Raw genomic sequence first — 115,214 nt, forward strand, 5'->3', positions numbered from 1 at the left:
AAAATCTTAATACTTATTTTAATAATTTTCAAATTCGTATAGTGTAGGCGGTAGGCCCCATGCTTGATAAAATAATTAATTGTTATTTGCCTATAAGTAGCAACTCAAATTTTGATGAATGTACTCAAATAAAAAGTAATATCCACAAACATCTCATCCAATTCATTCAACCAACAAAATGAAAATGTTTTTGGGTGTTCTCACTTTAGCCGTAGTCTTTTTAGTGGTAATTTCTCTACTCTTAAAATTATTCTTTAACAATACAAATTGTAAACTTTACTTTTAATTTGCACTATACAACATACATTACTCCCTATAATTCAAAATGTTATTAAAATATTCATAATATCGATCAACTTTAATAATTCTGTTCCACGCAGGTTGTGAATGCTGGAGAAGTCGACTTCCATAACAAGTCCGAGTTCAAAGAATCCGTATGTGTTCTTCAACTACAACGACCTCAAGGTCGGGGCGAAAATGCCGATTTACTTTGGTGGTGCATTTGATGCTGAAATCCCTCGTTCTCTTCCTAAAGAAAAGGCCGATATGATCCCCTTTTCATCCAGCCACCTCTCACTCATTCTTAACTATTTCGGTTTCCAACCCGAATCACCTCAAGCTAAAGCCATGGAATTCAGTCTCAAAAAATGTGAGGCTGAAATTCCCCACGCTAAAAAAATGTGTTACCTCCTTGGATTCTATGCTCGATTTCGTTCGCCAATCCTTTAAAACTAGTGCTACCAGTAATGGTGATCAGTTATTTGATGACCTTAAGGTGTTGAGTACTAGTCCACTCCCGAAATCGGCCAAAGTATTCCAACCTTACAAAATCATTGAACAACCTAAAAGAGTACCTAGCCCTAAAATGACCGCGTGTCACATGTTGACTTATCCTTACGCGTTGTACTATTGCCATAACCCTGACCCTGAAAATCGGGTTTACGAAATCAGTTTGGTGGGTGAAGATGGTACTCGTGTTAACGCGATTTCTAGTTGCCACATGAATTCAAATGCATTTGACGCTGACCTTGCCGTGTTCCGTATGTTTAACATTACACCCGGCTCTCCGGTTTGCCATTTCCTTTCTTCTGATGGTCTACTTTGGGTGCCTGCTAACCCTTCCTCAATCTAATAGTACGACTGCTGCTGCTGCTGCGACTACTAGCTAGTACGAGTTGATTAATGAAGCAAGAAAGATGGTACTCCACTCTCATCGGAATAATAATAAGTCGATTTGTTAGTGTTGTTTGTTCTAGCTTGTTTTTAACTTTCTAATGGTTTAACTTGGTTTAAGAAGAGGATTTCCATACACTAGCAAGTGTAGCTAGTGTTTAATTGGGTGTTCCAGCTGGATTCTGCTTCCGTTACTGCCTGAGGGTTGGTAATGGTTTACCGTCCAATTGCTCACCTACACAGCCAATAAAGATTAGCTAGCCCGGGGGTTATCCGGGAATAACCACTCCGATGCTAAAGTCAGTACCTTTGTGAGAAGAAAGTGAAAGAAGAGAGAGAAAGTGTTTTAGAGAGAGAGAGAAATTCTACCTTTGAAATGAGAATTTGTTTGAGTATTTATAGGAACGCAACCAAGCAGGTGCCACCTATACAGATAGGTGGCACACCGACCTTGGTACTAGCAGGTGCTTACGCGGCACTAAGCAGCTCTCCACGTGTCAGTGGGGCATGCCACGTTCCAAGAAGCAGCTCTCCACGTGGTAGAGACTAATGCCGGTAAGGACATGAATTATTCAATGATTAACCATTTCTTTAAACTGCAAGGCACTCTTTTACCGGCATATTATGATACTACCGGTATATCCCGTACAACTAGCCCCCCAAGTGAGGACGTGAGTAAAACTGACGTGCTCACTTGTGATGGAACACAGTGGTGGTATGTACAATGCAGCATAAAAGCATTCTTAGAAAACGAAAAGAAAAATCTACGATTTGCCCCTAAGTGAGCAAAGTGACGATAGCACCTTGCTCAATAAGACATGAAAAAATCTACAATTTGCCCCCCAAGTGAGCAAATTGACGATAGCACCTTGCTCAATAAGACATGAAAAAATCTACAATTTGCCCCCCAAGTGAGCAAATTGACGATAGCACCTTGCTCAATAAGACATGAAAAAATCTACAATTTGCCCCCCAAGTGAGCAAATTGACGATAGTACGTTGCTCAATTATCGAGCAAAATGCCGACATGTCTTGGCTCAATAAGATACGAGAACCGAAAATAAGAGTGAAGACAATTTCACATATTTGAAAATTATCCCCCAGGACTTGGCGGGAAAACGTAATAAAGTAATGGGGCACGTGTCAGTCATCGAAGTAAGTTATTTTTGAAAAGGCGTTTTATTACAGCCGTTGGATTGTATGCAGTAAATGTCACATCAACCGCTTCATTTGTACAGTATAAATAGTAAATTTCGTACTTTGACCCTTCAGTTCTTTGCGAAAAAAATTTCAAAAAATTTCGACTTCACTTCGCTCGTAGTGTGCTTATATTCCTGCGATTCAAGGCTCAATTTGTCAAGGGTTTGTTCAGTTGTGCTGCGACCGGTGTTTGTAAACGGAGGACACTTAATTCCAGAGTTACGCTTTCAAGAGTTAAATTCAAAAAGAGGTAAAAAACCCTAACTTTCTTTTTGATTTCTCACTGGTTTGTGGTTAAGTAAATTTTGCGTTTATTTCATTATTTGCGAATGTCTGGTTCTGGAATGCATGCAAACATGGGTAAAGCCAATGAGGCTAAACTCTGTACACCCCTAACTTCCGTAGAAGAAAGAGAAGCTTATTACCGTCATAAGTTTCTAACTGACGCCGAGAAAGCTTTGCGTCCTACCAACCCTGATATTCCAGAGGACATAGAGATTGTTGATGTTGAGCATATTAGCGTTCAATATCATTTGAGGTCAAATTTGGATTTATTTAATCAATACGACACTAATATTGACAGGATGCCGAGAAAAAAACACACCAGTTATCAACGTGAGGTTGGTGGAAGCAGTAAACCTTCCGTTGATGAAGAAATGGCTGACCTTGGGTCTGAAGTTTCGGATATCCGAGAAGAAGATATTCGGCCAGTCGAAGATAGCCTAGAACGGCAAGAAAGCGGGGGTGAAAGCATCGGTAACGAAGACGATGCAGATGGGTCTGAAGAGGTAGGGGGGGAGGAAGATGATGAGGGTGAGAACAGCGAGACCGACGAGGAAATTGCTACAGATTTCAACCTTGCAGCTCAGATTGCAGAAGAGGAATGTCTTGACGAGGAATACGACTCAGATCAAGATGATCCGAAGTATCTGGAACCTCAAGAAATTCCCAACAGCTATGAAATAACTGAGTCAGTTGTGGATCCGGTATGGTTGCAGACAGCCACCGAAAAGGATTATTGCCAACATGGCAAACGCTTCAACTGTCTCCCTGATGGTTACGAACTGAGACTACCAAGTAACGGTCAAACGGCTTTGGATTGTCCTGCCGGCCACATTGTTGTGTATGCAAAACATTTAGAGTTTGGTTTACGGTTTCCACTCCATCATTACATCGAAAAAATATTTAGGGCTTGGAATGTTTCAATTGCACAGTTAACGCCTCCGACCATCCGAAATATTGTCTCTGTTGTCTGGGTTATGATATTTATGGACTTTCCCCTTACCCTGAACTTATTCCGGAGATTACATTGGATAAAAAGAGATAGTCAGTCATCCGGATGGTGGTCCCTTTTTACCGCTCCCGGTAAATGCACAGTGTGGCCAAAATTGACCAGTTGCAAGAACTGGAAGAATGAATTTTATTTTATGAGTGTGCCTGACGATTTTACCGTCCGTAGGACTTTTCATCATCCACACAGCATCTTTGCGACCATACGGTCGAGAGCGTTAGGACGGATGGAGAAAAAATCTTTTAAATGGTTTAATTGTACATATGTTAGAGCTGGTAAGAAGAATAAAGCCGTTCCGGGGGTGTGGTTGCCCCATTGTAATTATATACTGGGCAACGCCCCTCTCTCTCATGTCGGTCTATGCCATACCGATGCATTTGGTATGGAAATGTTATTAAATTATATACATGTATTTAAATATATCTTTACTATGCATGTACTTTGCCTCTGAAAAACATTTCGACAAGTACCTTGCCTATTTTTCCTCTTACTGTACCTAAACACATTATATATATATATATTAATTTTTGCGTTTTCGTTTTTATTTTTATGTTAAATTTACCTTTATAATGTCTATTTTTGACGTTTCTTATCGGGTATGTCTCTCGTCAGGCATTGAGAAACTCGACTTCAGCCGACTAGGCTTGCATCCTGACGGGCGAGTGAAACAACAGTGCCCCGATCGTCCGAAAAAGTCATACGACACTCTCCCCGCCTTCGCCACCAGAGCCAGTAAAAGAAAAAGAACCAGAGTACAGGACATGGCTCCTACCGTCCGTGCTACCAAACCTCGCACCCTAGCTGTGAAAAGGGGTGGAGGAAATGCGTCGAAGAGGACATCTGAGTCCTCCGGCCGAGAACAACAACAAAAAAAAAAACAAAAACACCATGACAATGAGGCGGCATCCCTCGAAAAGAATGCACAAGGGAGCTGGCCGGAAGGGGTCGTTAACTTGGAAGATGAGACCGAAACCCAACCGCTGAAAAAACTGACGGTCACCTTAGGGGCCAAAATAGGCCAGCTGGCCAGCATCGACAAGCCTCCGCCCAAGGAGACTCTGGCGGTCATCCCGACGCGCTCTGGCGGTCTCGTCAAGGGCACTTTCGTCCCTGCTCTTGTCAGTGATTTCATCGAGATTTCGCACGTCAGAATCCTGGAAGGAGTTGCTGAGGAGTTGGTTGTACCGGTCGGTGCTGCCGGTGACCCATGGCATCCCCGAATCAATGTTAATCGTGGGGAGTCGGTTCTCAGTGACGACCCTAGCACTGGCGGGAGCATGGGGTGGAGAGTGCTGAAGGACTTGGAAACTCCAGCCGATAGGCCATCCAATCGCATTGCTGCTCCCTGTGGCCAGCTTATGAACAATATGCTCCGGGTAAGACATTATCATTACCTTTAGATACCTATCATTCCTACGTTATAAAATAACGTTTACTAACGGCAATTTCAATTAGACCGTCAACTCTGCTATCGAGGTGGTACACATGTACCAACATTATCAGCGCGCCGCGGATAATGCTGAGGCCAGGCTGAAGAAGGATGACGACGCTTGCAAGCTCGTCGTGAAGGAGCACGAAAAGGTTATATCTGATGTGAAGACCCTGCAGAAGCGAGTGTCTGGCCTAAACAGGAAGCTGACGGACCAGGAGCTGTTGCAAAAGAAGGTAACCAGCCTGGAGCAGAGCCTGAAGGAAGAAAAGGAGGCTAAGGCACAGCTGGCCAGCCAAGTTGAGAAAATGGAGCGTGACAAGCCGGGAATCAGGCGCCGAGCCGTTAATCGGTTCCTGCAGACCGACCTTTACGCCAACTTGCTAGTTGACCGGTATACTGCCGGCTGGGTCACTGCGCATCGTTGCGTGTGCAAAGCGGAGGGGTGGGATTCGATGAAGTGGCAGGCCGTCGAGAGGGCTTTTAACGAAGAGATGAACCACTCTCCTACCAGCTATGAGAGTGAGTACTTTGACGAGCTCCCCCCGCATGCTGTGATAACAAACCTAGACCCATGCGAGTTGCCGGAAGTGGAGTTTGATGACGCCCTTATCAATAGTCCTGCTACCACTCATGTTGGTGAAGATGGGTCTGTCGGTCCCTCCAATAAAGAAGCTGAGAAAAAGTCTGTTAATGCAGTTGAACCAACCAAGGAGGCCGACAAGATTTAATCAGGAGGGCAGTCATCTCTGGGTTACAATGTTTATGCTTGTCTGTACCTTTTTCCATGTCTTTGACAATTACACCTGTTTGTATTATGCAACAATTTTTCTTTTGATTGTTTAAATATTGTAGTTGCGTGTCTGTACTCGTTACCATTATTTCTAATCAGCTTTATTTACTTCCTTACCATATTACTTTGTTTTATGAATCGTGTTTTAGTTATTCCTTGATTTTTATCACGAATGTACGTTTTTCGGCATTTCAAAATTACATTTCTCGGTATTTCTAATCGGTGTTTTCAAGATACACCTGACCAAAATTAACAAAATTTTGGAAAATCAAAGAATGCATTCAACTTTGTTATCGGTGTTTTCAAGATACACCTGACCAATAATACTTCCCGAGTTTTTCGGCAGGATTTATTTCGTAAACAAATTCTGGGAAAACTCTGTAATGCTTGTGTTGAACATCGGATATGAAACATACCGAGATAAAGTATCCAACCTTTGTCAGGCTGAGCAAAGGCAGTGGATCAGACCGCACTTTCAACTCCCCTTGAGGTCCATTATTATCTTATTTTATTATTCTTCCCTCACTTGAACGACCGAGTCAGCTAGCTAGGCTGTGATCAGATCGTATCGAAAGTAGGTAATGCGATTTTATAAGTGTTGAAATAGGTTACAATACTAATAAATGCCGAGAACATACGTATGACAACATGTCATCAAAATTTATACTACGTAAAATAGAACACACATTTCACATGAAATATTTCTTTAATACACTAGCGTTCCAAACATTTTTCAAAGGAACACCTTCAAGGGACATTAGCCGATAAGACCCTTGTCGAAGTGTTTCGTATATTTGGTAAGGCCCTTCCCAGGTTGCAGTAAGTTTACCCTCTACGTTTCCTTTGCCGGTTGCGGCCGTTCTGCGCAGAACTAAATCACCGTCTTCCATGGGCCGATAATTGACGCGCCGGTTATAAGCGTGGTTCATTCGGTTTTTGTATGCCGCAGATTTTATGGCAGCTGTCAACCTTGCTTCCGGTAGAAAATTCAATTGTTGTCGGAGCAACAAATCATTTTGACTTTCGCAGAAGTGTTGTACCCGAAAAGAAGGTATTCCCACCTCCGCCAGAACCACTGCCTCTGAGCCGAAAGCGAGGTTAAAAGGAGATTCCCCCGTAGTTTCTCTTGTTGTCGTACGATTCGCCCACAAAATCTCGGGTATCAGATCTGCCCACAAGCCTTTAGCGTCTTCTACTTTTTTCTTAACTGCCCCTAGTATCTACTTGTTAGCGGCCTCAGCTTGGCCATTTGACTGCGGGTGACATACTGCCGCATACGCAAACTTTACTTTGTATATGGTTAGAAATTTCTTTACCGGGCTACAGTCAAATTGTGATCCGTGATCAAACACCATTGCTGTCGGCAACCCGAACCGCGTAAAAATGCTTTTCCAGATAAACTTTTTTACCTCATTCGCTGTAATCTTTGCTACCGGTTCTGCTTCTATCCATTTTGTGAAGTAGTCTATCCCTACAATAAAAAACTTACGGCCACCTGTTGCCGATGTAAACGGCCCTATAATGTCCATCCCCCACTGAGTAAACGGGATTGGGTTAAGAATAGGTGACAAATCATTGGGAGGTTGATTAATTACCGGTTCGTACTTCTAGCATTTATCACATTTTTTCGCGTATTCCATGGTATCTGCATTCATCGTTGGCCAGTAGTAGCCTCGTTTCATTGCTTCCAAGGACATTGACCGACCCCCGCATGATTTCCGCAATCACCCTTCTATCAGTCTTGCCGACTCATAAGCCGTTATACACCTTCGCAGCGGTAACGAAAACCCCCGCTTATACAACAAACTCGAAACATGATAAACCAGACACTATCTTTCTGGACCTTTCTTGCCTCCGTCTTGCCGGCAGGAAGGGCATTATGTATTTTTTAAGCCAAGATATCATCATACCATTCTCGTCCCGCAGTTGTAAAACATACGTCCTTAGGAGGTTGTTCATCAATACTTCTTTCTTTCAAAATCTCTACCATAACCGTCCTTTCTAAGTCATTGAAGCTTGAACTTGCAAGTTTAGCCAAGGCGTCTGCCTGTGTGTTCATTGCTCGAGGGACCAACTTTATTTTGAAATAATCCAGACCAGATGCAACACTCTTGAGTTTTGCCAAATATGCCGTCATGCTTGGCTCTCGAGTCTCGTAAGTTCCATTGAACTGATTTGCTACTAATTGCGAGTCAGTTGTCATCTCAATACGCCTTGCTTCCGCAGATATGCATAACTGTATTCCTGCCAACGCTGCTTCATATTCTGCCTCATTATTCGAGGCTTTGAACTTGAACTTAACGGCATACTCGAACACATCTCCCTGGGGAGAGATCATAATTACTCCAGCTCCTAAGCCGGTTGAAGCAGAAGAGCCGTCAACTAATACCTTCCATACGCCGATAGCATCCTCCTCTTCATAATAGGACGTTTCCACAATGAAGTCAGACAAGGCCTGGGCTTTAATTGATACTCTTGGTTTATACGTAATAACATACTCAGACAGTTCAATAGCCCATTTAAGCAGTCGGCCAGACGTTTCCATCTTCTGCAAAGATTTCTCTAACGGCTGATTCGTTAAGATATCAATTGCATGTGCATCAAAATAAGGGCGCAACTTTCGTGCGGCCACAACTACTGCGTACGCGATCTTTTCTACTAACGGGTACCTTCTCTCGACAGCATTTAAGACGTGGCTCACGAAGTAAATCGGCAGTTGTGTTTTTTGCCGCTCTACCAGGAGCACCGCCGCTACCGTCTTTGCCGACGCAGAGATATAAAGATGTAATATTTCTCCTTGTTCTGGCCTTGCAACGGTGGGTAAGGACCTCAAGTGAATCTTCACAGCCTGAAACGCCTTGGATTGGTCCTTCCCCCATTCAAACAGCTTGTTCTGACGCAAGATCACAAAGAACGGTAAGGCCTTATCAGCTGACTTGCTGATGAATCTCGTTAACGCGGCCATCCGACCAGTGAGCCTATGTATGTCTTTTATACACTTTGGTTCTGGTACACTAAGAATCGCCTCAATCTTATCGGGGTTGGCGTCTATCCCCCTTTCGCTTACCATGAAACCGAGAAACTTTCCTGACCGCACGCCGAACACGCACTTCTCTGGGTTTAACTTCATCCGGTAACGCCGAAGTGTCTCGAAAGTTTCTCTCAAATCGGCGACGTGGTCTGTAGCCAAATGGATTTTCACAATTGAATCATCCACATACACCTCTACATTTCTTCCTTTCTGGTTCGTAAATACCTTGTCGACCAGCTTCTGGTACGTAGCCCCTGCATTTCTCAATCCAAACGGCATAGCCTTGTAGCAGAAAACTCCGGAGTCGGTAATGAATGCCGCCTTGGTTCGATTCGGCTCATATAAGCTGACTTGATGATATCCGGAGAAAGCGTCCATGAAGCTCAATAGCGCGTGACCGGAGGTTGAATCTACCAATCTATCTATCCTCGGCAAGGGATAACAATCTTTCGGGCAGGCTCTGTTCAAGTCTGTAAAATCCACGCACATTCTCCATTTCATTGACGGCTTCCTCACCATAACCACATTTGCTAACCATTCGGGGTATGTGCAAGGTTCGATAAACCCTGCCGCTAGCAACTTATTCACCTCTGAACGAATAGCCTCCATTTTCTCTGTTGAGAAGTTCCTCTTCTTCTGCCGAACAGGTCTTGCCCTCCTGTTGACATTTAGCTTATGTACTATGACGTCGGGATGTATCCCTGGCATCTCGTCTGCTGAGAAAGCGAACACGTCAACACTTTCTCGCAACAATTCTACCAAATAGCAGCGTGTGTCGACATCAATATCGGATCCGACACGCACTAACCTACCGGGAACTCCATGCTGCAATTCGATCTTTACAGTTTCGCCTCCTAGGGAAGGACGTGGCGCTGTTACCGGCCGGGTATCAAAATTTTCCATAGCCAAGTCATGTGTAGAGGGAATTCGTTCTCGCTTGGCTGGTGTCTGTTCACAAGTTGGTTGTCGGCCTGGCTGCTTCAGTGCCGATACATAACACTCTCTTGCCATAGTTTGACTACCCCGTACGCGCTCTGTCGTTCCCGCGTTGGATACATACACCATCGTCAAGTGGTACGTTGAGACCACAGCTTGCATGTCATGAATTAGAGGCCTGCCGACAATGGCGTTGTAAGCGGATGGCACATCAATCACCAAAAATTCCGCCATAACGTCTCTTACTGCCGGACCCTCTCCCATTCGAACCTGAAGAACAATACTACCTTCTGGTCTTACCGTCGATCCGTTGAAACCTATCACGGGATAGGACACTGGCGTCAAGTATTTTCGGCCAATCCTCATGGCATCAAAAGCCCTAGCAAACAGGATATTTGCGGAACTTCCGCCGTCAACGAGTGCCCGCTTGATATCTGCTCCATTTTCCGTCAATATTAGCACCAACGGATCATCATGAGGGTAAATTACTCCCTTAGCATCCTCTTCCGAAAAAGATATCGAAAGCATGGAAGAAGACCGAGGTCGTTCCTTACGCTCAAAGCATTAACTAGGTGTCGGTATTCCGACAAACTCTTCTTGGCCCCGCTTACGGAACCTCCATATACTGGCCCTCTCGTAATAACGTCAATTGTTATTTTACGCCCTGTCGGATTACCTCGTTGTCTAGATGTTTCCGCGTGATTCTGTCTGTAAGTATCATCTTGCATTGATGGATCTTCCTGCTTTCGGTATTCGATTTGTTTAGGCTGTGAATTTTGTTGTCGGCCGAGGCCTGCCTGGGTACGATACTGGGATAATCACCCTTTCCTTATGAGATCTTCAATGTTCTCTTTTAACTGAACACATTCTTCGGTGTAATGACGAACGTCTCTATGAAACATGCAATATTTCTTCACGTCTCGGCCCTTCGTTATCATCGGTGCCGGTCGACTCCAATCCTCTCTATTCTGGTTTATTGAATATATTGCCGCTCTCGGGGTGTTTAACTGCGTATAACTACTATAACGACCCAATCCCCGTGTCGGCCTTCCGAATCTCTGTTGGCCTTGCGGCAGCACCCTGTTTATCCCACCCATCTGAGAATTCGAGCTATTATCATTTTGCCTTTTGGAGGGCTCTGCCGACGATATCTGACGGCTCGTTTTCAGCAGCTCCTCACTCTTTATGTATTCATGAGCTTTAGCAAATGCTACCCCTAAGTTTGGGAAAGACTTCCGCGACATATATTTTTTGAATTCGTTGTCCTCCAGCCCATTCATCAGTGCCATCACGGCAATTTCTTGCTGCAATTTTGGTATAGTGTTAGCCTCGTTGTTGAAGCGTCTAATGAAATCCCTGAGCGACTCATCCTTTCGTTTTCGAATAGCCATGAGCTCGCCAGATGTCCTTTGTCTCGCACTATTACTTATGTACTGACCTGTGAACAACTCCACAAGGGTCTCAAAGCAGTCAATTGATCCCGGCTCTAAATTGGAGAACCAATCCGAAGCTGAGCCGATAAGAGTCGTAGGGAAAACTTTACACCACACAGCATTGGTGTCGGTATATAGCAACATGTGACTTTCAAACGCAGCCACATACCGCTTTGGTTCCCCCTTACCGTCATACGTACAGGACGACATCTTTATTTTCTCCATTTGTTGGTCAAGTACCTCTTGTGTGAATGGAGATATTCTGGGCCTGATGATCGCCCTGAATGTCCGCCTTTCCAAGCCACCAGAGACCTCGTGCCGGTAAGAACCTGAATCCCCTACCTGAGCGCTTTGTGTGAGTTGGCGCTCAATCGGTATTGTTTCTCGGCCCCGGTTTCTTGACGGTTGTTGTTGTCCCGCCTGATTGAACTGACTCTCCAAGTTCACTATCAACGGCTTTGTCGGTACCTCATCCCGCATTCCCCCTGCCGCTAACTCGGCTTCCTTTCTTTTCTTAGACATAGCCCGCATGACCTTGGCCGTTATCTCTAGCACTTCCGGGGTAAACCCCTCCAGGGGATCTGGGGTTAATGCTCTACTACGGTCAGGTGTTACGGGTCTGTTCATTGTGTTACCGTGAAGGAGATGAGTTTCATCTTCGACCATGATTTCTGGTAGCACGGTTTTATTGCCGTTGTCATATTGCCGGTTATCAACTTCAGGCACCGGTACTAAAGTTTCCTTACTTCCTTCCATGACTGTGAGAGGTCCTTTTGGACGATAGAAGTTATTACTTTCCCCTCCTTCTAGCGCCAATTGTTCCAGCTGGATTCTGCTTCCGTTACTGCCTGAGGGCTGGTAATGGTTTACCGTCCAATTGCTCACCTACACAGCCAATACAGATTAGCTAGCTCGGGGGTTATCCGGGAATAACCACTCCAATGCTAAAGTCAGTACCTTTGTGAGAAGAAAGTGAAAGAAGAGAGAGAAAGTGTTTTAGAGAGAGAGAGAAATTCTACCTTTGGAATGAGAATTTGTTTGGGTATTTATAGGAACGCAACCAAGCAGGTGCCACCTATACAGATAGGTGGCACACCGACCTTGGTACTAGCAGGTGCTTACGCGGCACTAAGCAGCTCTCCACGTGTCAGTGGGGCATGCCACGTTCCGAGAAGCAACTCTCCATGTGGTAGAGACTAATGCCGGTAAGGACATGAATTATTCAATGATTAACCATTTCTTTAAACTGCAAGGCACTCTTTTACCGGCATATTATGATACTACCGGTATATCCCGTACATTGGGTACTAAGTTTATGTTTTTATTATCGATCAACCGTGTACTTAATCATCGACTAATAAAATCTTGTTTATGAACGTACTATGGGGTCATTTGGGTGTTATCTTTGGTTGGTTTGCATAATAATCGATTAACAAACATTGGGGAGTGGTGACTGGTTATATTTAGTTTTTTCAAAAATCAATGCATAAAAGTTAGGGTTATGCACGCAAATGTCCAATCTCCAATCATACATACACGAGAATATGGCTTACATCCTTAATACATATGAATAAACAACTCTTTGTTTTCAATCAAGAGATAATTTTTCATAATTACTAACTACAAAGACCGCGGAATTCTTTTTTTTTAGTCGGTCCAAATGAGCCACAAAGACAATACAAAATATAAATGATGATGGAGGGATATGACTTGTAACTTATTGTATACAGCTACATAAGTCCTTGATTTTAACTAATTAATGGGCCAAGCCGCCAAGACATTAAGGTGTTAAGGAAGCCAAGAATCTACCATTTTGTTCTACTTATAAACGATATAAATTAAAGCTAGCAAATAGTTTCATCACCATTTGTATTTTATATTGTCACCATATATATTTTGCGGAAAAACATAGGAAAGGGAAAGCATTATAAATGAAATATAATTCAATTGTTATCAAAAAATTGTAACCCCATCAAAAAAAAAAAAAAAAAATTGTAACTAATGTAAAAGTTAGGCCCTGTTCTCTTCACCTTAAAAAAAATAATATTAAGTAAAAATAATTTCAATTCAGTAAAAATAAGTTCAGTTCAGTAAAATTAATTTCAGTTCAGTAAAAATAATTTCAATTCAGTAAAAATTGTTAAATTCGGTTTTCTTAAAGAAGAATTATAATAGAAAATCAGTAAAAATAATTTCAGTTCAGCAATAATAATTTCAGTTCAGTAAAATTAATTTAAGTTCAGTAAAAATAATTTAAGTTCAGCAAATATAATTTTGTTTCACTAAAAATAATTTCAGTTCAGCAAAAATAAGGTGAAGAGAACAGGGCCTTAATAAGTAATTGAAATTTAACATGTTAAAAATTTAAACTATTCCTTTGTAGTCAACAAAAAATGTTGGAAAATTTGCAAACTGCAGCCATTTAAAGTTCATATTTTGCAAATTGCAGCCATTTTTTTTTTTTTGCAAATTGCAGCCCAAAAGTTCGTATAAATTGTAAATTGCAGTCCGATTCAATTTTTTCATCGGTTTACATGTTGAAAAATCTTCAATAAAGGTCTTAGGGGTCATTTTAGCCTTTAGGGACCTAAATTCAGCTCGTAATTAGCAAAAACATAACGTAAGTATCTCATATTTACAATTTCCCAAAAATTGATACATTTTTGTTACGCAAAACGAGATACTTGCGTTATTTTTTTTGCTAATTCCGAGCTCAATTCGGAACCCTAATGACCCCTAAAACTTTAATCGAAGATTTTTCGACTTGTAAACCGATGAAAAAGTTGAATCGGACTGCAATTTACAATTTATATGAACTTTTGGGTTGCAATTTGCAAATTTTTTTTAAATGGCTGCAATTTGCAAAATACGAATTTTAAATGCCTGCAATTTGCAAATTTTCCAAAAGTCTTACTTTGTTTTAATATGGATTTTTTTAACTTAAAAAATCACATCTTAATTTGATTTGGTTACATCCGCACCACATGAGTGGCGTGACCAAATAACCCGACCCAAATCCTCAAATTGATACATTGTTCTTTATCACCTACAAAGAGTACAAGTAGTCGAGTGCATCTTATTTTTGTATGACAATCCCTTGAACCCAAACGCAAATGGTGGAGAATAATGGAACTCATTAATCTCAACTCCCCAATTACAACTACAACTTCCATTACTCGTTTCATTCAACCAACCCCAAAACAAAAACACCCCCCTTCAATTCTCAAACCCATTTTCCCTCTTAAAACCACCCTTCTCCGACAACCCCTGCATAAAACCACCACCATCTCACCGCCACCGCCGCCGCCGTCGCCGCCTCAACATCAAAATAATCAAATTTGCAATATAAATAACAGAATCTTTGATGTTCTACGCTTAATGGATGGTCTTGGAGTTGTTGTTACCCCAGATATTTATGCTTCTCTTGTTGTTGAATGTACCCAAAAGCAAGACGCCATTGAAGCAGCAGGAATTTATACCCACATGAAGAAAAATGCTGGGATTGTTAGGTTTTTAAAGGGTTCTTCTGGGTTGTGTTTGCTTAATCGAATTTTATTGATGCTTGTAAGTTGCGGTTGTTTTGATGTTGCACACCAACTGTTCGATGAAATGCCGCACAGAAATTTTATTTCTTTGGCTATTGTGATGGCTGCCCTTATTGATAATCATCTTTTTGAGGAAGCTTTGGAGTTGTTTGTGAATATGCATCGATATTTTGTTTATCAGGAGTTTGATTCGGGTTTGGAAATTGTTTTGGTTAGTTTTCTTAAGGCTTGTGTACATTTAAAGGAGGTTGATTTAGGGAAGATGGTTCATGGGTGGATGCTTAAAATGGGTTATGATAGAGGATTAGTGGTTGATACTGCTTTGGTTGAATTCTATGGAAAATCTGGGTGTTTAATGGAGGCTAATCATGTGTTCTTTGACCTTATTCGAGTGGTTGATCACCGCGATACTGTGCTTTGGACTGGTGTTATTGTTAACAATGGCCGCAAACAATGTTTTGGAGAGGTGATAAGACTTTTTCGGGTGATGGGCGAGGCCGGAGTTAGGATGAACGAGTATACATTTTCTAATGTTCTTAAGGCTTGTGGAAGAGTTGGTGATGGTGGATTGTTTGGACAACAAGTTCATGCTAATGCTATAAAACTCGGGTTGGACAGTTGTGTTTTTGTGATGTGTGCTCTTATTGACATGTATGGTAGATGTGGATTGTTGAATGATGCTAAGAGAGTTTTTGACAGTATGGATCACAGGAAACGAAACAATGCGTGTTGGAACGCTATGGTTACTGGTTTTATACACCATGGATCGTACATTGACGCCTTAAAGACCTTGTACGAAATGAAGGCTGCAGGTCTGAAACCACAGAAATCAGTAATGGATGAAGTCAGGCTTGCCTGTGGTAGTCTGAAGCTAGAAATAACATGATGAATACTAACAGGAACAGTTTTGTAAGGATGATAATATCAAACCCGGGTTACAGAACTGATCCTATGTGATATTGTAAGCAAGTTCTGCTAGAGATGTGTATTGATGGGTTTCGATTTGCTAATGGATGACTCAAACTTAACGAATGACACGATCTCTTGTTGTATGTTCGACCTGAGATATATACGGAAGCATTCATCTACGAAATTTGCTAGCCATTATTTGGTCTCCTGCATCAATACTGCCCTGTCATGGTACTCATGGAAAACTGATAATCGGTCAACTTAGCAGCAAAGCTTGCATTGGGAGATTTTGCACTAGATCAGGTAATACATGTCGTTTCAACAGACCATTTAGTGTTTATATTACATGTTGTTTGCCTGAATTCGTGTACAAATTTGTACATATGACTATATGAGTATCATTTTGAACAGCTTGTTTATATGAGTATATTTCAGATGGTCTGTTATCTGTATATGTTATCAGTAGCACTGGCTTCTAGTTTATGAAAATCAGTTTGTTTATCTTTGATATGAACTCGATATCTGGTGACTTTTAATCTGAGTTAAAGGTAGAATGAAGACACAGTAGTACGTACACAAAGTTTATTTTATTAATCGATGATAAGTACACATCTGTTGATAAAAACAGACACTTAGAGGACCCAATTAACACTAGCTACACTTGCTAGTTTATGGGAGTCCTTTACATGAGTACATGACCAAGTTAAAACATTAGAAAGTTAAAACAAGAACAAAACAACACTAACAGTTCGACTTTTCCTTACTTGATAGAGGGGATCCGACTATGAAAGTGGAGTACCAATCTTCTTGAATCATAAATCAACGTGCACTAGAAGTAGCAGTAGTTCAATCTAGAGCGAGGTTGGGTTAGCAGGAACCCAAAGTAGACCATCAGAAGAAAGGAAGTGGCAAACAGGGGAGCCTGGCTGAGTGTTAAACATACGGAAGACCATTAGGTTAGGGTCAAAGGCCTTAGAATTCATGTGGCAACTAGCAACAGCGTTAACACGAGTACCATCCTCACCCATCAAAGTAATTTCGTACACTTGGTTTTCAGGGTCAGGGTTATGGCAATAGTAGACGGCGTAGGGATAAGTCAGCATGTGACAAGCGGTCATTTTAGGACTAGGTACTCTTTTAGGTTGTTCAATGATGGTGTAAGGTTGGAATACTTTGGCGGATTTTGGGAGTGGACTTGTACTCAATACCTTAACATCATCAAACAACTGACCACCATTACCGGTGTTACTAATTTTAAAGGTTTCACGAACAAAATCGATCATAGAGTCCAAAGAGGTAACACATTTTTTGGCTCCTTGGGCATCAGGGATTTCACCTTCACACTTTTTGAGACTGTATTCCATTGCTTTCGCTTGAGGAGACTCCCGCTGGAAGCCGAAATAGTTAAGAAGAAAGGGAAGTTTTTGTGAAGAGAAAGGGATCATATCAGCCTTTTCCTTAGGTAGAAAATTTGGGACTTCAGAATCAAATGCACCACCAAAGTAAATTGGCATTTTCGCGCCGACTCTGAGATCGTTGTAGTTGAAGAACACATAGTCTGCCTCGTTGAACTCAGACTTCTTGCTGAACTCAACATCTCTAGCGCTCACAACCTGCATGCATGCATTCATATATTAATATATGGTACGTAAATAATTAAAGTATACAGTATTTCCTTATAATATGTACAAATAACATTATATATTGCTCAACAATATATGACTAAGAGTTTGTAGATAGAGAAATTACCACCAAAAACAGAACGGCTGAACTGAGGAAACCCAAAAACATCTTCATCTTACTTGTTGATTTGATTGGGTGAGATGTTTGTGGATATTAGTTTTAGTTTTGAGTACATTCGTCAAAAACTTGAGTTGCTATTTATAAGCGGATAAGAATTAGTAATTTAATCAAGCATGGGGCCTACACTATAGGAATTGGGTAAAAAAGAAATAATACAAGTAGTACTTTGTAGATTTTTAACAAGTGCATGTTCTTAATAAATGTATACTCCGTACTTGGTAAGGCAATATTAAGGTTTAATTGGTCTATAAAATTTTAGTCTGTTCTCTAATTTGATTTGATCCTTCTAAATTTTGAGTGTGTTATTGAGTGTAACTAGTAGTGTGTAGTCTAAAGAAGTTGATGCATTGAGTGTAATTAGTGTGTCCAACTAAAGTTGATGCATTGAGTGCAATTATGTTGCTCATTACCTCGCTAGATTAGTGCTTTTGGAGTAGAGCAAATTTAGGTTAATCATTGTTCATATAAGATTAATTACCCCTTACATGCTCTAAAATACTTTGACTTTGCATTAATAAAGCCCCAAGCTTTCCAAAAAAAAAGGTGTGTCAAGTAAAGAGTGATTATTATAATTTCGTAGTGTGTTAGAAAACCTTTAAACAATCTTTGTTTAAGATTTGATTTCATGACCTTAATTTTACATATTATTCCATTTTTAAGATGAAACATTTTCATATTCACACTATAATCCCTATTTTTTCGTAAGGAAAAATATAATTATTTAGGCCTTGTTTTATTCATTTTAATTTATATTTTTCACATTGTAATTTTTTTTAATTAACAATATAAACGGTTAAAGATATGCATTATTGAAGATTTGAAGTAGGTTTCAATTACTAAATCATGCAATATTTAATGGTATCCCTGTACAATTGCATATTAATAAATGGAAATATATAGACCTGAAAATTAAGTCCATAGCCTATTGGTTAAATCTTATCATCCTTAATTTTAATTTATTTGACAAACTTAATTGGTTCCTAATTTATTTCTAAAAAACAAAAATAAAACAATAGTATTAAAAAAATAATAAGATAAGAAATGACAATTGTGCGTATTGCATGTCTATATATACAATGCATGCATAGCTATTAGCCTATTTATGCATGTGCATGCATAGCTCCGGAGAATGTTAAGGGCCAGGATCATCTAGCCATTGTTAAAGGCTAGATATATAATTCTTAGTTTATGGGTTAGATTAACACTTGGCATTTTCATTAGTCTGTTTTCAACAAGTAGTGAAAGAATCCTGTCTTTAAATAAAAATGAAAAAAGGATGCATTGCAAGAGAAATGATTGGGGGAATTGAAGTAACGCGTGACATTCTTGAATATCCCGGGGAATTTTTTCTGACATGGATGAGTAACTACTACCTCCATTTTTTAAACATTGTTTGCAATATTTGAGTTTGAAGGTGATTTTTAGAAGTGTTGTGGATAATGTATGAAAATGAATAATTTTATGTGTATCAATATATGTGCTTTTAGGGTCCGATTGACTAAACTGGACTGAATTTATTGAACAATGGAACTGAACTGAATAGAACTGAACTGTATTGAATTTATTGGAACATGTCCTTAATGAGAGTATTTTTAATAGTTTATAGGTGATAGAATAATAAAGGATTAATTGAGTAGTGAAAGGGATAAATAATTAAATATTTGTGAAGTGGCTTATTGGGAGGAAGAAACAATATGTAGTGGTTTAAGTCATCAAATAGAAAGTGTTGCAAATATTCTAAACCGACAAAAAAAAAAAAAAGTGTTGTGAGTATTTAGAAATTGAGGTATACAATATTTTTACTTCATCTGTTCTTTTATCTTTGAACTTAATGCAATAATACATTCCAATTTTTTTTATATTTTTTTTACAATTATTATTTAGCTTGAAAATGTGCAAAATGGTTAAAAAAAAAGGATAATAGAGAAGAATCTTTAAATCAACGAATCTAAGTCGGGTCATTCTCGGATTCAAGTCAGGTTATGTTCAAGTCAATAATTTACAGGTTACAATCAGGTCGAATCATTTCCAAGTCAGGTCATATTCGGGTTCAACTAACTATAAATAGATAATTATCATTTTTATAAAGCTAATTATTTCCTTTGACTATAATATATATGACGATATACTAGGGAACTATTGTCTATAATTTAGGAAGATAATTATCTCCTTTGGCCATACAACAAATATATACTATATTTAACTCTTAAATTTGAGGATGATGCTCCTTTCTTTTGCTGGCCTAGACCGACTTGGTCTTCATATACAAAATGTTTTGATCAACAACAATAAGGTGGTCTAAATTGTATTTAAGGTGATTTGAAATCGGGTCAGGAACAATTTGGGTTGAATTTAGGTCGGGTCAATCACAAGTCGTGTTAATTTCGAGTCAAGTTAGTAACAGATCGATTGAATTTTTGGGTCGAGTAAGTAATAAGTCTGGCAAAATTCGGGTCGGGTTGAATTTGGGTCAGGTCAATAACAAGTCGGGTTGATTTCGGGTCGGGTTTGTAACAGGTTGGGTTAAATTCGGGTCAGGTTAGAAACGGGTCGGGCTGAATATAGGTTAGGTTAGTAACAAGTCGAGTTAAATTCGGGTTTTGATTAAAACGGATTAGGACGGGTTAAAATGGGTTAGGGTAAATTTCAGTCCAAGTCAGGCTCGATGCAATTTAATTAAATTAGCCGTTCTAAACCGGTAAATCGGTGCAAGTTTTAAACTGGTAAATTGGTCATTTAACAGCAAAGTGGATGGTTCCACACACCCAATTGGACTCCCGTAGGGTATTAAGTACCATGGTAAACATTTCGGCAATTTTTATTTACGGGCAAAAAAAAAAAAAAAAAAAAAATCCAAAATTAAAAGCTAATATCCACGCACGCTTTTTGAGAAATTTTGGAGGTTTAGGAGTCTGGTGTCGAAAAGTTTTGAAATTTTTGGTAATACATCCCGGGGTCATATAATGTCGTTTGGAACCATATATAATCATTATTTGTTGTCATAAATGTACGTGGTAGGCTATTAATGAAATCGGTGCAAGTTTTAAACCGATAAATTAGTCATTTAAAAGATGGATGGTTCCAAACACCCAATTGGACTCCCTGAGGGTATTAGAGACCATGGTAAACATTTCGGCAATTTTTATATCCGGGCGAAAAATAGTCAAAAAAATTCGAAAATTGAAGGCTAATATCCACGCTTTTTGAGAAAATTCGAATGTTTCGGGGCCTAGTATCGAAAAGCATTGAGATTTTAGGTGATACATCTCAGGGTCATATAATGCCGTTTGGAACCATATATGATCATAATATGTTGTCATAAATGTTCGTGGTAGGCTTGAGTTAATGAAATCGGTGCAAGTTGTAAACCGGTAAATTGGTCGTTTAAAGGCAAATTGGATGGTTCCGCCTAGCCAATTGGATTCCCGGAGGGTATTAGTGACCATGGTAAAAATTTCGGCAATTTTTATTTCCGAGCGAATAAAAGTAAAAAAATTCCAAAATTGAAACACGATTTTTGAATTTTTTTTTGAAGTTTCGGGGCCGGTTTTGGAAAGACTTGAGATTTTAGGGGATATATCTCGGGGTCATATAATGCCGTTTGAAACCATATATGATCATTATATATTGTCATAAATGTTCGTGGTAGGCTTGAATTAATGAAATTGGTGCAAGTTGTAATTTGGTAAATTAGCCGTTTAAAGGCAAATTGGATGGTTCCAATCACCCAATTGGACTCCCAGAGGATATAAGGGACTATGGTAAACATTTCGGCAATTTTTATTCCTGGGCGAAAATAAGTAAAAAAATTCCAAAATTGAAGGCTAATATCCACGTTTTTAAAGAAATTTTGGAGGTTTCGTGGCCCGGTGTCGAAAAGTCATTAGATTATAGGGTATACATCTTAGGGTCATATAATGGCATTTGGAACCATATATGATCATTATATGTTGTCATAAGTGTTTGTGGTAGACTTGAGTTAATGAAATCGGCGCAAGTTGTAAACCGGTAAATTGGTCATTTAAAGGCAAATTGGATGGTTATACCTACCCAATTGGACTCCCGGAGGGTATTAGACACCTTGGTGAACATTTCGGAAATTTTTATTTCCGGGCAAAAAAAAGTCAAAAAATTCATAAATTATTGAATGCTATATCTATGCTTTTTGAGAATTTTTGGAGTAATCGGTTCAGGTGTCGAAAAGTCTTGAAATTCTAGGGAATACATCTTGGGGTCGAGTTAAATTCGGGTTTTGACGGGTTAAAACAGGTTTGGGTCAATTTCGGTTCAAGTCAGGTTCGGTTCAGGTCAATAAATTACGTGTTACATTCGGGTCGGGTTATCTCCAGGTCAGTTCATATATGTTCGGGTTTGGGTATCACATACTCGGGTCAACTCGGGTCTAGGGTTGGTTTCAGGTCGAGTCTGGTCAGGTTTGGGTCACCATTTTTTTGGGTTCAGATAGGTCGGTTAATAATCGGATTTGAGTCGGTATTTCGGGTCGGATCAACTTTTGACAGATCTAGTAATTACTTAAGATTTTATCAGATTCGACTTGGTTTATGCTTTCATAGTGTAATTTATTTTTATTAATGTTAGTTATTTGATTAAAGATATTTGAAATTTAAAGTTTTACAATGAAAAATTTCAAACTGATCATTCCAGGAAAATGGTGATTGGCGCGTGTAAAACGTTGCAACTAAGAGTGAACAAAGGAAATACAAAAAATATAAAACATAATAGCAAGTACATAAAACAAGATTTTATTAATCGATGATTAAGTACACGGTTGATCGATAATAAAAACATACATCAAAAGAAGAACAAAACAACACTAACAGATCGACTTATTCAATTCCGATTAGAGTGAAGTACCATCTTTCTTGCCTCATTAAATGAACTCGTACTAGTAGCCGCAGTACAATTAGACCGAGGATGGGTTAGCAGGCACCCAAAGTAGTCCATCAGAAGAAAAGGAAATGGCACATTGGTGAACCAGGCTGTGTGTTAAACATACGGAACACGGCGAGATCAGCGTCAAATGCATTTGAATTCATGTGGCAACTAGCAATCGCATTAACACGAGTACCATCTTCACCCACCAAACTGATTTCGTAAACTCAGTTTTCAGGGTCAGGGTTATGGCAATAGTACACCGCGTAAGGATAAGTCAGCATGTGACACGCGGTCATTTTAGGACTAGGTACTATTTTTTGGTTGTTCAATGATTGTGTAAGGTTGGAATACTTTAGCCGATTTCGGGAGTGGACTAGTACTCAACACCTTAAGGTCATCAAATAATTGACCACCGTTGTTTGTAGAACTAGTTTTAAAGGTTTGGCGAACGAAATCGATCATGGAGTCTAAGGAGGTGACACATTTTTTGGCTCCTTTAGCGTCGGGGATTTCTCCCTCGCATTTTTTGAGATTGTATTCCATGGCTTTAGCTTGAGGTGATTCGGGTTGGAAACCGAAATAGTTAAGGAGGAATGGGAGTTTTTGGGATGAGAATGGGATCATTTCGGCTTTATCCTTAGGAAGAAAATGTGGGATTTCGGTGTCGAATGCACCTCCGAAGTAAATTGGCATTTTTGCTCCGACCTTGAGGTCGTTGTAGTTGAAGAATACATAGTCGGATTCTTTGAACTCGGACTTCTTGGTGAAATCAACATCTCTAGCACTCACAACCTGCATGGAACGGAATTATAAAAAGTTGATAATATGAAAATATACCGCGACAAATCCAATAACATTTCAAATATAAATATTAGTATATGTAGGATGTATTAAATTATGTTGTAAATTAATTCAAAATATGGACTTTTCCTAAATTAAAGTAGGTTTTTTTTTTTTTTTTTTTTTTTTTTTTTTTTTTTTGTACATATAAATAAGACTTGCAATTTATATCGCTAAACAATTTAAGCTGGGAGTAGAGAAATTACCACCAAAAGGAGTACGGCTGAACTTAGGAAACCCAAAAACATCTTCATTTTGTTAGTTGATTGGATGAGATGTTTGTGGATGTTGCTTATGATTTGAGTACATTGGTCAAAAACTTGGGTTTCTATTTATAAGCGGATAAGAAGTAAATATTTATTCAATTATGGGCCTACTCTATATGATAACAAAGAAAAGAAAATATGGATAAGTAAATTTTAAAAGAGAGGATTTTAAGACATCTAGTCTACAGTCTCTTCAATTTCTTCGGTTCATTCTTAAATCATCTTAACAAAAGTTGCTGCAAAATTATTACTCTGTATGTCTGAATATGTTAATGTAAAAATTGAATATATATTTTTTTTTTCTAATCAAAATCATAATAAGTTGAAGAGAATAGAGTGTTAATTAATCATATCACACTGATTGATTTTTGTATTATTATTTCTTATTTTATCATGTACTCATACATTATGTAAGAGTGATTGAGAAATAGTTAGATTTTAAGCCTGTAGCATATATATGTGTTCACCCATCAATACTATGTAAGTTACTGTAGCAAAATAAGGTGTTCCTTGGATGTGTGTATCAATTCAAATATTTTCCGATCCGATGATATTAAGATGAATGAGGAGTTTAAGACTCTTAATGTCATCGGATCGGAAAATATTTGAATTGATGTGAATTTTAATTTTAATTTTAAATTAAGACTAATTCAAATCAAGATTCTCACATAAATTAAAATTCACACCATGTTTGAGATACTTTCTCCGTTTTTTTAGTTGATATTATTTGACTTTTACACTATTCATTAATTACACTTTGACTAACTTTTATGATTAATAGCTATGACAAAATATAATCAAGTGGGATCTTGTTTGAATCGTCTCAAGGTATATTTTATTAAAATATACTTTTTATAATTTTACAATGTTGAGATATAAAGATATTAAACGTTAAAATAGTACATTGACAAGCGTGAAAAGAAAAAGGTGTCAACTAAAAAAAACGGAGGTAGTATTTAGTATTGAGACTTGTGAGAAACAAGACAGATTATTATTTAAGGATAGTTAGATATACTTCCTCCGTTACGAATTACTCGCAACAAAGATGTATTATTTGTGAGAAATAAAATATTCATTTGTTGCGAGTAATATGTAATGGAGGGAGTATAATTTAGCGAGAAGGGGTACATGATGGTGAAACTTATGTTAATGTCATCCTAGTTTTAAGGTTAATAGCGAGCATCATTAAGGATTGTTAGACGAAGTTTGCTCCCTTTACTCCCTAAAATATGTTACGTTACACATATCTTGCACATGTATAAATGTATAACGTATATTGAACTACATAAATATGTGTATTCAAATTGCTCCAAATCTCTTCACACATTAAGTAATTTATTTCAGTTGTAAGTCTTTTTTTTTAAACTTTTAAAATTTAGGATTTGATCCAATCTCATTGAATTATTTTGAACATAACTCTGCCCTTTGGTCATAAAAGGCCAGTGGAATTTATCTACAATTTGATGTGTACCAAACTACCAACCAACCCCTCTTTTTTTTTTTACTCGTACCATTTAAGATAGTTGATTCTATTGACTTTATTACAATATATGTTATAGACTTCTGTGTTATATAGTCAATATCAAATTATATGGAATGTTGTTCGCTTTAAAAAAAATTAGGTTTTAATCTATTTAAAAAAAATAAAATAAAAAAAGAATAAAAATAAAAATAAAAATAAAAATAAAAAACCATAAAACTAATGACAATTGTATGAATTGCATTTGTACTTATCTTTATGCATGCATAACTATTAGCCTATCAATATGCATGTGCATGAATAACAGTTAATTTATAGTTTGTTTAACACTTGGCATTGCAATTAGTCTGTTTTCAAAAAGTAATGCAATAACTCTATCCCGAGTTATTGAAAGAAAAAAAACGGCAAATAACAAAGGAAGTATGACGTACACTTCCAATTCAAAGATGGTCTTATTTATCTAGTAAAGTAAAATTTTAAAATATGAAAACTACATTATTTATTAGTCCATTTTTGTTTTTGGATTTTATTAATTAATTTTATTTTATTTTTCTACCTGTTGTAAGGAGACAAGTAAAATGAAATAGTTATAGCTGGAATTTTTAGTTTTAGGTATAAAAGATAAAGTTGTTTATGGTAACATTGCTATTCACCATCTATATTATTATTCACGTAATTTATGAATTTGACTCTCTTTTGTATTTCCTTACACTTAACTTTATTATAGTTTTGAGTTTTTGACAAACCTAATTTAATACTTTACCCTATTATCCCTCTTTCCTCATGATATTTAATTATACTTTTCCATTTTACCCTTTCTTATAATGTTCATTTTTTTATACACTCACTTTTTCACTCATAATCACCGACCACATTAACACATTGTCTCCATGGGTAGTATTTTGTAATATCAAGCTCCAATTAACGAAAATTTTCTTATTGTTAATTTGTTATTATATATGGGGATTTTTCTATATGTCTGGCCACACCGTGTGGTCATGGTTCGTTACTCGAATTACTCAGTCAGATCAGGAGATACTCGACCCCTCAAGTAACCCCTGATCAAGCAACCCCTCAATTAAAGTAACTTTGATCGAACCCCTCGAGTAACTTCTGACCAAACCCTCAAGTAACCCCTGACCGAACCTCTCAAATAATACCTGACTGAATAATTCGAATAACTCATGATCGAATAACTCGAGTAAATCCGGCCACACGGTGTGACTATCAACGTATAAAAATTTGTAATTATGTATTATGATATTTTGATTGAATTAACAAAAGTAATTTAATAAACATAGCACGTAAAATATTAAAAGAATTATTTAGAAAAACAGATAATCAATGACATTGTACGTCTTGCATGTCTATATACTATGCATAACTATAAGCCTATTATTGTGCATGCGCATGTATAGCTATTGCAGATTAAAAGATAAGATTGTTTGGATAAATTATTAACGGTCATGATTGTCTTGATATTGTTAAAAGGCTTGGGAACATATTTTAAAGAAATTGATGAAAAATGACCAATTGTACGTCTTGCATGTTGCATGCATGTCTTTGAGCATTCATGCATTGCAATTTGTGTTCTTAAATTTGGTTGGTTTAGGTTTAACACTTGGCATTTTTATAAGTCTATTTCCAACAAGTTTTGAAAGAATTCTATCCAAAAATAAAAGCATGCAATGCAAGAGAGAGATATAATTGAGGGAAGTAACGCATGTGATGTTCGAAACTTTTCATTGGTCCCATATTATTTTGAACATCTAATTGAGAGATACAACAATTAATTGATTTGTAATTTCCTCTTACAAATTCTCTTTGATATCCATCTATCATTTGTCGAAGTTTAGGGTAGGGTGTATATTACTCACATAATTTATACTTTTCTTAACATATACGTAGTATATATAATTATTACAACTTAATATCTTATTAAAACTAAAGTTTAGCTACAAATTCTTAAATGAACCTGGTTCACACTAATTTATTGTGGACCACCAATATTAGAGACAATATGATTGTTTTGTTAATAAAAAAAAAAAGTCACTATATTAACATAAGCTATAAGAGGTTAATTTTTTAGGGTAATGTTATATGTAGCCCTAAGTGCTAAATATAAACATTAAATATATTCTTGGAAATTGCATAAAATTAGGAATTCATGACAAAAACACACATATCAGTGTTATTAGTGTTTATATTTTGATGATTTCTCAACTTTTTACGATTTTCAAGTGTAAATTTAATGCTTATATATAGCCTTGGGCTATGTGTAACATTTTCCATTTTTTTAATGAAATTTTGAGTATAATGGTAATATTATTATTAAAGACCACTATATTAAAATTAAGTCTATATTCAACATAATGTCGTACTTAAAGTTCATCATAACATTAAAGGTCACACAAGTTTTAAAAAAGGTTACCATGTTTAAAATAAGGTCATTACTATATTAAAATTAAGGGTCACTATGTTGAATATAATAACAGTTACGTGTGTATAAACTTTAGGTCCACAATAATATTATTGTAGACCAGGTCTACGCAACATTTTTTGAAGTTTAGCTATAGAATGAACTTAAAATATATAACACTTATTAAAACTTAAATTTCAATGAATTTATCTTATCAAAATATTTTTGAACTTATTAACTTTATCTAAATTTACTCTAATGATTTAAGTGGAAGTAAGGTGACTAAAACAAATGTCAATTTTATAAATAAATCCAATTCAAAAAAAAGTTAGAGTAAAATTTTAAGTTAGAATTTATTTCAGTTTATGAGTAGACACATGTACTTGGAGATTTAAAAGAAAATTAGGACTCGATAATGTGTAAACAATTATCCAACCTTTGCCTAAACTATATACTACTATGTATGTACGATTGTACGAAAGTAGTATGATTAATTATTGATCGCACTACTCATTTTAATCTTTTTTTGTTTAATCCTATCTAAATGATGTAACTTTCTTAAGATTTCTTGTAGCGTTTATAATTGAAATACATGTACGTAACATTAGTGCGTATGTACATAGTTTATTATAAACAAAACACCAGTATCATTTTAATCTTGATTAAATTCTATAAAAGTTATATACTTACTGGCCTGGACGCGTATGAAGCATAAACCACGGTCTTATTATCAATCATTTAAACTTATTTTTCTAAAATAATCTCACTAGAACCTTTTTTTTTTCTTCAATTAAGTTAAAATAAAGGCCGTATAATATACTACAATAGTTTATATATACGAGTATGTAACAAATTAATAGATGATAGCCTTAAAAAAATCTTTAAAAGGATATATGTAACACTGGTAGCTAAGGGCCTGTTTTCATTGACTGAACTGAGCTGAACTGAACTGAACTGAAATTAATATTTTATAAGAGAAGAAAATTATGAGTTGAACTGAACTGAACTGAGCTGAACTGAATTGAAATGAACTGCATTTCAAAGTAAGAGAACAGACCCTAAGTTTCAATAATATATAATACATGAAAACTATAATACAATAACATATAACGTATGTTCCGAAACATCGCCTGGGGTAAACAATAATTTAAAATCAAATAACGAGTACTTACTTTGCATCAATTACTGGCTCTTAAATATATATTTTCTCAGTTTCAAATTAAAATTTCATGTTTATATATAGATGTTTCACAATCTAGTTTAACAAGTCATTTTATAATTAACTTTTTGGGTGGGAAAGAGAATATTTAAAGTAAATACGTATTAGATAAATAATTAAATGCCCTATATTTAGTATTTACTTTTGAACTTATCATAAAAGGATAGTAACTGTAATTTTTTTAATACTCCATTCATCCTAGAATAACTGAGATGTTGATGAACTTTTTTTCATTATTCATGTATTAACTTTGATTATGAATTTTTACTACTCCCTCCGTGTTTTAATAAGTGTTACACATTGACCAAATACTCATACCAAGACATGACTTGACCATTGATTTATCTAATTATATGCTAGTAAAATCATAGAAAATTTTATAATATGAAAGTATACATTACAACGAAGAATCCAACAATGTGTTATACAATAATCTTTGATTTTAATATATTAGTAAATTAATCCAGTTGAAACCATTATGTGAATAGTAAAAAAAAGTCAAACTGTAATGCTTATTAATAAAACACGGAGGGAATAACATAACAAAAACATATTTTGTCATAAATATGTTGTTAGATTGGTATTAATATAAAGTTTTATATTATAATTTTTTTCATTTTCATTAATATTTAATTACATATAAATAAGGTCAAACTAATAGATCAGCATATGTGTAAAGTTTGACCGTGTCAATTTTCTTTTGGGATAAAGAGAGCAATTTATTATTTGGGTGGTTAAGTAAAGCCATAAAAGCCGGTGACAAGAATTACTGATCCCAGAATCCTCAGAAATTGAAAGAAAAACTCTAACCACATGAGATATTTAAATTTTAAAATGATGAAATATTAGTCTATATATAGCTCTTATGCAAGTGGCTTGGCTGGGGAACATACACAACAGTTGTTGGAGACATTTGACGGAAATGAAGCTATCTATTACTTCTACTCTTCTTCTGGCACTTCTATTGGTAAATCATTTATCTCCTCTTCTTTTAGCACTACAACTCTTTTTTTTTTTGGGTTAAATTTTACAGTACTTTTTTACATTTTATTCTTCCTCAGATATACTCGGTACATATTATTTGAGAACATATTTGGCTTAAATACCTTTCTTTCAACTATGAAGTATATAGGATTATTAGCTTCTTTTTTTTTTTTTTTTTTTTTTTTTTTTTTTACTAATAGGATCATTAGCTTCTTCTTGCAGTTAACTATGAAGTACTTCAATTCCTTCATTCTCCTAAATAAAACATTTTCCTTTTTACCATAATACGATTATCATTTATTTTGTTCATCTATACTTTAAAAAAACAAAAAATAAAATTAAAAATAAAATAAAATAAAATAAAAATGTGGGATTTTTCAACTTTATTATATTTGTGTTGGTGTATACTTTCCAAATATTCAATTTTTAATATTTTTACTTATTGATAAAATGAAATACTAAATGTTATTATTGATGATAGATATTTCATATTCTCCACCAAATGACATGCATGAAATTTTTTAGTGTTTTTATTTTAAAAAATTAGGAATTACAATCCCAATAAAAAATGATTGTTATATTTTAGATTACTTTTGTATAAATTAAATTTGAGAAACACAAATTAGAAAATTAGTTACAACTAAAATGAGACAAAGGAAAACGTAGTATGTATATATGTCTTATAGTTTTACATATTTATACGTACAGGTTGTCAATGTAGCTCATGGATGTAACGACGACGGCGGTGTTGGAGAGTACTGGGGAAAGAAAGCAATTGAAACACTTTCAGGCATAAAATCGAACGAGGAACGCCAAAACTCCGGCGAGTATTGGGGAAAGAAAGCAATTGAAGCCCTAGTAGGCTTAAAGTCTAACGATGTACACAAATTTAATTCAATTGTCAAAGACTTTAAGTTTAAGCCTAATCAATGGCAATATTTGGATACTAATCCTAAATTGGAAAATGGGGAAACAACAACGTATTTTGTTAAAGACTTTGTGCCTAAGCCTAACCATGTTCTACAATGGCACCATGGTGCGGCTAGTCATGATGATGATGAGGTAGCCCCAATATATTTTGTGAAAGATTTTGTGCCTAAGCCTAACCATGTCCTACAATGGCACCATGGTGCGGCTAGTCATGATGATGAGGTATCCACAGCCAAATATTTTGTGAGAGATTTCGAGCCTAAGATTAACCATGTTCTACAATGGCACCATGGGGCGGCTAACCCTACCAAGGATGTTTGGCCAACTATCAAATCTGTTGTGACCGGGTTCAAGTTCAACTAGCCAGACCGGCTAATGGTGTGGTATGCTAGATCAAGCCCCGTAGTTTATCTAGTGTGGCATAAGACTAATCTGACTATGAGTAAGCTAATTAAGTAAGTGTCTATTAATAAATAAAGGTGGTTTGTTTAGAGTCTATTTGATGTACTAAGATAGAATGAACGTTCATCAGTTATGCTTTGTTATGCGTAAGGATTAGTACTAAGTTGCTGTATGTATGTAACGTTTTTATTTTAGTCATGCAATGTTTGGTGTTGTTTCCAACTTATGGATTTCCTTTCAAGTATTTAAACCACAAAATAATCCAACTATATATGTATAATATAAACGCCAATACCAATTGATCGTTGATGTAGTGGTGATTGGGATTACAGTTGGTAGGGAGGATCCATATTCGACCATCCGCAACAATAATTGGAAGGGGATTGGAACCTAAAGACAAATTTTGATTTTTTTTTTTTTTTTTTTTTTTTTTTTTTTTTTTTGTTGAGAAATTAAAAGGCAATATCTAGTTTTTACTTTATATATGCTAAAATGAAGACATGAAGTTAATATCGATCGTGATTATAATTTTCTTCGGCCAAAAAATAATATATAAATATTATTCTTCTTCAACAATCAATTACAATAATAATGCGTTGTTAATCATTATTACAAAAAAGTAAACAAAAAAAAAAACAATTCCTACTATAGTACTATGCATGTCTTAATGTTTCACATGACACAATTTTATTTTTGATTTACATCATTATTGGTAAAACAAAAGGACAAAGTATTCAATTGAATTTTTTTTTGGTGGAGTTCAATTGAAAATTAAAACAACGCAAACAAGTTTATTTAATTTATGTGTACAAAATACAAATCACGCTTAGAAAAGTAAATGAACCATCCAAACAGACGAATAATTCATTGAGTAGAATTATTCATCCTATAATTCTCCCTTAATTCTTAGCATTAGGTACCCAAACTAGATCATTTGAAGGAAGGAAATGACAAACCGGAAAATCACCGGGCTTAAACCCTAAGATGTGAAATGCGACGTGATTAGGGTCAAAACTAGAGGTGTTCATGTGACAAGTCACGATAGCATCCATCGATGTTCCATCGTCGCCCCTTAATGAAACCTCGAACACACGGTTCTCAGGTTCCGGGTAATGACGTACAATGCAAGACTGCATAAGGATAGGTCATCATATGACACGTAACCATTTTAGGACTTGGTACTTGTTGTGGTTGTTTCACTGTGGTATAATTTTGGACAAGTTTTGTAGATTTCAGGAGAGGACTAGTACTGAACACCTTAAGAGATTGATCGTTTTTATCACTATTACTGTTACTGAAACTGTCAAATGTTTCGTGAATAAAATCAAGCATAGACTCTAAGGAGGAAACACATTTTTTAGTTTCATGGTGCATTTTCATCCCACACAACTTTAGCGTATTGTCCATGGCTCTAGCTTGAGGAGATCTTGGAGCAAAGCCGAAAACTCGTAGAAGAAAGGGTAGATCTAGGGATGAGAAAGGCATTAAATCGGCCTTTTCCTTGGGAAGAAAACGGGGGATTTGAGAAGGAAATGCACCTCCAAAGTAAATTGGGATGTTTAATCCAACCTTATTAAGGTTATTGTAGTGTATGAAGACTTGGTTGATGTCCTCCTTCACTTGATCAAGGGACTTCTCCATATTAGCATTCACCAACTACATGCATCATATCATGACCTCATCATTATTAGTATAAGAAGAAATTCATCAAAACAAATATGGTGTATTTCACAACAAAACACATTGATCAACTACTTATTATTGGTTGAAATTAAAAAGTATAGTGTTATATATATATGTGAGAAACACCGAACATAAAAATATTGATCAGCGTTCTCTATATAGAGTTTATATATATATATATATATATATATATATATATATATATATATATATATATATATATATATATATATATATATATATATAGGGGAGGGATCATGTGAGAACCAAGCCTTATATGAGAACCAAGTTAAAATGAGAACCAATCTTATGCCATTAAAAATTATGAAACTAACGGCTGAGATTAGACATATGCACATGTATACCCATTGTGCATTTATTGAGACAATGATCACTTTTCCCTCGAAAATTTAAAACTGCAATTTTAATGTCTAATCAAAACTGACGGTTGGTTTGCTTCCCTTACACACCGATTATTCTTACAAATTTACATCATTTCAAAAACCAATTATCTTACTTCAATTGTGTTCGCGCCCATAACTTCCATTGGGAAAAAAACGGAAGTAACTGCTACATTGTTCTATAAAAACCCCAAAAACTACCCAAAAATACCCATTCTCGATTTTGTTAGCAAAATGAAAGAACAAACGCAGAAAAAGAACTACCGAAGCAAGGAGAGTTTCAAGAAATTTCAGTAAGTTTTTTATAATTCAGTAAATTATGATGAAAATAAGATAATGTAAACAGTTAGGGTTTTAAATTTTCAAAATGTTTGGTTTTTAACAGAGAAAGGTTGCGAAGAGAGTTGGATGGAGTGGAGGGGGAAAACCCTACGGAGGAGGCCGGCGTTCCCGCTGCAGCCGAACAAGCGACGGAAAACGTACAACCACCAACGACGGAAGCTCAATTGACAAAGTAATGTTTCCAATTTTATTGTTAATGTCGCGCGAATTATACTTAGGGTTTCAAAAATTATATAGATTTTGTTTTGGCATTTTTCAAATTACTGCAGCTAGGGATTTAAAATTAGTATCAAATTAATTTTGTTCCATAATTTTGTTATAGTGTTTCTGTATTTGGAATTATTATAACGGAAAAATGAACCATTGTTTCTGAACGTTGTTATGTTTTGAATTATAAGAGTAATTTTGATTTGTTCCATAAGTTGTTGTTATTGTTTCAAAATTAAAAAAACAATTCTGTTTCATTTTATAATATATAAATTAATTCAGTTTTCCATTTTCTGGAATAATAACAATTCTGTTTCATTTTATACTAATTATGTTCCATAAAATACATGTATTGTTTCATATACTAATTACATTGTTTCATGCATTAAATCTATTTTGTTTCATATTTTATATTAGGGTCGTTGATAAGGAAAAAGTGGTACCCGTGCCAAAAAAAAGGAAGGAAACTCCAGCAAATGTACAGTCTGCGAAGGGGAAAAAAATCAGACATGTGCAAGAAGACAGTGATGAGGAGGAACAAGTGGCATTTAGACAACGTATTCCACCAGCCAAATTCATTAAACATGTTATTGTAGGACTTCCGGAAGCTCACAAGCAAGCTGTAAGGGATGTAGGCTTTGGGTCCTTCCTACTATTGGACCTGGATTCTAACAAAAACAGTTTTTGTCACGAGCTTGTGGCAAGGTTCAACCCCGACAGAGCCTCCCTTCAATTGCCAAATAGAGAGGAGATAGAAGTCCTCCCGGAAGACGTCCATGTTGTATTTGGTCTTCCAATTGGAGGGAGAGAAATTAAAGACAATAAGTGGATTGAAGAGGATGAAGAATCGCAGGTTTTCCTGCAAAAATGGAGAGATCAATTTGATGATGGAAGTCCAACCAATACCTCATTAATACAGCTGATTGAGACCCAAAAAGATGAAGATGTAACCAATGAATTCATCTGGAATTTCATTGTGACTGCCATAAATTGTTGTGTACGATCTACATCTCGTTCAACATTAAATTTTAAATTTTTGTATTGCTGTGAGAATGTCTCACAAATTAAGACTTACGATTGGTGTACATACACATTTGAGAATCTGATAAACTCCGTAGCAGAATGGAAGGAAGGAGCTGCATACTTCACAGGACCTCTGCCATTCTTGATGGTAAATATATTGTTTCAGAATCTTAATAAATTGTTTCACTGAATAATTACAATGTTACGAAAATAATCCTTACTGTTACACTGTTAATTTGAGTACTTACTTTAGTATTAGCTGTTTCATATTTTATGTAAGTTGTTTCATGTTAAATACATAATGTTTCAGTATTAGCAACACAATGTAAGTTGCTTATGTAACTTATTCAGATACTGGAATTCAGATATTGTTTCAGAATCCTAATAAACTGTTTCACTGAATAACTACAATGTTTTCTAAAATAATCCTTACTGTTACACTGTTAATTTGAGTACTTTCTTTACTATTAGCTATTTCATATTTTATGTAAGTTGTTTCATGTTAAATATATAATGTTTCAGTATTAGCAACACAATGTAAGTTGCTGATGTAAGTTGTGCAGATGCTGGAATTCAGATCTGGAATTCAGATATTGTTTCAGAATCTAAATAAACTGTTTCACTGAAGAATTACAATGTTACTAAAATAATCCTTACTGTTACACTGTTAATTTGAGTACTTGCTTTACTATTAGCTGTTTCATATTTTATGTAAGTTGTTTCATGTTAAATATATTATGTTTCTTATAATAAATATGCAGTTCATAATAAACGTCTGTTGTTACATATTCATATTTAAAATCAACTGTTTCATATTGTTTATTTGTTGTTACATATGATAAACGAACTGGTAGTATTTGTACTTTGATATCTTCTGTCAAAGTACATAACCTGTTTAAAATATGGAAAAATGTTGGTTTAAAATATAAAACAGTTGGCATATAAAATGGAACAACATATATATACCTGATGTTTCATTGTTACTTATGCTGTTTCACATTATATGCCATTTGTTTCATTACATATTACTGTTGTTTCATATACCTGATGTTTCATTGTTACTTATGCTGTTTCACATTATATGTCATTTGTTTCATTACATATTACTGTTGTTTCATATAACTGTTGTTACATATTTAACAGATGGTGTTTCATTTTATTGTGAAACAGAACATACATTTGAAATCACATTTATTATAAAATGAAACACCATATGTTAAATATGTAACAACATATATTCAAAATATGTGATATCAAATGTATGTTCTGTTTCACAAATATATTTAAGATGTATGTTGTTTCATTTTATATGCCTGTTGTTTCAAAATTTCAACCAACAGTTTTTCATACTTGCTCAAACAGGTTATGTACTTTGATAGACTGAAGCGTGGTACAGCTCAACCACGAAGGACAATACCCCTAATAGCCGTTTGGAACAAGAAGATGATACAAGAACGAATGAAGGTGGAGAAGAAGAGAGGATTTGGACAAGGTAAAGTCCTCGACAGGTTAACTGCTATAAACACAAATTCTGGTGAAGAAAATCAAGGGCCTTCGTCGTCCTCTGCTCCTGAAGATGTTAAGGTAAAAAAAAAAAGAAAAACAAAAAAACATGACAATTAATATACATGATGTTTCATTGTTTCATATTAAATATAATTTGTTTCATTACATATTATTGTTGGTTCAAAATAATGTATATGATTTAGATGTATGTTGGTTCATTTAATATGCCTATCGTTTCATTTTATATACCTATTGCTTCATACATTTTAAGTGTTTAATGTTTTGTCTACGCTGTTTCATATAATAAATCTGATGTTTCATATTGGCCACATGCTATTGTTGGTTTGTTATAGGGATTTATACTTGATGAATTCAACAACATTTCCAAGGAACTTGTTGGCCATGTCCAGTCAATGTATGCACTGATTGACAAGGCATACAAATTGATTGAGGAGGTGGAGATCCCAGATGAGATGAAGGAGCTCATAAGAAATGTATGGGGCAAGTACACATCAGTACAACCCACTATGAGTTCCCAAGGAATCAAGACCCCGGGTTTTCTATCTCAAGATGAGAACTTATTTCATGAGCCAGCGTTTTTATCTGAGCTCAGTGATGTGATGAACAAAGCATGGGCAAATTTTCAAGCCCCACAAGATGAACAACAAGATGAACCCCCCCCTGAGAATGTTGTACCCCCACAAGCTACACCCCACAATGATTCCGTTCATGACATTGTTCCATTATCTGAATTCCAGCCAAACTATAATCTGTTTGTAGGTTCATAGGCGTTGCCTCCAACACCCCCAGCAAAAGGAAAGTCACCAGAGCAGGAAGAATCTCCAACGGAGCAGCACTTGGAGTCACTCACTGAATCCATCGTTCATAAGATAACAATGGAACATTGTGAGGAGCCAGTGACTGGTATGCAAAGAGAAAAAAAAATCACACAAAATCTTCCTATGAACCTTCGATCCCCATTCATGGTGTAGAATGAAAAAATTTCAGCAAAAATTGATGCCCTACAAAGAACAGCCGCCGAATATGCCTTTTGTGCAGGCCCAAAATCGTGAGAATTTCCTGGAATGCTTTGTCTCATATTATATACATATTGTTTCATAGTATATACAATATTATATTGTTTCATATTATATACATATTGTTTCATTAAATTGTTTTCCTGTCCCATCAATTTCAGTGAGCAGCTGTACAATGACGGGCTTAACTTCATCAGTAGGGAAGACATTTTAGGACTACAAGGTGACAACTATGTGCTCAACAATATAATAGACTCCTAGGGCCACATCCTTAACATGACAAACAAAAGAAGGCAACCAGGCGCTATCAACCGTTTTTTCTGCTCCTCTGAATGTTGGGTAATTATGTCTAAAATTATTTTACAGTTTCACTTTTAAGTTCTAATGTTTCATTTATCATATAATTTGTTTCATTAACATATTGTTCCATTTTTCATTACTTTTGTTTCATATTAAATAAAATATATTTCATTGTACATACAATATGTTTCATTGTATACATTGCCAATGTTTCACTATATAGTGCCAATGTTTCATACATCTGATGTTTCATTTTTCATTTACGTTGTTTCATATTATATATCAATTATTTCATTGTATACAGTGCCAATGTTTGACTATATAGTGCCAATGTTTCATACATCTGATGTTTCATTTTTCATTTATGTTGTTTCATATTATATATCAATCGTTTCTTTGTATATAGTGCCAATGTTTCATTTTTAATATATTATGCTCCGTATAAAATACTTCAGTTTTATAGTATTGATACATTATAATATTCTTGATACACTAACAACTACAACAATGATTAATTACCTGGAAAAAAACAGAATATGTTGTGCGGTAACAAGTACTTTACTCCAAATACCAAGTTTGCAGAGAGATACAACGCTTTCAAGAGCAGGATGGTGGACGAGATGAATCATTCTAAAATAACTTCTTTTGACAAAGTAGATTTGGTTAGATACTAAACTAGTACTGATTCTTAGCATATATATTTGCTTAAAAAGACATACTTAATGTTACATATAACTTACTTATTGTTTCATTATAGGTTTTCTTTCTCGTCCCAGCATTTGAACGCTATTATTTGTTCTGTTTCAATTTTTCACGCAAGCAACTGCAAATTATAGACAACAGATTTCTAGAAGAAGGTGTTGAAATGGATGCAAAGTACGGCAATTTCCCAACTACCATGGTAAAAATATGACACTGTTTCACTAAACATCACTGGTGTTCCATTTTTTATTTTTTGATGTTTCAATTAGTATATCTGGTGTTTCATTGTTGATTTCTGCTGTTTCTGATTATATAGAATTTGTTTCAATATATATATATATATATGGTTTCAAATAATACATTTGATGTTCCATTTTTTCATTACTGCTAATTCATATTAAATTAAATAGGTTTCATTGTACATAGAATATGTTATTTCATATTCATACATCTGATGTTTCATTTTTCATTTACGCTGTTTCATATTATATATAAATTGTTTCATTGTATATATTTGTTGTTTCTTATTATATTGAATTTGTTTCAATATATGTATATATGGTTTCAAATAATACATTTGATATGTTTCATTGTACATATAATATGTTATTTCATATTCATACATCTGATATTTCATTTTTCATTTAGCCTGTTTCATATTATATATCAATTGTTTCATTGTATATATTTGTTGTGCCATTGTTCCTTGGTACATCTAATTGTTTCATATTACACAGATCAAGGCATTTGCTAAATTTCTAAATGAAAAGAAAGTTGGGAATGGACGGGGAGTGTCTAGATTCAATACCACTATGAAGGAAATGAGATGGAAGAATAATGAGAATTATAATGACTGCGGTGTATACGCTCTCAAACACATGGAAACTTACATGGGACAGCTAGATGAATGTTGGGATATTGGATTCGACCCAAAAGATGTGAGTTTTTGTGTAATTCTTATATTAATTTATACATAATTTATGGTTCATTGTTCCGGTATTTATTTTGAATTGTTAATATATTTCAGCCTGATATAATGAAGAAACTGAGGATTGAGTATTGTGGGAAAATATTGACAAGCCCTGCAAACGTACTACAAGATGAAGTTATAGCCAAATCAAAGACCTGGGCATTAGAGCAGCTTCATCATGTTAATCAGTAAACAATGTTTATAATGTTTCCACATTAGTTGTAAGATACAAAATTTTTATGCATGTCCTGGATAATTTAGCTAAACATCTTTTTATGTTTCGTATGTAAAGATGTGCGTATATTATTGTCAATTGTGAACTATTAATATGACACATTAGAAGTATTAAATGAAACTTTAAATATATAAAATGAAACAACAACTAGGTAATATGAAACAATGTGATTATAGGTTTAGCTAAACATGTTCTGGATTATTTTCCCATAATTAGAATTATTAAATGAAACTATAAATAGATAAAATGAAACAACGGTAACGTAATATGAAACAATATGAAACAATATGAAACAACATGCATTGTCAACGGTAAGAAATAAATTTAAACCATGCACTGTCACAACTGAACACGTTTCCACATGAAACTGACAAGTGTAAGGTTGCTTTTTAACTTTACAATAAATATGTTCCCAAAGCAACAATACCACACCAGTACTTTTAAAAAAAGATGACTAGTCAAATCAATACACGCTGCCACATAAAATCAATTTGCACACTTTGTGAAAAATATTATATACTCCGTAACTTTTTTATATAAAACATGCTTACAAAACATGCTAAAACGAATCTTAATGTTTCAGGGAATGTTCCTACTGTTCCCATAAATGAAACAATTGTTACATATATTAGAACTAGTGTTTCTTAAAACTGATGCTTCTCAAAACTGATGTAACATATATTAAAACTTATGTTTCTCAAATGTAACTAATTGTTCCATTACAACAAACATAAAAATGAGTAAAACATTCCTATAAGAAGGAACAACAACTGCACAAATCATCATGCTTTGTGAGGACAATTCCGAATATCATGATATGCTAGCTCGCCACAGCCACTGCATTTCCTCTTCGTTTTCTTTTTAGATTGTTCAACCGCTATTTCTTTGGCACCCTTTAATCTTTTAGACCCACTAGTTCCAGAGCCATCGTGAACACCTGTACCTTTATTCTTCGACACTTTAGGAGGCTGAACAAGTATTTCATCAGGAATGCTACATCCTATTAACATCTCAATATCATGTTCACTAGATCTTACATTCTGAGTATCTTCCAAAGTAACATTTTTTGTCGCTTCAATTTTATTCTTGAACTCTCGAATATTCTTAATAAAGTCCTCCTCATGACCTTTAACCCAACTCACACAAGAAAATATCTCCGACCACATTTCATTTATAACCACCCGCCTATCATCTTCGGTGTCTAAACAACTTATATCTAACACTGGTTTCTGAGTAGCATTTATTGTCCAACGATCTAAGATATATTGCTTTGGAATGCTTTTTAAATTCTTTGCCTTCCACATCCATATCATATGTCTGCATGGGATTCCTATCCTATAAAACTGCTTACAAGAGCAGGTAGTGTCATGACTAAAGCACTCAAACAAAACTTTAAATTTCCTTCTCCTATTTGCCTCAGTAACAATTGCTACATCAATACCATCTTCCTTCCTCAATTCATCTACACCACAACAATAAAAAGCACTATGAACTTCATCTTGAAATTCATAAAATACAGAAACGGTGTACACCTCAGAACCATGCCTCTCAATCAACAATTTTGTCTTACATTGAGGGAATTTCTCCTGTGATTCATTGTCATTCTCTGCCTAACAATGTCTCTGTGCATCCAACGCAGTTTCATACCTCATGAAAAACTCCACAAGAGACACGTGAGGATTTACAACGGATGTAAAAAAATTATTCTCACTCTCTGACCTTGAGGTAGTTCTCATAATACCACCCATAAAGACATCTCTAAAATACGCTGGAATCCACATAGCTCTCATCTCAAACATCAAATTCAACCAATCATGATCTTGTAATTTAAACTCAACAAGAATATTGTTCCACTTCTCTTCAAATTCAGGTGCCTCAATTTCTAAATTCCAAACACACTTACTGAGTTCCTTCAAAAATTCAGTATCCTGAATGATATTCCTTCCAACTTTATCAGGCAGCTTTTTCATTATGTGCCACATACAAAATCTGAAGGACATTAATTATGGGACATTAGACCAATATTTTGAAACATTATCTTTTAAAACTGTAACATTATAGTAAAATTCCGGAACATCATCTTGAAGATTTGAAATAATAAAATAAATAATTGAAATAACTAGGCGAATTCTCGTAACAATTGATTAACCTAATGGAACGCAGAACATAAATTTGAAACAATAAAACACTATATAGGAACAATTTTTTTTTTAAAAAAAAATCAGAATAATAATATTTAACATCATCACAACAGGAAACATCAATCAACTAATATGAAACATCAGACACGTATTTTGAAACAATAGTATTCACAAATGAATCAATGACATTAATTATGGGACATTAGACCACTATTTAGGAACATTAGCTTTTAATACTGTAACATTGTAGTAAAATTCCGGAACATTATCTTGAAGATTTGAAATAATAAAAAAATAATTGGAATAATTAGGCAAATTCTCGTAACAATTGATTAACCTAATGGAACATCAGAACATAAATTTGAAACAATAAAACACTATTTAGGAACAAGATTTTTTTTTTATCAATAATATTTAACATCATTAATTTGAAACAATAATATGAAACAATAGTATTCACAAATGAATCATTCTAGTTGCAGTACAATAAAATAAATACTAATCTGAACCAATAAATTTGAAACAATAATATTTAACATCATAACAACAGCTGGAAACATGAATAAACTAATATGAAACATCAGACACATATTTTGAAACAATAGTATTCACAAATGAATCATTCTAGTTGCAGTACAATAAAATAAATACCTGTGCTCACATTGTTGGAAAACAGAATTTACAGCAATTTTCATAGCTGGATCTTGATCCGTAATTAAACAATTGGGCTCCCTACCACCCATTGCCTTAACAAATGTTCTAAATAGCCATTCGAATGAAGCAACATCTTCCTTTGCAATAAAACCAGCAGCAAAAGTGACACATTTCTTGTGGTGATCGACTCCCGTGAATGGACCAAATACCATATTATATCTGGAAAACATGAAACATACGCTGAAATTACGATTCCATATTTATGTCTACTGTTTCGTAATATTATTCCAATGTTCCGAAAATTAAAACAAATGTTACATCAAATTGTAAAACCCAAAAAAAAATTCAAAAAACTTTAAAAATAACACTATGATACCTGTTGCTTTGGTAGGTTGTATCAAACGAGAGCATATCACCAAATACGGCATAATTTCTCCGGCAAATAGGATCTGCCCATAAAGCTCTACATAGTACAGTCGTCTTCATCCATTTCGTAATCAAAAAAATAAGCCGACCACATCAACTTTTTCCTCTTAAAATTATCAACAAACATCTGGGCGTCCGATCCTTCAATATACGCCTTCAAATCTCTATGAAATTTTTTGAAGTCATTCCTACTAGCGCCTATATTCTCATACCCACCAACATATTCCTTCACCATTCTGTATGTCTTGACAGGACCAATATTCACCTGTGGAGACAGAATGTAAAAAGACTAGACTGTTTGAGGACCATGATATATATGGAAACAGATCTAACAGTGCATATTTAATTTTATGAAAAAAAGGCAAAAAAGATTTCAAAGATTCTAAATATAGATGTGAACAAAAAACAAAAAGGCACACATTTAATAACAAATAACGGTACACGTTATTCTTGATGGATAGTGCGAAATTCGATGATGACATATTATATGAAACAAAAATGCACTTTATTGTTCCATATATCTGACCACCTGTTCCAAAAATGCACTTTATTGTTCCATATATCTGACCTACTGTTCCTACGCATTACCCTATTGTTACATTTGTTATAATAACGAAATAATTTTAAACCTTTACAACCAATCGCTCCAACTATGTTTCAATTATACGTAATATTGTTCCATTTATCAAAACCATTGTTCCATACAGTTGTACTTACACCTACTTGAGTATATACATTACAAACAATTGTTCCATCAAAAACAATATATATTTCATATTACAGTACTAATGTTTCATATATGTACACAATTGTTACTTCACATTTAAAATTTAATCATTTTAAACAAAACCATATTCAAATACGATTGTTCCATCCAAAACAATATATATTTCATATTACAGTACCAATGTTTCATATATGTACACAATTGTTACTTCACATTTAAAATTTAATCATTTTAAACAAAACCATATTCAAATACCTTTGAATTATCAATTATCATTTTCTTATGAAACATTGTCAGCTTTCTTTTGGACTTCTGAAAATGAGAGTTCTCGGATGAATACATATGATGAGTATGCCCTTCTCCAAAATTAGAAACAATGTAACCTCCATCTTCGCAATACTTTAAAATCATCTTTGCCTTACAACCAACTCGAGTAGACAATCTTCTTTTAACCATAGGAGTATTCGCTTCTTGACAATCATAGTCTTCTTTATCTTGACCAACAACCACTTCTTCAACATTCATATCATCTACAAAATTATCATCTTCTTCCCCGATACTATCAACTTTCTCTGTCACCACATTATTTTGTTTTTCTTTAAACCCAGCTTTATTACATACAATAATTTGAAAAGAAATAATACCATTTTTTTCTTTTTTTGACCATCGACTTTCTAGTAATAAATCCTACAACAGCTGCGTAGGACTCATAAAAACGCAAACCTTCATCAAGTTTTGAAAATTTCATACCTATAGTTGGTCTAATTTCACTATCACAACATGGAATCCATATCTTCGTTCCACCAGGGGTAAAAGCATGAAGAACATTAGACGTACCAAATTCAACAGACAAATCCATGCTTAATATAACTACAGAAAAAAAAATAAAAAAAAATTGAGCTCTAACCTTTGATAATGTATTCCAATGGCTGAATCTATTCCAATGGCTGAGATAACGTCTTCCAATGACTGACCCATAATGTATTCCAATGGAATACAACGTCTTCTAATGCACAAAAATAAAAATAAAATAAAAAAATTACAAACAATCATTACCTTTTCAAGCTGGCCCACGTGAATTCCCACTATAGTTACTAATAAATCTGAACCATTCATCTAATAAAAATGAATGGTCTTAGATTGGTTCTCATTTTATATTGGTTTTCACCTAAGCCATGGGTTCTCACATGATCCCATTTCTATATATATATATATATATATATGAAACGATCATGCAAATAAATAAATCAACTATAATGTCATGTACACCGTATACTGTAAAAGTAACATATAAAGCTTACCATTGCCATTTGAAGGAACATATATAGGGCCAAACTCGATTTGAGAAGCATCTTGAAGTTTGTTGGTACCACTCAAGCTCTAAACAATGCTATTATGCTACACAAGCTTGGATAAGGAGTGTTATATATATGCTTCGTGTATATATGTATATTTATATACTCTATATCATGAAATCAATTAATGCTCAATCAATCACTACTAAAAAAATGTTAATTAGTGATTGTGTCAACAAAAAAAAAAATCTAATTACTGATTTGGTATTTGATTAGACTTTTTGAATAATTTTCTATCCTCTATTTGTAATTTATAATGTCCTTATGTCACACTCAAACTATACCGAGATAAGCATTACAAGTATTACATTATGAGAAAGAAAATCTATATAGGAGGTTCAACTACCATGTTCCATGGTTGGTTTAGTTAAGCTAGATGACTCAAATCCTCGGATCTTACAAAGGTACCGTGAAATCCATACGGAACTCTTGAAGGCAATTGAACGGACGCTTCAAGCTCTAAACTTTGTGCATTTACTATCAATAATTCCGAAGTGCATTTCTCTTCGTCATAAACAAATCCCATGACGTACCCATCATCTTCCGTATCTTCCAAAATAGTATTGTCGCGTGGTAAAAAGAAGGGTTCACCACCGAACTTTTCACCACCATACATAAACTTTTTTACCTCACCCGTGACCAAATCAACCTTGGCGAACCCGGAGACCTTAGGCCACGGCTCTGCGATCGCCAAGTAAGCGAACCGGGTTTTTCGCCCTAGTAAGTTCCGGTTCACCATACCAGCCTCAAGATTTATATGACTATGCTGTGTTAAGTCAATAATAGGTAGGCGAGTGGACTCACCCGTCCGTAGATTAAGCCGGATTTCGGAGAGCACAATCTTAAGACACTCGTCACAGTCGTTGAAAATCGAGTCGGGCGGATTCATACATGATCCAATCACAACAATCTCCTCCGTTTCCGGCTCTTCCCAAGCATTCCAAAGGTGAAAACAAAATGTATCTTTTGAAGTAACCCATGTAATATCCGACGCATCAGTAGCATCCTTAGCATAACACCAAAACGCGACGTTTTGTTCTTGTCGTACACAACGGGTGATCCTCTTGTGATCATCTCCTTCATCCTGAACACAACTTGTTGGTCAGGAATTACCACAAAGTTTTTCGTAATAGCGAAGTCATGCATCATGGTAGGCTCATTTAATGGGATATCAACGTCGGGTGATTTTTCGCCGTGTTGCGTGAACTTGAAGTACTTGAGATACGGCGCTTTTAAAACGTCGTAGCTAAGATCAAACAACTCTTTTGTCTCAGGGTCGAGTTTAGGGTGAGCTATCATCGACGATGTTAGCTGACCCTGGAAATCAAACCGCCCTACCGTCTTAAGGTCACCCGAAGGGGTGACCCTAACTTGGTAGGGAATATCATCCTCGGACATAGCTAGTAACCGGTCATTAAAATAGACCAAACCAGCGTTAGCAACTCCCGTCCCATGTTCATTATCTAGCAAACCGAAAAGTCCTCGAGAGTAAAACAAGACCAGTCTAGCAATCCCCGAATGTCCGTGAAGCTCACCAATGGCCTTCGGAAACACGGGTCGTCCAAGTTCTCGCTCTTGCGCTAGCCTGCTGGTTTCCGTAAACCGACAGGCGTAGCTAGCGACACCTTCGTGGATTGCTACTGCATGGACCATCCCATCACCATCGAACAAGTGATGTCCCGCGGTTGGTTCAAACAACGGGTTAGCACCGTTTCTTACGTAAACACCGTCAATGCAACCCGGGATTTCACCGCTTACAGGGAGACCTTGTTTAACAGGCATCTCTGGTACAGGGGCGAAGTTCCCAGCTATTTGCACCTGGGGGTCGGACGTCTTTGGTAGTGGTTGAGACCGCTCGAGAGCGGTTTCAACCATGTCTAAGGCGGCCGCAGCCGCCTTCCGGAAGATGTTCCACTTCTGAACAGGTTCAGGCTTAGTATTAATAGAAATAGAAATGGTGTTATTTTTGTTTTTGTTGTTGTTGTCTTGTATTGTGGATTGTAGAGCACACTGAATTTTACTATTACTCCGCTTTCTCGATGGGCCGGAATTGAAGGCTAATTGGGCCTGAGAGGCCCAACTAGAGTTAGAAGTAGAAGGAGTTGTTCCTGCAGGATTCACCATTGTTTGCCTATCTTTACAAGATTATAATAATTCTTTTCATTTTTATAAGCAAGCAAAGAGAAGAAAGAAAAAGGAAGTTTAATTTGTTTTGAGAGAGAGAGAGAAAAAAGCGAGAGTATTGAGGAGAGAGAAAGAGGAAGAAGGGGTATAAATACAAAATGAAGGGGTATTTTTTCTTTTTTTTTTTTTTTTTTTTAACGGGATATAAAAGTTTATTAAATATTTATATGTGTTACAAAAATCATTTACATTTTGGAGCGATTGATGTATACATACATACTTTCACTATGTATTCAAGAACTGATTAAAAGATGCACGTAAAAGTATTAAAAAGAAATATTTAAATTAGAAAAACAGATAAGCAATGACAATTGTACGTCTTGCATGTCTATATTGTGCATGCGCATGCATAGCTATTGGTGATTAAAAGATAGGATTATTTGGATGAATTATCAACGGTCATGATTGTCTTGATATTGTTAAATATTTTCAGGAAATTGATGAAAAATGACCGATTGTACGTCTTGCATGTCTTTGACCATTCATGCATGCATTACAATTCGTGCTTTTAAATTATGGTTAGATTATTTCCAACAAGTTTTGAAAGAATTCTATCCAAAACATAAAAGCATACATGCAATGCAAGAGAGAGATTTAATTGAGGGAAGTAACGCATGTGATGTTCTAACATTTTCATTGCTCCCATATTAATTAGTTTGAACATCATCTATTTGAGAGAGATAATTTTCTTTGAACATCATCTATTCGAGATAGTGTTTTCCTCACATAATTTATACTTTTAGAACATAATTATTAAAATTTAGGGTCTGTTCTAATTGACTGAACTGAGCTGAACTAAACTGAACTGAATTTATTGGAGCTGAACTGAATATTTTATGAGAGAAGAAAATTAAGAACTGAACTGAAAATAATCTGAAGAGAACATACCCTTAATATAATGACTTATTTAAACTATATAGTTCAGCCGTAAAAATTTGAATAACTCTTATTTAACTTTTATCTAATGGAAACTCCTTTTATTTTAATTTTGACGGACTAATCTAAAATTTTGAACTTTTTAAAAGTTATTAATATGTATTATTTGAATTTATATTTATAAAATAAGTGGAAGTTTGGTGAATAAAACAAACACCATTTTTATAAATAAAACCAGGACATATAGATTTTCGAGTTACAATTCATTTCAGCTTACAAGTAGACTCGTGAAGCTAAGTACTTAGATATTTAAGAGAAAATTAGCTTAGGACTCGATGAGGTGTAAACACTACAATAACCAACCTTTGCCTATATACTACGTATGTACGAAGTAGTATGATTAATTATTAATTGATTGCACTCATTTTAATCTTTTGATGTTTAATCTTCTTCAAATGCAAGTTTAGCCTCAAGTCTTAAGACTTGGATGTGACATCATTTTTTGTGGTCCCCATTGAAAATGATGTCATCATTTGTTAAAACTCACTAAGATTTACACAAATTTATCACTTTAACCCTAAGACTTAAATATTTGACATATTATACGTAGAAAAGTGTAAAAAAAAAAAGATAATAAAAATAAAACAGAAGTGGGTGAAGCGGGTCTCAATCTCAAGTCTTAAGTTGAAACTCAACTTGAGACTTGCTTGACATTTTTGAAGAAAATGGAAAAAGTCTTAAGCTAGACTTGTGGCTAAGATTTTAATTTCATACGATTTAATATCTTGTAAGATCTATAATTGAAATACATGTAACATTAGTATGTATGTATGTAGTTTATCATCATAAACAAAATCTTAGGGTTTGTTTTTCTCAGCTTATTTTCAGTTCAGTTCTTAATTACCTTCTCTAATAAAATATTCAGTTCAGTTAAGTTCAGCTATGAGAAATTCAGTTTAGTTCAGTTTAGCTCAATTTAGTCAATCAGAACAGGCCCTTAATCTTGATTAAATTAAATTATATTAATGTTGAAAAATAGTACTAGATGCATATGAAGCACATATTAAAACTCGGCCTTTTTTTATCAATTATTTGAGCTTATTTTTCTAGAATAATTTTTCTAGAATTTTTTTCTTCAATTAAGTGAAAATAAGGGCCATATATATATATTAGTTTATATATGTAACAAATAGAAGATATCTTTTAAAGAAATATTTACAAGGAGACTTTTTGTGTGTGTGTGTGTATTGCTACACGGGTAGCTAAGATTCGATGCTACACATTCGATGTCATTTTCCAAAACTTTGAAAAGCATAAAAATATAAGTTGGTTGACATTCACCCAATTTTTAATGTTGGGTATTTTGTGTTTACAAGGATCAGAAAGAAAATTGCAAACGGGAAAATCTTTGAGGAGTAAACAGGATCACTTTCTCAAAAGTATAATTCCGACCCTATACTTTTCTAAAAGTAGTTACAACCGGGTATCACGGAAAATTACTCAAGATATATAACAAAGGTCAATTGCAATCACAAGTAGGATGATTACAATACCATGTAAATAAGCTTTTGTGATTTGAAATGATAATCAATAAACTTGCATGCAAGGTTTTTCAAGAAGAACATAATCGGTTCCTTGAATATGTTTCATCATGATCAATATGAACTATCATATTTATATCAAGAGTAATAAACTAAGCAAAACTGAACAATAACCGTCAAAATTATATTGCCTACGCTTACACCCACGCCCTGTCGGGAGGCCCTTCGCACTACCGGGCGAGAGAAGCCAAGCAACCCAGAAAAATTTAGGTGCTCTCGTGCCATACCAGGCGACAATTGCCATGCCGGGCGGTGACATCATTTAATTTTCTTCGCTCTCATGCCTTATTACCAGGCGAAGCTGCCGGGCGCGCCATAGGACGGACTACAAGGCGAGGAACAATTCTCTAAACCGATATATAAATTGCCCTTTTACTTGTTTAATTGAATTTCAACACCTTAACCTAAGAAGTTCAATCAAACACATGAATATTTGTCACCAATACTCTAAATAATTCAACATTTAATTCATTTAAGATGAAGATTATAAATAATCTAGCTCGTATGTACGTATTCTGTTTGATTACTTTGAGTGTAATTTAGTAAATATTGTATTGTCGTGTTTAGGTTGTAATGACACCTATATATATTGATTAATGAGAATGCTCCAACTAAGGAGAATTACACTATTCTACGATGTCACGGGTATTGCTTATTGACTTGATAAGTCATTTAATAATATTTTATTTACTTGATTTTCACTTATTCGAACTTAACTTAACTTATCTAAACTAATCTGAACTTATTAGGCCTTTTAAAGCTAATTTTAGTTATAATTTAAACTTGGGTAACCATATTTTTAAAAATATTTTTTTAATATTTTTTTTAGTTTTGCCAAGAATGCCAACTATAACGGCAAGTGATGACAATCAATCCTAGAATCTCTTTAAATCAAGAAGAAAACTCGCTCTAACCACTTGAACTATTTAGAATAATGAAAAATCAGTCTATATACAGCTCTTATGCAAGTGGCTTGGTTTGGGGAACATACACAACAGTTGTTGGAGACATTAGACGAAAATGAAGCTATCGATCATTTCTACTCTTCTTCTGGCACTTCTATTCGTAAGCATTTATCTCCTCTTCTTTTAGATACAACTTTTTTGTTAAAATTTATTTTAATAATTTGCTCTTTTATTTTTAATCTTTAGGTTTGGTTACTCTGATTTACATTTCAAATACTCCGTATAAATAGTTTGATAACATATTCATTCGGCGTTAATACCTTTCTTTCAACAATAAAGTGTTAGATTATTAGCTTCTTCTCGTAGTTAATTATAAAGTACTTCCTACATTCTCTTAAATATTTGATAACATTATCATTTTTTTTTTACTTTTACAAAAGAAAAAAACATAATCATATGTTTCAATTTTACTTATTGCAAAAAAATTATTAAATATTTAGTTTATGCATTATATATGATAGATATTAAGATATGTTCATATTCTCCACCAATTAGCATGCATGAAAAATGTTATTGTTTTATCTTAAAAAAAAAACATCGAGGAATTAAAATTATATTGATTGCACATTGGTCAAACTTTTAAAAAGCCTTATTAAAATAAATAAAATTTAAAAAAAAAACCTTGATTGTTCGAATACAACAATATAATGCATGTTAAATGAGTGTTCGTTCATTCTGTCATTCGTTTAACAGAGATTCTAACTAAAAGTGCTAATGTGTAATTTTTACTTTGTTGAATAATATACATATTTAATACGGAGTATAAAGAGTTGATTTAGTACATTATACTTCTACCGTCTCATATCTTTTAGACGTCTTTAATTGACTTATAAATATTGATTTTGAGATATGCAAATTAGAAAATTTGACAAGTAAAATGAGACAGAGGAAGGCGTCGTGTATTGTACATACGTCTTATAGATTTACATATATATACAGGTTGTCAATGTAGCTCATGGATGTGACGACGGTGTGGGAGAGTACTGGGGAAAGAAAGCAATTGAAACCCTTTCAGGCATAAAGTCGAACGAGGGACGCCAAAACTCCGGCAAGTATTGGGGAAAGAAAGCAATTGAAGCCCTAGTAGGCTTAAAGTCTAAAGATGTACACAAATTTAATTTTATTGTAAAAGACTTTAAATTTAAGCCTAATCAATGGCAATATTTGGATACTAATCCTAAATCGGAAAATGTGGCAACAACAATGTATTTTGTTAAAGACTTTGTGCCCAAGCCTAACCATGTTCTACAATGGCACCATGGTGCGGCTAGTCATGATGATGATGATGTAGCCCCAATATATTTTGTGAAAGACTTTGTGCCTAAGCCTAACCATGTCCTACAATGGCACCATGGTGCGGCTAGTCATGATGATGAGGTATCCATAGCCAAATATTTTGTGAGAGATTTCGAGCCTAAGATTAACCATGTTCTACAATGGCACCATGGGGCGGCTAACCCTACCAAGGATGTTTGGCCAACTATCAAATCTGTTGTGACCAGGTTCGAGTTCAACTAGCCAGACTGGCTAATGGTGTGGTATGCTAGATCAAGCCCCGTAGTTAATCTAGTGTGGCATAAGACTAATCTGACTATGAGTAAGCTAATTAAGTAAGTGTCTATTAATAAATAAAGGGGGTTTGTTTAGAGTCTATTTGATGTACTATTGTAGAATGAACGTTCATCAGTTATGCTTTGTTATGCCTAAGGATTAGTACTAAGTTGTTCTATGTATGTAACGTTTTTATTTTAGTCATGCAATGTTTGGTGTTGTTTCCAACTTATGGATTTCCTTTCAAGTATCTAAACCACAATATAATCCAACTATATATGTAAAAATATAAATAGCAATACCAATTGATCGTTGGTGTAGTGGTGATTGAGACTACATTTAGTAGGGAAAAATCCGTATTCGATCCTCCGCAACAACAATTGGGAGGGGATCGGAACTGACATTTTTTTTTTTTGAGAAATTAAAAGGCAATATTTAGTTTTTACTTTACATATGCTAAAATGAAGGCATGAAGTTAATATCGATCGTGATTATAATTTTCCGCCAAAAAATAATATAAAAATAGTATTCTTCTTCAACAATCAATTACAATAATAATGCGTTGTTACTTGTTAATCATTATTACAAAAAAGTAACCAAAAAAAAAAACACAATTTTATTTTTGATTTACATCATTATTGGTAAAACAAAGGAACAAAGAATTCAATTGAAAATTAAAACAACACAAACAAGTTTATTTAATGTGTACAAAATACAAATCACGCTTAGAAATGTAAATGAACCATGCAAACAGACGAATAATTCATTAAGTAGAATTATTCATCCTATAATTCTCCCTTAATTCTCAGCATTAGGTACCCAAACTAGATCATTTGAAGGAAGAAAATGACAAATCGGAAAATCACGGGGCTTAAACCCTAAGATATGAAATGCAACGTGATTAGGGTCAAAACTAGAGGTGTTCATGTGACAAGTCACGATAGCATCCATCAATGTTCCATCGTCGCCCCTTAATGAAACCTCGAACACACGGTTCTCAGGTTCCGGGTAATGACAATGAAAGACTGCATAAGGATAGGTCATCATATGACACGAAACCATTTTAGGACTTGGTACTTGTTGTGCTTGTTTCACTATGGTATAATTTTGGATAAGTTTTGTAGATTTCGGGAGAGGACTAGTACTTAACACCTTAAGAGATTGATCATTTTTTATCACTGTTACTGTTACTGTTACTGTTACTGCTAATGCTACTGTTACTGTTAAATGTTTCGCGAATAAAATCAAGCATAGACTCTAAGGAGGAAACACATTTTTTAGTTTCATGGTGCATTTTCATTCCACACATCTTTAGCGTATTGTCCATGGCTCTAGCTTGAGGAGATCCTGGAGCAAAGCCGAAAACTCGTAGAAGAAAGGGTAGATCTAGGGATGAGAAAGGCATTAAATCGGCCTTTTCCTTGGGAAGAAAACGGGGGATTTGAGAAGAAAATGCACCTCCAAAGTAAATTGGGATGTTTAATCCAACCTTATTAAGGTTATTGTAGTGTATGAAGACTTGGTTGATGTCCTCCATCATTTGATCAAGGGACTTCTCCGTATTGGCATTCACCAACTACATGCATCAGATCATGACCTCATTGTTAATATAAGAAGAAATTCATCAAAATAAATATGGAGTATTTCACAACAAAACACATTGAACAACTATTTATTATTGGTTGAAATTAAAAAGTATAGTGTTATATATATGTGAGAAACATCGAACATAAAACATTGATCAGCGTTCTCTATATAGAGTTTATATTTTTTGAATATGATATATGATCATGCAAATAAATAAATAAACTACATATAAAGCTTACCATTGCCATTTGAAGGAACATATATAGGGCCAAACTCGATTTGAGAAGCATCTTGAAGTTTGTTTATACCACTCAAGCTCTAAACAACGCTATTATGCTACACAAGCTTAGCTTGGATAAGGAGTGTTATATCTATGTTACTATATATATGTATGTACTCTGTATGATGAAATCAAACAATGCTCAATCAATCAATACTAAAAAATAAAAAAAAAAAATCTAATTACTAATTTGGTATTTGATTAGACTTTTTGAATTTTCTATCCTGTATTTGTAATGCCCTTATGTCACACTCAAACTGTATCGAGATAAGCATTACAAGTATTACATTATGAGAAATAAAATCTATATAGGAGGTTCAACTACCATGGTCCATGGTTGGTTTAAAATTTTTGGAATTATCCAATCAGCGGATTAACATTCGTCATGAATAATTCAGGAACAAAGACATGTTTTGCATGAAAAGCATGTTCTTAGACAATGAAGTAAAATAATCTTGATTTAGTTAGGGTACTATGATTGCTTAATAATAGTACTTCATGACTGTTTAGCACTCCCTAATAATTGGTATGGATTAGCTATGTCGACACAATAAATATTAGGTCTGGTATGAATTTCCCTATTATTTGCAATTAGTAATGTCACCCTACCTCATTCGGACTACATTGGGATAAGCATTATGATTAATGAAAAATAAAATCTATGTAGAACGGTCAATAACTACGTTACGGCTCATAGTGGGTTTACTTAAATTACTCCCTCTGTTGTCCCTTAATTTTTTGCTCCATAAGAATAATGATTATTGGTTGGGAAGAGTTTATGAGATAGAAAAGTAGTGAGATCGACCTAAAGTAATTGGTGTAACTTGTGAAAGTAAATTTGAGGTCTCACATAACCATGTATGGTATGGGGTGGGTCGGTGGCCGCGGGGGGGGGGGGGGGGACTTAAAGGGAACGATCATAAAGTAAGTGGGAAAAATTAAACATTTAGGGACAAAAAGAGTAATCGGCATTATATATCCAATCAGCTGATCAACTTTCGTCATGAATAATTTAGGAACAATGACTTGTACTGTTTAGCATGAAAAGCATGTTCTAAGAACAATGAATTAAAATTATTTTGATTTGGGGTATTATGATTGCTTAATAATAATACTTCATGACTGTTTATCACTCTCTAATAATTGGTATGCATTATTAGGTATTAGGACTTTAGGAGCGAGTACAATGCAATATGCTTATTACGGAGTATCTTCTTACTAAGTAATTGAAGGTTTTCTATAAATAGCAAGTATATTAATAGCTGGAAATCATATACAGAATTAAGAAATCTAAGCATGGAATATTCAAAAATGAAATTCTTTCTCACTTTTCTTCTTCTTGCACTATTCATGGTAAGCATCACTGCAAATTAATGTTTTTTTTTTTTTTTTTTTTTTTTTTTTTTTTTTTTAAGCCTTGTGATATTGTAACAATTATTAAATTGAATTCTTACTAATACATTAATTATAATATAGCTAGCCAAAACAACTGATGGACATTGGAGATTATTGGGGAAAGAGAGGCATTGAACACCTCAAGTACAATCTCTACGATTTCTTAAAGGAAGAAGGAAAATCAGTTCCAAAAGACAGAGAAACAAGATATACTTCTTTCACAAAAGACTTTGAACCAAGGCCCAATCCGGCATCAGGGTGGCATGGTAAGACTATTTTAGAGTAAAGAATAAGGCAACAAATATATTTTTTGCTACAAGTAATTTGAACTAACAAATTACCACTATTTTATTTTTATTTTTATTTTTTTTGCATGGTATGTAATTAATATGTAGGAAAAGATGACATAGAAACAATATACACTTCTTTGGCAAAGGATTTCAAACCAAGGCCCAACCCAGCATTTTGGTGGCATGGTAAGATTTTTTGTTAAAAAAAAAGGAAACAAAAGATAAAAAGATACCACTTCTATCAAACAATTCGAGTCAATTTCTAATTAACATTTTTTTAATGGATATAATTTTTGTTGCAGGAAAAGATGCCATAGAAACAAAGTATACTTCATTTGGAAAATTTTTTGAACCAAAGCCTAACCCGACAATGGAAGGAAATCCCAAAGTTATTTGAGTTCAACTCATTCAATTATGATATGATACAACTTATTCTTGAAATGTTCATGTGGAAATGTTCGATTTGGTTCTTTCGATATGTTATCTATGTATTTACTGAGCTTGTAACTTTACTTTGATGTTGAAGCTTGTGTGATTTAGTCTTTTTAATCTTTCGATTATAATTAATAAATAAGTAACGACCATAGTTGGTTGTTGTATTAAGCGGCTAGTTATTCGATTGGCCATGCCTTGCCTTTGTATTATGATCGATCAAATGTTTATCTGCAATAAGTTTTAAGTTTAATGTATAAATATTATTCAATATAAATTATTATATATATTCAGCTTTCCATCAAACACAACATATGAATAATGTAAAAGTTCATCCAATATAATACTTGTATACTTGACTATTTAATTTTATTACTCCCTCCGTTTTTAAATACTTGCTCCATATCTCCATGCGCGGAGTTTAAGGAGAAATTGAAGGAAGTAATAAAATATGGAGATAGTGGGATTGGTAAAAAAATAAAAAAAATTGTAGAAAACAAAAGTAGTAGAGAGAATTGGAGGAAAGAGAATATATGTTAGGTCCACTAGGTGAGAGAAATTAATTAATTATTGTAAATGCTTTTCAAATAAAGAGAGCAAGTATTTAAAAACGGCCGCAAGTGAAAAGTGGTGTAAGTGTTTAAAAACTGAGGGATTATTATTTTTTTTATCCCCCACAAATTATTAATTTGATAATCTAGAAATGAAATAATGAGTAGGTAGAGAAGTAAAATTAGAGAAGGTGGCAAGAACAAGGAACAACTCAGTCACCATGTATATAGGCTTAAGCAGCTTAAGAATTAGAACCCACTTCGTTATTCCTACTCTCAACCATAAACCCAAATCCTCTATTTTCTCTCTCCTCAATTCTTCTTTTTCTTCAATGTCTTACCAAAAGGAGCTTGTTGCTGCCAAGAAAGCTGCTAGTCTTGCTGCCAAACTTTGCCAGGTTTCTTTATCCTCCTTCATTGCTGTATACAATTCAAAATGATGCATTTCAATATTTATTTGAATACCCAGATTAGAATCTGTCAGAATTTTTCTGGGATTGGGGTAAATTTTAGCGGGTACAATATTTATTGTTATAATTTTGGCTGAGATTGATTTTGGGGGTTTTTCATTTGATTGAATTTGAATGGAGATAGAATTTTTGTTGATAGATCTTGTATATATTCATAATTTGTTCTTTGTGCACTGAAAATTGTATGAAGTAGTGGAATTTCAGGGTGAAAGGATTTAGATTGTTGGATGAAATTCTGGGCTGATTGCAAAATCTGTGTATATGAAATTCAATGGAAATGTATACTTGCCCTGTTATTTGATTGCAAAATGTACTCTGGATCATATTTAGCTAGTAAATTGCCAAAAATTCGACGGTTCGCGGCACGGCCCGTATGATCAACCATTGGATTAGTTTGGTTTGTTATATAGTCTTGGTTTCTTGATATATATGCAGTTTTGGGTACAATGTTTCCTATTGTTATACCTGGCTTTCTATAACAATGGCATCAAACTTCTGTTGAATCTTATGCTCCTATATTTTGGGACTATCTGCAGAAAGTACAAAAATCATTGTTGCAATCTGATGTTCAATCAAAACTGGACAAGAGCCCTGTAACAGTTGCGGATTATGGTTTGTATAACCTTTCTATGTATATCTAATGTCTTAGATAATGCCGATATCTGCTCATATTTTGCTTTATGGTATCACTAATCAAAAATGGGTTTCTTATAGCCTGTGATGTATACTTGCCATTAGTATAAGCTCTATGCCTATATGGTTGAAAAATGTCGATCACGTATTACATTAGCATTTGGTACCACTTTCAAAGGCTGCACACTTTCAATGTGAATGTTGAGATGGGAAAATGCAGTAACTTTTTTGCGTGAAAACTTCCCTCACTCTGACTCAATATGATACCGAACCTCATTTATTCATAAAAGCACCATTACACTTAGGGGGCGTTTGGTATAGTAATTTTAGATATAGGAAACGGATTCGATTAAGTGTTTTCATTTCTAGTTGTTTGGTATAGCATTAAGTAACAAATACCGTTTGTGGAGGGTAACAAAATCCCCCAATTTGTTACCCTTGACAAACTAGTGGAAACAAAATATGTTTTCTTACTCAATCACAATCAACACAAATTGTTTTCATTCCATTTGGATACCAAACATATAGTAAAGGTAATGTTTATCATTACTCTTTCCCCTATTTATTTAAATCCTTTCCATTTACGGTGTTTATACCAAACACCCACTTAGATTATCAACCAGACCAAATCTTACAATACCTTTAGAAACTGTAGGGATTTTTTTTGTTATTTTTTTTTCCACAGCCTGTCAACCTTCTTGGTTTATAAATCTTCCTGTAACATAGCTTGAGGGAAATCTTCCTGGAATTTACTGGGTTCTGTGGATTGCGCAAGCTTGAAATGCTGTCCATGTAATGGTGCTTGAAGTCATTTCCATCTGTCACTAAGGCTGGGTTGTTATTGCAGATTTGGGTTATTCTGGGCGGTTTATCTTAGTAATGAGTGCTTTATGTCAATTAATTGATCTCTGCATGGCAAGCAATGGCTCCAAAGTGGACCAACATGTAAAAGAAAGATAAATGGGACTTTTGTCAGCAAATTAGGGCTCAGTAGACTCATTACACAGGTGCAAATATATGACTAATATTGTACTCCTTGTGTGTATTTACCAGGTTCACAAGCTGTTGTTAGTTTTGTTCTTGAACATGAACTTTCTGCAGAACCATTTTCTTTGGTGGCCGAGGAGGTAAAATGTTGGTGCTCCTTAATGGTTACACTTCTCTGTTTACTTTGGCGAATTTACATTACAACTTTTGAATATTTCAGGACTCTGGAGACCTGAGAGAGGATGGTGCACAAGATACTTTAGAGCGTATCAGAGTGCTTGTAAATGATACTATTGCCAGTGAGAGTACATACAGTGTTTCACCTTTGTCAGCTGATGGTGTACTTGCTGCTATCGATAGTGGTAGATCTGAAGGTGGTGCTGTAGGTCGGCACTGGGTTTTGGACCCTATAGATGGTACTAAAGGGTATGTTATTGAGAAAATTAGTAGAACACTAAGGTTTAGTTTTTATCCTCCTGATATACAGTAAACGAGTCAAACTTCATCTGTCTATGATTAGTTGATCCCTGTTTTTTCTTTTAAAGAATTATTGATTTTGCAAATAAGTCATCTTTGATGAATGCATACATCTCTTAGTTTAAACTCCCTATTTTGTTCTGTTTTTCCTGATTTTGATACATCTAAGCTAAGATTGCATTATACCAGGTTTGTGAGGGGGGATCAGTATGCAATAGCATTAGCATTGCTAGATCAAGGAAGAGTAGTCCTTGGGGTCTTGGCTTGTCCAAATCTTCCTTTAGCACCTCTTGGTGTGCAGAGCTCTGCCGGTCAAACTGGCTGTCTTTTCTCAGCTGTCCTTGGTGAAGGAACCTATATGGAATCACTTGATGGTTCTTCCCCAGTCAAAGTGTGCTCTTAATCTGATTGCAAATGTACTGTACATCTATTCCACTGAAATCAGTACAGAATCTCATGCTTTTTTTTTTTTTTTCTCTATATCCTTTGGTTTCAACTATCACAGGTAAATGTCAGCCCTACAGAAAATTCTGAAGAGGCATCATTCTTTGAATCATATGAAGCAGCTCATTCCTCCTTTGATCTGAGTAGCTCCATAGCAAAAGTAAGATTTGGTATTCACTACTTACATTCTTTAGAAAATTTGTTGTACATTGAAAAGCTGCTTAATCATCAAAATATTTCGACAGAAACTTGGTGTCAAAGCACCTCCAGTTAGGATTGATAGCCAAGCAAAGTATGGGGCTTTGAGCAGAGGTGATGGGGCTATATATTTGCGTTTCCCGAAAGCAGGTTATCGAGAAAAGATATGGGACCATGCCGCTGGGTCTATTGTCGTTACAGGTAAAGTGACATAATTTGCCCCTAGTTGGTTTTTTCCCCCTCTTCTTTCTTCAAATGTTTCCTGAACTCTAGGCTTCTCTTTTTTTTTTTTCTTTTTTTTTTTTGGGGGGGGGGGGATATGGTGGGTATTGCAGAAGCTGGAGGTATCGTTTCAGACGCTGCAGGAAACCCATTAGATTTTTCGAAAGGGAAGTATCTTGACCTGTACAAAGGCATAATAGCTTGCAACCAGAAGCTAATGCCAGCCCTTCTGAAGGCAATTCAACAGTCCATAGAGGAGAAGGCTGCATCCTTGTAGTGCTGCTTTCTCTAATGTAACAATAGTGTTTATCTTCAATTTGATGCCCCTTTCTATTTTACATAACGATTAATGTCAGTTTGACATACTGTAAAACAACGTACTAGAGTTTTTGGGGAAGATCGTAGATGAGAAACTGAAGCATTTATAAAAATTAATAAAATGTTGGTCTATTTTTTTGTTTGCACAATTTTTATGTATTGATTGACTGGTCTAGGCTACGTAGTTTAGTTGGTTTTTTTTTCTTTTTTTTTTTCCTGCTCTTACTAAGACAGCCACCAAAAGCAAATATCGGCTTTAAGTATACATATTAATCTCTATACCAAAATAGCATTAAATACAATACCATTATTCCTGATAAATTTTTATGTACATTTGCACAACTATTAGCACATATCTTGATGTGCTAAAGAATCAAGTTAATCAACTATACAGGAATATTTGTTGGATAATCTTTCCTGTGTTCTGTAATGGTCTTCCTTAACAATCTTTCTTGCTCCTGGAGATTTGGGGGGAGAACATCATAGACATCAGTAAAAAGATCGGCTACTGGTGGTTTATCAAGGTTCTCTGCAACTTGAATAGCTTGCAAGAGCTGTAACATAAAAAAACAGCAGTCAAACAGCTGAATCAAAGTTTAACTTGTAATCATAATTAATAAGTTCAAAACTAGAATACACTTATTTAAATTTTAAAAGCTTAGCTATGGAGTATTTCAGAATAACTAGGAACTCTTTCATAATGTAGCAGTTATTACCTGTTTTCGGACACTGCTTCTCAACTCTAAATCTCTATGATCGTTCCACCACCCATTGCCATCAATCCATTTTCTAAATCTAGGTACTGGGTCTCGAGTTTTTCTCCACCATTCAATTTCCTCAAGTGGACGGTACTTTGTAGAATCATCAGAAGTAGAGTGATGCCCTGCTCTATATGTTAATGCCTACAATAACAGATTTATTTTTTTATTAGCTCAACTTTTCCTAAAACACAGAACAAAGATCAGCAATAACCTTTACTCACCTCAATCAAGATAGGTCTTTTTTCACTAATGGCAATTCTTCGAGCTTCGTGCACTGCATTGTAAATAGCAAGAGCATCATTGCCATCAACTCGGATGCTTTCAATTCCATAAGCCTGCCCTCGGACAACCACTCCGTCACCTGTAAAAGGTAAAAAGAAATTAAGTGCTGAAAATGTAAGTAGTGGAAAACAGTATCATAGTCGATACACACCTCTTAGCTGGTCAGAAATTGGGGTGCTAATTGCCCAACCATTGTTGCGGCAGAAAAATATGACCGGAGCCTCTAGGACTGCTGCAAAGTTCAAAGCAGCATGGAAATCTCCCTGAAATGAGTTAGGCCATTACACAAAGTCAAGGCTTTTTATTCTCAAGAACCATAAGTAGCAAAATCGTAATCACTGACAGACGAACAGAAGCTTTTTTCAGGCCAGCAAAGTGCAGAGGCTAGTATAAACTTATAGTTATACTTACTGTGCTGGTGCCACCATCTCCAAAATAAGTAATTGTACATGCATTTTTGTTGTCCATTTTCAAAGAATAAGCAGCACCGACTGCATGGAGTAGTTGCGTACTGAAAACGAAACAAACACAGAAGGAATTTGCGAGCTGAGATACATTTATATAAAGGCTAATGTACATCAGACAGAATGAAAGAACAACAGGCTGTCAAAAACTAAAAATCTTACGCGACAGTTGAGGATACTGTAACGTAATTCAGCTTGTTTGAACCATAATGTATAGGCATCTGCCTGCCCTTTCCATTATCAGCTTTGTTACCGAAACATTGATTAGCAAATTCTTGCAGGGTGAAACCTCGCCATAACAGAAGACCTGGCTCCCTATACTGCAAAATTTGAATCCAGGTAAATTAAGACTAAACTTTCTTGCACATACACGTTGAACTCGAGTAATTTTCAGAATCATCAGTTATATTCAGTTAGCTACCTGAGGGAATATAACATCGTCTGCACTGAGAGCAGCTGCTGAGGCGATATTGATGGCTTCTTCTCCCATAGTAGTGAGATAGAATGAGATTCTTCCTTGCCTTTGTGCTTCATAGAATATAGTATCCATCACTTGTAAGGCAACCATATTTTCATACATCTTGACAGCAAGTACCTCGCCGACCTGATATACAATCAACTAATCAGTAAGACTGAGTAACAAATTTCCTGCAAGCTCCAAGACCGCGACAAGTTTTCAAACATTTGATCTTACCTGCATAGGTGGGTTTTTCAAAAGCTCGCCATCATCACCAAGGACCCTATAGCATTCGACCCTACGACCATTAGTTTCCGAGATGAACCTCATTTGAGAGGTAATTCCAACCTTGCCACCAGGAAAATCTAAGTCCTGTCATTATAATATGACTCAAGTTAGAGTCATTCCTCAAATGATCAACTTCAAGGATGGAAAAAGACGGTTATACTTGAAAAATCGCGCTATTATTGTCATATTTGATCAAATATGAGTATACGACTCAAAACCACAACATTAATTAGCAGCATTACTTAAGACATTGCTTTAGACAATGCTTTCATGCCTAGTCAATTTTACAATCAAGCATTATATTACATGATTTTTTTCCTAAGGGGGTTAAAAGTTGTAACCTTTGTTTACCACCACGACGTGTAAGATTAATTTAGTCACGTACCTATGTTCATCGGACTTGGGTATGGCCGTATGGGTACATATTCAAGGGTCGGACATACAATTTTAGACACGGGTACGGGAACATGACATAAAATCATTATAATAGTAAGCTTTAGAAGTTAGAACACCAACCCTTGAAGATCACTGGGAATAAAAAAGTGTTCTGAATTCTGATTTATATTTGTTAGCAAAAAACCCCCAAAAAACAGGTAATTTATTTTAAAGTTTTTTCTATGCCCCTCGTTGAATTATAAAGTATATATAAATAAGAAAAATACTATGTCATATAATCAACCATATAATTAAAAAATTAAATTAACAAAGTTACAACAATTAAACTAAAAAACAGAGTAATGCATGCATTAAAATTAAGCAACTAAAAAGATTAACCTGTTCATCATCATCATCTGAAGTAAAATTAATTTGTTTCTGGGCTATTGTGGATTCAAAACGACGAGAAATAAAATTTGGATTAACAAGAAGAATTTTTGATGAGTTGGGGTAATTAAGCATACTAATTGAACCCAAATTTGATCTTAATTTGTTAATTAGAGCTCTTGATCTTGTTAATGATGATGCCATTGATAATATCTAAAAGGGGAAAGAATTGTGGAAGAAAATTGTAAAAGAGGATTATTTTGAAAATTGAGGATTATTATTTAGTACGAAGACAATTTGGAGATGATGAGTAGGAAAGATTGACACTTATGTTTGCGTGTTTGTTCATATCCTTTTAAACCAACTAACATTTGCCACTTTGGTAGTCTATTTAACGTTTATATAGAGGTGATTATGGGTCGGGTTAAAAGGTGAAATATTTCGGGCTAAGATTCCGGCTATGAATCACATCACTAGACACGTAAATTGGATCGAGTTAGATTGGACCTTTTTGAATTGGGTTGAGTTGAGTCAGTCGGGTCAGATTTTAAGTCGTGTAGTAGTTCCTTATCTTAAGGATTGTCCAATCCAAATTCATATTTTAAAATTTCGGGCTGGGACAGGTCCGACCCGATCGAGCCATTAAATCTAATTAAAAGCGTACGGTACAGAGTGTACACATCAAATTAACTTGATAAAAACGTTTATTTGTTGTTGAAGTATATTTTAATATGCCAAATTTATGGGTTGGATTTGGAATTTGGATGATCTTATAAAAAGATTGATTAAATTGAGCACGATTATAGAGATTGGATTATATTTGTATTTAATTTGAATGGTTGACCACGATCAAATGATTTCATGCGTGAAACCACCATATCATGAAGATTGTTTTGAATTATATTATTATGTGACTACGTCCATGATATAATCGATTATATATTCTGTTAAAAATATTTTTGCTATTGTTTTGTCTCGATTAATATAATCCATTCACAAGTCACCAAAATCTTTAATAATTTAAGGGGGGGGAAAAAAACATTTTAAAAAAAAAGTAAGAGAGTATCATTTTTAAGATCTACATTTATAATATGATGGGTGCCCATCTTTTTTTGGATATGGATAATATAGACATAGAATTATAGAAATGATTTATTCCATACGATTACATAACATTTTTGGTATAGTATCCTTACCATCATGAATATAATGAATAATGATCTTCTATTGACCAAATTTGAATTTGCTTACGTATTATTAGTGTAGAAACAATCACCTTATGCGAATTTAATTTACAATTTATGATAGGGAATTTGAGATTGAGTTAGTTGGATTATGTTTGATTAAAGCCTGCATCATAGGCATCTAAATACATGTAATATAGGTGAGAGGGTATATGCATATCTTGATGCCTTTGATGGCCATTTTTAATCGACAAACAAGATAGATGCACCTTTACGCCTGTATTATTGTTGTAGTTTTTTTTCTCTTTCACCGGTCCAATTCCTATAAGGGAATATGGACGTTGTTATAGGCTTACTCAAAAAGTTAGAGGCCCAACAGTGGTAAGCCATTTGAGTACCCAAACATACAACTTAAAATAAAACCTATTCTACTAGTTGATTTGTTTAAATTGAAGCTCATATAAATTTAACATCATCCTTCTTTAAGTAATGAAATTATGGCTGATTTGTTGAAATCAATTTAAACTAACCTAACACTTAGGGCCTGTTCTCATATGTTGAAGTTCAGTTCAGTTCAGCAGCTCAGCTCATTTCAGTTCAGTTCAGCTCCTAATTTCATTCTCTTATAAAAATATTCAGTTCAGTTCAGCTCCTAATTTCATTCTCTTATAAAAATATTCAGTTCAGTTCAGTTCAATTCATTTCAGTTCAGCTCAGTTCAGTTCAATCCAGCTGAGTTCAATCAATGAGAACAGACCCTTAGTTAATCCAACCTCTTCCTCTACATAAGTGATACTATGCTTTGATGGTTCAAAGCTTCATCTTAGGTTGCCATTAATTCCTGCACAGCGAATTGTTCCCTTGAAATAATTAATTCAATCAAGAACTAATATGGAGGATGTACAAGAAACTTCATTAATGAAAATGACACATACAAGATACAACATTATATATAGCTAATTAACTCTATATAATTAGCTTTATAAATAAGAAAAATGAAACTTCACTTGAACTAATATATATTTACCAAGGAAAAAAAAAATGCTTATGTTAAATTAATTATACTTTTGTCTCTCTTTTTTTTTCTTTCCTATATTGCTATGTTTTTTCTTTTTTGTGCAAGCTTAGTGGTGGTATATATAATACTACGTACTTCGTATAATGTTTTTAGTATGGGTAAGTTACTTCATGCTCATCATTCTCCTCCATAGCTAAATACACAGCTTCGTCGGACGAAGAAAGCTCCACCTCGTTGTTAGATTTGTCTTCATTGAAGGTGTTCATCCATTGAGATTCATCACATACTTGTTGCACCCGACATAGAACCCATTTGTTCATCACATCCTAATCATATGAATCAAATTGCTAGAGATTAAATTAAAAAAATAAATTAAGGGCAGCATTATAACATAATTGAAGTCCAAAAAAATTGGGAAATTTTTACTTATTGCATGCTTAATTAACCATCAAATAATTGCATGAGTGTCTACTTCTTAATCAATCTAGCTTAAGTATGCTTTGTATAATTAGGAAAGCTCAATAATTTTGAGTTTTAATTAATATAATATGCATATATATACATGCATGGACTACCCTTATTAATTCAATGTAACATTGTAACAATAATGTATGTATGTAACATGGTTTTAAAATGCAACTACCACCACAAAAGATATATAGATTTATCAATATATTTCATATATATTTTAAGCAATGGCAACATGTTAAAATGTTTATATAATGGGCGCACCACATACATATGCAATTCACAATTAAAACGATAATACCCCTTCTCACCCACCAAAAAAAGAACAGGAATTTAGGAGAATCAGACTGTCGGAGTATCTATATATGTTTAAAGTTAATTTCAACGTTAATTATGTCGCATGGAATATTCAATTCCAAGTAATTATTAAATATTGTAATGTTATAGTAAGTAAGGGTACTTACAGCTGCTGGTTGTTTTGATTTTCTTCTTTTAGAGAGATTATTATTGCTACATGCATGATATTCTTGCATGAACCATCCATTTTTGACTCCTGATGATGCATACATGCCCTTGTTGTTGAATACCAACCATTTCTTCAACCCTACTAACTTGTTACAATTATTTCCAGCATAAATGGGTTGATCCATGCCCACTAATTCCTCCCAGTACCCGTTTTCGGATACCCGGTTCTCTGTCTTTCTGGTGTAGAAGTACCATTGTCCACAGCTCTCAAACGCCTCACCTTCATATCATCATACATACATGCAAATTTAGAAAAAGTCTAAATCATAAGGCTTAACCATTTTATTTCTATGTTCAATTTACAAAATATATACTCATATATTTACTTAGTATATCATTATTTAGTGGGGAAAAAAAAAACTTCTCATCATAATTTTTTTTTTTTTTTATGATTTAATTAGTGAATTATAAAATTTTAAGGTAAATTTTAAGTAGTATTACTAGTAATTTAATTTGGCTATAAGTTTATGTAAGTATGTGATCAAAATCACATTGAGGAGGTTAAACAAAGAAAAATAAAAGCAAAGGATGATATTTGGAACTTTGGCATTGTTCCTCTCTTAATAAATTAAAATAAAAGGTTTACCACTAAAGAAAAATTAACTTTACCAAATCATAGTAAACTAATCAACAAAAAAATGACATTATAATTAATTAAATTATAGAGTAGATGCATCAATCAATCATATAATTACCCTTATACTTACTTGTAGTAGATACATGTAATTATACTATATGTTAGAGATATGATCAAATTATTGAAGTAATGAAGAACATTTTAGATAAACTAATTAAGATAAAGGGCAGCTTAATTTAGAATATATAACTATAACAAATTAAACAAGTGACTAATCAAAGATAAGTAAGTAATTACGTACCATGAAGTTGACAAGGATGATAGTGATGAAAAAAATCCTCTAACTCAGGAATAAGATGAGGATTATTACAATTGTTGGAAGGATAATTACGCGAAGAGGACGAAAGCTTAAGCTTAGAGTGCAAGAAATGAAGTACAAGCTCTTCATCAGTAGGATCAAACCTAAACCCTAGAGGAAGCTGCTTCATATCTAACATATTCTCATTATTTTCCACCATAGTTTTTATGTTTTGTACCATATTGATAATATAGCTTAGTATATATGACAATATCCTAACTAAGAGGGGATTAAATTAATTAGGTTAGGTTAAGTTGTTTGACATATACATATATATAATATAAGAGTTGGATAATATATTATATATAAATGATGATTGTGGTTGAAGCTAAGAAATTAGATGGAAGTGGAGATAGTTTCCTTTTAATTTTAGGACTTTTTTTTTGTTTTGGTTAGATAAGAAAGGACAAAGGTTTATTGATTGTAAGTTTAAAGAGAGAGATGTTTCTACATATAACTAGACAGTTGATTAAGGATGATTGGTATAATTGCTACTTTCTTATATATGCTTTTTTAGGTTATATTTTATTCGGTGCGAAAGTTAAATATGAAAGAAAATTCACATTGGAAACATGGCTGTTGTTGTGGAGGTACAAGCCAAATTATACAAGAAGTGATTGATAGAAAGTTTAATTTGTATGAATTGAAAGACAACTACCTATGTTTGTTATGAAGTATAATTAGTATTGGGATTTGAGCTAGCTAGCTAGGCTGCAGTTTTCAATTTATAATCGAATCTCATCTACATCAATTTTATTTGTTGCTCAAAGATTTGTAATACGGAGTATATATATCTGTGTTATTGTATATCACCACAAGATCTCAACACCTATAATCTCCGATACTAGTGTCCCATTAGTGATACTCTCATTCAAAATTATAAGATACAACTATACAAGTCACTCATATATTTTTAGTCAGTCTTATAATAATACAATACCTTAACTTTTTCTAAATTTGGTTCAATTAAATTTGAATAACAAAACATCTTAATGATATCCCTTATCTAAGATATTTAAGCTGTATAGTCTCTTCATCCTATTTTGATTCGTCTAAATTCATATAGACTTAACTTAACTATTTTGTCTAAATTTGAAATTTATTTTGTCTAAACTTATTAATTCAATATATTTATTTGAACATAAATGTTAGTACATAAGTTGGGACTCGGGAGTAAAAAACATCTGTATTCAACCAAACATCAATATCATTAGCCATATAGGTGTCTTAAGCTATACTTTAAAATTCACTGTTAGTTTTATAGCTTGCTAGTTTAATTAATCTTATCGGGTTAATTTAAGTTTCTCAATTAAATTAATGGGTCTTTTATCATCTGAATCTTAAAGATAATGGGTCTATTTATCATCTGAATCTGACATAAATATTATAAGCTAGCTCTTCGTTTATTCTAATTGGGGACTCAGATTCTGACCTTAGCTTAAAGATAACAAGATGTACCAATCCCAGCTCTACACCATGCAATTCAAGCTTGGCATCTCAATCACTATTGGCTTATATACCTTTTCATTAACCTAAAAAGAAGTGAAATTTTTAGCATCTCCATAATATTCTTAGCTTGCTTGACCTACATTAATAAAATAACTAAACTAGATTATACCTAACATTAAATGGAAAATGGCTAGCAAATTAAATTTATCTAATAAATTATTGTACTATTGAGTTAGAATATACAACAATCAATTTGTTCAATTTGGAGTTTTTTTTTTTTTTTTTTTTGACGGATCAGATAAACATATTAAAAACTTAACGTACTGCAATTTATTATTTAGGAAAATTTGCCGAGAATAACACCACCTTTCAGTGGTCTTCCAAAAATAGTATAACCTTTAAATTATTTCAAAATGGAACAACCTTTGACACACATCTGCCATAAATGGAACAAAAAACCTTTTACAGGTTACATTTGCCACGTGTTGCGTCGTCATTTGTTAATATTGTATTTTTTTAACATTTTTTGATTTAAATATTAATGGTTTAATTAAAAAAAAACCTTAAAACTAAAAAAAAAAAAAAATTCCCTTTACCCAGCCCCCTCCCCCTTTGACCGGAATACACCTGTTCCCTCCACCAAACTCCTCACTGGAAATTGGGGAAGGGAAGGGAAGGGGATGTGGCGCCGGGAATGGGGACGGGAAAGGGAAGGGGTTTGGAACAGGGTTGTGGGCTGGTGGAAACCGATGAAAGGGAAGGGGAGGGGGGGTTAGTTTTGTTTATAATTTAATTTAAAGATTTTTTTTCATTTTTTTAACCAAAATTATAAAAAAATAAATTGGCCAATGATATTGTGACACGTGTCATAGGTGACCTATTAAACAAGTTACTAGCAGGTCATGTTCCATTTACAGCAAATGTACGTTAAAGGTCGTTCTATTTTGAAATAATCAAAAGGTCGTTCTATTTTGGGAAGCCCGCGTAAAGGTGGTATTATTCATGACAAAATTTCTTATTATTTATTATTATCTTCTTAAATTAATAAACACGTATAACAAACTAAGGGTTTGTTCTTATTGACTAAACTGAACTTACTGGAGTTGAACTGAACTAAACTAAATATTTTATGAGATAAGGAAATTAAGAACTGACCTGAACTAAACTTATTGGAGCTGAACTGGACTGAAAATAATATGAAGAGAACAGGCCTTAAGGCTTTATTGTTGCCAATTTGTCGTATGTTATTGTTGTTGTACATTGTTGGTGTATTGAACTAGTATTTCAATGGACATTGGGATGAGATCGACTTTCTTCCTCAAGTTACAGACATACCGTCCATGCAGCATATATTATTTGATAGAGTATAAAGCATGTTCCTGGGCCTCAACCATCAGCTTAAACTTTTGGTTGAGTCGGTCCTCTAACATGGTATCGAAGCCAGCACGACACAAAGGTCGTCACAGGTGCACCAGGTATGGGTGGGCCTGTGTTGCATCCACATTTCAAGCCCAAAAGGTCTTTCATGTGAGAGGGAGTGATAGAGTATAAAACATGTTCTTGGGCCTCAACCATCAGCTTAAGCTTTTGGTTGAATTGGTCATTTAACATTATTGATTTATTGTTAGCTCGTAGCTACTAACACACATGTACTGTTAAAGTGTTTCTTACTATGTAGTATAACCTACATACATACCAAGGTTGTCGTTAGCTAGTTGGAATAACAAGGCATCCATGCATAGAGTACACACTTTGCCATATAAGATTCATATATAATACTATAGTAAAGAAGTAATACTAAACCCTAATTAAAATCACAAAAATTGTTTCTTTTGAACGTAATTAGTGCCCTATATGATTAAAGGCATATATTTACTCAAGATAATCAGGATTTAATTTTGAATTGACTATAGTTACAAGATTATGCGCTCAAGAGTCACTTTGGATTAAGTTTGAAGATATAGTGACCTTTAAAACCCTTTTTGATGTTTCGGCTTGCTATTTGACATGAGGAATAAGTGGATAAGTCAAAATAGTGTGCTTTCATACAAGTGTGCCAACACAATTAAGCAACTACCATTATCCAATTTACTGTGCCACTGCCACCTTCAAACTAAAGTTAACCATTATTATTCTAGCTTGCTAGATGATGAATAAACTTTAGATCAATAAAAAGTTTTAAGGTAGCTAGGTATTACTTTGAGGCTTTGATCTAGCTAGCTGGTTTATGATGATATTCACCAAGACTAGCAATTCTATCATAAAAGGAAAAACAAAGTCATATTTGTTATAAGTTGAATTGAATTGTTCGTAACTAAAGAAGATGGTAGAGATCAGATGATTAACACATAATTGTATTGTGGAGGCCTGGTTAGATGACTAAAATATATAGTAAAATTTCATTGCAAATATATACTAAGTATAAAGTTGATTAGTAGGACTTAACAATTTATTTTAATGGTCCTCATAACGGATTCACATATGAAATGAAGTACATTAAGTCTAGTCTCATATTACATTTTTTAAAAAAAATTCTAACATGATACAATGATTAAATACTACGTATTAATTTAAAATTAATGACAAAATTTAATCTAATCCCATAGATAGTAATTTTGATGGGATTTCATGGTGACAAATTAAACTGTTCTTTTCCCTATTTCTTTTCTTACTAAGTTAGCTAAATTACTTCACATTATCTTGTTAGTGAAAAGGGTAACCAAACAACAATTGTACAAGGTTAAAATTATTAATTTCTCCATGCCAAATGATCACATAAACATGACATCATATGATAAAATTGAAGTTGGTAGATCGAATTGTTTGTAAACTCATGACTTCTAATCTCAACAAGTGTAAAGTTGCATTATCATAGCCTATCTCAATTTTCCACTTCTACTTCAGGCAAGTTAATTATAACAAGCGTTTGAAAAATTAAAATTAAAAACAAGATTCCTTCATTTTAGGCATTTTTTTTCATTACAATATAGTATGAAACAACAAAATTTGAGTCTTACGTTAACGACATGCAACGTCAATAATAGTAAATATTCTTGTCCTAATTTAACGGGTACATTTATCTATAGTCAAAATAAACTTATAAACTTCGATAATATTTTATTTTAACCAAAACTTAATTTAATTAAGAACTATTCAAAAAAAAAAATTAAGAAAATATTACTTAAAAAATTATTTAAATATTTTCTAAATATTAATTTTTGTAGTACATTTTTTTACTATGTAACCAAAACTTATAATGGTCAAAAACTCAAAGTTATGCATCAAAGCAATAAATATATAATAAAATATTATTGTTAATTTGAAATAGAGAGAGCATTGAACTTGTTGTTTTTTAACACTTTTGTCACATTTATTTAGTTATTTAAAATGCATGAAAAAGGAAAAGATAACCAAGTGTAATTAGGATATGAAAAGTTACCACCCAAAAAAATGTGGACAGTTGGAAGAAAATAAGGAAAAAACACATTACACATGTCATATATAAGTAGCAAAATAAAGTTACAAAAGACAAAAATAGTAGTGAATTGATAGTCCACCATTCTACGTGTGCATTGAGGAATATTTTTGTAATCATGGAGCTCCCATGAATCACTAAGCTAAAAAAAACTAAAGATAGATTATTAATCATGAGCTACACATATCTCCTTGAAAAGGATGACCTTACTTTCATGTAAGAATATATCCTAGTGTACTAACTCATCATGAACTACTAAAACCAACCATTCTAAATTAATAGTCACGTATATTGTGTAATTTTCACGCTAATGTTCAAAATTATCAGTCATAAATACTATTTTGGTTAAACGATATGTAAATATACTTTCTTTATTCTGGTACGTGATTTCAATTGACTGGTTATAATCCACGTAAACCCGTCTTAAAATAATTATGTTTTAACTATGTCAAGTAAAAATTAACGCGCGGTACATAATGAAAGGGAGGTAGAGAAAATCGTGCGTTTTGGACACTCATTAGCCTACAATAAAAAAAGTTACCGCATGGAGACTTGGATGTTTAGCGGCCCACGCACAAGCTTTTGCCTCCCTTTGAGACTACTAATCTAGCATTGACTCCGAGGAAGAGGAACACAACATTGTAGAACATTTAGTGTAACAGTCTTGCACTTGAAGTGTTTGCATTAAAGGGATCATGAAAGCAACCTTCTACAATCATACCTCCTCCAAATCCGAAAAGTCGTTTACCATGACCAAAGAAGTTACAAGGTGTTCAAAATGAGCGAGTAACAATTCTCTCCTCATTAAGCCCCCACTTAAAAATTCTCCGTTTTTATTACTATGTATACTTTGGACACTTTTTCAATACAATGTGTAAGATTCTATGTATGTTAGGTATATAATTAGGAAGTCACATTATGAATCAATGAAACCACAAACTACTAGCTAGATTCAATAATGTTTATAAATCTTTGGGCAGTAGAAGCATTCGGGCCTTGTTTTTCTTTACCTGTGGTTTTCAAAAGTTTTCCTATGGAAGTATTGTTAGAGATATGATATATCGGAAAATATATGTGATATATTTTCCGTATAGATATTATTATGATAATAATATATTTAGTATTATCTTATGTTAAGATATTATTTAGAGAATATATCATTAGGTTATATGGTATATCTTTTAGGAAGATTGTTTCTTATCTTATGTTCTTAGGTTTTGTATAAATACTCTATTTATGGATGAATAATGATCAAGCAATACAAAAGCTATTCTATTCTCTCTTCTCATAAATAATTTGTCATGGTATCAAGAGCAGGTTAAATCTTGGGACCGTTCATAAAAAAATTTCCCTCCTACCGGTGGGTTAGAAATTAAACCCACCGGTGGGATGATCCTTTAGCAAAAATTACCAATTTTTTTTTAGTTTATTCCGTTGTGCAAGTTAGTGTTGGTGCAGAGTTTGAGTTGATGACTTGATGTATACATTACATCAAGCGTGGCTTTTCTAAGCATTGAGATCAAAATAAAGTTGTTGGTGTGTCTTTGACTCTCAAAGATGAAAAAAATAAACAACAAAAAAAAAAAAAAAAAAGTTTTCGGCTCTCTTGTGTCGTGAGACAAGAAATTGGTTCTCCTTGTGCCGTGAGACAAGGTTTGTGAGTTGATTCGAGCATAATTTTGCTCCTTTGGATTTGAGTGTGGTTTACTCTGAAAGACCAATAAGAAATTTGAGTGTGGTTTACTCTAAAAGACCAATTTGAGTGTGGTTTACTCTAAAAGACCAATAAGAAATTTGAGTGTGGTTTACTCTGAAAGACCAATAAGAAATTTGAGTGTGGTTTACTCTGAAAGACCAATAAGAAATTTGAGTGTGGTTTACTCTGACAAACCAATATTTGATTGGAGCTCGGTTTTGCTCTGGAAAACCAAAATTGTTATATTTGCAGGTTCGAAAAGAATGACGTTCCTGTTTGATTGATGACTGATGAGTTCGAAAAAGATGAACGTTCTCATCATTGAAGAATGAAAAAAAATTGAAGGCGACGTCACAAGAGTGCATCTCGACTTCAACAAATTGAAGAATTTCCAATCGCAACGTTCGTGTTACTGCCGTTATGATTGCGGGAGGGTGTTAGAGATATGATATATCGGAAAATATATATGATATATTTTCCGTATAGATATTTTTATGATAATAATATATTTAGTATTATCTTATGTTAAGATATTATTTAGAGAATATATCATTAGGTTATATAGTATATCTTTTAGGAAGATTGTTTCCTATCTTATGTTCTTAGGTTTTATATAAATACTCTACTTATGGATGAATAATGATCAAGCAATACAAAAGCTATTCTATTCTCTCTTCTTATAAATAATTTGTCAAGTATATATACACACGACCTTATTTGATAATTATGCGGGTTGTTGGTTGTTAGCTCGTTCACTTAGCATGTACAAGTAGTGGTTGTTATTTTATTATTAGTAGATGTTTACGTAAAAGTTATCTTCAGGAGATAACAACAAAATTCTAGCATGAGAACTTACATGCTGCTCATGTAAACCTTTTCATTTAGGCTAAAATAAAAATTGATTTATGAACCGATTGAAAACGTATCTACTAACTATATTTTTTAGGTGTTGGATCATGTAACACTATCGTGTCAATATTCAAATATTCAGTTGTAAATGTTGGTAAAATACCTGTTGATTTCAAAGACAAAATAGAGAAGATGAAAGGGAAAAAAAAACTTGATCGAAGATCTCAAACTCACAGTTGCGCCGTGGAACATAATCTACTGCCTTAGAAGTGAAATACACCACCGCCGGTACAAGTTTCCTGATGACGCACGCCCCCCCAAGTTTAACGCAACTCTCCTTCGTAATTCGTGTACCCGAACCCGAAGCGTGGAATTACTCAAGAACTGTTCAGATCTCAAAGGGTAGGTTTTTGTTTTTGTGTTTAGGTTATTTCAATAATGAAAATAACGTCACCTTTTAATAATGCCAAGGAGTTGTATTTATAGGAGTAATAAGGAAAAGAGACAAGCAGCTTGAGCCTCACGCAAGGCCCATATACTCAGTTGGGCTTGCGAGTAGAGAGCTATAGCTCACTCACAAGGAGCTCTCGCTCGGACTGCTGCAAGTGAAAACAGGGGCGAGCTAGTAGCTCTCCCGTAGGAGAGCTATAGCTCGGGTCTCCAGCTAGCCAAAGAAGAAGCGAGCTAGTAGCTCACGCGTAGGAGAGCTATAGCTCGGATCTGCTGGACACCACTGATGGCAACGAGCTCTAGCTCGACCATGCCGTAGGCATTCCGAGCATCCAAGCTCTAGCTCTCTTGCTAGCTCGGCTTTGATCAATCCCCTAGACTTACATTCTCCATCATTCCCTCTCTAACTCTTTGCACACTCACTTGATGAAACTCCGATTTGCATTACTAGTGAGGAAAACTCCAACAATCCCCCACTAATGCAAAACGGACATGAGATCATGAAATCTAAATAGTAAAATGAAAGGTTAGGTACTTAAGCACTAGTATCCATAAGGTTTGAACTAACGCCTTAGTGACACAGGTATTCAACACTCTTCTGGTGAGTATCCAAAGGTTTGAACTCCCAGGAGCGAGGAAGGAACATGTATCACATACTTCACCTTTTGAACTTGCGCAACTCCGCCACTCTTGGCCAACACCTTGGGCTCTCATGAGTACTTCAGGAAAATTACACCACAATTTTCCCTTGAAGGAGGCCACCCCTCGTACTCACGTAGGTGTTCCGTCTGTGTATAAAATACACATTCCCAGCACATCTAGGGTCTTTCCTTGCAGGCTTAAAACACATTCAAGCACCTTGCAAACCCAAGATTTTCTGTGCAATAGAATAAGAACATTAAGAACGAAAAGTTTAACCCTATCAACTCGACGGTGCATCGATCAATCCACTGCTCAATGAGCTCTTAGGCTAGATGCATTAAGGGATACTCCCAACCTCAGTCATTCGGTACCACTATCTATCGTTCCCTAATCGAGTAGTAACTGGGCTAGTGATTCTAATTCATTTAAGGATCACTATCGTTCCCTACTCTCAAGCAACTGGGCTAGTAGTATTAAAAGCAAGCAATGCTCAACCTTCCACCTTCGGTGTCATTATCAATCCTACTCTAAGAGTCACTGGGCTAATGGTATTAAATCCACTTAAGAACCATTATCAATCCCTGCTCAAAGAATAACTGGAAAAATGACATTAAGAGCCACGCTCAACCTTACTGAATCCACCTGATCAACAAACCACTGAAAAAAGGTTATAGATTCAATAAACATAAATGGTGTAAATCCAACAATGAGTCAACCAAAACCAGGCTCTAGACCCATTCAGAACAAAAGTTCAACAAATTAAAATACTTCGGTGTGTCCATGTAAGCTGTCTCAATTGACCACCCAACCTGGGTTATGGACATATTAAGAGCATTTAAAACTCAACCTGTAAACATCAAGCAACAAGTCTACCAAAGAATCTCATAACCATATACTTTAGAGGGTTATCAAGCCAGATCACTTCAGAACGTAGACTCATCTTTTAAATCTTCGTCTCTAGAATAATTTAAAATACCCCGCAAGATCTTAAATATATTCTCTTAGACAATCAAGCACTTACCTGTGCTTCATCCTTGTATAAGGACCTGCTTGATTCTTCTTTGCTTTCACGTACTCTATAAAGAGTATCACCTCCACAAGATCTGTCTAACTCTATCGCCACATATGTAGTTCCTGACAACATATATAGACACTTGTGAAAAAATAATGTAGAGAACATGAGGATTAACTTACCCCCACAATGGACAAACTTCCAGAGATTATTTTTTGCAACAATCATCTTCTTGACACACTTCATCCAATCTAATGAACCTTTGCTTCATAATGGATAGTATACAACAATTTGTTTTGCATCTCACTCGAAACATAGCACCACCCTTCATCATGTAAAAACCATACACTGAAGAGGTTCAACTAATCATCGTTGTTCATTCAATCATTGTCCTTTTAGAACTTATTGGACAGGTACTTGAGAAACTTACTCACTGTAACCTTCATCCCTGTACTAATTGAAACTCAATACAATAATTGAGTAATTCTCTTTTGACAAACTGAATGAACAATATAGTTCACAACAAAACCACTTCACGTCAAGAATAATTGTGTTCATCATTTAGATTGCAAACACTACATTAGCACACTTGAATCAAACATCAAGGCCAAATCATAAAAAATAACTCCCTAGCTTAAGCATGATAAATATAATTTACCAAAACACTTTCCCTACATCACAAAAATGAGATTAATGCGTACCTTTATTAGTTCATTGGCTTACTGCCTAGAACCATTCTGCTTATCTCATTATCTTGTACTTGTTTCTTGGCTTTGAGACACATATACATCTTTATCTCAATAAACAACATGCACGTGAAGTTAACAACTTATGATCATTCTAGCATATGAACTCTATCAATGCGAACCATAATAACATCACACATACATCAAGAAGTTCAACACACATGCCAAGGAAAAACTTAACATAACAAGTTAGGGTACTCAAATCTAACCCCCACTCACCATACATATCACAAAGGATATAACCTCATGAGCAAAAATACCTCATCTTCTAAGTTGTTATCTGTGCATGTGTTTTAAATACACACCCTTGATTTACAATCAAACATGCTAGGAAGCTTAAGCAACCATACTGCAAAAAAAGACAAACTTAGAACAAACCAGGTGAGTTATAAAAGTGGGTCAGCACCAAACTTACAGAATAAATCCTGACATCACAGTATCTTACCTTCAACTCATTTCCAATCAACCTCCTTTCAACTCACCTTGAAAGTTACTTACAACAGATGGATTTTTAATAGCAAGGCAAGATATACTCTTCTCAACATATCAGACTCAAAGGAGCGCACACTCGCATTAACATGCTTCTTTCCACAACTAGTTAATCAAGGTTTATCCATATGGTTCAGGATTTTTTCATCCACCACTACTTGAATACATACCACACAACAAACCATCTACATACAACTTTCGATCAAGAAAGTAAAATCAAGATGATACACAACTAGTTCAAGCTTTAATCAAATGCACCTTAGCTGATGAACTCATCAATTTCAGAATAAAGCTTAGGAAACAAGAACAAATTCTATGAACGTGCAAAACTAACATGCCATGTCATAGGAAATCATATACTTGAGACATTTCACAGGATTTAGCATATCCAGGTCATGCATGATAAACGTAACAGATATTCAGTATACATATCACACACAGTCCCACAAGCCTTCTTGCTTTACGTGAAACATATATAGAAATCAATTCTTCATTATTGGAAACCCCCACATCACAGATACCACATGAGAATAATCATGCATCGGGTAACAAATAAGGGAGTATCAACCAAATTCTTGGGTGAAATACTTACTAAACAAATAAACAACTGATTATCTGCAACCCCCACAATACAAACATTCACAGAATATTAATAGTTTTTAAAGACATATAGAATATTAATTCCCATCCTTACCTCATGTGGGGCACTTACATTTCAAACTTGCACGGCCATTCTAGCTTTGTTAAGTCAAGCCTTTTTTATTCTGCTAATAAGCACGGAAATCAATCCGGTCTCAACTAGACCATCAACAAGAAAAAATAATTGCTAAACCTCTAGCAAAATAAATACATTTCAAGTTCGTGAACACAACTAATTTAGATCACAAGAATTAAAAGAACCAATAATTCTAAATTCCTTTTTAATCTAAAAAGGGACGCTTACAAGCTTATCACATACTCCGAGCTCAATAAAACATTGTCCATGATTAGGAGAAATAACAATAAAAACACTATCGTAAGATAGAACACATGTCATCCCTAATAATCTACTAGGACAAAACACATTAAAGTCCATGAACATAAATAAATTACCATTGGACAAAACATAAATTAGCAGAAATAAATTACTTGCAAACCAACAAGCAAATAACCACAAATAAACGTCTCTTATGGAGACCTTCCTCCTCTATACCACTCATCAACAAGAGTACAACTAACTTACTAGTTAGTCTCAAAATCTAACTCACATCACCCCCACATAGCATTGCATTAGCTCATAATAATAAAAAATAAGCATACCAAGGGGTACATAATAATAGACATCATATATTATGTAAAGTTAGAAATACTTGATTAAATTGAGGAGGGCCTTATCTGATTACGAGTAGACTTTTGTTGGCTATCCCACTCACTGGACATTATTATCAAGCCATAACTTGATACCCCGTGTTGCCCACTGATCCGCTTCACAATCGATTGCCTTGCTTGCATATCTTATCGGAGTCTTCCGTTTGTGGAGGAGTAGCTTTAAAAATCCCCACACCTTAATTAATACTCCAATTAATTAAAAGCTTTTGATTTGCTCCACTTCCACCATGTATCAACGGAAATTACAGGTTCTTTTCTAAGTTCTTTGGATAGCAAGAGTTTAATATGAAACTCATATTCGATAAATAAAATGTACATGTAGGAAATAACTTTCCTTCATCTTACTGACACAAAGTCCACCACGAGTCACAATTAAATAACGTGGGCTGCAATTTATCAATGACCGGACATTCTTCACCTAATTCATCCACCCAACATTGTACACAGATATTGTAATCTGATGGATAAATTAATTTTATCCCCAAAAAATTAGGGTTCTTGAACATTGAATAATAATGGACGTTGACTTAACGATCCCAAATCAATTTCGAAAAAATATATTGATCATCCGAATCGTAATTCTCATCCCGATCGTACTAGTTATAATTGAATAATCCTGGAATCAACAGTATAATAAATTAATACTATTTCGCTTCTAAATTGTTGGTAAAATACCTGTTGATTCTAATGACAAAATAGAGAAGATGAAAGGGAAAAAAAAAAAACTTGATCGAAGATCTCAAACTCACAGTCGCGCCGTGGAACATAATCCAATGCCTTAGAAGCGAAATACGCCACCACCGGTACAGGTTTCCTGATGACGTACGCCCCCCAAGTTTAACGCAACTCTCCTTCGTAATTCGTGTACCCGAACCCGAAGCGTGGAATTACTCAAGAACTGTTCAGATCTCAAAGGGTAGGTTTTTGTTTTTGTTTTTGTGTTTAGGTTATTTCAATAATGAAAATAACGTCACCTTTTAATAAATGCCAAGGAGTTGTATTTATAGGAGTAATAAGGAAAAGAGACAAGCAGCTTGAGCCTCACGCAAGGCCCATATACTCAGTTGGGCTTGCGAGTAGAGAGCTATAGCTCACTCACAAGGAGCTCTCGCTCGGACTGCCGCAAGTGAAAACAGGGGCGAGCTAGTAGCTCTCCCGTAGGAGAGCTATAGCTCGGGTCTCCAGCTAGCCAAAGAAGAAGCGAGCTAGTAGCTCACGCGTAGGAGAGCTATAGCTCGGATCTGCTGGACACCACTGATGGCAACGAGCTCTAGCTCGACCATGCCGTAGGCATTCCCATCATCCGAGCTCTAGCTCTCTTGCTAGCTCGGCTTTGATCAATCCCCTAGACTTGCATTCTCCATCATTCCCTCTCTAACTCTTTGCACACTCACTTGATGAAACTCCGATTTGCATTACTAGTGAGGAAAACTCCAACAGTAAACAACGAAAGATATACAATAACTAAACAAGATCAATTAATACATTAAAAAAAAGGCAGTTAAGAGTTGGGATTGTCAAAGCAATTAAAAATAAGGGGCTCCTAAACCAGTAATATTACCAATTATTATGTCAAATTGCCTTTAGTTAATAGTGGACTTGTTAATGTACTTAAATATCTTGTAGATACAGCCCAAATTTTGGCAATTACAAAGAATTTTGGGCTTTAACTAGACTTAAGGCTATTTAAAGCCCACAAAAACTGTATAACACGTGAATGTTATACGGTCGAAACCTCCAACATTTCTCAAAAAGCATGGATATTAAGTCTTTAATTTTAGAATTTTTTGACTTTTTTTCATCCGAAAATAAAAATGCTGAAATGTTTACCATGGTCCCTAATATCCTCCGGGAGTCCAACTGGCCGGGTGGAACCATCCAATTGGCCTTTAAACGACCAATTTACCGGTTTACAACTTGCACTGATTTTATTAACTCAATCTTACCACGAACACTTATGACAACATATAATGATCATATATGGATCCAAATGGCATTATATGACCCCGAGATGTATTCCCCTAAAATATCAAGGATTTTCGATACCGGTCCTCGAAACCTCCAAAATTTCTCAAAAAGCGTGGATATTAGTCTTAAATGTTGGATTTTTTTTTTAATTTTTTTTCGCCTGTAAATAAAAATTGCCGAAATGTTTAACATGTTCCCTAATACAATCTGGGAGTCCAATTAGGTGGGTGGAACCATCCAATTCTCCTTTTGCCGAATTTGTCGGTTTACAACTTGCACCGATTTCATTAACTCAAGCCTACCACGAACATTTATGACAACATATAATGATCATTTATGGTTTTAAACAGTATTATACGACCCCGAGATGTATCCCTTAAAATCTCAAAACTTTCGACACCGGGCCCCGAAACCTCAAAATTTTCTCAAAAATCGTGGATATTAGTCTTCAATTTTGGAATTTTTTGACTTTTTTTTTTGTCCGGAAATAAAATTGCCCAAATGTTTACCATGGTCCATAATGCCCTCTGGGAGTTCAATTGGGTTGGTGGAACCATCCAATATTCCTTTAAACGACCAATTTAATTACCGGTTTATAACTTGCACAGATTTCATTAACTCAAGCCTACTACGAACATTTATGACAACATATAATGATCATATATAGTTCCAAACGAGATGTATCCCCTAAAATCTCAAGCCTTTTCAACATCGGGCCCCGAAACTTCAAAAATTTGTCAAAAAGCGTGGAGATTAGCCTTCGATTTTGGAATTTTTTGACTTTTAATCGCCTGGAAAAAAAAAATTGTCGAAATGTTTACCATGGTATCTAATACCCTCCGGGAATCCATTCGCTGGGTGGAACCATCCAATTTGCCTTTAAACGACCAATTTACCGGTTTACAACTTGCACTGATTTCATTAACTCAAGCCTGCCACAAACATTTATGACAACATATAATGATTATATATGGTTCCAAACGGAATTATATGACCCAGAGATGTATTCCATATAATTTCAAGAATTTTCGACACCGGGCCCCGAAACCTACAAAATTTCACAAAAAGCGTGGATATTAGCCTTCAATTTTGAAATTTTTTGACTTTTTTTCGCCCAGAAATAAAAATTGCCGAAATGTTTACCATGGTCCATAATACCCCCCGGGAGTCCAATTGGGTGTGTGGAACCATTCAATTTGCTTTTAAACAGCCAATTTACCGGTTTACAACTTGCACCGATTTACCGGTTTACAACGACCAATTTTATTAACTTGCACCGAACCCGACTTGTACCGAAATTGACTTAAACCCGTTTTAACACGTCAAAACCCGAATTGAACCCGAATTGTTACTAACATGACCTGAATTCAACCCGACCCGTTCCTAACCCGACCCGAAATCAATCCGACTTGTTATTGACCTGACCCAAATTCAACCAGACGTGTTATTTACCCGACCCAAATTTTACCATACCTATTACTTGCCCAACCCAAAAATTCAACTCGATATGTTACTAACCCGACTCGAAATTAACACGACTTGTTATTGACTCGACCTAAATTCACCCCAAATTGTTCCTGACTTGATTTTAAATCACCTTAATTACAATTTAGACCACCTTATTATTGTTGATCAAAGCATTTTGTCTTGGGAGACCAAGTCGGTCCAGCAAAAGAAATTAAAGGAGCATCATCCTCAAATTTAAGAGTTAAATATAGTATATATTTGTTGTTTGGTCAAAGGAGATAATTATCTTCCTAAATTATAGACTATACTTCCCTAGTATATTGCTATATATATTATAATCAAAGGAAATAATTAGCTTGATAAAAATGATAATTATCTATTTATAGTTAGTTGAACTTGAATATGACATGACTTGGAAATGACCCGACCAGATTGTAATCTGTAAATTATTGACTTGAACATAACCCGACTTGAATCCGAGAATGACCCGACTTGGAAATGACCCAACCTGATCATAACCCGCAAATTATTGCCTTGAACCGAACTCGACTTGAACTCGAGAATGACCCGACTTGAAAATGACCCGACCTGATTAATTATAATCCGCAAATTATTGACTTGAACCGAACCCGACTCAAACCCTGAGAATGACCCGACCTGATTCTAACCCGTAAATTATTGACTTGAACAAACCCGACTCGAACCCTTACCCGTTTTAACCCGTGAAAACCCGAATTAAACCCGACTTATTGTTCACCCGACCCGAATGTAACCCAACCTGTTATTAACTCGACTTAAACCCGACAAGAAGTATGACCCGACGTGACTAGACTCAAGCATGACCCAACCCAAAACCGACCCGCATAGGTTATGGAATTAATATGAATTGACCCGACCCGAATTGACTCGACCTACTCTTATTCGACTCAAACACGACCCGTTTACCCGAATTGACAACTCTAGTTATATTACCTAAAATTTTGAAAAACTTACTCCATACATTTAATCCATAGTCCATACGTTGTAGATTATGACAATTGACAATTTATAAATATTACTAAAGTAACAACCGCTGACATCATTACTTTTTCAAATTGTACACGTGTCAGCTTTTCATTAATTTTTTTCCCGCCTAAACCTTTTTTTTTTTTTGGGTTTTAGGTTTTTTTTTTTTTTAAAAAAAAATGTAACTATTGATTGCAAAGTAGTTTAATACAGTACATTAAACCTTTTAGTTTTCAATACTTTTTCTTTTTAAAATCTTAAGGAAGACAAATATCAACCTTTTATATATGTGATTACTCGATCTAATTACAAAGTTTGCAAATTTTTATTGTAGGCATGAATTTTCTTTTATTTATATTATTTTAATTATCATAGGTTTATGTTAATAACATCGTATGTTATACAAAGATTTTACTGTTATGAAATATAATAATGTATGTCCATTATATAAACCATTGTAACCTCCTAGGCATTATTACTTTCCTAAGTAACCTCTTGTAACTCCTTTTAGCTTTATTGTTTCCCTTTGTAACTCTTCATTATTCTAACAATGTGATCACTTTATACAATTGTTCATGCATGACCATGTATATGATGTGATATAAGAATGTCAACATGGGTTTTTCAACAAGACATATACAATCAACTAATTATACTTTATTCGATGGTTCTAGAATATCAATGAACAACCTTGATACATATCAAATTTATTGATCAAATATATTTTACTCTTCAGGAGCATCATATATATAATCTTCACATCATAGACCAATCATTACTTGATTGATATAACTATTCTTAACTACGCCTTATTTTTAAGGAAAATTTGATAATTACCACCAACTATTGTTGCCAAAATTGAAAATACCACCTCAAGTTTTTTTTTTTTAATTTTACCACCTAGTTTTTTCCAAAAGTTTTCAAATTCCCACCTTTTTGCCGCATGACGTCATCATGGGACCCACACTTTCGTTTTCCCTCATTCTTCCCTCGATTTCCCCTATTCTTCTACTCCCTTCTTTCAATTTGATCTCTCAAATTTGATTTCAAATACAAAAATTTCGCAAATTAGGTTATAATTTCTACAATCTAACCTACAACGAATCGAATTGAGTAGTTTAATTAGGGTTTGGGTAATCAATTTGGGGGTTTTGCTAAATTCGAAAATTTAGGGTTTATGAATTCATTAATTGGATGAATAACTGGACAATTAAACATGTAATTGGGGTAAAAACATAATTTAAATGGGCAATTAAACATGTAATTCATAAAATGTTAGTGTTTTTGCCCCAATTACATGTAAAATTAGGGTTTATGAATTCATTAATCACCACTACAATGTTAGAGTTTTCGCCCCAATTACATGTTTAAATTATGTTTTTTTCCCAATTACATGTTTAATTGTCCAATTAATCAACTCATAAACCCTAATTTTTTGAATTGAGCAAAAACCCCCAAATTGATTACCCAAACCCTAATTAAACTACTTAATTCAGTTCATTGTAGGTTAGATTGTAGCAATTATAACCTAATTTGCGAAATTTTTGTATTTAAAATCAAATTTAAAGATGGATTTGTAAGGAAATCGTGGGAAGAAAGAGGGAAATCGAGGGAAGAGAGAGGGAAACGAAAGTGTGGGCCCATGCTGACGTCATGTTACACAAAAGGTGGGAATTTGAAAACTTTTGGAAAAAACTAAGTGGTAAAATTTTTTAAAAAAAACTTGAGGTGGTATTTTCAATTTTGACAACAGTAGTTGGTGGTAATTATCAAATTTTCCTTTCCTAATATAAACAATGATATTTGTTCATATCCATCTTCAGAATGGTGTCATGGTAAATAAACCATTAATATAACACAATATTGGTCATGTGCAAGGATTACTTAAAATAAGGTAATCTCCCCCTAAACCTTACATATTAGGAGCGAAAATTCAACAACCTTTTAAAATGCCTTGCACCATTTAGGTCTTTTAGTATCTTGACAATATCATGTATCAAGCAAAGTATTCATATACACAAATTATAAAATTTATTATAATAAGGTTTATACATAAATATGCATGCTTAGATTTAATAATTCAAATAATTGAAACTCTTACATGTTCCTCGTGTTCGTCAATTGTATCAATCATTGAATCATTACAATTGCTTATAAGCATGTATAACTAATAGATTAATCAAGTTAATTTGCTATATGAGTCACATATACGGACTCTCATAGTCAATTTCTTAAAATCATAAAATAATCTATCATTATCAATTAGATAACCTTTGATCACATTTGAATTGCTCATGACTTTCAAATGAATTGTGATTAATAAATATCATACAACCATGCTTGGTTGTTATCATTTCTAATTAGTAATCTCACATTCTCTTCTGGGAATGAGTATATATATAATTGGTTGTAATTATGAACAAATATTAATATTTCACTATTTTGTTCATTTAACAATAGATAACATATCGGTTATCTAAAATAAACTTTCTTAAAATTATTTCATTAATGTTATGTCTACAAGATATAGCAATTCATTTCATGAAAGCAATGTATATTATCATAAATAAATTTTAGAAACTATGTTAACATTCATAATCATTACTTTCTTGTACTACTTCATAAAAAAATCGCATTATATTTTCTCTGTAATAATTGCATAATGCAATAGCTCTTTTTGGTACTTCATTATACACTATGACTCAATATAATGAAACAATCTTCTACCCAACGAAAATTAGAGGTATGTATATGGTATATATAATCATGAAATCATCTTGATATAACAGAGGTAGGATCTTAACAAAGTTCAATTGTAGCACAATATATATATGACATAAAAACCAAACTAATACAAAATATATATGCTTCAAACAAGTAGGAATAACTTATAGACTATACTTCCCTAGTATATTGCTATATATATTATAGTCAAAGGAAATAATCAGCTTGATAAAAATGATAATTATCTATTTATAGTTAGTTGAACTTGAATATGACATGACTTGGAAATGACCCGACCTGATTGAAATATGTAAATTATTGACTTGAACATAACCCGACTTGAATCCGAGAATGACCCGACTTGGAAATGACCCAACCTGATCATAACCCACAAATTATTGACTTGAACCGAACTCGACTTGAACTCGAGAATGACCCAACTTGAAAATGACCCGACCTGATTAATTATAATCCGCAAATTATTGACTTGAACCGAACCCGACTCAAACCCTGAGAATGACCCGACCTGATTCTAACCCGTAAATTATTGACTTGAACGAACCCGACTCGAATCCTTACCCGTTTTAACCCGTGAAAACTCAAATTAAACCCGACTTATTGTTCACCCGACCCGAATGTAACTCAACCTGTTATTAACTCGACTTAAACCCGACAAGAAGTATGACCCGACGTGACTAGACTCAAGCATGACCCAACCCAAACCCGACCCGCATAGGTTATGGAATTAATATGAATTGACCCGACCCAAATTGAATCGACCTACTCTTATTCGACTCAAACACGACTCGTTTACCCGAATTGACAACTCTAGTTATATTACCTAAAATTTTGAAAAACTTACTCCATACATTTAATCCATAGTCCATACGTTGTAGATTATGACAATTGACAATTTATAAATATTACTAAAGTAACAACCGCTGACATCATTACTTTTTCAAATTGTACACGTGTCAGCTTTTCATTAATTTTTTTCCCGCCTAAACCTTTTTTTTTTTTTGGGTTTTAGGTTTTTTTTTTTTTTTAAAAAAAAAATGTAACTATTGATTGCAAAGTAGTTTAATACAGTACATTAAACCTTTTAGTTTTCAATACTTTTTCTTTTTAAAATCTTAAGGAAGACAAATATCAACCTTTTATATATGTGATTACTCCATCTAATTACAAAGTTTGCAAAATTTTATTGTAGGCATGAATTTTCTTTTATTTATATTATTTAAATTACCATAGGTTTATGTTAATAACATCGTATGTTATACAAAGATTTTACATATTTTGACTGATATGTATCTGAAGTTTACACAATTATAAATTCTTTTATTATATCCGTGCATTGCACGGGATTTAATCTAGTAGCTCCTATTATCTATTTTCACTCAACGTATTTAATAAAAAAAATACGCATTGTACAAGACAAACACTAGCCGACCTCCCAATTATAAAAAGAACATTGTAATTAAGAATCAGAGTTACATGAGAAAATATAAGAAATACTAGCTGACCTCCCAATTATAAAAAAGAAAAGTGTAATTGAGAATCAGAGTTTCATGAGGAATTATGAGTAACAATGAATATATGCCGGTAGGGTGCTTATCGAGCGAGTCGATCACGAGCTGAGAGGTGCTCGACTCAACTTGAAAACTTTTTACATATGCTCAACTCGAGCTCGCTAAAGTTTCGAGCAAATAAAACCTGCTCGACTCGTGCTCGTTAAAGTTTCGAGCCGAGTCGAGTAGCTCACAATCTGTTCGTTAAAATTTTGGTCCTTCTATTATTATATGTCTTTATTTATTTTTTTATTCAATTTATGTTGTTTTCTTTATTATATATTGATATTATTAAAAATTTACTCTTTCTTTTTTTATGATATAAATTAAGACTTAATAAGCGTCAAATTTGTTTAAAGACAGTAACTTTGATTGCAAAATCTATATTAATATTAGGAAATTTTGTGAAAAACTACCTATTATAGTCCAGAATTTGCGAGAAACTACCTATTAAAAAAATGTTGTAATTGACTACCTAATTTTTAAAAAATGTTGTAATTTACTACCTTACGCCGGATTATGAAGGAGTTTGATCAAAGTTCTCCGGTGTTAACTTGGTCACGTGACCATCACGTGACACTTAATGACCCTTTTCTTTCACCAAGTGTCACGTGACCAAGTCAATGCCGGAGAATTTTGGTCAAACTCCTTCATAATCCGGCGTAAAGGTAGTAAATTACAACTTTTAAAAAAATTTAGGTAGTCAATTACAACATTTTTTTTAATAGGTAGTTTCTCGCAAATTCTGGATTACAATAGGTAGTTTTTCACAAAATTTCCTTAATATTATATTATCGAGTTGCTCACGAGCTTATCAAGTCGAGTTAGAACTTGCTCAACTCCTGCCCGTTAACATCTCAAGTCGAATCGAATTCGAGTCGAGCTAACTCGAGTCGAGTTTTGACCGAGTTGAGTACGAGTTGCTCGCGAGCTGATAAAATCAATTAGCACCCATATATGCGAGAGTTCTTTTAAAAAGCTCTTAACTAAATACCCATAAGTGATTTTCAAAATGGAAAAAAAAAAAATTCTCCTAAAAAACTTGTAACTAAACACTCTCTTGGTCTTATTGACTTGATAGTGGTCAATAATATCTCTATTTTCTAATACGAAATACAGTTATCAATTGGTTGTTGGTGCAATGATGAACTGGTGATTGAGACTACACTAAATAAAAAGGACCCGTATTCGATCCCTTGCAATAACAATTGAAAAATGACTAGAACCGAACTACCCATAACTGATCCTCTAATCGGGATTAAATACGAATTATCAAGGGATTGTCGTTCATATGCGTTTACCGTAGCCACGAGTAGTCCACTACTCAGTAGCCAATAGTCCAATTCGGCAATACCCATGGGAGTTCTGCGACTCTTGGCTCCTCAGCATGGTATTTTCTCTCTCTTTTCTCCTTCTCTCCTCGCAAACTTCCTTGATATTTAATTCTGAAGTTCATTTGGTTGATGGTAATTAGTTGTGAAAATCGAAATTTGGTGTTGAGTTTGCTATTTGATTATATGTTGTTTGTTTGCAATTTGTCCAATTGATTTTTCATTTTCTGGGTGTATTTTGTTTTAGGTTGAATTTGATTGTTTTGGATTTTTGGTTTTGAATTTCTTGGTTGGAAATTAATAACGAGGGAAAAATTTCCCGCCTTGAAATTAGTTTTGGAGTTCTTTATTCCTGAGTTTCACATTTCATATATATGTTGTGGGTTAACATTTGTTGACAGAACCTTCTCCCTGATTGGGATTAACTTGACTCGAATCTAGATTAGTCGGAGTCTAGTAAGCCGTAGAATAGAGAGTGATGGCTTTATCATGTTTGAAGCAGTAACTGATGGATTACAGGCTTACAGCAAGTCAGAAACTCTGAACTCAATTAACAACTGTGAGGCTTTTGATAAAGAGGGGAATGAGTTATTGGATGAATTTAATCTAAGCTTGGAAAATGGTATTAGTTTAATGGGGTTTATTATTGGACTGTCTTGTGGTGAAATTTGCTGGTTTTAGGTATAGGCTTGTGGGGTGGAAGAAATCTCAGAAAGAAAATCAGTTTTGGGTGCGGAATTTAGTATGTTCTAGGATCGTTTCATAACACCCTTTTCTATTTCTAGTTCATAGTTTGATAACAGGATTTATAAAGTTGACGAATTGATGATTGCTGCAGGCAATTCAGTGTTTGTTGTGTGAGCAATGAATTTTTTTGGGATCATTTTTGACGAGTAGAGACTTGATAGTTTACTTTTTGTTGATTGTTAGATGATTGGATAAGTATTTGATGACAAGGTTTCTCAATCATACTATGGTATTTGATAGGGCTAAATTGCCGCATGCAATTTGATTATGTGCATAATTATAGCATCCTTTCTGTCAGTTATAATGTGCCTTGGCATTGCACTGTGGAAGGGCTTTCTTGCCTTGGAAACTTCTAGTTCTAAATAACTCTAGCCAGGCAAGAGTTTGATTTAAAAGTCAGAAGAAAACGATCTGCTAGCAAGAATGATGGTAATTGATATGTGTCAAACAAGCTGATAAGATACATTGTTAAACTGGAGTTGTGTACAGATTTTGTGGTTGAATGATAGGTTTGGTTATGATCCATTACTGGACATATGGTTTAGCAAGAAAATGAACTGTAGTACAAGTAGATGTGAAATTTAGCTCATTGCAACCATAATTTCACCAACAGTTTAATTTATTTTTAAAACTAGATGTTGATATATATTGGTGGAAAATTGGAAATGTTTTGTTTCATTACTTCAGGCGTGTTTGTGGTCTTCCTTCCAATTCTAATAGTTACTGTTCCTCCGATATCCTGAAAGGAGCTTTCTGTTTTGCTGATGGAAGTTCACATATGCTGTAGGTAATATGCTGCCTTTATTTGAATGTTCTTTGTGTACATGGAGGAAACCACTCAAGTTAAGGCTTTTCATTGGCCATGCAAGGCATTCATATTTAAGTAACCTGAAATCAACGAGGACAAGCTCCATTTCTTGCTCGACTAATTCAGAGAAGGAGCCGTCTAATATTACAGATATACAACTAGCTAATGCCAAAGTGATTTACAGTGTTGCTTCTGCCACCGGGCATAATCAGGTAGTTTTATTTTATTTTTAAAATTTTATTACTACTCTATCCTTAAGATAAGGCCTGCTAACCAAAAAGTGATCAGTGGTTTTACTTCTATTACTGTTAATACCAGCTGTATTGCCAGTTTTGTTTTATAATTATGTATTTCTGTACCTCTAAGCCCAGGAGTACCATTTTTAAATCTACTTGCCCACCCTGTGATGTTCATCTGTTGTAGAAGATAACCCAGGGGTAGATATTTATTTTTCTGTCAGAAGTTTGTTAGAGGAAAAATTGTGCAGCAAGTTGGGTGTTAGCTGATACAACAAATAGGGAGAAAGCTCGTTTTGTGGGATTTACATTTATTGTAGTGACTATTGAGAGAAAGCTAATGAAATGAAATTCACCCCTCGAATTGCGGTAAGCTTGTAATTAGTGTGTTTACACTGTTCAAATATTTCAATTTTATGAAGCTTTCTCCCTAAACTTCATCGGCTTAGAAATCTATCCTGATTCTTAGCACCATCCTCGCTAAGTCTAGTGACTCTAGTCTTTATAAAGGTGCTGAATTGCTGATATGATGAGATGAGAACTATAAATATTAAGTCATTCCTTTCAAACTATAATTCTTAAGTGAATCCCATCAAACTGTAGTTTTTAAGGGAATCCCAGGAGTAAATTTGCTGCAGGAGATCATTCTAATGTACTTCCTTTGTTCTATTTTAATTTTAATTGGGTCTTTTGACCATCTTTGTGATTATACATTATAACATATCAATGATGTTGTGAGTTGGCAAGCATGAAATGCCCAATGTTGCAATTAAAAGAGAAGGAAGTATATTTATCTGCCTTTTATATCAAACATTGTTCCCTATTAGTTCATGCTATGAACCTCAGAGTCACATCTAGAGTCACATTGCATCTTGAATCCTGAATTTTTTTGGGTTGATATTCTTGCACTGAGATTGAGGTTTTTGCTATAATTCTCAACAGGAGTCACATCCAGAGTCTAACCTCAGAGTTCCCGCAATCGTTGATACTCTTGAAAAGTTGGAGCTTACTCCAAAGGTAATTACTAATAAGCCTTTGTTTTTCTTTACTGTTAGTATGTGCATTCATGACATAAACCTTAAGACTACAGCCTGTTCACCATATTATTTTTTCACAACGGTTCTATATTAGATTTCTCAGAGTTTATGTTACTTATTTGGAACATTCACTTGCATCTCAATTATTGGAATTTGAGTAGTGTAGTAACATGCAATTAAAATGGTCAGAGGAAAGGGATATTGATAAACTGGTTGCATTAGGAGAATTTAGACTATGAAATTAGCTTTAAAAGTTTGAAGGTGTGACTCAAGGGAGGGCTTGAGGGTCCTTATAATGTTCCTTTATTATGAAACTAAAGTCGCAAAATTAGAAGATTTTTCTATTTACATGGTTGTATATGCTATTTGGTGATTGTGAAACTAGAGTAGCCTGGTACAATCTTCATAGTTATATGGTGATTGTGAAACCCTCATATTTACTTTTATCATGTCCTTCGAATTTCTTTTCTTTATTTTTGAAGATTATGTTGGCAAAATGGAGATGTTTTGTCCTTTACTCAGTTCTTTACATTTTTTCACAGAGGAAAATTGTGAAGGATCTGACATATTCGTGTTTATTTATTTAGTATTGAGTGCCTTGTAGCTTGTAGAGTCTATGTTAATAGAACTACACCCCTTGTGATAACGATTTCTAATTCCGTGGTCTTAGTTAAAAGTTCCATATTGAATGAACACACTAATTCAGAAGCAATAATAACGTGTTGGAAAAGTTTATACCTGTAGAAGTTATATTTTATTCCTCTGTAACATATGGATTTAATAAAAGGTTATGAGTTGGGAAAGACTCATTACCCACCTTTAAATATATGGCTGTTTGATTATGTATTGAAACTATATAAAGGGCGTTATAGCCGACATTGTAGACACATTATATATTTATGAATACTTGAATAGAATCTAGGATTGCTAGCTGGGGCATTTAGGGGCATATATGTGAAATGGAACAATTGTGAATGATTTATATCCTAAGTTGCTAAGTAGGAAAGTCTATACAAGTCAGATATGTCAATTCTTAATAATGTTAAATTTCTTGTTAATCTTTTTATTACTATTACTCTCCAAGTCTCCATATTCTGCTGACTGGTACTTTTGACTTGTGTATGGCAGTATCGCAACTCAGAAATAATTGAGATCCAGCATTTTAATCCGGCTTCAGTGGAAGATATAAGTAGTGTTCATGAAAGAGCCTATGTATTAGGTCTTGAGAAGGTCAGTGTAATTTAACTCTTCCAGTTCTGTATATATTAGGTTAGAAGCTTTGTCTGAATTATGTTCGTAACATATGCATCGTATTTTTGAAGCAAACCTCAGGCCCCAAGCCCCCCCCCCCCCCACACACACATATCTTTCTGTATGCCCGAGTAAATGCTTTAGTAAGTCAGAATAACTCTCTGAGAAGATCTTTTTGGCTACTCCCTCATTTTGAATTTTCTATCTTCATCTATGACAATTCACAAGTGTTCGCATATCAAAGAAGATGGCCATCTTAATACTTGCATTAAATTTCTGAACACTCAGCTGCCTCACCTTATGTCAGGAATTTCATATGGAAGCAGCTGGCAGCCTCATGTTTAGTGTCTACCAGTCATGAAAATGTTTTTGCAGGAAAAAAATTTCTAGGAATAGCTTCGGTGTTTGTAAAATCCTTGATTTCTTCGAGCCTAACCATTGAGTTCCACTTACAATTACAAAATCACCTCTTTGTTTCCCTTTTTTTTTATTTATTTATTTTTTATTATTATTATTATTATTATTGTTATTATTATTGTTATTATTGTTGTTATTGTTGTTGTTGTTGTTGTTGTTGTTGTTGTTGTTGTTGTTGTTGTTGTTGTTGTTGTTGTTGTTGTTGTTGTTAGGTGAATGGATGTGCTAGTTCTATAAACTTTGTTTTCTAGGTAATGGAAAAGGCTTCAGAACAAGGCATTCTTTTCATTGAGGGGTCTGGACCAACATATGCCACGGCCTCTGTAAGACTACTGAGCTTATCTCTTTTTTGTCCGTTGTGTGTGTGTGTCACTCTTGTCTTGGTTCACAATTTTCCTATGCGATTATGCCCCCCCCCCCCTCCTACTACCAGGGTCAATGTGAAAGAATAGGGAAAAGTTTTAACAGATTAATTAAGTAATTTTGCTAGATACTCCATCCTTGGTCTTCAGTAATTTATCTAACAACATTTTACTGTTCTGCAGACATTTCAAGACTCATTGCTTGCAGCTGGAGCAGGATTAGCTGTTGTTGATGCCGTGGTGAGATCCCAATCATTTTATTACTAGTGTGTGGGAGGATTTATGAGGCGTTATGAAAAAACCTAGGAATTATGACCACACGTACCAACTATTAACTCACTGTTCTGTCTTCCCAGTAAGATTATTTTACTGCAGCCAAAAATATATATTTGACTCCAAGGACGAGCATGTGAACACTTTTTTCTTGTGGCATGCCTAACGACTCAACATACTATGAGAATTTGATTTACTTTTGTGGTCTTTTTTCCAACATTCCATGCTAGTAAATACTTTGTAGAAACTATGTAAAATAGTTAACTGACCGAATATTATCAGGATATTTAGGTGGCTGCATCTAAAAAGTCTCCAGAGCCTCCATCTGGATTTGCTTTGATTAGGCCTCCTGGTCACCATGCTGTTCCAACGGGGCCTATGGGCTTTTGTGTTTTCGGAAATATTGCTGTCGCTGCTCGCTATGCTCAGCGAGTTCATGGATTAAAACGTGTTTTCATCATTGATTTTGATGTTCACCATGGCAATGGCACGCATGATGCATTTTACGAGGACCCAGATATATACTTCCTTTCAACTCATCAGGTGAACCTTTGTTCCTGCTTTGCTGTGCCTTATTAGTAAAAAATAATGAATTCTTGATTATTTTCAGCTTTTCGCACTTGCTTGCTGTGGACGAACTAATGCAAATTAATGTGCTTCTTATCCATTATTATACATAATGGGAAACGGAATGGGTTAATAAACCTAGTTTGATAGTTGAGAACCAAAAGCAACTTGGTTTATAGTCTTTATACTATGCAGTTTTATTTATTGCTTAGGGGCAGATGTGTATCCAGTAGTAACTCTATGCACTTTAAGGTGGAAAGATGTAGGGATGGAAAGAAGTATGAAGACCAACATGTGATCGAAAATGTATATTGTTTGGTTGTAGGCTCTTTTATCCCCAAGTACACAAATCTGTATTTAAGGTACATGACCTTTGGTGTGAGATTCACAAATGTAGCTTGCTGGTTTCTTTTATGTAATACTGTTCTTTTGGGCAGTTTTCCTTGATCTACATACATCTTAATGAGGCTGGCCTTTAGTACAGTAGCTGGTTTGTTTCCTGAAAGGTGCTTGTTCCATATGTTATCATATCTCTATGTCCGTTCTCTTTTCCTTTTATTTTCCCTAATCTCTTACAAGCACCATATACAGTATTATATATGATACTAAAAAACCAGACTTGTATGCAGGGTGACAACTGACTTTGTGTTGCTTCTAAGCTATCATATTTAACCGATTGGAATGCTCATATTCCGTAGTTGAATAAAGCAGTGGTTAAGAATTTTAAATGATGATAATATCTTCACAGAACTTAAAGAAATATTTGAATTTGATCATGTCTGATGTTTCTCAGTTAAATGTTTAAATGAGGCTGGCAGGCTACGGCTGCTGATCCTCCATAGATGTTTACTCAAAATTTTAATAATCAACACAGGATGGGAGCTACCCTGGTACAGGAAAAATTCATGAGGTAGGCAGTGGCAAAGGGGAAGGAACTTCATTGAATTTGCCATTGCCAGGAGGATCTGGAGATGTTGCTATGAGAACTGTCTTTGACGAAGTTATTGTGCCATGTGCTCAAAGATTCAAGCCAGACATAATCCTTGTATCTGCTGGGTAAGCAGGCTAATCACCTGTACTGCATTCTTATTCATGGTCAATTCTGCCAAGCACAGCTGTTGTAGTGTAGTGTAGTGTGTATCATAAATTCATAATTTCGCTTCTACTGCATTTTTTATTTGTATGCAGTTACGATGGACATGTCTTGGATCATTTAGCTAGTCTTCAGCTCACGACAGGAACTTACTACATGCTTTCTGCTAGCATAATACAACTAGCCAAAGAACTATGTGGAGGGCGCTGCGTGTTCTTCTTGGAAGGGGGATACAATCTCCAATCTCTGTCTTATTCAGTAGCAGACACATTCCGTGCTTTCCTGGGTGAGCCTAGCCGTGCATCAGAATTTGATAATCCGGCTTTTCTGTATGAAGAACCATCAACCAGAATCAAACAAGCCATTCAAAAGGTGAAGGCTATACATTCCTTGTAGACTTGGTAACGATCAAGTAGTTATAAAGCAAATACTTATTGTAACCGAGCCTTAGTCTATTTGTAAATAACGAAGTACATGGTATTACTTTGTTGTATTATACTAAATCAAATTAACAGAAAATATATACAAGTATGACATGTATATTTGTATAATCTCTTGATCTTCATATAAAGGTTTAAAGGGATGCAATGTCTATTCCAAAAGTTGTCCTCATAGCTACTTGGCCAAATGCCCAAATGTGGTGTGGCATAAATCGTTGTTCATACTTTCCAATCGAAACTTTAGTAGATTAATTGACACATGCAACACATACTAGCCCTTAAGGCTACAAATGAGAATTCAATACATTTTGTAAAATGATACGGAGTACTTCATATTAATTTAAGAATACTTGATATAAATTACGGGTTGACTAGTATAATCAATATATTGTTTTCATTTAATATATCCAATTGCGACTTTTATATCGCCCTTGCAATTTCAATTTATCACCCCTTGCCGACTGCTGAACTAAAACAAAAGCTGCTGCCAAGTCTCGAACATGGGACTAATTGCCAAACCCAGAAAGCTTCACTTACAGTTGCAGCTTCTTAAGATTAAAAAGGAGCCAACTTTGAATTTAAATTGTTTCAACATTTGAATTATGGGATGGCAAGAAATGTGCTTGTTAAGCAAGAATTTGAAACCCTATCTTTCTCAAATTCATCACCTTTTGCCAAATTATTGGATTGGTGCATTCGATCAAACTCTGTGCGTCATGGCCGCTGTGTTCATGCTCGAATTCTTAAATCCCAGTTTGTATCTGAGATTTTTATTCAGAATAGGCTGGTTGATATGTATGGTAAATGTGGGTTTGTTGAGGGTGCACGTAAACTGTTCGATAAAATGCCTCACAGAAACATTTTTACTTATAATTCAGTTTTAAGTGCTTTAACGAGGTGGGGTTTTCTTGATGAAGCTGTTGATGTGTTTTTGGATATCCCTGAACGTGATCAGTGCTCATGGAATTCGATGGTATCCGGGTTTGCTCAGCATGATCGGTTTGAAGAGGCAGTCGAGTATTTTGTGGGGATGCATAGAGAGGGTTTTGAGCTGAATCAGTACTCATTTGGTAGTGTGCTTAGTGCTTGTGCTGGGTTAGTGGATTTGGATATGGGGATTCAAGTTCATGCATTGATGTTGAAGTCTCCGTTTTTTAAGGATGTGTATATGGGGTCTGCTCTTGTTGATATGTATGCTAAGTGTGGTGAAGTGGAATGTGCCCGAAAGGTTTTCGATGGGATGGTTGATAGGAACCGGGTGACATGGAATAGTTTGATTACATGTTATGAACAAAATGGTCCTGTGAGTGAAGCTGTAGAAGTGTTTGCAAATATGATGGATCATGGGGTGGATCCGGACGAAGTTACACTGGCTAGTGTGGTTAGTGCTTGTGCAACGTTAACGTTAGTTAGGGAAGGTAGGGAAATTCATGCTTTGGTTGTGAAAAAGGATAAATATAGGAATGACCTTATCTTAAGTAATGCATTGGTTGATATGTATGCAAAATGTGGTAGAATTAATGAAGCCAAATTCATCTTTCAAAGTATGCCATCAAGAAATGTGATATCTGAGACAACTATGGTGAGTGGTTATGCGAAAGCAGCAAATGTGGAGACTGCAAACTTTTTGTTTATGAATATGATGGATAAGAACATAGTATCCTGGAATGCACTTATGGCAGGTTATGCACAAAATGGAGAAAATGAGAAGGCATTGAGCTTGTTTCGCTTATTGAAGAGGGAGTCTGTTTTACCTACTCATTATACTTTTGGGAATCTCCTCAATGCTTGTGCAAATCTTGCAGATCTGAATCTTGGCATGCAGGCTCATGTACATTTGTTGAAACATGGATTTTGCTTTCGTTCTAGACCAGAGTGTGATATCTTTGTGGGGAATGCTCTTATAGACTTGTACATGAAATGTGGGTCGGTTGAAGATGCATTGCTGGTTTTCAAATGTATGGTGGAAAGAGATCATGTTTCATGGAATTCAATGATTGTAGGCTATGCTCAAAATGGACATGAGATTGAAGCTCTTGAGATGTTCAAGAAGATGATAATATCTGGTCAGAAACCTGATCACATAACAATGATTGGAGTTTTGTGTGCTTGTAGTCATGCTGGTTTGTTGGAAGAGGGTCGCCACTATTTCCGGTCAATGTTTAAGTCGCATGGTTTGGAACCATGGAAGGACCATTACACATGTATGGTTGATCTGCTTGGTCGAGCTGGTTGCTTCGGTGAAGCAATAGATTTAATTGAGACTATGCCAATTCAGCCTGATTATGTTGTATGGGCTTCTCTGCTTTCTGCTTGCAAGGTTCACAGAAATGTTGACATGGGGAAGTACGTGGCAGAGAGGCTATTGGGAATCGATCCTACTAATTCTGGTCCTTATGTTCTTCTGTCAAACATGTATGCAGAACTTGGAAGGTGGACGGATGTATCTAGTGTTCGTAAGCTTATGATACAGAAGGGAGTTGTTAAGAAGCCTGGTTGTAGCTGGATTGAAATACAAAGCCATGTACATGTGTTTATGGTTAAAGACAAAAGTCACCCACAGAATAAAGAGATTTACTTGGTGTTGAAAAATCTAACCAACCAAATCAAACTTGCTGGATATGTTCCTGACCCTATTGATTCAGAGATTGATGAGGAAGAAATCAGTTATGCAGCTGCTTTATATCATTCAACAGATATATAACCAGCTGCTGGCTTTTAGGTGAGCCTCTTGTGATATGCCATATGCTTTCATTTCTAATCATAATGTAATTTGTGGTTAAAATTTTAAAGCTTCTTTATGTTGGAAACTAAATAATCTAGTAGTGTTTTTATATGATTTGCTTGCCGTTTACATGATCTAAATGCTCTGTCATCCCAAGTATTGTAGACCCGTTACATGTTTCTTCCTATTAGCTAACTTCTATGCCTACTTCACATCCTTGTTCTATGAACTACTAACCAAATGGTTGAAATTAGAACTATTTTAGCTCTTTGGTTCTTGCATTTCCTCTTTCTATCAGGGACCTATTAATACTCTAGATATTAGCAAAATTCATAGGGATACTTGAGAACTGGAAAATAACTAAATAAGAATAGAACGGTGTGGATTATTATCTTTGGGTAGGTAACTTACTGTATTCATCCCACCTTTTTTCTAAAGAGCTGCATTTGCTTTTAGTAATGTCAAGATGTGTCACTGTAACCAAATTGAAGAAAATCAAGAGCTAGGCTTAGCTTGCCTGTGAGAGTTCAGCATCTTCTTGAAATCAATGCTTAAATTAAAAGTGGAGTTTGGGATTTCATATTGTCAGGACAGAATTCCTCCATCTGCTGGTTCTGTTGACTTAAGAAAAATATTGATTTCAAGAGTTATGCGCCCAATTGCACAGCATCAATGCATAGTACGTTAAACTTTTAATAGAAATCTGGTAGTTATTGGTTCTACTTGTTCAAAATTGCAGGGAATATGAGTATTGGAATTGGTTGGTCAATTAGACATGTATATATATGAGCTATAAGGTGAATGGTGGTGTACAGAATTCAATTTTACAATACAGTCCATATGACATATGCATGAGCTATGTTAAGTTAAATCATTTGTATGAGTGTATTAAAGGTGTGATTAGTGACCTAAACAAGATATTCTGCCATGACTTGTGTACAAACTTGTAGATTGGGTTTTTAGTCTTGGCATCTGCTGCTTTGTCTTTTTTTTTTTTTTTTTTTTTTCTTTTCATCTTATAGTTTTTCCATGCAATTTAAGAGTTACAATTGAAGAATGAAAATCATTTAGAAGTGAATTTAATGTGCTAAAGACAATATTGTAGATGTTGTATTCCGGTTATTAATGACCATTATCTTTTACTAACAAAAAACAATGGAATTCAGTTACATGGAATTATCTGATTGCAGATACCTCCGTTTGGGATGTTGATTTTTAAGCATAAAGCATGGAGATCATCTGAACCATGGTAAGTTAAGAGCATGTCATTGCATCTTTCTTGATCATTCATTCAATGTCCAAAATTTGCTTCGTAATTCTTCGTATCTTGATCATCTGGTAAGCTGATTCTTCTAATAAACTTTGTTGCTTCTAATAAGAATAAGAATAAGGGTTTCCTTATTGTAGTTTCTTGATTTATTAGAGGTATATCTAGTTATACTCCATATCCAATTGTATTGCGTTTTTTTAGGCTCACAATAGTATTGGGTTTTTTTAGGCTCACAATAGTATTAGAGGTAGTTTCTTGATTTATTAGGCTCACAATAGTATTGGGTTTTTTTCATTTTTGGATTGAATTCCATACTTTTGATTTGGACAGATTTGTTTTGTTCATCTATTCATATTGCTATGAAGAATTATTTAGTGTACTTATGAGATGAAATACATGAAATTATTAAGATTAGTACCTTTCACTGAACATCATTTTAGAGCTTCCAAACTTGTGGACCCTAAACATTTTACCTGCTTTAGGAAAAACAATATACGAGGACAAGGGATGATTCTATTATGTGCCAAAGCTGTCAAGACATTTCAAAGAAGACAAAACTAAAATGAAGTTATGGCTTATGAGCCACACATTTCCTTGCTCGTGAACCTCTATTTAGGTATGATGTGCTTCTAGTGATTAAAAAGAAGAATAGAGGAAAAGAGAGAAGTGTATCCAAACAAAGTAGCAAAAGTGGTTCACAAACTATATTTCTTCATCTTTACTCTTTCCTTATTTTGTTTTCAGTCTTTCTGTGGAACACATTACATGTTTAAGACAATTTACGATACTAAATAAGGTCCTCTACTCCTTTTTTAAAAAGGTCGAACTATCACTAGATTTGGCATGCTTGGTTTGGGACTAAGGCTTTGTTGTTATTGACCCACTCCATCCATCATTTTACTATTCTCTTCTCACCTTTTTCTTACACTCCTTTTCTCTTATAATCAAGAGTTTACAATAAGATTGTTTCTGTCAAAAAAAAAAAAAGAGTTTAAAATAAGATTGTAAAAAAAAGGGAGGGAAGGAGGGAGGGAGTATGCTGCTTTTGGAGCTAGATTGATGTCCATAGGAAATTGACGAGTACCGATGAATCAGATGCTTAATTGCTTAAATTAATGGAAGATCTGAACTTCTGCTGTAGCAGATACAGTTATAAAAATTTTAATTTACTATAGAGTGATAATTTTTTGAGAACATAAATTTCTGTTTTTAATTTTTTGTCGTTAGGTACCTTTCAGTACTGACTAGTACAATAGCCAACTTAGTCTTGGACTACCTGATGTGGAACCGGATAAGCACACAGAAATTAGGGGACTATATAAAAACATCGTAAAATGTTTGAAGTTAATGAGCAGTGTGATGCAGTATACTTATTATTACAGTATGATTATAGTTCAGGTAAAAATGGTTCCTGATACCAGTAGCTTAAATGGCTACATTGAAAAAGATTAAAATAGAAAGCTTGCTATCTAAATACACAATTTCTTGTTAAAATAAGAGCAAAACAACGTAAGCAACAAAATTAGCACCCAAGAAAACTACTGGAACTAAACCACTCAGCTGTAAGTTTTTTTTTTTTTTTTTTTTTTTTTTTTTTTTTTTTTTTTTTTTTTTTTTTACAACACCCACTTGCGAAACCCAAACAAGTCCTCTTCATCAATAATTAATTAGTTACCATGTGATAGTGTAGAGTCTTCACATGAGACTGCGACGGTTCTTTTGCTGTAAATTTGTTTACTTGCGTGATCCGGTGGGCCACGACACCTTGAGTTGTAGGCTCTTTCAGCCTCATTTTTCCCTTCCTTTGGCCTCTGGTCTCTTTTAGAGTTTCACCTTATACAGCAAACCTATTAGTTGCATGAGACAAAGAGGAAGAGGAGCAAAAAGAAAAGGTTAGAATAGTGCCTTGGACATAGCAAAAACTTAACTATTGCTCAAATAGAAGCAGTCTGGTTTGTTTTGTTGTTTGCAAAATTTCTAAAGGAAAGAACTGTTGTTATGTACTCCATCTGTACTTTAGAAAAAACACTGCATTGTTATTTCTCTCTTTCTATTTTGATCATAAAAAATTATTTTTCAAAATAAAAATTTAGCACCTGATTTTCCTCTTCATAAAGTTGTGAATGCTTATTATAATGTGTATGCAATCTGATAGCTATCTGTAGTCCCCATAACCTGTCAATTAGAGTTATTAGATCAGCTTCATCACTAAGAGTTGTTAGTCTTTAAGTGCACCAGGGAACATATGCACTGAAATTATGTGGCAACAATTTTTGCTCATCCCTAATTGTTACACTTAATTATTTCCTAAACAATAATTTTTTTTTTACAAAAAAAAAAAAAATGTTACCTAATAATATGCCAGAAAAATAATTAATTAAGATGTCGAAAATGATGTTTACCAAGGAAAACTTAGCTTTCTGATATTTTCAATTTTTGTTTTGGGTTCGAATGAACCACAAGGGCATTACAAATTACAAATGGGGGAGGGGGATTCTTGATATCATTGCTCTGCTAACATCTTCGAAAGAATATTAATTGAAGTATCAAGACCCTATACAATTATGACTTTGCTGAATGTAAGACTGATTGTATTGATGTATAGAGAAAGACAAAGGTAAAGAGATTACCATTTTCAAACAATAGAACCCTTGAAAGTCCTTTTGGAGCATTTACATCTGAGAATGACATAAGATATGAACCTGTACAGCAAAATGAAGCACACCGTAATCAACACATTCATCCATCTATTCTGCTCACCTAAGCCTTCCTCCTTTAGGACATCCTTCCCACTCATCACACACATCCCAAACATGCTCTCCAAACACTCTGTTGACCCCGAAAATTCGTTGATTAGGAACCCTTCATAAGGGTACTTAAACAAGGACAGATAATGCATCCCAATCCAATATTTTGGGATTTGCTTCTTTGATATAAAGTAGCCTGAGAACAGAAAAAATGATCCCATCACACCAGAAATTAAAGAGTTTCCAACTATAAAATTTGGCACCAGTGCACTAAAACACACCACAACTGAATTAGCAGTGTAGAGGATTAACCATATGAGCAGTAAGAAGTGTGCAAATGCCATGAACTCCGGCTTTAGACCCACTAACCAATACACTGGAACTGTGAATAAAATGGCTAGGATGAGCAAAAATGGGAGGTACACTATGGCATTTGCAATGACATAAGAAGAGACTCGATAGCTCCCTGAGGAGGTTTCCTTCATTAGTATGTCTCTCTCCTGCAGGAAAATAGGCAGTGCTTCAGTGGTGCAGGTCAGCAAAAATGTTAAGATAAATGCGAATAATCCAACCCTTTCAAATGCCCCTTCCAAATTATGCTTAAGATCATAGAATATAGACCCTAACACCAGCCCTGAAACCAGCATCTGTAGGGTCCTGCAGGCAAACAGCTCTTTTGTCCTGAGAACAAGCTTAGAAAATCTGTGACTAAGGATAACTATTTCCCTCAACCTGGAGTTAGCAAAATTGTGGGTTTCAAGCTCAATTCCCATGTATGCACTCTCTTCATCCATCACCTTAGATTGCTGAAAGAGCTGTTGAAGGGTCTTTCTCCTCTGCTGTGGGGCAGCTGCAGGAGCTGCTTGTTGCAGTGATGAAGCTGAAATTTCTTCCTCTTGTTGTTGTTGGATTGTTTCCAGGTAATCTATTGCAAATTCTACAATGTTACAATGAGGGAGGAGCTCAAGACCCATTAGTCCAAGCTTGGACCCAAGCTGATCAACTGTGCCATGGTGCAGAACTGTGCCATTTGATAATAACAAGATTGAATTAATCTGCTTCACAATGCGAAAACCAGGTTGATGGATGCTCAAAATGATCGTTCGACCTCTAGTTTCTGCCATATTTTTCAACATATCAATAATTTGCAGTGCTGAGGTACTGTCAAGCCCTGATGTTGGCTCATCCAGGATTAGCACCTTAGGGTCATGGATCACATCAACACCAATGGAGACTCTCCTGCGCTCTCCTCCAGAGATTCCGCGTATCCCATCATTTCCCACCCGGGTATTTGCCACATGATCAAGTCCTAGCTCTTGCATTAATGACTTCACCTTGGAGCTTAATTCCGAAGGCGGGAGTTTTAGCCTCAATTTTGCACTAAACATCAGTGTTTCCTCCACAGTAAGGAGCGGGAACAGCATGTCTTTCTGAGTAACAAACCCTGAAATCTTGTTATAGTTGGCTGCTTCAATTGCATTGCCATTAATGAGAATTGAACCAGCTTGTGGGGTGAGCTTGCCTGCTAGTATTTCAAGCAAGGAAGATTTCCCTGCACCACTCGGCCCCACGATAGCGAGGATTTCCCATGGCTTTGCTCTGCAATTCACCTGGTTTAGCACTGTTCTCACTCCAGAAGAAGATGTTGTTTGATGAACTTGTTGATCAGTCTCTCTCTTGAAGATGCTAAATGGGTTTTCATTGTTATGGCCGTAGATTTTGTAAGTTATGCCTACTGCTTCAATCTCACACCCTTGTTTCTTCATTGAGCTATAGTCTCTAGAAGAATATTAGGTACTCTCTCTCTCTCTCTCTTTCTCTCTGTCTGTGTGTGTCTTTATAGCTGCTTCTGTATTTTTCTAATCTATGTTTCTGAAGTTTTATAGCTGGAAGTGGCGGAGTTGAATATGTTGGTTGTTGTTTCACACAAAATCGACGTAACACATTCTTTATTGTACACCCTATTTTTAAAAGTCGGTTTTTAATAATTTTGAGTAAACTTTTTCATTCATATACGGAGTAACGACTAAGGTAACACTAATACATAAACGTATATTCATAACACATTCAGTTTTATAAACACAAAAATCTAGCTCATAACACATATATTCAAAATCGACTTACTACAATTGTATTGTGCATCCGCTGCACGCAAGATGGTACATCGTTCTCGAATAATGGGGTGTTTAATATGTTTTGGCTGGAGCCTGGGGTATAACTGAAAACAGTGAGTGGTGTTCTACTATGCTCTTGTGACTGATATAAGGATTCACGTGCTCTGTTACAAGTAGCTGTTCTTTCTTATTTGCGTCTTAAAATGAAATTTGGAGGTTGGCTTTGGAAAATTGTATAGTTCACATGCTAAGCTAAAGTTTGGCATTGGCATTATTTACTTGTAGTTTATTTTGTTTTGGTTGTTGTTTTGTGATTTTAATAATGATGTATACATTTTTAATTTGTTTGCAATTACAATCCCAATCAATCATTATGTAGTCACGGGTGTGACAATTTTTATTTTCTAATACTATATGTTCTATATCCTAGCATGACTAAGAAGCAATATAAATACAATTAGATGTAAGCCCGTGCGATGCACGGTTTTTTTGTATATTATTTTTGTAATTTCTTATTATCTTTTATATTAGAAGTAGAATATTTTTAAAAAATAATTAAAAAAATTAATTTTTTTAATAGAATTAAAAAATCTTTTGATCGATCTAAATGATTTTATTTAACCACCCGACGAATGAGATAATATTTTCATAGTTTATTTCAATTTAACAAATTCATGTTTTGCATACTTGACTAATGAATAAGAATAATTTTTTTTTTTAAAAAAAAAAACTTAAGTTGATTTTTCTGTTTGGTATGCTCAACAAAATATTATTCCAAAGCTTTACATAAACTTGTTTTTCCTAATAAATATTTCAATAAGAACATTAAAAAAATTACACATAAGCAAAATGTAAAAAAAAATTATTAGATACACATAAATATATGTAAGAATATTATTAAAACCTAATAAAAATATCGATATAATTGTTGCGAAATAGATCTAAAAATTGTAAATGTATAAAATCAAATCTATGCATTGGAATTTTTTCATCATTAATTATTGAATCATTATTTTGTTGTCGATATGACAACGCGATATTGCTTATTATTTGGAACGACTGAAAAGTTTCTAATAGAGTAAACATTTCATAGTCTTCAATCAAGTTTGGACGAAAATGTTCAACACAGTTGGCTTTAAATTGAGGCATGAACTTGTGTAATCACCCTGAAATTAAAAATAAGAAATTAAATTATTTTAATAAGTTGATTATGCAATCCAAATCACAATATTTGTTTTTAAAAATACCTCTTCGTCCAATATTACCATATCCAGACTTATTAAGCTATTTTGTTTGCGGAAATTTAGTACATCAAACAGGTGGAAAAACTCGTACTTTGAATTTTTAATCATTTTTGCTCGAATTTAATTCTTTGATCTGCATGTAAAAACGAAATTCATCAAACAAAACATAAACATATGAAATTAAGCTAAAAAGTACCCTACCATTGATGACCTAAAATTGACACAAAATTACCAATACAAAATTCTCTAGATGCGAATTTTGTATAAATATGAAATTTTGTTGGTGTCTTATATGTGTCAATTTATAACAGTAGGTATAAAAAAATTTAATTTAATTAAGATTAATGAACAATTTCTTATCATAAACACTATCAAAATTTATCTTATAATGATACTTTATCATTTAAATATAATTTTTTTCGGAGGTATTATTTAGTATTTGTGATATAGTGTCACAAGCTAGATAATTTTCCCTTAAATTTTTATTTGACCGAAAGTGTTAAGTATTAAAGTGGAATTTTCATACTTATTATACTTTAATGGTAAAAAAAAAATCATTTATAAGATAATTTTGATTCGGTTGCATTATTAAAGTGGAGTTGTCATTCCTATTCTATGTTGGTAAAATTTGTGCACTTTTCTTTTTAAGAATTTTTTTTTAAAAAAAATTATTATAAGACAAATAAAGATAATGATAGATGAAAATTATTATAAGATAAATAAAGATAATGATAAATAAAATTTGTGGTTTTTCATCCACGTGGCATTAAAATTTTATAAGATAAATATCATATCTTATTCGCTACTTTTACCTACGTGGCGATACAATTTTTTAATGTGGCATTAAAATTTTATAAGATAAATACCATATCTTATTCGCTACTTTTACCTACGTGGCAATACAATTATTTTATTCAAAATTAAAATAAAAATCTAATTTATCATTGGACGAAATATTTACATTTCTTATGTGGCGCTCCGAATGCTTCCGAAAAATGCCTACTTTATTTATATATATTAGATTATAACTACCAGTAGTTGTTTATTTTTAATTATTATTATTTTTTAATAAGATAAAGAGCATATGATTTACGGTTATTTTTTAAAAAAAAAAACTAGATTTAATTATATACTGTATGGAGTATCAGTTTTTATCTTTTTAAGGAGGTTAAGTGACTGAATACCAAAAATAAACCATTGATCAGCCACATATTTACATACATTAAAAAATGTGTTAAATTTTATTTTTTTTTTTTGAAAGAAAAAAAAATGTGTTAAAATAATTCAGGACATTATTTATAATTGAATCATATATGGTACAACCAATCATAATATTTTTTTAAAAAAAAACTTAATTTTAATTTTATAATTTATTTATTATGTCCTTGCTAGGTCACATTTGACAAAAGTTTTTGATTTATTTACAAATGTCACTAGATAAACACTTTTTTGTTATCATGAAGATGAACTTGTATTTTCTCCTAGTTTTTGTGATATGAATCAAGTTTGTATTCGATGCCCAAAGTATGATTAATGTCAATGAAAGAATAGGGGCCAAGTGTTTCTCTCAAGGGTGTAACCATGGATAGGACATAGTGGCCGTAAAAAAAATTATATTCTTCAGCAAGCGAGTTTATAATCATTAGTTTCAACACTAAACTCATAACCATTGAACTATATCATATTACATGTAAATTTTTTATTTTGTACATAACACTACAAATATAATTTGTTTAAACAATGCCTACCAGCTACCACTGAATTGTTTGACCTCAAAAACAAATTATTTCATTAATAATGATCAACCCAACCTTATAAAAAGTTTGACCTAACTCTAATAATTATTCCAAGGGCCTGTATTTATTGACTGAACTGAGCTGAGCTGAGCTGAACTGAACTGAATATTTTATAAGAGAAGGAAATTAGGAGCTAAATTGAGCTGAGCTGAACTGAAATGAAATAAACTGAATTTCAACGTAAGAGAACAGGCCCCAAATCGAAAGAATTCTCGGACATAATAGATATTACGTGTCGCGGTGTCGTGCTCATTAGCCACTCATTAATAATAGTGATCAATGAATGATTAGTGTGATTGGGTTGGGCTAAGAACCGAGTTTGCCTTTGACTAACTAACCGTAGACTCGTAGGGTGAGTGAGAACCCAAACTCAATTTGGGGTCAAACGCCATTTGGAAGAGAGGTTTAACTTTGTTAGGGTTTATCTGCTAAATCTCAACAAAAATGCAGAGAAGATGTACGACGCCATTGATGCACTCACTTCGAAGCTTTAGCACCACCACTAGTAGTACTACCACTAATAAGATCGTCGCTTCTGTGCTCTTCGAAAGGCTTCCTGTTGTCATCCCCAAAATCGACCCTGTTATTTACGCTTTTCAGGAATTCTCGTAAGCCCTAATTTTTACTACGTACTTTTTTCCGATTTCAATTTGTTGAAGTGAAAATGTAATGTTTGTCATTTTTCATTGTTTATTTTAATTCGGGATCAAATGAACTTGGAATTGAAAAGGTTGTTACTTGATTTTTGGTGATTGAATGATGAATTTGATGAAAGTTTAAATGTATATGGTATAATGAATCTGAAAGTATGATTTTAGAGTTATGATTGTGATTTCTTGAACACATTTTCGGAAAAAAGAAAGATTTATCGGGTGCATTTTTAGGGGAAATTATTGCCTTTTTGCTTGATGATTGAATAATAAAGTTGATGAATTGCAGATATTTGTAAGGTTGAACAAAGTTGGACTTCCAATTATGAATTTTAGGGGTACATTTTAGTATAAGATGAATTGGGTTTAGGGGCAGTTCTTGCCTAGAGCTCAGAACAAGTGGTTAAGCAAATGCTATATGAGTCACACTTCCTACGGTGCGTCAAAAGAAAAGTCATTTCGGCTTCGATTTTGTGACCTTTGATCGGTTTTGCTCAGAAGATAATTAGTGTAGGAGTTAATTTAGAAGTTAGTCTTTTCATTGGAAGCTTAAGAGGATGGTTCTAGTCTACAGAGGATGAGGACGGATTTGAAACAGCTATGGTTAATAGGCCATTGTTCTGTAACTCTACTAGCCTAATTTATAATTGTCAGCAAGAATGAATATTAGTTTGAACACTGCTCTATATTATATACGTAGTAGGACTTTGAATAGCTTCAAAGCTGAAACTGATATATATCATGTTGCTTGAAATTTGGACGATTGCTAGGTTACTTTTACATTGGCACTGGGTTAGGATAAATATAACATCTGGCAATTGTATTAAGACTCTTCATTATGTCATGTATAATTGCGTATGTATTCGTGTTAGATAAATAGCGTGACATGGTCTCATAGCCTCATAGGTATGGTCACTTGACACTTTATTTTGGACTGGAAACATGCAAACTTTAAAATAGCTGGTTTTGGAATGGCAGAAAATGGTCACACAATGAAAAATATGGTGTTTCTAGGATGGGACTAAACCTTATCGAGTGTTCTCAGGAAAGAAGATAGGAAGGAGGATTGGTAGAACTGTAGAAGCTTCATTTCAAGTTCTACATCATGAATTATCTATTGCTCACTTTCTTTATACATGGAAAATATTGTCATGCAAATCACTGCATTTGTTGAGACCTCGTATCTTCTTGGCTCCCATCTGTGAGTAAGTGAAATATAATGCCCCGTATTCTGCTGGATATGATTAATGATGCAAGATTTTCAGAAAATTATGCTATTAAATGTAATAACTTCCGCATATACTGTATTGTATTAAATTCTTCTATGTCCTACATAGATAAGTTATTTTGCACCTCATTTAGTGACGTTTTCTTGTTCGATTATGTATAGGTTTCGATGGAAGCAGCAATATCGACGGGTATATCCTGATGAATTCTACAAGAAATACGAAGCTCGGTAATTGCTTAGTTTTGTAATCTTATCTGACCTCTCCCTCATCTAGTTAATGTCATGAGATTGGATATATGTCTCATAGGATAATCGTGAGACTAATTGTTGCAATTTAGGGTTGATGGAAACTATTATCTGTATATCATGTTGTTACAGTTTATGAGTTCCTCCCTCTGTTTCATCACAATTACCGCTTTTGGTGGAATATAATATTTGTTGCATGCTACAAAAAATGGTTTGGAAACATAATCTACATATATGTCTATTATAATGTTTACCAATTATCTGGAGTTTACACCCTCTGTGTAGGTGATTTATTGTGTCTAGATGGCTTGTCATATTGGTGTACTATTTACAAACTGGTTTACATTTGTCCTTTATTAATGTGCTATAGCTATTGGCAAAATTATGAAAGTGAATTACAATATAACCCACTAGAGATCAGATTGATGTAATATTCCTGTTTGTAATTCATTTGTTTGCCTAATTCTGTAATCTAGCTCCAAATGACTAGAATTTGGCTTGTAGAAGTTGTGAATGACCTAAGGTAAGAAAATACAAGTCTGTGACTGTAACTAATTACAAATCGAGGTTAGGTGTTATTATATATGCATCTTCAGTAAGCTCTTTTCTTGTTCTTCTTGGTGTCAACTCGTGCATTATCCATAAATATATTACCTACTTATGTTTATCCTCTTTGTTTGCATTTTCTGGCAGAGGAAAGGGTGATTATCAAATTCACTACAAACCAGCTTCACGGATCACTGAAGCTGACAAAGCAAATGATAAGAGGTATTAGTAGGTGTTTCTTTTATGCATAGCATTTTTGTGTCACTAGTTTCTGATACATTAGATCCAATCGGATAGGCTGGCAGAACAAATACTTTTGGATCAAAGGTGATTGGGATTCAGTCACTTTGTTATTGCAGGTGCTGGCTACGTACAGCCGACCCCCACCCCATCCTGTCATAAGTGAGAGCCTCTTAGTAGGTTTAATGTCTTTGTTGCAATTTGATGCATAAATTTTACTTGACTACATCTTTCTGAATATTTCTATACTTTATGCATAAATTTGATGCATATATTTGATGCATACCTTTACTTGATTACTCATCTTTGTAGGTTTAATAGTTTGAAAAGATTGCTGACTCACATGATATCCTGTAATTAACCGATTAAGACTGACATCTTATGGTATTTTTGCCGCTGTTGTCCTCTATTTTTTTGATATTGTGTTAAATCAATGATCTCCACTGTTCTATGTACCTTGACATGCTCGTTTTTATTGGCATCTTCTTTCTAGGGATACCAAAAATAATTAAAAGAATAACCTTGCTGTGAGCCTGTGAAGTAAAATTTGCTATAGCTGCTTCGTCCACATGATTTCAGAGTATGCTGTTAGTGCCCCCAAACTTCTTTTCCCATTTTTCCTTTTTAGCTTTTTATTTTTTGGTCATCCTTTGTGTGGACAACTGTATGTGTGAAAAGCTTCATATAAGACCTTTACCTTCCTGTTCGAAAGAGTGGGGTTGTGTTTCTGTGAATTGTTATTGTGGGTCTGGAATACTTGATATATGTTTATGTATAATAAACATTAAACTATTTCCATTTTTTTCCTTTAAGGTCACTGCAAAGAGCTCTAGATCGGAGGCTTTATCTTCTCCTTCATGGAACTTCGTATGACTCTTCTGATGGGAAGCCTGTTTGGCATCTTCCAGAAAAGGTCTATGATAATGAAGAGACGCTGCGGAAGGTTGGTAATCTTAGAAAGTGGTCTCCCGTCTTTGTTTTTAGTCTGTTTTTTCCCCTCGTAATCCACCGCTCATTTCAGTGTGCAGAGTCTGCTCTACAATCTGTTCTCGGTGACCTTACACACACATATTTTGTCGGAAATGCACCCATGGGCCATATCGCTGTACAGGCAGCTGACAAAGCAGATCCATTGAAGGTGTGTCTCAATGTACTGCACAAATAAATTTTCATCTGTTGTATTTATATGCCTGAAACACAGAAATGAATTATCTTATCCTATTTTTTTATAGCAGAAATTCTTCTTCAAATCACAAGTAATTTCAGCGAACTTGATTAACGTTAGTGGATGTGATGACTATGTTTGGGTGACCAAGGATGAACTATTGGAGTATTTCCCTGACCAAGCTGAGTACTTGAAGCAGATGATTATTAGTTGATTGGCATATGGTGGTAACCAAAGATTAAAAGAGTAATATTGTAGACCTCCTTAGCCTTCAACTAGTGGAGTACATGTATTGTGATCTGTGGAGTCATCCAAAATTCATGCTAAATTGTGACTTTGTGAGGTGATAGATGATTAAGCTGTTTCGAGTTTTGTTTTGGTTTCCTGAGGAAGATTAGGTTTTCCGTTCATGGTATCTCAGCAGCATCCAAAGTGCAATCTTTTGAAAATAAACTATGCTTCTATTACAAGGCTAATGAAATTTTGTTTGTTAATCTTGTAACTATGACAGTTTAATTTATCAATATATCCAATGATGTTTACTGAATAGGAAGCACTAAATTATAAATGCAAATTCATATGATTTTTAAGTCGTTCATATGCTCTTATATTGAAGATCTTATAACTCCTCTCAAATTGGCAGAAGAGCCCTTGATCAATAGGTGATTTTATATGATTTTACTGATGTATAAGGGCGTGTTTATCCCATAGACTTAAATCTAACTTTCAACAAACTTTTACCTTCTTATTCGGAATACAAAATTATTTACCTTTTTACATTTTAAAATTTAATTGACTAAGAAAAGTTCTTTTGCTTCTGGTCAATCACAACTAGTTAACTTTTGTACTATTCATATGCTATTGTTAATCACATTATTTTAGTTGATAATATACAAGGCTCAAATGTAGTTATAAAACGTTGTTGGATTAAGTTTGATGTATATTTTTTAATATATCTTTTTACAAGGTAGTTTAGACAATGATGATCAAAGTTGTGTATGGAGAATTGGAGGGAGTAGCTTTTAGAATTATTTTGCATTGAAGACATTCCCCACACTTGCCAAGACCTCTAAGGCACTAATTACAAAGGGATACTACCCTTTTGCCATTTGATCTAAACACTTGGTGTTGTAAAACACTCCTTAACAATTAGACTATTAAGAGCCTATTCACTTCAGCTTAATTTCAGTTCAGTTCAACTCCAATTAGTTCAGTTCAGTTCAGCTCCAATTAGTTCGATTCAGTTCAGTTCAGCTTTTAATTTCCTTCTCTCATAAAATATTCATTTTAGCTCTATTCACTTCAGTTCAGCTTCAATCAATTCAACTCGGTTCAATAAATGTGAACATGCCCTAACATCAAAAACAAAGAATATTGAGAAACTCTAAATTGATCAACAAATGCACATTTTAACACTCCAATAAAAAAAATCAAGCACCAAACTCTACTGTCTGTATTATCCTAGAAACAGAGGCTAATTTATGACCCAAGTTAACCAAATAGCTTAACTTCAATATTTTCACTATACATGTTGAATACTCCTAAACAATGTGCATCATTCCTAACTCGATGCATTGCAACCAAAGACCTGCAATTTGGCAGAGTTCTTCACTCTTACTTCATAAAAACATCCTTCATTCTAAACTCTTTTATCTCGAACCGCCTTGTCGAGTTATATTCCAAATGCAACTCCATTGAAAGTGCCCAGAAAGCTTTTGATGATCTCCCTGAGAAGAATAATTTCTCTTGGAACACAATTATTTCTGGGTACTCTAAAAATGGTCTTTTTGATCATGCACACCAACTGCTTGATAAAATGCCTGAACCAGATATTGTCAGTTACAACTCTGTGGTTTCTGGGTTAGCCCATTATGGGTTTTATAGTGAGTCCTTGTGTTTTTTCAAGAAGATGCAAACTGTGTGTAGTGGGTTTGGGTTGTTCTTGGATGAGTATACAATTGTCAGTGCTGTTAGTAGTTGTGCTGTTTTGGGTTCCAAAAATTTGCTGCAACAACTTCATAGTGTGGCAGTTGTGCTTGGATTAGAGTATGATGTTGTCATATGTAATTCTTTGATTGATGGTTATGGTAAATGTGGTCATCCTGATTTATCTTACTCGATATTTGCTCGAATGCCTGAACGAGATATTGTATCATGGACTTCGATGGTTTCTGCCTATGTCAGAGTGTCTAGGATGGAAGATGCTTACTTGGTTTTTAAGCAAATGCCTGTGAAGAATTCAGTATCCTGGACTGCATTGATCACTGGTTTTTCTCAAAATGGGGAAGGAATTGAAGCTCTCAATCTCTTTGATCAGATGCAGAAAGATGAGGTTCCACCTAGCGCCTTTACATATGTTGCTGTGTTAGGTGCTTGTGCTGATTTAGCACTTGTAGAAAAAGGGAAACAACTTCATTGTCGAATCATTAAATCAAACACCAGAGTTCCTTTGATGAATTCGTTTATTTATAATGCTTTGA

At 34.4% G+C, this 115,214-nt stretch overlaps 17 protein-coding genes and 1 pseudogene across 23 annotated transcripts in view; 8 read left to right on the top strand and 10 right to left on the bottom strand.

Annotated features, from left to right (window-relative positions):
• Positions 1–7,774: 7,774 nt before the first annotated feature.
• On the bottom strand, positions 7,775–10,381 carry LOC110681765. The gene has a single exon (XM_021857890.1). The coding sequence runs from the start codon at positions 10,379–10,381 to the stop codon at positions 7,775–7,777; it is 2,607 nt and encodes an 868-aa protein (XP_021713582.1).
• Positions 10,382–14,378: 3,997 nt separating this feature from the next.
• On the top strand, positions 14,379–16,272 carry LOC110681993 (pentatricopeptide repeat-containing protein At1g31790-like). Its single transcript, XM_021858190.1, has one exon. It carries the CDS (start codon positions 14,413–14,415, stop codon positions 15,715–15,717), a length of 1,305 nt encoding a protein of 434 aa, XP_021713882.1. The 5' UTR covers positions 14,379–14,412; the 3' UTR covers positions 15,718–16,272.
• Positions 16,273–16,312: 40 nt separating this feature from the next.
• On the bottom strand, positions 16,313–17,589 carry LOC110681995 (BURP domain-containing protein BNM2A-like). The gene is made up of 2 exons (XM_021858193.1): positions 17,490–17,589; positions 16,313–17,353 (listed from the first exon to the last, which is right to left on the bottom strand). The coding sequence occupies exons 1-2, from the start codon at positions 17,535–17,537 to the stop codon at positions 16,592–16,594; spliced, it is 810 nt and encodes a 269-aa protein (XP_021713885.1). The 5' UTR covers positions 17,538–17,589; the 3' UTR covers positions 16,313–16,591.
• Positions 17,590–22,742: 5,153 nt separating this feature from the next.
• Positions 22,743–23,237, bottom strand: LOC110681766 (BURP domain-containing protein BNM2A-like). The gene has a single exon (XM_021857891.1). It carries the CDS (start codon positions 23,235–23,237, stop codon positions 22,743–22,745), a length of 495 nt encoding a protein of 164 aa, XP_021713583.1.
• Positions 23,238–29,196: 5,959 nt separating this feature from the next.
• Positions 29,197–31,142, top strand: LOC110681997. Its single transcript, XM_021858195.1, has 2 exons — positions 29,197–29,630; positions 30,356–31,142. The coding sequence occupies exons 1-2, from the start codon at positions 29,529–29,531 to the stop codon at positions 30,938–30,940; spliced, it is 687 nt and encodes a 228-aa protein (XP_021713887.1). The 5' UTR covers positions 29,197–29,528; the 3' UTR covers positions 30,941–31,142.
• Positions 31,143–31,878: 736 nt separating this feature from the next.
• On the bottom strand, positions 31,879–32,620 carry LOC110681767 (BURP domain-containing protein BNM2A-like). The gene is made up of 2 exons (XM_021857892.1): positions 32,237–32,620; positions 31,879–32,109 (listed from the first exon to the last, which is right to left on the bottom strand). The coding sequence occupies exons 1-2, from the start codon at positions 32,618–32,620 to the stop codon at positions 31,879–31,881; spliced, it is 615 nt and encodes a 204-aa protein (XP_021713584.1).
• A 7,547-nt stretch (positions 32,621–40,167) lies between these two features.
• LOC110681768 (protein FAR1-RELATED SEQUENCE 5-like) lies at positions 40,168–44,192 on the bottom strand. Its single transcript, XM_021857893.1, has 7 exons — positions 44,057–44,192; positions 43,589–43,941; positions 42,732–42,871; positions 42,557–42,643; positions 42,178–42,399; positions 41,001–41,374; positions 40,168–40,847 (listed from the first exon to the last, which is right to left on the bottom strand). The coding sequence occupies exons 1-7, from the start codon at positions 44,190–44,192 to the stop codon at positions 40,168–40,170; spliced, it is 1,992 nt and encodes a 663-aa protein (XP_021713585.1).
• Positions 44,193–45,055: 863 nt separating this feature from the next.
• LOC110681989 lies at positions 45,056–46,896 on the bottom strand (annotated as a pseudogene).
• A 5,630-nt stretch (positions 46,897–52,526) lies between these two features.
• On the bottom strand, positions 52,527–53,976 carry LOC110681998 (BURP domain-containing protein BNM2A-like). The gene is made up of 2 exons (XM_021858196.1): positions 53,692–53,976; positions 52,527–53,441 (listed from the first exon to the last, which is right to left on the bottom strand). Exons 1-2 carry the CDS (start codon positions 53,740–53,742, stop codon positions 53,031–53,033), a joined length of 462 nt encoding a protein of 153 aa, XP_021713888.1. The 5' UTR covers positions 53,743–53,976; the 3' UTR covers positions 52,527–53,030.
• Positions 53,977–54,887: 911 nt separating this feature from the next.
• On the top strand, positions 54,888–56,126 carry LOC110682000. Of its 2 annotated transcripts, none has more exons than XM_021858198.1 (4): positions 54,888–55,085; positions 55,209–55,393; positions 55,523–55,603; positions 55,720–56,126. In XM_021858198.1, the coding sequence occupies exons 2-4, from the start codon at positions 55,225–55,227 to the stop codon at positions 55,812–55,814; spliced, it is 345 nt and encodes a 114-aa protein (XP_021713890.1). In that variant the 5' UTR covers positions 54,888–55,085; positions 55,209–55,224; the 3' UTR covers positions 55,815–56,126. The 2 variants fall into 2 exon arrangements, with proteins under 2 accessions (XP_021713890.1, XP_021713889.1); XM_021858197.1 differs by having other exon boundaries at positions 54,889–55,085; positions 55,213–55,393.
• A 405-nt stretch (positions 56,127–56,531) lies between these two features.
• On the top strand, positions 56,532–60,298 carry LOC110681994 (SAL1 phosphatase-like). Its single transcript, XM_021858191.1, has 8 exons — positions 56,532–56,798; positions 57,407–57,482; positions 58,557–58,630; positions 58,711–58,916; positions 59,157–59,358; positions 59,473–59,571; positions 59,657–59,810; positions 59,945–60,298. Exons 1-8 carry the CDS (start codon positions 56,622–56,624, stop codon positions 60,106–60,108), a joined length of 1,152 nt encoding a protein of 383 aa, XP_021713883.1. The 5' UTR covers positions 56,532–56,621; the 3' UTR covers positions 60,109–60,298.
• Positions 60,299–60,401: 103 nt separating this feature from the next.
• Positions 60,402–63,534, bottom strand: LOC110681990 (2-oxoisovalerate dehydrogenase subunit alpha 2, mitochondrial-like). Its single transcript, XM_021858188.1, has 9 exons — positions 63,176–63,534; positions 62,351–62,485; positions 62,078–62,260; positions 61,819–61,976; positions 61,604–61,703; positions 61,344–61,455; positions 61,132–61,271; positions 60,866–61,051; positions 60,402–60,703 (listed from the first exon to the last, which is right to left on the bottom strand). The coding sequence occupies exons 1-9, from the start codon at positions 63,365–63,367 to the stop codon at positions 60,536–60,538; spliced, it is 1,374 nt and encodes a 457-aa protein (XP_021713880.1). The 5' UTR covers positions 63,368–63,534; the 3' UTR covers positions 60,402–60,535.
• Positions 63,535–65,249: 1,715 nt separating this feature from the next.
• On the bottom strand, positions 65,250–67,954 carry LOC110681996 (NAC domain-containing protein 104-like). The gene is made up of 3 exons (XM_021858194.1): positions 67,237–67,954; positions 66,298–66,578; positions 65,250–65,691 (listed from the first exon to the last, which is right to left on the bottom strand). Exons 1-3 carry the CDS (start codon positions 67,472–67,474, stop codon positions 65,515–65,517), a joined length of 696 nt encoding a protein of 231 aa, XP_021713886.1. The 5' UTR covers positions 67,475–67,954; the 3' UTR covers positions 65,250–65,514.
• A 21,535-nt stretch (positions 67,955–89,489) lies between these two features.
• LOC110681992 (histone deacetylase 14-like) lies at positions 89,490–96,925 on the top strand. Its single transcript, XM_021858189.1, has 9 exons — positions 89,490–89,591; positions 91,067–91,299; positions 92,266–92,340; positions 93,489–93,590; positions 94,280–94,351; positions 94,574–94,630; positions 94,955–95,206; positions 96,105–96,286; positions 96,419–96,925. The coding sequence occupies exons 1-9, from the start codon at positions 89,558–89,560 to the stop codon at positions 96,717–96,719; spliced, it is 1,308 nt and encodes a 435-aa protein (XP_021713881.1). The 5' UTR covers positions 89,490–89,557; the 3' UTR covers positions 96,720–96,925.
• A 94-nt stretch (positions 96,926–97,019) lies between these two features.
• LOC110681987 (pentatricopeptide repeat-containing protein At2g13600-like) lies at positions 97,020–104,507 on the top strand. 3 transcript variants are annotated; one of them, XR_002503362.1, is made up of 3 exons: positions 97,020–99,485; positions 100,679–100,737; positions 104,426–104,507. XR_002503362.1 is itself a non-coding variant. In XM_021858185.1 (2 exons), the coding sequence occupies exon 1, from the start codon at positions 97,371–97,373 to the stop codon at positions 99,465–99,467; it is 2,097 nt and encodes a 698-aa protein (XP_021713877.1). In that variant the 5' UTR covers positions 97,020–97,370; the 3' UTR covers positions 99,468–99,485; positions 100,679–100,738. The 3 variants fall into 3 exon arrangements, 1 of the variants encoding a protein (XP_021713877.1); XR_002503363.1 differs by lacking the exon at positions 104,426–104,507 and adding an exon at positions 101,241–101,646; XM_021858185.1 differs by lacking the exon at positions 104,426–104,507 and having other exon boundaries at positions 100,679–100,738.
• Positions 102,069–106,029, bottom strand: LOC110681988 (ABC transporter G family member 5-like). 3 transcript variants are annotated; one of them, XR_002503364.1, is made up of 3 exons: positions 103,389–106,029; positions 102,855–102,933; positions 102,069–102,605 (listed from the first exon to the last, which is right to left on the bottom strand). XR_002503364.1 is itself a non-coding variant. In XM_021858186.1 (2 exons), the coding sequence occupies exon 1, from the start codon at positions 105,269–105,271 to the stop codon at positions 103,394–103,396; it is 1,878 nt and encodes a 625-aa protein (XP_021713878.1). In that variant the 5' UTR covers positions 105,272–106,029; the 3' UTR covers positions 102,069–102,933; positions 103,389–103,393. The 3 variants fall into 3 exon arrangements, 2 of the variants coding, with proteins under 2 accessions (XP_021713878.1, XP_021713879.1); XM_021858186.1 differs by having other exon boundaries at positions 102,069–102,933; XM_021858187.1 differs by lacking the exon at positions 102,855–102,933 and having other exon boundaries at positions 102,070–102,605.
• Positions 106,030–108,982: 2,953 nt separating this feature from the next.
• On the top strand, positions 108,983–113,302 carry LOC110682001 (39S ribosomal protein L46, mitochondrial-like). Of its 2 annotated transcripts, none has more exons than XM_021858199.1 (6): positions 108,983–109,267; positions 110,700–110,765; positions 111,477–111,551; positions 112,383–112,512; positions 112,591–112,707; positions 112,802–113,302. In XM_021858199.1, the coding sequence occupies exons 1-6, from the start codon at positions 109,104–109,106 to the stop codon at positions 112,946–112,948; spliced, it is 699 nt and encodes a 232-aa protein (XP_021713891.1). In that variant the 5' UTR covers positions 108,983–109,103; the 3' UTR covers positions 112,949–113,302. The 2 variants fall into 2 exon arrangements, with proteins under 2 accessions (XP_021713891.1, XP_021713892.1); XM_021858200.1 differs by having other exon boundaries at positions 108,984–109,267; positions 112,805–113,302.
• An 815-nt stretch (positions 113,303–114,117) lies between these two features.
• Positions 114,118–115,214, top strand: part of LOC110681687 (pentatricopeptide repeat-containing protein At2g21090-like) — a 2,094-nt gene continuing 997 nt past the window's right edge. The window contains exon 1 of the mRNA XM_021857824.1: positions 114,118–115,214. This exon is cut by the window's right edge and continues 997 nt beyond it. Within this exon, the coding sequence (XP_021713516.1) occupies positions 114,263–115,214 (952 nt within the window). The 5' untranslated portion in view covers positions 114,118–114,262.

Source organism: Chenopodium quinoa, unplaced genomic scaffold (genome assembly GCF_001683475.1).
Source record: "Chenopodium quinoa cultivar QQ74 unplaced genomic scaffold, ASM168347v1, whole genome shotgun sequence".
In the NCBI taxonomy this organism is placed as follows: Eukaryota; Viridiplantae; Streptophyta; class Magnoliopsida; order Caryophyllales; family Amaranthaceae; genus Chenopodium; species Chenopodium quinoa.

Excerpts from the sequence above, each read along its gene's own strand:
- LOC110681765 (XM_021857890.1), bottom strand. The coding sequence starts at position 10,381 with ATGCTTTCGATATCTTTTTCGGAAGAGGATGCTAAGGGAGTAATTTAC.
- LOC110681993 (XM_021858190.1), top strand. The coding sequence starts at position 14,413 with ATGGAACTCATTAATCTCAACTCCCCAATTACAACTACAACTTCCATT.
- LOC110681995 (XM_021858193.1), bottom strand. The coding sequence starts at position 17,537 with ATGAAGATGTTTTTGGGTTTCCTCAGTTCAGCCGTTCTGTTTTTGGTG. Across the intron at positions 17,354-17,489 it reads CAGCCGTTCTGTTTTTGGTG|GTTGTGAGCGCTAGAGATGT; the intron begins GTAATTTCTCTA and ends GCATGCATGCAG.
- LOC110681766 (XM_021857891.1), bottom strand. The coding sequence starts at position 23,237 with ATGCAGGTTGTGAGTGCTAGAGATGTTGATTTCACCAAGAAGTCCGAG.
- LOC110681997 (XM_021858195.1), top strand. The coding sequence starts at position 29,529 with ATGCAAGTGGCTTGGCTGGGGAACATACACAACAGTTGTTGGAGACAT. Across the intron at positions 29,631-30,355 it reads TTCTTCTGGCACTTCTATTG|GTTGTCAATGTAGCTCATGG; the intron begins GTAAATCATTTA and ends TTATACGTACAG.
- LOC110681767 (XM_021857892.1), bottom strand. The coding sequence starts at position 32,620 with ATGGAGAAGTCCCTTGATCAAGTGAAGGAGGACATCAACCAAGTCTTC. Across the intron at positions 32,110-32,236 it reads AAAACGATCAATCTCTTAAG|TCTTGCATTGTACGTCATTA; the intron begins GTGTTCAGTACT and ends ATCCTTATGCAG.
- LOC110681768 (XM_021857893.1), bottom strand. The coding sequence starts at position 44,192 with ATGGATTTGTCTGTTGAATTTGGTACGTCTAATGTTCTTCATGCTTTT. Across the intron at positions 43,942-44,056 it reads ATTTTCAAAACTTGATGAAG|CTGGGTTTAAAGAAAAACAA; the intron begins GTTTGCGTTTTT and ends TATGTAATAAAG. Across the intron at positions 41,375-42,177 it reads TTCCAACAATGTGAGCACAG|ATTTTGTATGTGGCACATAA; the intron begins GTATTTATTTTA and ends AATGTCCTTCAG.
- LOC110681998 (XM_021858196.1), bottom strand. The coding sequence starts at position 53,742 with ATGCTTCTCAAATCGAGTTTGGCCCTATATATGTTCCTTCAAATGGCA. Across the intron at positions 53,442-53,691 it reads TGTTCCTTCAAATGGCAATG|TTGGTGAATGCCAATACGGA; the intron begins GTAAGCTTTATA and ends TGATGCATGTAG.
- LOC110682000 (XM_021858197.1), top strand. The coding sequence starts at position 55,029 with ATGGAATATTCAAAAATGAAATTCTTTCTCACTTTTCTTCTTCTTGCA. Across the intron at positions 55,394-55,522 it reads TCCGGCATCAGGGTGGCATG|GAAAAGATGACATAGAAACA; the intron begins GTAAGACTATTT and ends ATTAATATGTAG. Across the intron at positions 55,604-55,719 it reads CCCAGCATTTTGGTGGCATG|GAAAAGATGCCATAGAAACA; the intron begins GTAAGATTTTTT and ends TTTTTGTTGCAG.
- LOC110681994 (XM_021858191.1), top strand. The coding sequence starts at position 56,622 with ATGTATATAGGCTTAAGCAGCTTAAGAATTAGAACCCACTTCGTTATT. Across the intron at positions 56,799-57,406 it reads TTGCTGCCAAACTTTGCCAG|AAAGTACAAAAATCATTGTT; the intron begins GTTTCTTTATCC and ends GACTATCTGCAG. Across the intron at positions 59,811-59,944 it reads TGGGTCTATTGTCGTTACAG|AAGCTGGAGGTATCGTTTCA; the intron begins GTAAAGTGACAT and ends TGGGTATTGCAG.
- LOC110681990 (XM_021858188.1), bottom strand. The coding sequence starts at position 63,367 with ATGGCATCATCATTAACAAGATCAAGAGCTCTAATTAACAAATTAAGA. Across the intron at positions 61,052-61,131 it reads AAAGACCTATCTTGATTGAG|GCATTAACATATAGAGCAGG; the intron begins GTGAGTAAAGGT and ends CTGTTATTGTAG. Across the intron at positions 60,704-60,865 it reads GAAGCAGTGTCCGAAAACAG|CTCTTGCAAGCTATTCAAGT; the intron begins GTAATAACTGCT and ends TTTATGTTACAG.
- LOC110681996 (XM_021858194.1), bottom strand. The coding sequence starts at position 67,474 with ATGGTACAAAACATAAAAACTATGGTGGAAAATAATGAGAATATGTTA. Across the intron at positions 66,579-67,236 it reads TCATCCTTGTCAACTTCATG|GTGAGGCGTTTGAGAGCTGT; the intron begins GTACGTAATTAC and ends GATGATATGAAG. Across the intron at positions 65,692-66,297 it reads AATCAAAACAACCAGCAGCT|GATGTGATGAACAAATGGGT; the intron begins GTAAGTACCCTT and ends TCATATGATTAG.
- LOC110681992 (XM_021858189.1), top strand. The coding sequence starts at position 89,558 with ATGGGAGTTCTGCGACTCTTGGCTCCTCAGCATG. Across the intron at positions 89,592-91,066 it reads ACTCTTGGCTCCTCAGCATG|GTAATATGCTGCCTTTATTT; the intron begins GTATTTTCTCTC and ends CATATGCTGTAG. Across the intron at positions 92,341-93,488 it reads AGTTGGAGCTTACTCCAAAG|TATCGCAACTCAGAAATAAT; the intron begins GTAATTACTAAT and ends TGTGTATGGCAG.
- LOC110681987 (XM_021858185.1), top strand. The coding sequence starts at position 97,371 with ATGGCAAGAAATGTGCTTGTTAAGCAAGAATTTGAAACCCTATCTTTC.
- LOC110681988 (XM_021858186.1), bottom strand. The coding sequence starts at position 105,271 with ATGAAGAAACAAGGGTGTGAGATTGAAGCAGTAGGCATAACTTACAAA.
- LOC110682001 (XM_021858199.1), top strand. The coding sequence starts at position 109,104 with ATGCAGAGAAGATGTACGACGCCATTGATGCACTCACTTCGAAGCTTT. Across the intron at positions 110,766-111,476 it reads TACAAGAAATACGAAGCTCG|AGGAAAGGGTGATTATCAAA; the intron begins GTAATTGCTTAG and ends ATTTTCTGGCAG. Across the intron at positions 112,513-112,590 it reads ATGAAGAGACGCTGCGGAAG|TGTGCAGAGTCTGCTCTACA; the intron begins GTTGGTAATCTT and ends CGCTCATTTCAG.